The sequence below is a fragment of the Eschrichtius robustus genome, chromosome 6 (assembly GCF_028021215.1).
Source record: "Eschrichtius robustus isolate mEscRob2 chromosome 6, mEscRob2.pri, whole genome shotgun sequence".
NCBI lineage: Eukaryota > Metazoa > Chordata > Mammalia > Artiodactyla > Eschrichtiidae > Eschrichtius > Eschrichtius robustus.
The window spans coordinates 143,591,423-143,735,601 of NC_090829.1; the positions used below are offsets into that span (position 1 = coordinate 143,591,423).

Consider the following 144,179-nt stretch of genomic DNA (forward strand, 5'->3'; position numbering starts at 1 on the left):
AAAAGGACGTCGTGGAGGCAGTTGGGGAAATGTGAATATAGACTGTGATACTAGATAGTAGTATTGCATTGATGTTAAATTGAAATTTTTAAACATTAATGTTAGATTTCCCAGACATGATCATTGCATTGAATTATGACACGAAGATGCCTGTATTCTTAGAAAAAGCCTTCTGAAGAATTTAGGGTGAAACATGATGTCCTCAAACAATAATTGATCGATTGACCAATAGATGCTGGATAGAGCAAATGCAGCAAAACTGGGGAATCTAGGTGAAGGGTATGTAGGTTATTCTGTAGGTTTGGAATTTTTAAAAATAAATTGGGAGAATTAAAAAAAAAAAAACCATAAACAGGGAAGAACCTCCCTTATTGTCAGTGGATTTTCCTTCCTGAACAGAGACTAGCTATGACGTTAAGATGTCATCAGTTTACCGTGTGGCCCCAGATTGGGTGCCATGCTCTCAGTCCTGACATTGGCCTGCCTGACACGTGTACTTTCCAACTAACTTGTCTCATCAGCTCTGGTTTTTTGTTAATTTAGATATAAAACTCCTTTGCTAGGGGACATTATGGATGTACATATCCTAAGCTTCACTTCTTTACACCACCTTTAGGTTCTACTTTCAATCTGGCTAATTCTTCCCATCCAGATAAAGGGAGAAGTAATCAGCAAATAATCTCATTCCTACTATGTGCAAAGCAGTGCATCTCACTTTCCTTCATTCTCACCCTCAACAGGGAGCATTAAAGTTCAGGAGAGACTACATAAGGCCACAAGTCCTTGGTCTCTCCAGTTGACACAAGGTAGTAGAGACTTGTGGTCATGATCATGGATTCTCCAGCCAGACAGCCTGGTTTCAAATTCTGGTTCTGCCACTTATCAGCTGTGTGATCTTGGGCAAGTTACTTAACCTCCCTCCGCCTCAGTTTCCTAATCTGTAGAGCAGAGATAGATCATAACTCATGGGGTTGCTTCAAAGAGTATAGGAGTCAGTATCTGTTAAACACTTTGCAAAACTCCTGGCACATAGTAAGTGCTCAGTTAGTATTGGCTATAATCACTGCTCTCGAGTCTTTCTCTCCTTGTATTTCTCTAAAATACCAAGTAACCCAAGGCACCTAAGCAAGCATCCAACTTTATAAATATTGATGACATCAATATAATGAATAGTTTTGAATGCCTGGCACATGCAGGGCACAGCTTGGCAATTTGCATTATGGACAATCATGGTTACAGAGCCAAGGTGACCAGTGGACAGTGGTGAAAGTTGGTGCTTCAGGGGGTCTGGCCTGGCAGCTTTCTCTTGAGGGTGGGCACTGTGCAAGGTCCTTCATCCTGGTGGCCAGCCCTCTGTGGTGAGCGAGCTGCATTTTCTTTTAATAAACGATTTATTGATATGTACACACAGCACCCTATAATTGTAGGACGTGACCGAGGTCAAGAGCAGCACGTTTTTTGTCACGTGCCGCCCCTCCATGTCTGGCTCTGTCCGCTGACCCTGGGCCCTGGTGAGTGGGGTAGGATGGGCGTAAGCAGACTTCCTATTTGAGTTTATATAAAGCTGTCTGCTGATGTCCATCATTGCTCTAAGTGGGCACCATCCTAAACCCAGGGGATACGGGCACCTACATTCTTGCTGGGGTGCAAGTCTAGGAGAGAGTGAGATGGGGCCAAGCGACAGGGACTGAAGGATGCCGACGGACGTGCCATGGGGCATCCGAGGTGGCCGAGCACTTCATGCAGAAGGCGGCGCTTGTGTCTGGTTAGATCGGAAGAATAGGGAGAAGTGTACCCTGGGGCCGAGGGGGTGTGCATCCCAGAATGACCAAAGGTGGTTGAAGTGGATACATTTGGGCTGTACAGAGGGGATTGGCAAGAGCAGTGTGCACCTGCAGGTGACCGGCAGGAGGTCAGGCTGGGAAGGCTGGCCATCCAGCAAGTCCATCCGGATTCCTAGGGTGTGAGTGCAGAGTGGACCACTGGCCACACAGGAAGCAGCAGTTCCGTCCCAGGCCCCAGGATACCTTAATCCCAAACCAGACGCAGCACCATCGCCACCTGCCACGTCCAGAGCAGAGAATCCAGGGTCTGAGCCCCGCTAACACTGGGGCTTCGCATGGGCAGACTGTTCCTCTGAAATGCAGAGCTGTGTGTCAGTCTCGGCCCTCAAGTGACCACTCCACACCCGAAAGGACAGGCAGGGTCAGGGCAGCTGCGAGGAAGGGTGGGGGGGACGGGTGAGGGGCTGGGGTGGGTACCAGTTTTCTAAGTGCCGGGTGCTTGGGCAGAGCAGGGGGGTGAAACTGATGGCAACGGGGAAACTGATGACCAGGAGAGACGTGAGGCCTGCAGGGCCGGTGCAGGACACTGTGCACCCCTCCCGGCCCCTGCCCCGTCCCCACCCAGTAACCGTGGAGGAGCCCACGCCAGCCTGGATGCCAGCCACCCCAGAGCCCCACCTGGCATATGCCCCTCTGACCCCGTGCAGGAGTCCACTGTGCACCCACCCTCGGGCGACTGCTGGGATGGGGCGATGACAACGGGGGCGATGGATGGATAAAGGCTTCACGCCCCAAGGGGACGGCACTCCTCATAAGGTCCCTGGGGATCACACAGGGTCACGTGGCCACTGGGGGACCCAGGCCAAGCAGACCCTGACTGGCAGCACCTACAATTCGCCAGAACCCGAAAGTTCACGGCGGACATGGACGGTCTAGTAAATGATTTTCGCCCCAGGCCTAAAGCGGCTGCTAAGTGACTTACAAATCACCTAAGAAGAATGTTAGGAGGATGGCTCCTCGTTTAGCCAGCTGACCAGGGTGGCGCCTGACAAAAGAAAGACCAGGATTCCGGAGCCTCAGAGAAGCCGCTGGACTTTGGGGACAGCGCAGGACTCAGCAAAAACGACTCCATGTTTAGTGTTGCATGGGCACGTTTATTTCCTTCAAAGACCGTTCGTGTTCCAGCCACACCTTCCCCGCATGAACCCGACTGCATAGACCTGGCGCGGGACTGCAGTCTGTTTTTAAAGTGCTTCCCAGGGATACAATCATTGTCGGGTAAAGTCATCACCACACTTGGTCATCAAGCCAAACCTCTCCACATACCTGGAAAACCTCTTATTTTCTTCTTTAAAAAAAAAAAAAAAATGTAGCTTTGATATGATATTGGGGGAAAAAAAAGCTACAAGCCTAAATTATAAACGGCACATCACTGACCAGCTGGCAGCTGGGTGAATGGGGCAGTTTGTTGTATTTCAAATGCCTCCTCATCCAGAAGGTAAGAATGCCACCCCCCGCCCCCACCGCAAAAAAAAGGAACCAGAGAGGCGTAACCTGAGTTTGCTTCGCAGGATAAGCAGTGCTGGCGTCCCTGTGCTGCTTGCTTTGGTCATCACGCCTTTGCAGGTTTGGGGCAGCAGAGGCAGGGCCTGGCGTCAGGGTCTAGGCCGGTGCTGAGACCTGTTTTTGATCTGATGGAGTTAAATGTTCTGACTTCGAACATCCACCAACCTACGCTCTTAGGTTTCAAGAGAGCCAAGATGGTTACTCAGAAAACATCTGAATTGAGTGGCAGCAGCGTAAATTAATCTTTCCCTTTCTGTTCAAGAAGAAAATCTGCAATATTCTTCTATAGGTGTGGCCAGTGAAACAATCAAACACCTGGTCAAGCACCCAGCTTGTGACTGGTTGGCAGAGGCAGGCCAGGTAGCCCTCTCTAGGAATCCGGGGCCGCTTGTGAACTTAAACTTGAGACCTGATTTAAATAAAGTGCTCGGTCTAAACCTTCTTCCTCACAGCAGGTTTTCAGCTGGAACGATGAGATGGGTACTTCTGTTGATGCTACCTGAAAACATACACGCACACCTGAAGGTCCATTTCATTCCTCCGCAAGGAACACAGCCTCGTCCTTGAACAAATCCAAGAGAAGCGTTGACAGCTCATTAAAACCAACGTGACCAGCTGGTTCCAGACATACAGACGCACATTAACATTAGTGCTCGCGAGAAACTGCTTTCAAAACACCACTCTGCAAAGATTTCATCAAGACCAAACAAAAACAAAAGCCCTCAAAACACTCCAGCATGTGGAAAAGGTAAGGGAATAAGGTGACTTACAAATGAGTAGGTCTTGCATTTGGTGTATAATCTAGATTGATGTTTGGCCTTAATGACATTTACTTTGACATAAATATCCTACACCATTAAAAAAACAGATCTGGCTAAACAGCTTGGAAAGGAAACATTCACAGTATCGATACAGCCCCTGTTCTCATGGTGCTACCCTGACCCTACGCTTCTTTTTTCTCATCCTATTCCCTGCTACGTTAGTGTCCTCCACAACTTCAGAAAAAGCCATTTGACAGTGACTATGTGTGTGTGTCTGGAGGGTGAGCTCTGGGATTGACTCAAATGTACAGGGTTCTTGACGTGCATCCAACAGACACCAAGAAACATGCATCTCCCCAGCAACACTGTCCCCCTCGTGTTAATCCACGTGCTTCTCACACATGGGGTGGACGCAGCCCACCCGACACATTCCCAGGACCCTGAAGAGGTTTCAAGTCACGAGGAAGCTGAGAAAGCACAGCCCCGGGTAAAGGTATGAAGCAGTGAACAGAACGCTCATGGGGTCATTCAGGAATGGGAATGGCTAAGACTTTTTTTTAGAGAGAGAAAGTTGAATCTAAAACTCTTGACACCTTCACACTTGAATAAATTGAGTCCATCTGAATTTCCGAATCAAAAACAAATTGTACTAACTACTTCTGATCAGTGCCTGAAATTCAACACACAATATCCTCTTAGAATTAATTCTGGAATGTCACAGGTTCTGTCGACCACATGAGAGAGAACAGTTATCCTTCAAGTAGAATAGAACATTAACGAGACCATCGGTTCCAAAAAGACTAGTAGCGATTACTAGCCTATGGGGACTAACTTGGTAGAAACGTACTATATTTTGGAATACCAGGTACTAATTTACAGTGATTACAATTGGAGTATCATCCTTAAAAGCAAACTATGCTGAAAAAGTCATTTTACGGTTACTTGATAATTCTTGGGATACCTAAGAATTTTAAATGTGCATTTTATAATAAAATTCTTAATGTAGTTTTCTAATCTCTCCCTCAAAAAAAAGGAAAGGAAAAAATTCTACAATTTTGATTTTTATAAAGGTTTTTGCTCATCCATGGCTCTCTTACTCCTGAAATATATGTTTAAGGATTCACAAGAGCAGCTATAGGAAGGAACTCACCCAATTTCATGTCTGTGACAGAAGCCAAGTTTTCATTATAGCCTTTAAATCTTATTGGAGGAAAATGAATCTTACTCAAAACCTTTCACCCTGATAACACGTGCTTTTTAATAAGCACGTCTCCTAAAAGTGTTTCATCGAGAAGGAGTGGACAATGTGAAAATTGTGAATGAACCCCAGGGTAACGGCGTACAGATGAGGAAAGCGGTTTGGAAGACACGTAGGGATATTAACATCGTGTGCCGAACTAACTGTTTTTTCCACTGGGAATCAAAACAAGGGCATCCCAAGAGTTGCTAAACACAGTAGAATTCTGAAGAGCTCACAGAAGAAATGTGATGCACGTTTGGCTCATTTGTTATTAAACTTCCATTCCTAAGACTCACACCTGAGACATAAAATAATTTCCTCTTTTGCCCTAAAAGTACTTTGTTTCGGCTATGGGCAATGTTTGGCAAACCAACCTTGGACTGAAGAAAAACCATATATATGTGGTGCCCACGTCCCTCTAGCTGTGGCTTATTGCTCCTAACTTCATCTTTTGGCTTTTCTGTGAACAAGGAGGCCGGACGGGAGAGAAACATTCCATGTGTTGGCTGCTCTGTTGGTATTATTACAGCTCTGATGCTATAGAGAAAAATATAAAAACCACATAAGGATTTATCTATCTCCCACTCGCAAATAGGCTCAAAGCAAACTTAGAAAAGTGTTCAGCATAATGTGCATAGGATATATTTAGTATTTGCATAATTTTTCAAGTTATATGGCTAATATCAAAGGCAAATGTCTTCCTACGTTTGTCAGTGTTTCCAGTCCCATGGTAATTTCTCTGTTTGCCTGCGTCCCACCTCTCAGTACTCAGGGCCGCCTGCACTTTTTATTCTGAGCAGCCAATTAGGAGAGGTGACCCATCCATTCCGTTCACAGTGCCGGCACAGAGGGGCCCTCCTCTCTGTGATGTGGTCCAGGCACGGACCAAAGTTAGAGCGTGGAGGGCAAAGCCTGTCCACCTCACCTGCCCATCCACAGCCCCTTATAGTAAGTTCCACAGTTCACAGTGGTAAATATCCTTCTCCCGTTTAACTTCAACTCTTAGACGTGAGCACCGCCCACGCCGTGGAGCCGTCGGGTGTCGTGGCTTCCGGTGGCAAATTGGGCTTTGTAGGTTCTCTCCGGGGGAAACCTCCTGGCTGGAGACTCAGATTGTTGAGTTTTTTTTTCCCCCCTTTAAAAGATGAAATTGTTGGAAAAAACCCAGCTAGACTGGGGACAGGGAGGCCGTCCACAACTCACGGACCCTCTGGCTGTGTCCTGGCGGGTGGTTACGGAGGGTCCACGTCTGCAGCATCGCGGGGAAGGAGGCGCGCGCCGGCCTACGGGCAGGGGTCCAGCGGGGCGCCGTTTGCGGTGCTCTGGCCCCGGTGTCTGGAGAGCAGCTTCTTGTTCAGGATCCGGGCCAGCGTCGCCCCCTTCCTCCGCGGCCCTGCCGGCTGCTGCAGGAACACGAGGTCGTTGTGGGACTGGCTCAGGCCGGGGTCTTTCTGCTGGTGCCGCCGGCGGAAGAACAGCTTCGCGCCCTTCCTTAAAATCCTTCCTGCAAGAGCAAGGCACGGGGTCAGGGGGGGCTGCGGGTGAAAAGCCGGGTGGGCGACGCGTCCAGGAGGAAAGGAAGGAAGGCGGCTCCTTCCAGCGACTCTAATACAAGGCAGCCTGTGACTGCAGCACGCCTCTCTGTTGGCACAAGAAAGGCAGCTGGGTCTGGCCTGAGCACAGCACAGGTGCTTCCAAGGCGCAGTGAGCAGGTCTGTCACTTGGAACCCATTCCCAGGCAGGCATCTGGATCCCTGACTTTTAGAGATTCCCCTGGCCTTACCCACTCCCCATCATGAGGAGGCGTATAGACGGCAGAGCAGTGCTTTGTGCCCCAGAAAGGATGCTCGTGCTATTGAAACCAAATTCAGGACCCTGAGAACACGGTGTTCACTTCCTTAGGAAATTTAAATAACATTTATTCTTTTGGGGAGGAAGGTCTTTTACAACTCCAGATCCAGCACGTGTATATCAGGCTAAGTCACGTGAAATGTCTGTTACTTGATCACTTTAGACCTAAAACCCTCCATTTTGTTTGCTTTGACCTATCTGTATATGATGTCAAGTGGTGTAATATGAAATAGAAAAAAAATTAGCAGCAGCAATGATTTCCACGGCAATGGCTCCTTAAAGGTTAAATGCCAGCTAACATATCAATGGCCAGAGCCCACTAACCTGCTTCCATTTTCACAAACTAGTTTCACATCCTATGAACAAGGCCCAGGGGGATCAGGGGGCCCTTCCAGCCAGGCTGTGAAACCCATGACCACGTGCATGTAGGCGTTAATGACTTTGAAAGAAGAATGGCCTGACCATCTCCATAAGGAGCTTTATAGCTAATTTGGCAATTCATTCTTTTCATGACAGATCCAAAGAATACTTCAACACCTATGACATACGCAGAAACCATCCTGGTTTATCCAAACGGGAGGCTGGAAGGCATCACTTTGCTTTTCTACATGAAATGTAAGGACAGTTGTGGAATCTGACCCAGCCTTGTCCACAGACCTTTGCATAAGCAGCACTTACCTCGGGAAAAACAGCAGGCCCGTGACTTTAAGAGGCCATTTACTGGACCTGACCTTAAGGATGCACGTCCGAGGGGAGATATATATATATATATATATATATATATATATATATATATATATATATATATATATATATATGTATAGCTGATTCATTTTGCTGTACAGTAGAAACTAACACAACATTGTAAAGCAACTGTACTCCCATAAAAATTTTTTAAAAAAAGAAATTTTCCAATTAACAATGAAGGAAAAAAAAAAAAAAAAAGGATGCGTGTCCTACTTGCTCTGCCTGGGTTAAGCAGCAGAACGCAGAAGCTCAAAGCTCCAAGGAATGGGCCGAATTTAATTTGGTCAAAGCTGTCCAAAAGAATTGTTTTTCATTTGCTCTTTGGATACAATCAACCTATTGCGAAGACTCATTCGGACATTTTCTACCATTATCTAAAGCTGGGAGGCGGTGTACAGGGGGGCTGAGGAAGGCTGGAAAGGGATGAAGCAGAAGGGTGAGTATAAAAGTGTCAGTGGAAAAAAAAAAAAAAAAGTGTCAGTGGCTTTAGGCTCAACGAGCTTCTCCTTGGGCCAGAAAGGTCTGTTCCCGGAGCCGTTCAAATCCCTGTAGGATGCAGCGTATCTCAAAAAACCACTGGGTAGGGTGTGTTACGGCAGGGGTCACCACCACCCACGGGGCTTGACTCTGGACTCTGGCCAGTCCCAGGGGCAGATGCAGTGATGCCCAGCGGTCAGTTTCCCAGCATATCGCAAGTCCCGGGGCCTCCCAGCCTGACCAGGTTACCTCAGATTGGGGGGCACCTAGGAGGTATTTCTGATCTCTAGGTACCTGCTTTGGGTTAAGCTTGGAGCCCCCAAATAGCACGTGAATGGGGGGCTGTCACATTGGAACAGAGGAGAGGAAGGAAGGTCTGATGGATCTATTCCATCAACCTGGACCCTAATGCCACACCCCATCCCCATCTCCCCGGGGCAGGGGGCAGGGGATGGAAGTGTGGAGAGGGGAACAGACCAGTCCATCCCCCAGGCCAGCTGCAGACCTAGGGATGTGGAAGCCCGGCAGAAAGAGGATCTCCCCTGGAAGGCTCCATCTGCAAAGCCCATTTCATACGTGTCCCTGTGCTGAAATTCAGTCTCGGGTCTGGAGCCCAGGTCTGAGGTGTGAGCAGGGGCGGTGTCATGGGTTGGATCGTGTCACTCCAACATTCTTACGTTGGGGTCCTAACCCCAGCACCTCAGAACGTGACCTTGTTTAGAGATACGGTCACTAAAGAGGCAATTAAGTTATAGTGAGGTCATTAGGACAGGTGCTAATCCAGTATGACTACTGTCCTTATAAAAATGGGAAATTTGGACAGAGACACGCAGGGAGACGCCAGGTGAAGATGAAGGCAGAGCTCAAGGTGATGTTCTACAAGCCAAGGAGTGACAAAGATTGTTAACAAACCCCCGGAAGCTGAGGGAGAGCCTGGGACAGATTCTCCCTCATAGCCTCAGGAGGAACCAGCCCTGCCCACACCTTTATCGTGGACTTCCAGCCTCCAGAACTCAGAGAGAAGAAATCTCTGTCGTTTAAACCACCCCATCTGCGGTACTTTGCTACAGCAGCCCCAGGAATCTAACACAGACAAGAAAGGTGGTGGGGGGGGAGGATCTGACTTAAGATGAGGGTCCTGAAGCACCGGCCACGTCCTCCTGTTTATCCTCGGACCCTGGACGCCCCGCGGAAGATCAGGGCAGAGGGCAGATGCTAGAGCAAGTCTTCTCAGCCCCAAGACACGCTGGAGTTGGGCAGCAACCTGGAAAAACTCCAGATGTCCAGGTCCCAGCCCTGGGGAATCTGATGTGAGGGGCTCTGGGGAGACATCTGGACATCAGCATCTTTTAAAAAATCCCAGGTCTTTCTAACATTCAGCTGCGGCTGGAAGCCACCCACCAAGGTCTGGTCAAACCGTCATCAGTAGTTGGTACGTGGAAAACACTCTGCTAAGGACACAGACGTCAGCGCCGGGGACCAGACAAGAGGGCAAAAGGTAAGCAGTGCGCTCACTCTCTTTTACATAGTTTCCTGATGCCCCTTCGCGTTTTAATATCTCAGGGCCGTGCGGGACGGGGGACAGGGGCATGGCAGCCTAGCCTGCAGGGCACAGCACCCGGTTCTGAGGGTCTGGCTTTGCACCCTGGATTGAGCGAGAAACCAGAACACAGGAACAGGCAAGGGGCAGCTGTGCTCAAAACTCCTTAAAAAGGGAGTCTGCACACTTCCGAGTGGTCGCTTTCTCTCATTTAAATGACATTGCACCTGAAACGCCTAAACTTCGAGTTCTCGTCACATTAACATAAAACAGCAAGGACTTGCGTCCTGGGAGCAGAGCTGGTAGAGGAGGCGTGTTGGCCACAACTGTTTAAACGGCCCCGCCGGCCGTGCTTTGTTTCAACAGCATCCCCGCCCCAGCCGGCCCCATGTCGGCTGCGCTGCCCCGACAGGCCTGCAACGTGGTGTTTCTGCTCTTGGTCCTCACGCCACCCTCTGGAGCAGGTGTGCTGTGTTGTTAAATCTGCCTGTTCAGCGTCACCGCCTGAACCGGATGCTGTCACGTGTGCCCTGGTGTGCATCGCCCTGAGGTCACGTGCATGGCTCACCAGATCCACGTTTCCCCTAACTTGACACCACTTGTCATGGCTTCTATGGGGACGTGGGCTTCTTGGACAGAGGACAGTCATGTGAGGGGAGACACAGAGGTTTGCAAATCTACAGGCTGGAGCCCCGGTTATGTCTCCCAGCCACCTCTGAGGGCGCTCTTATCTCTCGCTTACAAATAAGGAAGCAGAGACTCGGAGGGGTGACGTGCTCTGCCCTACAAAGCCGTGCTCTCAAGCCTGGCTCTTCCGTGCTGCTAAGGATGGCGTCTGAGCTGGAAGTGGCCAGTAGGCGCCTGGAGCGCCGGTCTGCGGGTGGCCGCTGGCGGAGCCTCTGGAGGGCGAGATGGATGCAGCTCTCAGAGGGATCGCAGAGCACAGCCCTGCTCTCTGGGAATGACTCTGACAGGCTCTCCAGAATGATGTAAATCTCCCGAGAGGCATGCTGGCGGCCTGGGTAGGACAGAACATTCTAGCAATGTGAGCCCATCTCCAGGGTCCACAGATTAACTCATCAAACATGAAGAATAACCAGCACAAACAGAGGTTATTCCATTTTCATGACTAAATAAAAATGTCATCGTCCGTTGAAACTTGGCCAATAAAGCACAACGACCTTTGGGGTAAGTAACGCCGGAAGGACAGGGCCACAGGTGGGCTCAGTGGACGCCAATCTGGCTGCACCGCAGGCGAGTGTGAGGTCGTAACTCAGACGGGCGAGTGCCCCCTCGGCTGCTGGTAGGCGGCCGTGACTAATGGACATCGGAGCTCGGTTTCCTGGCCAGTTTGCCCAGAGCGCCCAGTGACTCCATCCCAATACTGAGCTGAGTGCTGCAGGGAAGGCTCCTGGTCGACGTGGTCCAGATCTCCCATCAGCGCCTGAGCTCTAGGAGACAACCCGGAGTGAGGTGGGTGGGCTTCATCCAATCACTGAATGCCTGAGAACAAAAAGGAAGGCTCCCGGGGCGGAGATTCTGCCCCAAGACTGCGGCGCCAGCTCCTGCCTGCCCTGCAGATTTCAGACTCGTCAACGTGAACCGGTTCCTTGAAATACAGAACCTATTGGTTCTGCTTCCCTGGAGAACCCTGACCGAGAGAAGAACTCTAGTTTGGTATGTCACAGTTGACTCTGGGCCCACAGAATCTGTCACCCTTTGCTGATAGGGAAATTCACATCAATGGGGCAAGGCAGCTGGGGCCGTTTGGATTTAATAAGCCCACCTCCTTCACTCTGGGCTACCTCATCCACCCAACAGGCGAGAAGCAAGACTCAGACCTCACTCCCAATCTTAAAGATGCCTGAAGATAAGATTTGGAAACAGGTTATGTGAAATTTAAGGCAAATAACCAAAATCTTAGATGGGACAGGGAAGAGGAAAAAAAATCTTTCCTGGGTTCTAAAAACAATCATAAGACTAAAGGTTAATAAAAAAAAAACAATCATAAGGCTAAGGTATAAACAAATATATGAAGGAATTAAAAATAATTATTCTAAATTATAGCTTTAATATTGCAAATATTCCCAAATTTATTCCCACTCATCTCAGTTTGACAGACGTAAATTGCTCATTGAAGAATACATCTTAACATCTTATAGGTAGGAAAACAGTGACCAAAAGCAACCTTATAAATTATAGTTTGTTGCCCAAAGAACAGCTTTAGATTACAAGGGGAACCACGGAAGGCCCAATTACAGAAGTGACGACTTTTTAGAACCAAGGACAATTAAGGGAGTTGGTCTGCCTGAATCTCTTGGCGAGGTTGTTTTGTCGCGTCAGCTGACACAGGGATGCCTTCCCCTGAGACAATGGCCCTCTACTACCAGACCAGGGCACTTTGAAGGAGGAAGATGGGAAAACTGGCATCTGGGGACAGTCAAAGTGGAAAGCGATGGGAGGGAAAAGGAAGGGGGGAGGGGTTAACTTCCGGCTCAGTTATGATATGTGCTTTTCTCATAGCAAGGCTATACTTAATTAAAAAATATATATAAAAAACAAAAATAACTTACTGTGTAGGCAATTAATTCTGGTTGGCATAGCGATCCTCTTAAGTTTAAGGGGATGAGCAGGAGATGGAGAGAAGGAAGAGGTGAAAAGAAAAGTTTGCAACAGCAAAATCAGAACGAGAGATGGTAAGAGTTTGAAGCATTTGCGTTATATACAACACGCGACGTTACCGTGCAGGATGCTTGGCAAGGTTTGTTTTTGTTTTCCTTTTTAATATTTTTCAAAGTCTCCACCAATGCTTTTGTTCTTACTTGTGGTAAAATACACATAACATAAAATGCACCGTCGTAGCCAGTTCTAAGTGTAGAGTTCGGTTGTATTAAGTACATTCACATATTTGTACTAGCACATCAATGCTTTGTTAAGCTAAAAATGAAACCAAATTGGAGGAATGCATTTCCTGTCTTGGCTGCATCATAACCATGTGTACAAGGAACAAGGACTCTCCAATCAGCAGAGGTCCAGGGGAGTTCTAAATAGGCAGTCTTGGAAAGCTAGAGCCAACTCCTTCCTATGACAGGAGATGCAGGTGGTTCTTGAACTGAAAAATAGGCTTCAGTTTACAAAGGAGAGAAAACTCCACAGAGCTGCCCCCTAGATCACCAGTGTGGAAAAAATTCTGGTGGAAAAGAAAAACTATTTGGTACCCATAAAGCGTAATCATCTAAGGTTCTGACGGTATCTCGTAGAGATGCCGAGTGCAAATCTCTCAGGAAACAATGGAATGAAAAGCAATTTTTAAAACGCTGCCAAATGGGTCCCTTTAAAAACTCCCGGGTCCGTGCAGCGCTAAGAGCAAGGTGCATGACTGCTGGCTCAGCGTCCGCGCGCGGCCCCAGCTGCCAGGCCTCAGGGTGCAGCACAGGGCACGCCTGCCGGCACCAGGTCCCCAAGAGTGAGGGTGTCATCCACCTGGCTGGTGACGGGGGAGGAGCAGGGTGGCCAGGACACAGCAAGGGCGGAAACCCAAGGGAAAGAGCTCCCCGGAAGGGACAGCAGAGGGAGGGAGGGAGGGAGGGAGGCAGCGCAACGGTCTCGGAACGGACCTGGGGTGGTGAGGCTCGGCCTTCCAGAATGAACGGACGGCAGGAGGGAGGGGCGGGTTCTGTGAGAAGAGGAGGTGGGCTGCTGGTCCATCAGGTCACAGACGGGGCAGCCCACCTGCACCCCACCCTGCCCAGCGCCCACCTGCCTTCCTCAGGTCCTGGTGAGCCCCCTTGGGCTGCTCTGGCGCCAAGACAAAGCCGAGGCCGGGGGGCGCGTGCCGGGCTGTGGACTAGCAGCCGGGCCACCTTTTCCACAACAGAAGCCAGGGAGCCACCACAGAGCGCAGGGCTCACCCCCACGCTGCTCCCGGCCACCCGACGGGGCCCTGGGGATAAGGCGCCAGGAGCGGGCAGTGGGCAGACAGAGTCCAGTCTTCATCGCAGGGTCTGGAAATCACATCCAGGAATCCTGCTCCGTCCTCTCTCCCCTCCTCTTCTTCTGCCTCCACCCCGTCTGTCCCGCTCTGCTCCGGCGAGGGGATGGGTCATGGGGGAGTCCAGGAAGCGAACGGGAAAGAGGAGGGCAAGGCAGGAAGCCGACCTTCCCCGGCGGGGCTCTCGGCTCGGGCCCGTGGACACTGGGGCCACGTGATGCTGCGGTGGGGTGTTGAGCGCCACCCCTGGCCTCCACCCACTGAAGCCCCCAGCACCCTCTGCCCCCAGCTGTGCCAACTGAAACGGTCTCCAGCCATGGCCAGTGTCCCCCGGGGAGGGGCCACGATCGCCCCGCGTAGGAACCACTGGTCCGCGGCACCAAGGACAGAGCAGCAGGAGGCAGAGCAGCTCCAAGGTTCCCGACCCGAGTGGCCGAGATTCCTAATGTCTACACTCGCCGGGGAGCCGGGACTTGGTGCAGAGTTGCACCCAGGACTGCTGGTTTGGCTCCGGCCCCTGCCTGGGCTCTCCCGTCCTGTCCTCTGCACTGGGCTCTCCTATTACCGCCTGGCCGGTGGGGTTCTCGGGGAGGTGGGCGCGCCCCCATTCACAGAGGAGGGAGCTGAGACTCAGTGAGTCTTGAAGCCTCACATCTAGAACTGGCCCGAGCCTCTGGACTATTTTCCCTCGGCAAGTATCTTCAGGTCACCATCGTGCCAAAGCACCGTCTGGGAAAAACTGCACGCGCTGAAGACATTTACAGATTTAGAGCACTGATTTAGCGCTAATGGGAAACAGTCGCTTATCCTAATGCAATGATTCCCTCACCACTGCACACATATTAAGTTAATCGGCTAATTTTCTAGGGAGCTCATCTCCCCGTGGACCCTGTTAGGGTCGAGTGGGGACGTCTGGTTTGCTTTCCGTTGGAGGGGAGAGTCTGAGAGGCACACAAGGGGAGGGGTGCCCATCTCGGCAGCTGAGGGAACCCCGGTCTCTGCCCGGCTGGGCTCTTTGGCTCCATCGTGGTACATGGCTCTCGGTGACCCCTCTCAATGCTCTGGGTAGTTCTACCCCTGCGGGGAGGAGTGCCCAGACAGAGGAAGGGGCGCTTCTAGCCATGAACACAAATTGCCTCCACCAATGAAGAGAGGTGACCCGGCCGCTCACACTCGGAAGGATTCTGAATACAGCCCGCACCCCCTACCCCTGCCCATGGGCTCTAAATGGGCTCAGATGCGCAGGTGTTCCTGTAGGTGTGGGGGCGCTGAGGGTGGGGTGCCCTTGTAGAGGAGAAGGGAAGGAAAGCAGAGGGTGAGAACTTGCTTAGCCTGGAGACTAGTAGGAGAGCAGAGCCGCGGGGCGGGGGGGAGTGGTGGGGAGTGAGGGGGCATGGGCAGGGAGGGCACGGGAGGGGCTGGTACCTTTACGCTTCTGGGGAGCGCCCGGCTCCAGCTCAGACACACTCAGGGAGCTCTCTGACCGCTCATCCCCAGCAGGCTCCAGCGGGGCCTGGCCGCCCCACGCCCCGGCCGGTGGCTCCTTCTCCGAGTCCCAGGAATCCAGCTCAGTCTCCTGGGGCTCCAGGGCCAGCCGGGCCCCTGCTGGGGTCTCCTCCTCCTCCTCCTCCTCCTCGGGTGGGGCAGCGGCCACGGCCGCCCCTGGCTGGCCCGGGCCATCCTTCTGGCGGGTGCTGTCCATGGAGGCCGCGTAGTCCAGCATCAGGGAGGCGCCGTTGTCCTGAGATAGCGAGGTCTACCCGGGGGCGAGAGACAGAGTCACGGTAAGGAAGATGCCAAGGATACTTGGAAGGAGCTGCGGGCGAGGAAAAGCCTCAGCAGCCCGGTCCGAACATCCTGGCTGGCGGTTTCAGTGTCAGAAGGCGCCCCGGCCCTCCAAGGAGGCAGCTAAGGGAAACATGGGCTGAAACGCAGTGGACGAAGGTCTCCTGTGGCAGAGGGTCGGCCCGAGGTCGCAGGCTGGAGGGGTCTGGGGGAAGAGCATCCTTCCTACGTATGGGATGGCAGACAGGGTGACAGAGGATGTGAGCTCTGGAGTGCCAGATTCGATTTATCTTTAACCTGTGTTCCTACAGCATTTTTGTGTTTCCTGCAAGGAGGAAGTGACCGCTATGCACTTTGTATCCTAAGAGTTATATTTACATGTAAAAGAGATGTAAGTGCTTGGGGGCTGGGAAAGTGGTTCGCTGGAGGGCAGGGAAGTGACTGCAGGGACATGGTGGGGGTACCTGGGGGCCGGTCTGCTGTTCCTGATCTGCTTGGCAGTTGGACAGGAGAGTCTGCTAAGTGACAGGTGACAACTGCCCTTTTCTGAGCCAAGTCAGGAGTGCCCGCTGACTCAGTTTGGGACAATTTTATCATCAGCAAAGATATTAACTGCAGTCGGTTGGATGGACTAAATGATCTAGAATAAAATCTCAGAGAAGGCACAGAGGAGGAGACGGTCACGAGTCTTGTCCTTATTTCACTCATTTATTTATTCATCCTAAAGAAAACCCAACCATTGTGCCAGGCGCTTCCAGAGACGCCATCGCCCCCTGCTGGCTGCCTCTGGAAGCGCACCCAGGAAGCCCAGAGACTCACCCGGCCCCTGGACACTATGGCCACATTGGTGACTCACCTCTGACACCTCCCAGGACCTGTTCTGGCCCCTCTCCCAGTAGCCAAGGGGTCAACTGTCATCATGCCCTCCCGTCCCACCCTCTCATGCCCTCAAAGTATCAACCCACCCTCCGTGTCCAAAAATTCACCTTCCTCATCCCCTCCCAACTACCAAATGTCCCATCCACCCCTCCATTGCTCACATTGTCCTTGCTTGTTCTGAAATGTTAAAAAGAGTAAGGGGGGGCTTCCCTGGTGGCGCAGTGGTTGAGAATCTGCCTGCCAATGCAGGGTACACGGGTTCGGGCCCTGGTCTGGGAAGATCCCACATGCCGCAGAGCAACTGGGCCCGTGAGCCACAATTACTGAGCCTGTGCATCTGCAGCCTGTGCTCCGCAACAAGAGAGGCCCGCGCACCGCGATGAAGAGTGGCCCCCGCTCGCCGCAACTGGAGAAAGCCCTCGCACAGAAACGAAGACCCAACACAGCCAAAAATAAATAAATAAATAAATAAAATTTAAACAAACAAAAAACCCTTAAAAAAAAAAAAAAAAAAGAGTAAGGGTCTGTAATGTGGGCCCTTGCCTGCCCGGGGTCCACCAGGGACGCCTTGCACCCGCCATGTGCTCTGGACAAAGGTCACAGAGCAGGAGAAGGAAGGCATGGGGATCAGGATGAGTTTTAAAACAAGCTTCGTTTCTCTGATTCTGAAAGGCATAAACACTCACTGCAAAATGGAAACGGTTTGGAAATGTGTGAAGTGAAAGCTCCCCAAGATGGGGCGGCCATGAGGGTGGAGGTTCCGTCCCAAAGGGGAGCTGACATCATGCTGGTCTTTCTCTTTCAATAATTTGTCTTCACATGATTCACCCACCTTTCAACAACCAGAGCATCCCCGGTCAGAAACGTTCACGTTTCCTTCCTCAACAGGATAAGCTGCATAAACGAAATACCACGAATAGCCCCTCGTAGGTGAGGGGATGTAACCTGACACCTGGGGGGTGGAACTCGCTGGCGCTGATCAAGGGCTGGGGCCACGCAGCTCACCTTGGAGACCCCAGATATGATGATGGTGCTCTTCTTCCGCGGGGATTTGAGCTTCAGCTTCGAGGACTCGCTGAGCTGTCGGATGGCGACTTCGGCCACCGGGTCGGCACCGTTCAGCACCAGTAGCTCTGCCGGAGGAAAAGCGGGCGTGAAGCACGTTAACAAAATCTGAGGCTTTGACAGGAACTTCCGGGGTGACGGATTTGGTCTTTAAGCAGGGGTTGGCAAATATTTTCTGTAAAGGGCCAGGCAGTGACTTTGCGGGCAGCCGGCCTGTCACAAGTACTCCACGCTGACTTGGAAGCTAGGAAGCAGAGACCGGACGTGAAAGTGACCACGGCTGGGTTCTGCGGAAACTTTACGAGCAGGACAGGTGATGCCTGCCTGGGTCTGCAGCTGATGCTCTGTGGTTACACACGCTCACCGAGGTGTGCGCTTCAAATCATGCACTTTAATGAATGTAAATATGACTCGATTGAGGTGAAAAACAGAAACCTCTGAGCTTTGGGGAGATTGTGAACTTTGAAAGGCAGCGCAGCTACTCCCTGGCCCTCCCAGGAGTGGTCAAACACAAAAACTAGTGTTCAGGGCGACCGAGGGCTGGTTCACAGAAGCTGCTTCTTCCCAGGGTTAATTCCACACCTGGGCCAACATCCGGGGAGTGCCTAACATGGACCTGCGCCCTGCAAAGAGCTCCGTGCACATTATTTCAGGTAATTAACCCCAAGCCCTCTGAGGGAGGTGCCTTTCAGTTTCCATCTGAGAAATGGGGCAGGTAGGAGACAGCCAGGTGGGCGGCGGAGCTGAGATGCCCGGCCAGGTCTCTCCCACTCAGAGCTGATGCTGGAACTCACACTAAGGTGCCTGCTGCTGCAGGAAAATGAAAAGGACAATGGGATTAAGGGGCAGGAGGTTACCAGGAACTTTTTCTCAGTTTGGCCTCGGCCTGCTGACAACAGATGCTACACTTTTGTGTGTGTGTGTGTATATATATTTTAACGACTTAAAGCGTACATTGATATCCCACAAAAGGAAGATCAACTTTTTTTGGTAAACATATACACATAAAATTTTATGATAACTTTCAGTTAAACAACAACAAAATTTATGATATCAACTCAAACTAGTAAAGGAAATTTTACTTCCTGAGAATTTTTTTTTACAGAAAAAAACTTCTCAACTTAGAACTTCCTAGAAAATGTCTAGGTCAATGCCAGGAGGGTTTGGAAAGACCTTTAAGAGAAGGCCAGCCCAGCATCTTTCTCGGAAGTAGAGGTGGATTTGCTTTCAAGAAACTAGGCCTGTTGGAAGTGATAAAATGGAAGAAATCCTTTAGGAATCGCTGGATGTAAGACACTGTTAAAATCTCTCTAAAAACAGATGGTCCATTTCCCAAGGCGGCGGCGAGGGACCAAGCGGCTGAGAACTCTGTGGCTGCCGACGCGGGGGGAAGAGCGGGACGTGGTGAGGACACCTGGGGAGAGGGCTGCGCTGTGAGTCCCAGGCCTTGGGACACCAGTCGGGGGGGCGCTGAGCCCAGAGCTCCTGTCCGTCCTCAGCGAGCCCGGCCAGGCGCCAGCTGGGCCTGAGGAAGCAAGCTTGCAGGGCTCCTGGCTGCACGGTGCGGGCCGGCGCCAGCACCCACAGACCAGAGGCGGAACCACAGCGGGGACGTCAGCCCGGGGTGAAGGGGCCCCCGTGGTACAAAGCAGAGCTGAGAAAGGGCCCCCAGGAGCGGCCAATGAGGGGCATTGCTTCTGTCTAGGATTTTGCAGCTGGGGGGACCCTGCAGCTTCTAAACAACCAGGGAAGCTCCCCCAGGGAAAGAGGCAGTTTTCCACTTCCGCCAGGTTCAGAGAACACACGGCCATCCCAAGACAGCAGCCATCAAACGAGAGCTGCCTGCCCACTGCCTGCTCCCCCCGTCCTCTCCTTGACATTGGCAGGATCAGACACAGGACTCAGGGGACGGGGGTGGGGAGAAGCTGCCCACCCGGCCCTTCTCAGCCTGCAGGTCACATGTGAGCGAAGGGAGAAAATTTAACCCCCAAGTTTAGATTATGCTCTGATTCCAAGAGACAGTGACACAAGCGGCCATGAAAGTGGGAAATCTGCATCCAGAGTTCCAGGGGAAACGAATCCTATTAAACAGGTTTCAGGGGACGGTGGGGGACAAAATAAATTGCCTTTATGATTATGTCCCCTGAGTCCTGCTTATTTTATGACATCCGTGTTAACTAGTACGTTGAACAAGAGAAAAAATAACATTCAGAAATTTTACACAGTGACGCATAAGCTGGCTTTTTGTGCTTATTTTGTTCAAGTGTTCCCTAAAACTTAAGGCAGGGATGCCAACGTCACTCCTGGTCTTCCATCGACTTGCATTTCCCTTTTCTCCTTCTAGTTCCTCACTTACTAGATTAAAACACCTCTCCCCAAACTCTAAAAAGGAAAAGCGTCCTTCTCACCAGATGCGGGGCTCGAGGGCAGAGCCTGAAGGAGCTGAGCGGGGACCATCTCGAGTGGCCTTGCGTTACCTGTATCCGAGGAAGAGAACATCTTGCTGACGGGGGCGCCGTGGCAGGAGATGGCCTGGATGGAGATGTCCTTCTCGATGACCTTCACCTTGACAGGTGTTCTCAGGGGAGATTCTGCCCGGGAGAAACCCTGATTACAACAGCCCGCCGAAAGCTGCCTGACCATTACAGTTACCGGAAACTGAAATCACACCTCACTTCAACTCTACTTCATGCAGTTGGAAAAGGTTAAGAGGCAAACCTTAAGATATTTTTAACAACCTCTCTGATTCTTTTTTGGGGGAGGGGAGGAATGCCCAAGAGGGGCATTGGAAGCCCAGGTTTAAATAAAATTTCAGAAACCTTTTAATTAAGCCGGAATTTCACTTTCTGTTTTGCATTCAAGAACAGTGCCAAGTGATTTATTCTGGGATGATAATACTTTTGTACAGGCAGGAACACATTATGAATTTTAAAAAATAATAAATCATACACTTATACAGAAGTTGTCTCCAGGGCAGTGGCTATGGGGACAGGTACAGAATTCGGCTAGATCTAAAATGACTGCACATCAAGCCTTTGAATGAATGATTTTTAACATAAGAAACTCTATGTTGGCCGCTCACACCTAATGTTTCAAGATAGTGTGCTGTCCCCACGTAAACGTCATGGAGTACTTAATGTAACGAGATATTTCATCTAATATCTAGATTTTAGCTTCAGAATTCACTACAGGTTTGAACCTTGCTTTGGCATGTCATGTGTCTGACAAGATAGAAAGATAATTGTCTGAAAAAAAAAGCTATGCAGAAGCCTTGCCAATTAGCATTCTTCCCATACCAGGACATTTTCTTACAGATAATCCTGCAGCCTACAGCGCTCTGCAGTTTATAGAGGCAAGACATTTACAGGGGAGGCGTGACTTCAGAGTTCCTGCGGGGAGGAAACTCACCGGAGCTCAGCGGGGACGCCCTCCCTGCATCGAAGCGAGGCTTGGTTTTCACGGCAGTGACAGTAGTGACCACGGTCCCGCACGGCATTACCGTGCGGTCTTTTTCTATCTTTGCAGCAGGAACAGGTGGAGGCATTTGCCAGGATTTCGCTTCACCGGGTTCGATGTAAGAAAACTGCAGAGAGGGCTGGTTACATGCTTTGTAGTCAGCGCAGACGGACACCCGCCGTGGCACGCTGCCTGCCTTTGCAATAACCTCTGATTTCTTTAGCTGTCGCTTAGTATCATAAGTAACTTATAATTAACCGATTTCCCCAGAACTGACACAGGATGACGAGACCCAGGCTCAAACCCAGCCACTCAGCACATAATGATGGGAACAAAAGCTGGAGGACCAAACAAAATAAAAGAGCCCTTTCTGGGTTAGGCCTGCGTGAAAGGGCATCACGGCAAGTTATGTCAGGTAGACAATGAAACACAACCCTGGGCAGGAAGCGTCCCATTCACGTCTAGAAATGCCTGGGAGGAAACATCAGGTCTCAGACAAGCTTCTTGCTTTATGTTGAAGCGAGAGCAAGACTCTGACAGACATAAATGGAGATGCCCCTTTTCTCAAGTGGGTCGAGCTGGGCCTTGGCATCGTAGAGAATGACGTCATACCTCTGCAGTGACCGAACCCAATGCTGAGCTGCCCGAGGAGGACCCGCTGGTCAGCGTAAAGCTCTGTGGCCCAGAAGGCTGCTTCTTGAACAAATCCAAGGGGACAGTCGTCATCGCCAACAGAGCTAAAGAGACAGGGGACAAGCAGGGAGCGTCGGGGGGTGTCTCCATGGGAACAGGACGCCCGCAAGCGGCGGCAACCAGAACCAACTCTGGACGCGCGCCCCCGCTCACTGGGAAATGCTCCCGTTTCAGAACGTTTTAGAAAAGTCAAGGTCATAAAAGACAAAGGAAGGCTGTGGAACTGTTCCAGACCAAGGGAGGCTACAGATGTGACGATCAAGAGGTAGTATCTGATCCTACACAGGACTGGGAAATACCGCTAGGAAGGACCTCAGGGGCTTGGCTGATGGAAACTGGAATCTGGGCAGTAAAGAAGTGGACCAATGTAACTCAGGAAGCTGGTAACTGTGCTGTGGACAAATAATATCCCTACTCTTAGGAAATACGCACTAAAGAATTTAGGGTAAAGGGCCAGGATGCCCGAAACTTACACTCACATGGTGCACACATTTACCCTCGGGGGGGGTGTGTGTGTGTGCACGCGCACGTCTGTGTGTGTGTGTGTGTGTGTGTGTGCAGAGAGAGCAAAGTGAGAGCAACCAGCAATTGTGAGTACAAATGATAAAGGAAATGGGGCAAAATGTTAAAAATATATGAGCCTGAGTAAAGGTTATATGGTTGTTGTTTGTTCTGGGTTTTTTTTTTTTGTTTTTTTTTTTAAGTTTGAAATTTCATAGATCCCATCAAGCTGGACTGGAATGAAATTCCAATGGAGCCAACGGGGGTGGTGCCCCAGGAATGGATTAGGCAAACAGTGGTTCCACCCTGTGTTCAGACCACACGCCCTCTCTTGGAATGTCAGTTCTTATCTCAGGAGCATCCGAGTTATCTCTAGACTACAGAACCAGGGAAAGTGCCTCAAAAATCCTTGCTAATAACTAGGAGCTTGAATTGTTTTTTCCCATGCCTCTGTAACTTTAGGAGGTAACCAGATGGCTTGGTTTCACAGCTGAATAAGCCAGGGAAGGGTCACCTCTCCCAATTTTGGTATGTTCATAGGGATTTTTAAAAACCTAACAAATACTGAAACTACTGATTTACACACATACACACACAGGTCCATGTTCACTTTAGTGATTTTTACCTCTATTTGTTGCTGACTTGTATCTAAAGCATGTGTCCAAGTTAAGCTGCTGTGGCTTATTCTATACAGAAAAGTCAGCTGTAATTCATGGAGACAGAGAGCAGAAGGGTGGGGGCCAGGGGCTGGGGGAGGGGCCTGGGGAGTGAGTGTCTAATGGGGACAGAGTTTCAGTTTTGTAAGATGAATTCTGGAGATGCATGGCAGTGATGGTTGCACAACCATGTGAATGCACTTAATACCACTAAATTCTACACTCAAAAATTGCTAAGATGGTAACTTTTAAGTTATATGTATCAACACAATTAAAAACTGAAGAAAAAAAAAAGTAAAAGGTCTATTAAGGCTAAGAGGGTTGAGAACTGCTCTAAGCCAAGTACTGTTGAATAAAAGATTTTGGATATTTGTTTAAAAAAAAAAAAGAAAAAGAAAAAGAAAAGAACCAGTTGAATATACTCTTTCCCAAAATGTTTGACCTTGCTAATAACAGAATGGACTTTCAACCAAACATTCCCTTGGGAAGACCTGGAGTGGCTTAGGGGGAGGGGCCGAGGCTCTGCTGGGTCTCCCGCCCTCCCCACCCCAAGGCCCTGGTCAGGGCCGCTGGATGACCCTTCCAGAGAGCAGGGTCTCCGTCCGCCTACTGACCACCCACCTTCTGAGGACTGCCCATCCTCTGAAATCTGCAGGTGCAACTCCCTCGACTTGGCATTCAACTCACTGTGGAAAGGAAGAAGGGCCATGAATCCTTAAAAATGCTTTACTATTTTCTTGAAATAGTATTTTTTTTTCCTGATGATAGAAAGGAATGCAAATCACCATCAATATTTAAGAAACTGCAGAGATATATAACCAAAATACAAAGATTATCTGCAACTTCACCATCCAGAAATAGTTACTGTTAATATTTGGTGACTAGTCTCCTAGGGTTATCCAATGGGACTTTCTGAATGATGGTGGAAATGTTCTGTAGAGCTGCTATCAAATTCGGTGGCCACTAGCCACATACGGCTATTCAGAACTTGAAATGAGGCCACTGCAAACTAAGGAACTGGGTTTAATTTTGTTTACTTTTAATTAATTGAAATTTAAAGAGCTACATGTGGCTAGTAGGTACTGTATTGAAAGATATAGCCATATAATTGTCTGAAAACAAATATAGAACATAACATACCTCCCTCCTCCTTTGTAACCTATTTTTTTCACTTAAGATATCATGGACATCTTTCCATGTCAATAACTACAGAGCAACATCCTTTTTAATAGGTGTCTAGTATTCCACTATCTGGCCTTAAGAGATTTTATTCAGCCAATTCCTTAATAACCAACCCTTAATAATGGGTTGTTTCCAATATTTTGTAATTATAAACAAGCTGAGATAAATATCCTCACACATATATCTTTGCACACACTGTGTGGTTATTTCCTTAGGAAAAGAGCAATTGCCAATCAAAAGGTACATGCATATAAGAGATTTTCTTTTTTTATACATATTGATGACTTCCAGAATGATTATTCTAATATATACAGTATTTCCACTGGCCTTTCGCACTTTTTCTTTACCAACCTGTAAGGTGAAAAACAATCTCTTTTGTTTAAGTTTGCATTACTTTAGCTATTTCTGAGATTGAACATCTTTTCAGATGTTTCTAGCTATCTACAGTTCTTACTTTTGCTTTTCTAGTATAGAAATTTTGCCCAGTTTTCTAAGACAGTGCCCATATTTTCATTAATAATTTATAAAGGCTCTTTATATTATATATGGGACACCTTCTTCCATTACTTTTTCTAATTATTTATTGTTTACGTACCAGAAAGTGATTGATTTCTGTATTTTTGTACTCAGCTACTTTACTGAAATGTTATTTATATTAGTTTTTATAATATTATTATTTCTACCCTATATTCATTATTTCAAATAGTTTCAATTGATTTTCTGGAGTAGTCTAAATATGCAATAATATTATCTCCAAGTAATGATTAGTTTTGCCTCTTCCTTTCCACTACTTGTGTACTATTTCTTTTTCTTATCTAATTGCATTAACTAGTACTTCTAGAACAAAACAGTGGGTATCCTTCTCTTGACTTTAGCGGGACTGTTCCTACTACTTATCACTTACAGTGATTTTTTTTTTTTAATCTTATGAAAAAAGTGACCATAAATCTTGTTCTAATTAAGTTTTAAAAATTAGAAATGGTTATTAAATGTCACTGAATATCTTTTGGGCATATAGAGAAATAATAAGTTTGTTTTCTCCCTTGATCTAGTGACACAGTGGATTTCATTAATAGATCTCCTCACATTAAACCATCCTTGCATTTTCGGTATGAACTCAGTTGGTCTTGGTGTATTATTTTTAATGTGCTACTGGATTCTATTTGATAATACATTACTCAGAATTCCTACATCATAATTTATAAGTGGTCTATAATTTTCCCTTTTTCCAGTCTCTTTGTCAGATTTTGGTATCAATCAGAAGTTTCCTTCCATTCTGCTCTGGATGGTGTGTGTTTCTAAAGCAAGTGGAAGGCCCAACAACAGATCTCTCGTCACAGCAGGGCGTGGGTGTGTCGGTGAGGAGTGAATCGATACTAAGAGCTGCCTTCAAAAAGAAATCCATGTCTGACTTACAGCTTCCTCAGATGCTTAATATACTTCTTTTTAAATTTTTATATTTTCTTTTTTTCTCCCTCCCTCCCTCCCTTCCTTCCTCCCTCCCTCCCTCCCTTCTTTTGTATGAACAGTGCTGCAGAATGGTTTTAGAATTTGGCAGTCTTGAGTAGGTGTGGCCATGGAAACCCGGGCCCCTTACGCACAAGGTGAATTCTTCTTCCCAAGTGAGGGTGGTAGTGTTTTTCGAGAGGGTGCTGGAGAACTTCTGGACGGGATCATTCAGCTGAACTACACATACTGGGTTAATGTTGCCTGTAATCAAACAGAGGGGCACCGTATTGGCTTTTATTTTTGTTTTCTAGTTGCATATAAAAGAAAGGCTGAATTAAATGTCTGGTCTTGGCTCACTGGACCCTTGGCTCAGAGGGTCCAGTGTTCCTTTCATTTGCCATTTACAAACTCTCAAAGCACCTCATCTGGGGTTACAGATTCTATTCTCACTGGATGTCCATAGCCCCGGGCTGCCCCAAGTGCCCCTGCTCCCCCCTCGGTTCTGACTGCGGGCACAGCTCTCTGGTGGGAGCCCTCCCTGGGGGCAACATTACTCCAGCAGGGATGTGGGCCCCACTTTGGACAAGACTAACAGCTTGGAAAAGGAAGGGCATCTGGGGTAACTGCTAAATTTGGGGATACCTCACAGAGAACCCACTTCCCTCTTACAAAGATGTAGGTTTTTATACCTAACTCAGCTCAGTCAAAACTTTTTGAGGTATTTGATCCAGATAACAGGACATTTCACTAGTGAACAGTTGTGTCTGCTTCGAGGCAATGCTTGCCCCATGGCAGAAAGCTGTGAATATACCGTGTAATCAATAATCAATGGTAAAGGACTGGAATGTGTTGGCCCTTTACCGTGTACCAGGTGGTGTTCGGTGTTCTACACACATCATCTTACTAATCACCACAGTCACTTTCAAGGAGAGACTCCGACTCAGATGGGGACCTGCTGGCAGAGGTTAGAAATTGGGACCCCAACCCTGGCCGACTGGGTCCCGGGAGCCCCTCCCAGCTGCTAAGCGGCGTGGCCTCAGGGGGCGAGGTGTGAGCTGCCAAAACACCACCCATACCCAGCTTCATTCACAGAGTTTCTAGGCAGCTCAGTGTGTTCTACCTGCACTTCTGGAACGGGAGGAAACTCCCCACAAATAAACATAAGTAACCCCGATGTTCTCAGACAATACAAAGAACTCATCGCTACTCTTAGCAAAAACCACACCACAGTGGAAAGATGTGTCCGGTCCCAGGCTACTCGGCATCCGGGGTCTCGGCAGTGGCTCAGAATCACCGAAAAAGAGTCACCCGCTCTGCAATGTTTCTGTCTTGTCTCCATAGCAGCCTCTCTGGGCAACACAGGGTTCCCGGTGGGCCCAAAGCCTTCCGGACACCCATAATCCCCCCATGTGGCACCCCCCTTCCACAGGAGGAAGCAAAGGCCATGGACAACCCACAAGGCACCTCCTCCCCTCTGCTCACACTGCAGACGGTCACATCCACAGCCGGCCGGGTGCCCTGCCCTCACCTGGGTGTCCCTGCAGCGCCATCACCCACCTGAAGCACCAGGATGCCTCATCAGCGAGGCTCGGATATTCTTCACCAATAGTTTGAGCTCATGAGCCCTTGGAGGTTTGGGAGGGCAGGATTCCTGAGTAGATGGAGTGCGCTGCAGATGCTGCAGAAAGGAAAACAAGGAACAGTGAGCGTGGGAAAGAGGGAGTGGCCGCTGGACACCTGTTACAGGGAAGGAATCTTCAGGAAAACCTTCAGAGGGAGCCTGGCCCCCAGGCCTGCTCTGTAACAACTGGGGAGGGAGGGTACCAGTCACCACAGCTGCTTCCCCTGATTGGGAGCCTTGTACATCCCACAGAAAGCAAGCGAGGGAGTTAAGCGTTCACCCAGAGAGGACTCCCCTGAATCTCACTGTGGGCGGAGATGGGGCCACGCGTGACCCAGGGCAGGAGCTTGAGACAGAGTGGGGCGCCCTCCCTGGGATGCAGGGGCCCACTGCCCACCGGCACTAAGTGTGACACCAGCCAGGACACTGGCTACTTCCCACCTCCTGGCAGGCCTGCCATCCACGTGGGGAGGATCTAAGTGTCATCCAGATGTCACGCTAGGGACAAAGCAGAGGCAGGTACCCCTGGAGTCTGCTTCATCACCATATCCTCAAATGGGCATCAAGGTGTTTCCAACAGAGAGCCTCCCCAAGCTTGTGGGGCTTCACCTTCAGACCAGCCTTTCTCAAGCTAGCTTCCTCCTCCCACTCATGGCTACGAGTGTTATTTACAAGGGGCTCCTTAGGTACAAATATTTGGGAATCCTGGAAAAGCTTCTCAGAGACATCACAGGCCTCTGCACAGCGAGAGCCTTCCAGGGAGGGATCCTCAGAGCTGATTTGACCTCAGAGGGCTTTTGGGGGGGTGCTTACTAACATCTCAAGCGACTGTAGTGTTCTTAGGTCACCACCTGGAAAACATTATTCTGAGCCAGGGCCTTGCCCACTGTGAGCTGCAGGTGCTGGGAGGCCAAGAAGTAACCCCAGAAGTCCTCAAGATCCAGGTCCCTGAGCACTGGGGACAGAGCAGCCCACGTGTCTGGGGTGGAGATGCAATGTTTTCTCAATTGTGTATGTGTGATGGCTAATCTCATGTGTTGACTTGACTGGACCATGGGGTGCCCAGGCATGTGGTCAGACAGGATTCTGGGTATGTCTGCGAGGAGGTTTCTGCCTGAGATTTACATTTAGATCAACAGACTGTGTAAAGCAGATTGCCTTCCCTACTGTGGTGGGCCTCGTCCAATCAGGTGAAGGCCTGAATAGAACAAAGGGCTGACTCTCCCTCAAATAAGAGGGAATTCCTCATGCCTGACGGCCTTAGAGCTGGGATATCCATTTTTCCCTGTCTTTGGACTTGAGTGGAAACATCAGCTCTCCTGGGTCCCAGCCTGCTGGCTTCTCCTGCAACTCTTGGGGCTTGTCAGCCTCTGGCATGAGCCAACTGCCTAGAATAAGTCTCCTTATATACATAAATATATATATTTTATACATAAATATATAATTGGCTCATGCAGTTATGGAGGCTATTTTATACACACACACACACATCCATTGGTTCTGTTTCTCTAGAGTACCCTAATATAATATGCGTGTTATTTTGATACATACACTCTACAAATTTATTTAAAAGCATTATTGAATTTATAGTAGTCTTGGTCCCTTTATTTTCTGAATCAATGTATTCTAAAAAGGCAGTACTATTTTGTGAAGTTTCTCAAATTTTGACATTAAAAATGTATAGTCGTATTCAAAACAGGCACCTCTGATTTGAACTAAGCCACCAGGATAGAATTACTGAAAGAGAAAACGGCCAAGCCTCTGCTCTCACCCCTGGGAAGCCTGGCCTGACCCCCAATCTCTGGGGCCGAGCCCCACCCGGCGGCACACCCCTGGGAACGGTGCACGCACGCCCACAAACCCCTCCCTCTGCTTGTCTGCTTACTCAGCTGCCCCTTCTGCTGCATCAGGTTTCTTATGTTCTGATAACCTTCAGCACCCAGAGCGAACCATAAAGCACTGTGATCCCCTGATATCTGTGCAGTGAATCAAAGAGATTTTGTCTCCAGGCTCTACACAGGCACAGTGGTGATGCCCTAACGGGAACCAGAGACCAAGAGCCTGCATCAAAAGATCATATTAAATGTTATACTTTAGGGACTTCCCTGGCTGTCCAGGGGTTAAGACTTTGCCTTCCAAGGCAGAGAGCGAGGGTTCGATCCCTGGTCAGGGAGCTAAGATCCCACATGCCTCGTGGCCAAAAAACCAAAACATAAAAAACAGAAGCAATATTGTAGCAAATTCAATAAAGACTTAAAAAAAAAAAAAAAGTTATACTTTCACAATGACTTCACCACCCACTATATAATAACAGTGGATATTCTACTATGCCACATAAAAATACTGGAAAGACATAGGAAAAATAACTTTAGGGACTGTAAATGTATGTTTTACAGAGTCATCACGAAAAGATCTGCTCATGATTGGGAGAATTAATTCACCTCAAGCCAAGGTTTTTAGATGTGTCGCCAAAAGAGATGTGCAGGACCAAGCCCAGGGAGGCTGTCCTGGGTGAATGCCCTGGACGTGAATTTAGCCAGAGAATTAGCACCTAATCAGGCGGTGGGGAGGGCCCCAGAATGGGGAGGGGGGGTCGTCAGCATGGGAAGGGTCCCACAGATGAGATGGCCTCATGTGTCTGCACTGCCTGAGGGGGACAGACCCCCAAGAGGCAGTGTGGACGGAGGCTGTCCCCGTCCTGGGCTAAAAGTCTGTGGGTCCAGTGCGCTCCCTCTGCCTGCCTCGGGGCAGTTCCCAGGTACCTCAGTTCTGGAAGGGTGCGATCCCAGACAACAGGCTCTGGGGGCACAGCGAAAAGTCAAGTTCTGGTTCCTAAAAGGAGAGGATCTGGGCTACTTCGGCTTAGACTCTGCTGAGTGGGCCGGACACCTCTTCCTTCCCTCCCATGGGGCTTCGGAACCCTGTGCCCTGAACTCAGAGCTTTGCCCCAGACCATGGTCATCACCCACCAGCAAGCGACCGTGCAATCTCGCTCTACCACGACGGGGGTGGGCAGAGGCAAGGTGCAGGGGTGGGGGGGCCAGCATGGGAAATGCACACAAATTCTCCAAGCGGGCGGACCGCGGTCCTTCATGGGGTCATGAAGCACCCACACCCCGTGAACTGGTTTACCTGAACTTCCCTCACATCCGTAGGCTTTGTGCTCAGAACCACTGATGGGGAGGCAGAGCTAACCAGGTGCTTCAAAATATCCTTGAGACTTTCAGAGACTGCATCTGCCCCAACCGCCTGGTCCTGCCGAAAGAGGAGGGAGTCACCAAACCATCTCGTAACCAGGCACGTGTACAAGTGGGCAAGCAAATGCACGGCTCTCCGGATGTCCCTGGGACGAAACAGACTTGGGGTCACCAGGGCTCCAGGAGATCAGACTAGGACAGTGAGACGCTCACTCATTCTTATCTTTGCCGATCTCAGAAGTCATTCATCCTCCTTGTTTTTAAGTTAAAGATAAGACATGTGCAACATAGACATGTGTTAACATTTCTGTGGATATCTTTTCAGTCCTTTCCCGTAAACATACAGGCACATGTTTTTCTTTCTTGCCTGATGTTTGATTTTTTTTTTTTAATTAAAAGGTAGTCAAGGGACTTCCCTGGTGGTCCAGTGGTTAAAACATCACTTTCCAATGCAGGGGTTGCGGGTTCGATCCCTGGTTGGGGAGCTAAGATCCCACACGCTTTGTGGCCAAAAAAAAAAAACCAAAACATAAAAGCAGAAGCAATAATGTAACAAATTCAATAAAGACTTTAAAAATGGTCCACATCAAAAAAAATAAGAGGAAAAAAAATAAATGGTATTCAAGTAAATGGAAAGGGTCAATAAAAATGAAGACAAGCTTGTAGAAGAATAACAGAGCAGGATGACTTGCATCACCAGATGTCAAGCTCTATAAGGCTACAATAATTAATACCCAACAGAAATGTGCTCATGTGTTCCAGAATGTTCACAGCACCACTATTCATAATGACTCCAAACTGGAAACTACCTAAGTATCCATCAATACCTGAACAGATACACAAGTTATGGTGCAGTCACACAATGGAATACCACAGGGCAATGAGCACAAACAATGTACAAGCACACACAATGACACAGATGAATCTCACAGACATAATGTTAAGTGAAAGAAACCAAACACAGAAAAACACATACATAGTACTGCAAGATTCCTTTATTTAAAGTACCAAAACAGGCAAAACTAAGCTAATGCTGTTTGTGGGCAGAATTCTAAGACGACCTTCAACGAGTCATGTTCTGCATCATCCCCTCACCTTGAGGGCAGGTGGCGCCCGTGACTTGCTTCCAGCCAACGGAATACAGCAAAGTGATGTGATGGACAAAGGTTATGTTATGTACAACTCCCTCTTAGCAAACCAGAGCAAGAGATTCTCCTGCTAACCTTGAAGAAGTCAGCTTCCATGTGTGAGGGGGCCACATGGCACAGAACTGCAGGGCTTCAAGGAGCTGAGAGCAGCCCCAGCCCACAGCCATCAAGGAACTGAGGACCTCAGTCCTACAACCACAAGGAACCGAGTTTTGCCAACAACCATAGGAGACTGGAAGAGGATCCCAAGCTCTAGGAAGGGCAGTCAGCCCAGACCGTGATGACAGCCCATGAGAGCCCGAGCAGGGGACCCAGTTAAGCCTGGACTGACCGACAGATACTATGAGGTAAATGTATGTTGTTTCACGCTGCTGGGTTTGAGGTAATTATTAGTTGCAAGCATAGATAACTCATACATGTTAGAAGTCAGAAGCATGGTTACCCTTTGTAGGGGCTGCAGGTAGTGAGTGGAAGCGGGTAGAGGGGGTTTTCTGGGGAACTGACCCTGCTCTGTTTGTTGAGCTGGGTGCTGTGTTCTCATGAATGGTCAGTGTGTGAAAGCTTCAATGAGCTGCGCGCTTACAATATGTGCACTTTTCTGCATATCTTATCTCTCATTCTTTAAGCAAGGAGGATCTATTTTTTAAAATCTCAGTTAAAAGCCTTGCTTAAATATAATAGCTTTTGTTTTGAACTCTTAAAAGCTGGATCTGGCTGGACACTTGCTAAAAGAAAATGGCAAACTCTGCCAGCTCTGCAGGCATCCACGCCATCATTCCGTGGTTTCAGGAGAGTAGCTGCGGTGTGGTGAGCGCCGGGCCATGATTCTGGCTCTGCCATTGACGGCTCCAGGGCCCTCGGTGCCCCTCGTCACTTCTGGTGTAAATGTCCCCACTGTGGGGCTCCAGCCCCCGCTGCGCAGGGGGATGGACACCGGCAGGACTTGATTTCCACCAGGACCACAGACCTATTGAAAAATCTTCCAGCTTGCGGGGCTGGAAGTGATTTCAGAAATTGGTCTGTGGTATCCCAAGGACAACCAGCTGGCCAGGCCTTGTTACAGCAAACTTAGGCCAAATCTGCCATTTATTGAAAATCTACTCTCTGCCAGGAACTCTAACCTAATAATAATCGAAATGGCTCACATTTACATCACTCTTAGGATGTGTCAGGCTCGATGCTACGCATTTACACATATTAACTAGTTGAATCCCCACAACCACCTTGAAAATCATCATCCCCATTTTACAGATGAGGAAACTGAGGCACAGAGAAATTAATTAACATGTGTGGCGTCTCGCAGCTCATAAGTGTCAGAGCTGAGAGTTAAGCCCAGGCACTAAGGCTCCAGGGTCTGCACTGAGAACCGCTCTGCCATCATCTTTCTCTTATTGCAATACGTTCTTGATACACTTATTTTTAAAATGAGGTGAATTCACATAACATAAATGTAACCATTTTAAGGTATGCATTTCAGTGGTGTTTAGTACATACATACACGGTGTTGTAAAACTATCACCTCTATCTAGTTCCAAAATATTTCCATCACCTCCAAAGTAAACCCTTTACTCATTAGCAGTCACTCCCCAATCCTTCCCCGCAACAGCCCCTGACAGCCACTAATCTGCTTTGCGTCTTCATGGATTTGTGTATTCTGGGTATTTCATAGGAATGGGATCATATGACATGGTCATTCATGTCTGGCTTCTTTTACGGAGCACAATGCTTTCGAGGTTCATTCATAAGCTAGCACATATTAGTACTCCAATCTTTTTATGACTGAAGAATAGTCCATTGTATGGATGTGCTGCACTTGGTTTATCTATTTCTATCTTTTTTAACCCGCCCATTTCTCCTCACTTTACAGAGGAGGAAACCAAGGGGGAAAGATGGGTTCTGGGGTGCTCAGGGTCCATCACATTTTAGATCCGCAGAGCAGCTGACTTGGGGACCTTCCTTCATAGCTGTCCCCCTGCCCCCATGCCACCTCAACCGCCAGGGGCCCAAGGGGTTACTAAGCCCACAGGACCCAGCTCCAAGGGGCTGGTTTAATCCCACAAGATTACTTCATTGGGAAAGTCATGCTTCTCATTAATATGGGGAGCCCATGGTTGGCAGAGAAATGTACAGGGCATTGTGGGGAGCAAGGTGTGAAGACTGCATACAGCATGCCACTGAGTGGGTTAAGAATGGGGCAATAAGGTCCATTTTGCAAAAAGAAACCTAGGATGGGTAAACGAAAACAAAAGAAACAAGCGAGCAGAGAGCAGGGGATGGAAATGCGGTGGAGGGGAGAGGGATGGAGACTGGACTTCTGCACACAATAGTTCATGTAATTTTGACTTTTGAACTATGTTAATATTCTGCACGTTCAAAAAATATGTAAATCAACAAAGATGGGGGACAAAACCTGAAACTGTACTAACAGAAGCAAATGCTTACATCTGCTTACATTAACTCACATCAAGTTGGTAACGTAACCACACAGAGGAAAACACTTAATTTGAGTGGTTTTTGAACACAGAACTCAGTACCCCCTCGGCGGGATACACTCTGCTATGAAGACCAGCAGAGCAATCTTGAACTCTGGAAGGTCTGATGTCAGAGGTGGCAGGGGAACAGTTTACAGAACCGTTCTGTGTGTACTCTAGGCCTGAAAAAGCAGTGCCGTGTGGGGGAAAGCAGATGCAAACGTGGGCGGGAAGGAGAAAAAGAAAATAAACCAGTGACTAGGGAAACACTTAACATGTGTACTTTGTACAACTAAACGGTCAGGCAACAATTCCACTTCTGACGTATGCAAGGGAAAAGAATGACAATTCAAACTTCTTAGTCTTAAAAACAAACTGCCTACACCTATATCAAGGCACAAACAGTTATAATATTTATGGACAAATTATTAAATTTTGAACAATCTTTCCAGCAACTGAAAGTGACAGCACCCACGTGACTCAGCAGGCCCCTCCTGCTCCCAAATTCACTTCCTCACACCCCCAAGACCACAGGAAGCGGGGAGATCACCTTCAGACTTGAGATGCAGCTTTGCAAAAGCTGTGGAGAGAAAGGAGGTGGTGGCCTTGGAAGCCAGGCTTTGGACTCAGGCTGAGCTGTAGGTGAGTGGAGTGCCCTCACAGTGAAGGCAAGCGTCTGAGGGTCAGGAGTGATAGAACGGTGAGGAAAACCTAGGTTCCATCACTGCCATGGTTTTCAACCACTGCACACAAGTGTTGCACACAAGTGCTTAAAAAAATCCCCAGTCCAATTAAACCTGCCTGGGGGACGGGGCAGGCTTCAGGATTTTTAAAAGCTGCCAGGTGACTGCAGGTGCAGCCCAGGTGAGAGCTGGCATTAAATCCACGGAAGGCCCTCCCCACCTCCCCTACCCCCCACCCCGCCCACCAACGCTGCCCCATCACTGCCCTGTGCATTCCCCGGGATCACACATCAGACACGCATTAATCAGAGGCTCCGTCTCCCAGAGGCGGGGGTCATAATGTGCCATGTTTGCACATACACGAGGGAGGAATCACGAAAACTCACGGACTGACCTCCCCCGGTGCTTTGGGCTGGATCATAATGGCCGTCTCTGGCGCGCTGATGAAGGACCACTTGATCTGAATGTCTTCTCTCTTCTCCTTCATGTGGAGCTCCAGCTATTAAAGAAAAAAAAAAAAAAATAGATTGGAGAACTGCTCTCTTCACTGGAGCCTCAAAATGTGTCTGTGTGTTCATTTGTTTTCTTAGACCGTTATTTATCGCCTCGTTGGCATACCGTGTGCTTTCAAAATGGAAAGGAGGGTCCCAAATCCCCTGACCTCCCCTTCCCCGTTGTGTAGCCCACCCCGCCCTCCCCGGCGCCTTCCTCTGCCTCAACCTGTCACTTGACGAGGAACGTCAGGGTCGGGGCTAAAGGCCAGGGTGCCATGAAAACCCTGCAGCCTCTTGATGACCAGCCCTCTGCTTTGCAGCTCTCTCCTGAGAGCCTCACCAAGGCATAATGGAGCCGGAGGGACAAAGAGAAGGGAGCCGGACGCTTTGTCCAGCCCCACACGCTGACACAGCCCCCGAGGGTTGTGTACAGAGCCGTCAGCATTCTTATCCTCTCTTGCCGGGGCCACTACACAACCTCCACTTGGACTCTGATCTCTCCCGATGCCCCTTCCGGCCCTACCCATCTGTTGTGGCAGAATAACGCCTGCCCCCCCAAAGATGTCCACACCCCAATCCTTAGAACCTGTGGATATATTACCTCACGTGGCAAAAGGGACTCTACAGGTGTGATTAGGGTTAAGGACCTTGGGGTGTGGTGACAACCCTGCATTAACCCAGTGATCCCTGGGGAAGCATAGGAGCCCTTAAAAATGGAAGAGGAAGACAGATGAGCATGCCAGGGAGATGTGACTGGAAGATAGAGAAGGATGCCAGGAACCCAGGAGTGAGGTCGCCTCTCGAACCTGGGACCTTGCCCTTAGCTGACAGCCAGCAGGGAATTCGATCCTCAGTCCTACAACCATAAGGAGCTGAATCCTGCTGATGACAGGTGAGCAAGGAAACAGATTCTCCCCCGAGAGCTTCCAGAAAGGAAGGCAGCCCACCAACACCAGGATTTTAGCCTGTGTTGGACATCAGACCTCCAGAATGGTGACATGATAAATGTGTGCAGTTTTCAGCTAAGATTATGGTGATTTGTTTCAGCAGCTATAGCAAACTAATACGCCATCCTTCCTTCTTCAGCTGGAGACTCATTCTAAGGCCAACATCTTGACCCTTCCCACCTCCACGCCTCTGCGCCACCACCCAGGGAAAGGGAAGGAGAGAATGGCTTTAGACTTGTTTTCTCAGTACTCAGTACTCTCCCTCATGCTAGCAACAAGCATGAGGTAAGAGAAACGATGCTTCCCTTGCCCTGTAATTCTGGGTGACTCTCGCAAAAGTGCACTTTAATTTCATTGCCACAGTCCCCGAGTCGCTCCCACCAGGTCGGGGAGAGGGCTCAGCTGCTCGTCTCTATGCATCTTTTATCTGAAGAACAGCAGAGGGGGCGAATGCCTCCTGCCATGAGCGTTAATAACTCACCAACCTCTAGCAGCTGCCTCTGCTTTGAGAGGTAATCCACAGGCTGCTTCTAAACTATGGTAAGAGATCAAAGATACAATTGTGTTACCTGTATCTGAGCTGCCGAAAATGGCACATAAACAGCATCTCAGAAACGATGTTTCCTCGGTGAATGTCTGTGGTCCTTGCTGGACTCACCCCATCCCGAAACGTGTGTCATGTTGGGTACGTGTGTCCCAGACTTTAAAATAATCTTCTAATCGCATTGTCCAAAAAACTAGTCGGGGAGCAGGAGGGCTTTAACGTCTGACAAGTCCACGAGGTCAACTTAACCTCTGCGACTCTCGGAAAGGGAATGTTACCAGGGTAGGGGTGGGGAGGCTGGGTTTCAGAGAAATGTCATTTAGGGAGCCAGAAATTTTTGTTTGCTCTGGTTGTTTAAAACCATGTCTTTTAAGCAAAGCAAATGGAATATAATCTTCCCTTGTGGTTGAGACCCCTGAATGATTTGCGCTCGTTCCCCAAATTAGCAGTCAAGCACAAGGACAGAGGAGAGGGAACAACTTGAATCAGCAGTGACCCCTGAAACAGACCCAGAAATTCACAGTCTTTACACACCGGCTAAACAAGAGCTTCAGTGAACTTCTGCTTCTGTGTGTGTGACATGCTATCTGATGGTTTAGGCATCCAGAAGTTTCACTAACAAGTCTATTATAATTATTACATATGTCTCTATTTATAATTGCTTTATGTATAATTATTAATGTTATATATACAATATATAAAGATATCAATCATAAAAGTTATAATTATGTAAGTCTAGTATAATTATTACAATAATGTCTATTACCCAAAAAATCATGGTAGTACTCATCCTTTAACATATAAAAATAATAAGGGGTCTTTTAAAGCTGACTTTTTCAAACACTAAAAGGAGGAATGCCAAGTCCAGCCCCTAAGCTGTTTTCCAAGCTGCAGGAGACTTCTGAGGTCTAGTACTTGATCCTGAAATAGAACCACTTTCCTCCTCTCAGATGCCATTTACCTTAATCTAACAGTCGACAACACCCTTGATATGCTTCAGTGCCTTGAAAAATACCGTATCTCCCGTATTTGATGGATGGGAGACTCTGAATTCGTTATATATACGTGTACATATGTGTGTGTGTGTATATATGTGTCTGTGTATATACCTATGTGTGTACATATGTGTGTGTGTGTATACATACACCTATTTCACACACACTTTATTTCCTACAGAGACAATATAATATGGAAGGTGACAGTCCGAAACTTATGGAATGAACGGTAATTAACGCAAACAGGAGCATCCACGTCTGTGATCGCACCCCTCTCACCCTGCAGGTTTATGAGAACTGTTTTCCTAGGACTCGCTCAGTCTCCGCAACTTTACCTGTAGATGAAGCGGGGAGAGCCGCACACTGTAGAGCGGCCGCCCCGTGTCCTCGGACGAGGGTAGCCCCACGCTGACCAGGAACTGGATGGTCTCAGCCAACACATGACAAAACACCACCTAGAGAAGGGGCCATAAAACCACGGAACTTTACGCAAGAGAGAGGAGAGCTTGCACCTTACCCATCTTCGTTTCACTGAACAAAATAATCTGGACTCCATAAATGAGCAAGGACAAGAATTCAGAGTTTCAAATATGGAGGAATATCCAGACTCACACCTTTTCTATTATGCAGCGATTTGAAAACTAGAAGCAAAATTTCAGATCTTTTCTTCCTGATGGACTCCTGGGAGCTCACTCTGGCTTGCCCAAATCTAGTTAGGATCTTTCCACTCTTAAAGATTTTTTTCTTTAAACATGGCTTTGTTCTATTTCTCCACGCAGCGGATTTTAAACTGCCCAGACAGTTCCACATTCACATGGAGTGAACGCCATTAGCCACCGTCTCTCACTAAAAATGGGCCTTAAAAAGAAAATTTCTTATGGATGTTACAAGGAAAAAATAAAAAACATACCCAGAACAGAAGAAATTGTTTCTATTTAAATAAATTTTAACCTATTGTGATTTTCAAAGATGCAGGGATAATTCAAAGAACGAATGAAATATTAAACAGTTACAAAATGATATAGCCTTAACAAAAATAGAATTATAAAATGAGCTCATTTAAAGACCTACGAGACAAAATAATTACATCAGGAATAAACCTGACCACATTCCTGACATAAATCGCAAAGCATTTTAGAAGGATGAGTGTGAAAGCTGTTGCCTCACAGAGAAGTATCGAGTTTCTGCCACAGAATCCCCCTACTGGAGCAGACCTTCCAGAACGAGGGGTCAGCCACCCTCCTGGCAAGATGCCAAGCAAGCCCAGTGTGGGATGACCACAAGGCCAGGTGCCAGGTGTGCAAAGGCAGGGAGGAAGGGCAGTGGGAGAGGATGGAGGGGGTCCAGCAGGTGGCCAGTGCGTCTGGCCAAAGCCGGGTCGGCAGAGGCTGAGAGTACGGCGGGATGGATCCCACATTTCCAAGGGAACTGCTGACCCCACATTGGATGGTGTCACTTGGGAAGAAAGGAAAAATGCTTTTAATTCTCTGGTGGATTTAGAACCTAAAATACCAAGTAGAAAGACTGTCAAAACAGTTACTTTGTCGGGGTAACTGCTATGTCACAAAGTTCAGACTAAAAACATGTCCCCCCCGCTGATCCCTGGCTAACCCTCTCCCCGACCCTCTCCACTCGGGGCCTACCTGCCCCTCCAACAAAAACCTGACCTGTACTATACCAGGCCCCCCAGCAAGGGGCCCATTTCCAGCGTCCACTATAAATGCTCTGGACAGTGCAGGGCTGGAAAAAGAAAATCTCGCCTTTACCAAATACTGGCAGAGAATCGCACAACCCTTATTTTCATGCGTTCTTGTGAAGTCCCTCTCAGAGGACTGATCTACGTGGATTAGTGCTATATCTTCATCATGTTATTGCATCTCCAGAGTTCATCAAAGGGTGGAACAAAAAAAATGTTTGTATAAGAAATGTCATCTATTCATTTTAAAAATAAATGCTCTATAAACAATCCTTTGAGAAGGAACTTGTTTTTGTTTTTGGCCGAGCCACGTGGCATGCGGGATCTTAGTTCCCCGACCAGAGATAGAACCTGGGCCCCCTGCACTGGGAGCGTGGAGTCTTAGCCACTGGACCACCAAAGAAGTCCCAGAAGGAATGTATTTTGATGCCGGATGAGTTATACACACAAGTGACATGACACGGAGAAAATTCTCTGTTCTTTGTCTCAATAGCGGAGGCTGTTTTACTGCTTAAAATTAAAAACCAGCCAGTGACTGGTTGACTTCTTCTTTGGAAACGTCTATACTGAGCTAATTAGAATGTTACCGAGAAAACTGACAGCTTCATTAGCGCCCTGACTCAAGAAAGAGTTTGGTTTCCGTTTGTACCCAGTTCTACAAAAAGCTACCCCACTGCTCCATTCCTGATACACAGATAGCCCAAGCACCTGGTTAGAAGCAAATAAACAAATAATCCAACAAAGATTTTAAAAGACTTTAAAACTTCTAGAATGCAAGCCTCCAAAGGTCACAATTACCATTCAAGTCACATCAGGAAAGTAAGTGCAATCACTAAAAATGGGACATCTAAAGGTCTGAATGCCCTTTCATAGAGACCCCCCGGGAGGGTCTTCCCTGGCCCTATGGCTTTCTGACCCTCTAAATAACACCTGTCATATAGACCAACCATTTCTTGGCCATTCTTTAGTATATTCAGCTGGAAAAACTAATTAAATCAACAATCTGATCAGTTTTGATACGGCCAAACGAAATGCCACCACTGTTCCTGTGGGTCCAGCTGGAGGGATGACCATTAGGCCAAATCCATGCCCAGGGCCAGGCTCTGCCCCCGCCTCTCTGAGAGGAAGAATGCCCCATTTGCCAAATGGATGAGAACAAAATGGAAAGGAGGCTTTAAAAATAAGTAATCTTCTTTTAGTGCATTAAGGTGTTATCCACAATGGGGATTAAATTCTCTCAACCCAGGCAAATAGCGGCAAGGCTGTCCGCATCCCCAAGGGGTCCCCTCTTGGAACAGCAGAAGGCAGAATCACCTGATGCAAGGTTAAGCAGACCCTTCCAGCTAGTGCCAGAGCGTCCAGGGTTGACTTCTACCTAAATATGGACGAGCGGGTAGAGACCCTGATCTTGACCCTAGAGTCTCCCCGCCCCAAACACAATCGTGTTCATGAGGCTCCCTTCTGAAGTTTACAAGTCAGCTCCTTGGAGCATCCCAATTATACAGGGCTGTTTAAATATGGCTGTCAAACCTTTAATGTGTGGGCCTCCCCCCCCCGAAGCAGTCTGATATCGGTACTGGATTTTTAAAGTTAAACTGAAGCGATGTCTGGCTTCTGTGGCAGAGGCCCCGGAGCAGGACTCCACAAAGCCAAGATCTGGACGCACAGAAGCGAGCTCCCTTCAAAGTAGCCAGCCACAAATCCACCTGCTTTATTCTTGAGATTTTGTTTCCCAAAGCAAGCAAAGAAATCCTCGATTACACAAACCATTTCAAAAATCACGCAACAGAAGGCTGAACCGTGTATTCAGATCAATCCCCTTCCTCTCTACATAGGAGAGCCTTTCATGGGGGGTGGGCGGGCTCCACATGGGGAGGGTTTCAAAGGTGCAAGTCTTTAGCCCAAGGAGCAGCTGCGCTGACAGGTGAAGGGTCAGGGTCCCTGGTCCACCCCCAAGGGTCAAGAGGGGAGGTAGCTGAGGGAAGCATCTTCAGGATGTGAAAGTGGGCACATTTCGTTATAACTGCAGGGAGGCCATCAGTCAAGGTTTTTTTTTTTCTCTCCAGCCTCCAGACCTTAAACTCAGTCACACACCTATGCAAATAGGTCTTATCTTCAAACTATATTCCTTCGTTTAGACAGGGGCCCAAAGAATTCCAGGCCTAGGTAGTCCCAGGTTTTGCTATTGCTTGCCAACAAGAAAGTCCTCAGAATCTGTCAATCTCACCACACTTTTCCACTTTCCTTTTCAACTAAGCCTCTTGTATGATTGCCTCAGCTCCTCCTTCTCTGAGAACACTCTAGAGAACTGGAAATAATGTAATTACTTTTGTCTCCAAAAGAATTAGGAATACAGCTGAGAAAAAGGACCTAAAAGGTTTATGTCACCCAATATATTTCACTTCAATCACGCTATATGACATCGTGCGGGAAAGAACTCCAAAATAAAAATGGAAGTAAAGACCCTTCACTAGTCCTTCAGAGTTCCCAGTCAGATTTCTTCCCCAACTCTGCAACCCAGTCTTGGCCCTGTAAGTATTCTTTAAGATGGCACGAGCCTGACAGAAAATATTACTTCTACTCTGGAACAGCCTCAATTTAAAAAGTAAACTCCGTCAGAGCTGACTATTCTCAGAACATCTATAAAGTTAACCCTACTTGCCCGCTTGTTCACAATACCTGGCTGAAGGTGTATTTCTCTAAGGACTCTCCCAGTGGACAGAGGTGAAAAATGCTGGAAACAAGATGGCAGCCAACCCCAAGGAATGCTGGGTAGATGCTCTATTTCATCCCCTCGAGGGGTGTGCCTTGGACCACACGGGCTCCGATACCCCACCCCCAACTACACTCTCCATCCCTTCTCTTGTTGGGATACTTTAAAAAGAACAACGAGGCTTTTCAGTAATAGTACACGACCAGAAGGTATTGTCACTACACCATGTGGTTTAATGTGAGCATTCCTTGGCTTAAAAATCCAAGAATGTGCTGTTCTCCTCCATGGACTCTATGCATTAAAAGACATATACAGGACACTTCCTTTAAAATGAAGGCACTTGGTCACACCTCCACCCAATGCCGCTGCTCTGTGTGTTCCAACTCGCAAACAAAACCCCAGCTTACCCGAGGGTCCTTTTACCTGGTCTTCACCAGGCGAAGTACCTGAGGGCTGACTCAGCCCAGAATTCCACATGCCTCTATCCAAACAAACAGGTGGCCCTCCCGGAGACACTGCTCCCATTCACACCTCAAAGGGCAGGGCCTCCAATGAGGAATTTCGCACCTGCCCTTGGAAAGACCTGGCATCAAAACAATTTCACAACCTGTTAGTATTTTAGCATAAATACCAGGCTAATGGGGTACCTGGAATTTCAAGTCATGCAAAGCCAAAAAAAGAGTCAACCAAATTTCCTATTTGCAACTACGACTTTGCGAGCTCTACCCTTGCAAAGTAAGGGGTCCACCAAGGTCTGGAAAGAGCACAGGAGTGCCCAGAAGCTCCCAGAGTATATTATAGTATATGAATGCATAACAGCCTTGGACAGAAAAAACCCATGTGCTCACAATATACAATTCATCCCAGTGACGGCTGTGGGGTTCCCCAACATACACTGTGGAATAAGATTCCGGGGGAAATTCCATGCAATTTCCCGAGGTCTGTTTGTTGCTATGGTTTTACAGAAGCAAGGGTTGGTTAGTGCCTTTCAGTTCCTTTTTTCCCGTTTTCACCGTCTCTTTCCTGGGGGTGGTGGGTGGGTGGGAGCTTAAGTGAAATGATAATAATAAAAATGTAAATAATAATAGTAACAGTGCTGTTTATGGTGTATTGCGGTTGGAGCTCGTTTCTGGAGGCCGACTCGGGTTCAGTTCCAGCCTCTGTTATTCAGCAGCTCTTAGTTCCCTTGCCCGAGTGCCCCAGCCTCTCTTGGCCTCAGTTTCCTCCTCCGTACAATGGGCACAATGCTTCCTTGGGCAGAGAAGAGCTGTGGGCACTAATGAGAACAGATTCGGCCCTTATTGCCCGACGGCATCAGAGCTACCACATGGCAGGGGCCCTGCAGGTGCTGCACAGGCCGGGGCCGGGGAAGGATTCATCCTTTACAGACACAAAGCCCGTGGCTCAGGGAGGGCCTCACACCGAGAAGGCCAGCGTCACTGCAGTCCCCCAGCAGCAAGTGACCCTTGCTTTGCCTGGCAAGCCTTCCACATATACATCCTGTTCAAAGGGACACTCACTATGCTTGCTAAGTAAATGTGTGGCCTTTGCAGCGCGTGCCTATCCCAGCACAACACTCCTAACCCTGATTCACGTTTGGAGAGCTCCCAGGCTGCCCTTGTAGACCTCACGCCTTCACAAAGCTTCCGAACCCACGCATTTGCCCTGGAGGGGTTAAGGCTGCACCCCAAGAAGGAAGAGCTAAACTAAGTTTGCTCCTTCTGGGTCAAACATTCTGGAGCAAACCTCTCCTAGGACATGAGGAAAGAGAACACAGCTGAAACTCGCTGCTCTTGTGTAAGAGCGCAATTACAGTCTGGGAGAGAGAAATGTACTGGGGGCGTGTTGAGACTGGAAGGGAGGACACAGAGAGCCCTGGAGAGAAGATGAAGGGCAATGCTCTCCTCCACAAAAAGTGCCCCACTCGGTACCGAGCCCTCACTGGGCCTGCCACCCGGCTAAGCTGAGCGTGTGTCTGCAGACCATGAGCCCTGGAGACCCAGGGGTGCTTCCAGTCGCCACCTGGAAAGATGCCCGTCCACAGAAGCACAGGCGTCCTGCCCTGCACGGGGAGAACTCCTTTAGAAAAATGCCCCTGCCCCAGCACAGCTTGCCTCTTGGAATAAATATCTGGTCTTTGTCCTCAGTTCCTGGCACACAGCTCCTAAAAGCCTTGGAATCTCCGGAGTGATAAGAATGTCTTTTGTATGCTAAGGAGATGACTGGTGGTTTCGGGCCCCTAGATAACATCAGGATGGGGACTGGGGGCCAGAAAGACCAAGGCGTGGTTAGAGGGTAGCAGCTTTGCCACCTGGACTTCAGGGGAGGGGATGGGAACTAGAGAGGGAACACTCACCCATGCCTGTGATTTAATCAGCCATGCCTCTGTAATGGAACCTCCAGAAAACCCCTAAACAATGGGGTTCGGAGAGCTTCTGGTCCTGGGAGGGCGGTACATGTGGAGAGCGTGGAAGCTCCCCACCCCTTCTCCCTTCCCTGTCCCAGGCATCTGCCATTTGGCCGTTCCTGAGCTGTGTCCTTTATTAGACACTGATAATAGTAAGTAAAGTGCTTTCCCGAGTTCTGTGAGCTGTCCTAGCAAATGCTCAAGCATTTGGAAGGGGTTGTGGGACCTGCCGCTTTATAGCCAGTTGGTGGGTACAGGTGGCCCAGACTTGGGGTTGGCGTCTGAAGTGAGGGGCAGTCTTGGGCTGAGCCCTTAACCTGTAGGGTCTGTGCTGTGTGGGTAGCCAGTGCCAGAATCGAGTTGAATTGTAGGACACCCTGTTGGTGTCCAGAGAACTGGAGGACTGCTTGTTGGGTGCAAGAAAAATCGCACATATTTGGTGTCAGAAGAGTCATGAGTAAACTGCTCAGAAGCCCCCAATTCAGCCACGGCTGCCGGGTGTGGAGCGTGCATCTACCACAGGTCCTGCAAGGTGACTCAGATGCTCTAAGCTATGCAAGACCCCACTCTCTGTGCAGCACGGGGGGCGGGGGGCTTGCTGATGAGCCAGGTACTTGCAAAGGTAGTTGCTCTGCCACATGGGGGTCTTCGGGGGCTGCAGGAGAAAGTCCGAGCACATGGCAACTGGAAGGCAGGGGAGACCCGGTTCTGTTCTGCGAGGGTCGTGCCGGGAGACTCAAGACCAAACCCAAGCTGGGAAGATGCTCACGAAGGGAGACCAGAACCCCATTCTCATCTACTTGATCGAAGACGTGACTAGACACCAGACCCCAGAGTCATCCCTTTCGTTACCTCAAATGTCATCCACACGCCCCCTGTCAGGACTGAGTGAGAGGGATGAGAAACACAGACCCTGACACTTTGGAGGGAGCGTGGAAAGGGGAGGGGGATGTCATTGAATCTCCCATCTGCATTCCTTGGACACCTTCTGAGTCCTCAGGCTCTGCTACGGTTCTTCCTTTCTCAAGAATTACACAGAGCAGAGAGAACACATGACGTTGCTGGCACAGGATTCAACCTAAGTTTGGAACCCATGGGGGTTGTTTAGATCCTAAAAGGAGGAAGACACCGTCATCAGCGTCCTGCCCAACAGGCAGCCCTAGAGCACGAGCTCCTGGGACAACGCCTGTCCTTCGTTTAACACAGGGGTCCCCAACCCCGGGGCCGGTCTGTGGCCTAACAGGAACCCACAGCAGGAGGTGAGCGGCGGGCGGGCGAGCGAAGCTTCATCTGCCGCCCCCCAGCACTCACATTACTGCCTGAACCCTCTCCCCTCCACTGCTTCCCACCCCCCACCCGTGGAAAAGTTGTCTTCCGCAAAATCGGTCCCTGGTCAAGAAAACACAGGAGTCAAGAACTACGAAGAAACTTGGAAAAGAAAACGAGATCATGTGCACTTTCCCAGTAGTTTACTGGGTAAAAAGCTTCCTAGAAGATAGTGTGGACAGCCGTCCATGGTCCTATCCGGGGGAAGCAGAGGGAGGAAGGCTGAGAGCAGAGAGGAAGAGGGCAAACCTAAAAAAAAAAGCTTATGCACTTCTATATATTGTTTTTAACTTTTTGACGGGTATGCACAATTTCTGTAATGGTATTAAAACAAACACAGTTTAACTGTCCACCTTCCAAAGGATGCTTTTCTGGCACTATATACCAAGATCTTTAAAAATGGTCTATTGCCATTTCCAATCTCTGCTCCCTCCCGGCACCTCCAGGCCAGCCGCTGAGATCTGTCCCTCTCTTAACGCTGACAGTGTCAGAAATCAGCAAACAGAAACTGTCCACCACAAAGGGACCTGGGGTCTATTTGTAATAATAGGGCACTCACTGCACAGGGGCACTTCCCAAGCAGGGGCCTGGGGTAGGTGAGGCCAGCAGCAATCTGTCCCTCAGTCCCCCAGCCTTTGAAACTTAGGCACTTGAGCATCTGCTCGCAAGGCCCCTTCCAGCTCTTACGGGCTGTGCCGGTGCCAGCATCCTGCCTTGTGGCCACCAGTTTCCTCCCAATATCTTCCAGAGACTTCTCCATGCTTGTTGCAGCGGTTATGGAGCTCTGTGACCCCCGTATCGGCCAAGGGTGGGGGAAGAGAGCTTCCCTGCGCTGCCCGGGCAGAGGAAGCTGGGCCAGCCCCTGGGCGACCAATTCTGGAATCTGTGGTGGAGCTGAAGCGTGCGTACCTACCACCTAGGAATGCCACGCCTGCCCTGGAGATACCCCCGTTCTTATGCCTGAGGACCCAGGAGACAGTCCCCGGCAGCTCTGCTTGCTGTATTTGAGAAAAAGAGAAAACTACCTAATTATCCATCAGTGGAAGGTGGAAAAAGCAGCCTTGGTCCACCCAGAATCCTGAACTGTAGTTCCAGCTAATGAACTAGAGTGACACAAATCAACCTGGATGAACCTCCAAACTGTCATGTTCCATAAGGAGAAAGCTTCTTGTGAAACTGTGCACACAGAACAATAAACGTCTGAAATGCACAAACAATGCTCTAGCTGAGCCAGGGAGGAGATACACAAGAGGTGGGGTTCCAGGGGGCTGGATGTGAGCTCCTTCTGGGCCCGGGGCCACCCAGGTGTCCCCTCCTTGCTGTCTGCTAAATGATATGCATTTAATTTGGTAATAAAATAGAGAGAGATACAAGGGTAAGTAAGCCTTGTACCTAAGAGTTTCTCAGCACTTCTACAGATGCTTTTTGTTAAAAAAAAAAAAAGAACTTACAATTATTTATGGTATTCGACCAGTCTAATAAGTAACTTCAGCATGTGAGCTGTTAGCAACTATAAAATAAACTCTACGTGATATCTAAATGACTCAAATCTATATATCGTGTTACGGAAATTACTCACATATTATTTATATAACTATATGTATAAATTTAGATATAATTCACCCATTTAAACTATACAATTAAATGGTTTTTAAATATATTTCACAGCGTTGTACAAACATCACCAGTCTAGAACATTTTCGTCACCCCCCGAAACCCTGTCCTGTTCACCGAAGCAGTCCCTGTTCACGTCCCTTCAAGCATTACCCGGCTCCAGCCCCTGGACACCACTCATCTACTTTCTGCCTCTACTGATTTATCTATTCTGAATATTTCATATAAATGGAATCTTATGTGTCCTTTCATGTCTGGCTTCTCTCACTTAGTGGAGTGTCTTCGAGGCTCATCCACGTGGGAGCACGTGTCAGAACTGCATTCCTTTAGGAGGCCGAATAATACTCCATCGTGTGGATATGCCATATTTTATTTATCTAGTCATCAAGGTGATGGATCAGATTTTATTTATTTTTTTGATGTAAGGTGTCTGGCATTTTCAATAATTCCAAGACAGAATAAATTCCCCCACCCCAGCTTTTTTTCTTTTTTAAGTTGAAGTCTAGCTGATTTACAATGCTGTGTCAATCTCTGCTGCACAGCAACGTGACTCAGTTATCCAACCCCGCTTTAAATTCGCTTCCGCGGTGAGGAAAGGCCCAAGGCAGGTGACGGCGCCCGGCTCACCTTCTCCTGGGCTGACTGGGCCACGCTGGACACTTGTCCCATGGCCAGCTCCAGGGGCTGCTGCAGCGGGTCCTCCTGGAAGCAGAGGAGTGGCGGGCCCTGGAACGGAAAAGCACGGTGAGGAGACGGGTGCAGTGCCAGGCGGGGTGGCTACTTTCTAGAGCCAATGACGTACTTGCCGCAAAGCTCGGCAGACCTCAGAAAATGTGGTCTGACTTCTTTTGGTTCAATCCATGCCTCTAAATAGCAGCAACGGGCAAATATCAGTAAGGAACGCAGGGACAAAACCAAAGATGTCGCAATAAAGTCGGCAAAGGACATTCTGAGAGCTCGTGTTTACAGTGTAAGGGGAGAAGCCCAGGCTCCTGGGGTGGACGGTGGGTCTGGAGATCAAGCCCAGCACCTGGCCAAGCACAGCAGGTTCAAGGGCTGTGCTGCCCTTCTTCTGGGAAAGCTCGCTCTCTGGTTTCAGAGAATTACCTCGCCCTGCTCCACGTGGGTGCTGGCACTCTACTCAGGGTGGCCCCCTTCTCCTCTCCCACTGCCCAAACGGCGCGTGAGTGGGAACCCGGGCGGGGGCACTGGGAAGCTGTGGCTGCTTCTCCCTGGAATTTGGGATTCCTTGGCTGGAAATGACCTTGGGCCGGGGCCATGCCCAAGGATCGGGTTCCTCCAGGGCTGCCAGGCTCCTGCCCTCCAGGGTCTCCTGGTTCAACCCCGTCCTCGGCTCTGTGCATCCCCATAAGCATCCAGAAAAGTCCTCTGTGGCTTGTCACCCTATGTCCTTTTGGTTCTTGCAATTAAAATCTCCAAGTGCAAGACGTGCAGGTAATGAATATGACCACAAGGCAACAAGATTGATGTCTCAGAAAAGAACAAATCAGGCTTGGATTGCCAACCAAGTCTTGGCCTTTTAAAAATAAGTTCTCTTGAGAAGCTGAACACTTATGCCTACAATACGACCCCGGAACGAAACTCTTCTTAAACTCTTTTCCAGACATGCTCCAGACAGTACATCATCGTCAAGTGAGCTCCGATTGACTGGTTAAAAAGAGATTCAGACCCACAACTTCCCTCCGTATCTCATCTATTTCCGAGACTCTCAGCTGCGATGTGCTGGTTCCAACTACAAGGCCAGATCAAGGGTAGGGAATTAAAATGGTACAAAAAGGCACGAAAGCTCTCCTGGAAAGTGCAGTGCAGAGGAACAAGAATGAAGTCATCACGGGGCTGTTTCTTAAGAATTCCCGGTGATCCAGAGTAAACCTACAAGGCACAGAACATTGTCATTGACATGCTTCTAACCTCACCCTGTCTTAGCAATACTGATCTCACCCCCTAAGAATCACCAGGGAAGAATTAAATCTACTTCTCAAGCGTGATGAAGTCATGCTTTGGGGGCTGCTCTGCTGACATTCTCCACGGCTAGAGCTTGTACGACCTGCCGACCAGGGGCTTGGGGATGACAGCACGCTGTGTGCCAAGCTGCGTGGCCGGAAGAACAGCACCCAGCACAGAGCCTAGCGCCGGGCAGGGAGCCGAGCCCTCGCGGGAGTCGTTACAGCTGCCGGGACTGCGCCAGCCTGAAGACGCCACGTTGCCTTAAGCAGCCCCGATGCCACCTCCTGCCCCTGCCCGTCAGGAGGTGCCATCTATGCCCTCTTATGTATGACAGCTTCTGAACGAAAACCCTGGAAATATTTTGCTAGGGAAGTTAATGTCAAGGGGCGGTCTCGCAAAGGAAATATACTATGAAGTTAAAATAAGGACCCAGAGGTTCCCCTTCCCTTTCTGCTTGATCCTTGAGTTTCAGGAAGCCTGGCGTGCATGCAGCATGGCCACAAAATCCCACATCTCTGCACCCTGTCCGTGGGCAGGCAGCCCCGTTCCGGACTCAACTCCACGCAGACTAGAGCAAGGTTTTACGTCCACAGGAAAAGCAACAGGCAGGAATTGCCAGGAAAACACTGAGAAAGAAAAACAAGAGACTAGCTCTCCTAGACATTAAGACGCACTCTAGAACCTCTGTAATTCAAAGTGTGAACACACAGACGACTAGTAGGGCTGGAACAGGATGTCCACAATAGACCCCAACACATGTGGAAACAGTATGTGACAAAGGTCGCATCCCAAATCACTGGCGAAAGATGGATTTTTGAAAAATCTGGATACGGGAGGAAACCCAGATAGAATGCAAACCTCACTCCACTACAAGTGAAGAACACAACCACGCGAAGGGGAAGGAAACAGATCTAACCTGAGAAACTGAAGAAAACAGTATCCTGGCTGCACATGAATGCTAGAATCTAGTCAGTAAATGTGTTTCTCATGGGGATACAGGTCAGCAATTCAGAAAGTAAGTTATGTGTAAACTAGAATTGACCAAATAAATATGTTACAGAGAGTAAGTCCCAGATACCTCACTCTTGGAGGAAGACGTTAGAGATAAGGAAAGGGGAAGATGAAAATGAACTCTGTGCCGTTGACCTGGAATCCAGGATATAGGGATAGTTGTGGTTTTGAAGATGCAGACAGAGAGATGTGTGCACATGAATGTCTCAGCATCCACATATACATTTCCTAGGTCTGTCCACTAAGAGGGTCTAGAAGCAATGAGACCCCAGCAGTAATGAGCACACCTGATGCCCAGATCTTGTTTTCTAAACACTTCTCCAGGAAAAGGAATCAGAGCTGCTTAGAAAAGTGGCTGAATCCAGGGCCAGAGAAGAGGAAAACAGAAGACGAGCTTAGAGCAAACATCTTGTGGAACCATCAAGCAAGGAAATGCTAAGAAAAGAAAAAAACTATGTGTGTGCGTGTATATATATATATCTCCGTGGAAGAACACAAAAGAGCTTCTAATGGCCAAAACAAGAACAGTTTAAGCAACAAAATAAATAGTGATGGTACTGAATTATAACCCATGGAATAAAATAAATACCCATGAGTCCACACTGATGTAAATAATCAATTAAATATATAGATGGAGAAGTGGCAGCTCTTTCTTGCAGTAGAATTCCAATGAATAAATGTAGAAGGAGAGAGGGAAACAGAAAATAATCATTAGGCAAACTCCACAGAAGTCAATGGCTGCAGACTAGATACACAGATGGATGGCAAAATCAGTGAGTGAAAGTATGAGGGGTGACAGGATTTGTACAATCTCAAAGTATCTCCCGAAGTTATGTGGTAACTATAGGGGGAAACGATAAGAGGAGACATAAGATGTAAGAAGAGAAACTGGCGGAAATCACCCTAACCAAGGAATGAAGGCCACTGCTTCTCCCCAGCAGTAAGCCACACTGACATCATGCACCCCGTGATGCAGTACACTGAAAGGGGCGCATCACTTCTGCGGTTTGTATAACTGCAGTCCAATTGTGTGAAAACACCAAATTGAGGGATATTTGGCAAAATAACAATCAATACTCCTCAGCGTTGTCAAGGTCACAAAGAAACAAGGGAAGACTGGGAAACTGTTACAGCCTGCAGGAGACAAACGCAAAGCAACAACTCAAGCCATGGAGGACCTGAAAGGGACCCTGGAACAATAAAAGAATACTGGTGGAAAGCCGGTGAAATTCAGGCTGTTGCAAAGTCACCACAGCCTCTGCTGTTGCAGGCTTGCCCCGCATTCCAATTATAACTACCGTACCCCTCCCTCCCCCCCAGCCTGAGTGAGCCAGAGTCCCCTAATCAGCCACTGCTTTAACCCTGTCCTGTCTGGGCGGGAACAGATGCCTGAGGGCAACCTACATGTAGAGGTGGAGCCAAATCCAAAACTGAACCCCGGGAGCTGTGCGAACAAAGAACAGAAGGGAAATTTCTCTGTGCAGCCTCAGGAGCAGCGGATTAAATCCCCACAAGCGACTCGAGGTACCCTGCATCTGTGGAATAGCTGAATAGACAACGAATCAACCCAAAATTGAGGCAGTGGACTTTTTGAGCAACTGTAGACTTGGGGTTTGCTGTCTGCGACTGACTTGTTTCTGATTTTTATGTTTATCTTATTATAGTTTTTAGCTCTTGTTATCATCGGCAGATTTGTTTACTGGTTTTGTTGCTGTCTTCTTTTTTTTAATTACTTTTTAATTTTTTTATTTTAATAATTTTTTCATTTTAATTATTTTATTTTATTTTATTATTATTTTTCTTTCTTTTTTTCTCCCTTTTGTTCTGAGCCGTGTGGCTGACAGGGTCTGGTGCTCCGGTCTGGTGTCAGGCCTGAGACTCTGAGGTGGGAGAGCCGAGTTCAGGACATTGGAACACCAGAGACCTCCCGGCCCCATGTAATATCAATTGGCGAGAGCTCTCCCAGAGATCCCCGTCTCAACACTAAGACACAGCTCCACCCCATGACCAGCAAGCTCCAGTGCTGGACGCCCTATGCCAAACAACTAGCAAGACAGGAACACAACCTCACCCATTAGCAGAGAGGCTGCCTAAAATCATACTAAGCTCACAGACACCCCAAAACACACCGCCAGACGCAGCCCTGCCCACCAGAAACACAAGATCCAGCCTCATCCACCAGAACACAGGCACCAGTCCCCTCCACCAGGAAGCCTACACAAGCCACTGAACCAACCTTACCCACCAATAAACAACGGGAACTACAAACCTGCAGCCTGTGAAAAGGAGACCCCAAACACAGTAAATTAAGCAAAATAAGAAGACAGAGAAATACACAGCAGATGAAGTAGCAAGGTAAAACTCCACAAGACCAAACAAATGAAGAGGAAACGGGCAGTCTACCTGAAAAATAATTCAGAGTAATGACAGTAAAGATAATCCAAAATCTTGGAAACAGATCGGAGAAAATACAAGAAACGTTTAACAAGGACCTTGAAGAACTAAAGAGCAAACAAACAATGATGAACAGCACAATAAATGAAATTAAAAATTCTCTGGAAGGAATCAATAGCAGAACAACTGATGCAGAAGAATGGATAAGTGACCTGGAAGATAAAATAGTGGAAATAACTACCCCAGAGCAGAATAAAGAAAAAAGAATGACAAGAATTGAGGACAGTCTCAGAGACCTCTGGGACAATATTAATCACACCAACATTTGAATTATAGGTGTCCCAGAAGAAGGAGAGAAAAAGAAAGTGTCTGAGAAAATATTTGAAGAGATTATAGTTGAAAACTTCCATAACATGGGAAAGGAAGTAGTCAATCCAGTCCAGGAAGCACAGGGAGTCCCATACAGGATAAATCCAAGGAGAAACACGCCAAGACACATACTAATGAAACTATCAAAAATTAAATACAAAGAAAAATATTAAAAGCAGCAGGGGAAAAGCAACAAATAACATACAAGGGAATCCCCATAAGGTTAACAGCTGATCTTTCAGCAGAAACTCTGCAAGCCAGAAGGGAGTGGCAGGACATATTTAAAATGATGAAAGGGAAGACTCTACAACGAAGATTTCTCTACCCAGCAAGAATCTCTTTCAGATTCGACAGAGAAATTAAAATCTTTACAGACAAGCAAAAGTTAAGAGAATTCAGCACCACCAAACCAGCTTTACAACAAATGCTAAAGGAACTTCTCTAGGCAGGAAACACAGGAGAAGGAAAAGATCTACAATAACAAACCCAAAACAATTAAGAAAATGGTAATAGGAACATACACATCGATAACTACCTTAAATGTAAATGGATTAAATGCTCGAACCAAAAGACATAGACTGGCTGAATGGATATAAAAACAAGACCTGGATATATGCTGTCTACAAGAGACCCTCTTCAGATCTAGGGACACATACAGACTGAAAGTGAGGGGATGGAAAAAGATATTCCATGCAAATGGAAATCAAAAGAAAGCTGGAGTAGCAATTCTCATATCAGACAAAATAGACTTTAAAATAAAGACTATTACAAGAGACAAAGAAGGACACTACATAATGATCAAGGGATCAATCCAAGAAGAAGATATAACAACTGTAAATATTTATGCACCCAACATAGGAGCACCTCAATACACAAGGCAACTGCTAACAGCCATAAAAGGGGAAATCGACAGTAACACAAACGTAGTAAGGGACTTTTAACACCCCACTTTCACCAATGGACAGATCATCGAAAATGAAAATAAATAAGGAAACACAAGTTTTAAATGATACATAAAAACAAGATGGACTTAATTGATATTTATGGGACATTCCATCCAAAAAACAACAGAATACATTTTCTTCTCAAGTGCTCATGGAACATTCTCCAGGATAGATCATATCTTGGGTCACAAATCAAGCCTTGGTAAATTTAAGAAAATTGAAATCATATCAAGTATCTTTTCTGACCACAATGCTATGAGACTAGATATCAATTACAGGAAAAAAAGTGTAAAAAATACAAACACATGGAGGATAAACAATATGTTACTAAATAACCAAGAGATCACTGAAGAAATCAAAGAGGAAATCAAAAAATACCTAGAAACAAATGACAATGAAAACACAGTGACCCAAAACCTATGGGATGCAGCAAAAGCAGTTCTAAGAGGGAAGTTTATAGCAATAAAATCCTACCTCAAGAAGCAAGAAACATCTCAAATAAACAACCTAACCTTACACCTAAAGCAATTAGAGAAAGAAGAACAAAAACCCCCCAAAGTTAGCAGAAGGAAAGAAATCATAAAGATCAGATCAGAAATAAATGAAAAAGAAATGAAGGAAACAATAGCAAAGATCAATAAAACTGAAAGCTGGTTCTTTGAGAAGATAAACAAAATTGATAAACCACTAGCCAGACTCATCAAGAAAAAAAGGGAGAAGACTCAAATCAACAGAATTAGAAATGAAAAAGGAGAAGCAACAACTGACACTGCAGAAATACAAAGGATCATGAGGGATTACTACAAGCAACTACATGCCAATAAAATGGACAGCCTAGAAGAAATGGACAAATTCTTAGAAAAGCACAGTCTTTCAAGACTGAACCAGGAAGAAATAGAAAATATAAACAGACCAATCACCAGCACTGAAATTGAGGCTGTGATTAAAAATCTTCCAACAAACAAAAGCCCAGGACCAGATGGCTTCACAAGTGAATTCTATCAAACACTTAGAGAAGAGCTAACACCTATCCTTCTCAAACTCTTCCAAAATAGAGCAGAGAGAGGAACACTCCCAAACTCATTCTACGAGGCCACCATCACCCTGATACAAAACCAGACATACATGTCACAAAGAAAGAAAACTACAGGCCAATATCACTGATGAACATAGATGCAAAAATCCTCAACAAAATACTAGCAAACAGAATCCAACAGCACATTAAAAGGATCAAACAACATGATCAAGTGGGGGTTATCCCAGGAATGCAAGGATTCTTCAATATACACAAATCAATCAATGTGATAAACCATATTAACAAACTGAAGGATAAAAACCATATGATAATCTCAATAGATGCAGAAAAAGCTTTTGACAAAATTCAACACCCATTTATGATTAAAAACTCTCCAGAAAGTAGGCATAGAGGGAACTTACCTCAACATAATATAGGCCATATATGAGAAACCCACAGCCAACATCATTCTCAATGGTAAAAAACAGAAACCATTTCCTCTAAAATCAGGAACAAGACAAGGATGCCCACTCTCACCACTATTCTTCAACACAGTTTTGGAAGTTTTAGCCACAGCAATCAGAGAAGAAAGAGAAATAACAGGAATCCAAATCGGAAAAGAAGAAGTAAAGCTGTCACTGTTTGCAGCTGACATGATACTATACACAGAGAATTCTAAAGATGCTACCAGAAAACTACTAGCGCTAATCAATGAATTTGGTAAAGTAGCAGGATACAAAATTAATACACAGAAATCTCTTGCATTCCTATACGCTAATGATGAAAAATATGAAGGAGAAATTAAGGAAACACTCCCATTTACCACTGCAAGAAAAAGAATAAAATACCTAGGAATAAACCTACCTAAGGAGACAAAAGATCTGTATGCAGAAAACTATAAGACACTGATGAAAGAAATTAAAGATGATACCAACAGATGGAGAGATATACCATGTTCTTGGATTGGAAGAATCAACATTGTGAAAATGACTATACTACCCAAAGCAATCTTTGGGTAGTATCAATGCAATCCTTATCAAACTACCAGTGGCATTTTTCACAGAACTAGAACAAAAAATTTCACAATTTGTATGGAAACACAAAAGACCCTGAATAGCCAAAGCAATCCTGAGAAAGAAAAACGGAGCTGGAGGAATCAGGCTCCCTGACTTCAGACTATATTACAAAGCTACAGTAATCAATACAGTATGGTACTAGCACAAAAACAGAAATATAGTTCAATGGAACAGGATAGAAAGCCCAGAGATAAAGCCACGCACATACGGTCACCTTATTTTTGATAAAGGAGGCAAGAATATACAATGGAGAAAAGACAGCCTCATCAGTAAGTGGTGCTGGGAAAACTGGACAGCTACATGTAAAAGAATGAAATTAGAACACTCCCTAACACCATACACAAAAATAAACTCAAAATGGACTAAAGACCTAAGCGTAAGGCCAGACACTACACACCTCTTAGAGGAAAACATAGGAAGAACACTCTTTGACATAAATCACAGCAAGATCCTTTTTGACCCAGCACCTAGAGAAATGGAAATAAAAACAAAAAAAAACAAATGGGACCTAATGAAACTTAAAAGCTTTTGAACAGCAAAGAAAACCATAAACAAGATGAAAAGACAATGCTCAGAATGGGAGAAAATATTTGCAAACGAAACAACTGACAAAGGATTAACCTCCAAAGTTTACAAGCAGCTCATGCAGCTCAATATCAAGAAAACAAACAACCCAATCCAAAAATGGGCAGAAGACCTAAACAGACATTTCTCCAAAGAAGACATACAGATTGCCAACAAACACATGAAACATCACTAGTCATTAGAGAAATGCAAATCAAAACTACAGTGAGGTATCACCTCACAACGTTCAGAATGGCCATCATCAAAAAATCTACAAACAATAAATGCTGGAGAGGGTGTGGAGAAAAGGGAACTCTCTTGCACTGTTGGTGGAAATGTAAATTGATACAGCTACTATGGAGAACAGTATGGAGGTGCCTTAAAAAACTAAAAACAGAACTACCATATGACCCAGCAATCCCACTATTGGGCATACACCCTGAGAAAACCATAATTCAAAGAGTCATGTACCACAATCTTCATTGCAGCACTATTTACAATGGCCAGGACACGGAAGCAACCTAAGTGTCCATCGACAGATGAATGGAGAAAGAAGATGTGGCACATATATACAATGGAATATTACTCAGCCATAAAAAGAAAGGAAATTGAGTTATTTGTAGTGAGGTGGATGGACCTAGAGTCTGTCAAACAGAGTGAAGTAAGTCAGAAAGAGAAAAACAAATACCATATGCTAACACATATATATGGAATCTTAAAAAAAAAAAAAAATGGTTCTGATGAACCTAGGGGCAGGACAGGAATAAAGACACAGACGTAGAGAATGGACTTGAGGACACGGGGAGGGGGAAGGGTAAGCTGGGACAAATGAGAGAGTAGCATTGACATATATACACTACTAAATGTAAAATACATAGCAATTGGGAAGCAGTTGCATTGCACAGGGAGATCAGCTCGGTGCTTTGTGACCACTTAGAGGGGTGGGATAGAGAGGGTGGGAGGCAGACGCTCAAGAGGGAGGAGATATAGGAATGTATGTATATATATATAGCTGATTCACTTTGTTATACAGCAGAAACTAACACAACATTGTAAAGCAATTATATTCCAACAAAGATGTTAAAAAAGAAAAAAAAGTAGGGTCTTCAGTTTCATTAAAAACTTTTGTTAATTTCTTGTACTGTTACAATGTTAATATCATTTTATTATAAAATATAGTAACATTGTGCCAATATTAATTTCTTATAGGTTACAATGATAATATCATTGTACTATGAAATATAGTAACATTATACCAATGTTAATTTCTCATATTTTTACAATGTTAGTATCATTATACTACATTATAGTAACATTGTACCAATGTTAATTTCTTGGTTCTGCTCTTGTGCTATGGTTATGTAAGGCTGGCTGAGGAAAGTATGGAAACGGAATTATTTTTGAAACTTCTCTCTAAATCTAAAAGCAGTAAAAAATTTAAAGTTTTTTTTTTTTTAAGGAAGATGTTACAAGAAAGCAGCCCATCTTTATTGACTCTACTGACTAAAGGCCTCGCACAGATCTCATCGCATCCGGAGTGGATGCTGTTTTCCAGACTGAACCCAAACTTATGCTCTTCCACAGATGAAGCACAGAGAGGTCAGGGCTTGCCCAAGGTCACACAGCCCCAGAGCTGCCTTCCAGCCTAAGCAGTGGTCACACAGCTCTTCCGAGTGGCTCAAGAGGTCCCTTCCCTCCTCAGCAACCCAGGAGGGGCTGACAGGAGTGGATGTTAGCTTTGGCTGCATTTTAGTTGACACTAACACTACACCCACTCTTCCTTCCCCTGAATTCCCGTCTTGCTGAGAGAATGGGTGACTGCAAAGAACAACCTGAACTGGCATCTATTCCTCGTTTCTATTGACAGTTTGCAAAGTCATCAGTGAGCCTCCTTTAATGTTGATTCTTTAGAAGTGAAAAACAAAGTACATTAAACAGCTTGTTTGGCCCAGGCTTGGCCAGCTCCCAAGCAGGGGAGGCCTGTGTCCAGACGGGGTGATGCACATCTCCACCGTTTTTCCCCCTCCAGCGACAAGTTTCTAACAGGGCCTGTTATTCATGCTCCAATCGCCACCTGGCCCAAGCCAGCCGTGCGCTGGGCACCGGGTGCGCTGTGCCTGGACGGACAGGGCTCTGGCCTCCCTCACAATCCCGGGAGCTGATGAGGGCACCAGTGACCACAAGGTCCTGCTGGGGTGAGGGTGGGGCAGCAGCCCCCAAAAAATGAGAAGGTCAGGCACCCCTGTGCTGAGACCTGAAATACTGACAGGAGTTAAATAAGCAGAAAGGTTAAATAATGTTAGAGACGCAAGAAATGCCTTAGCGGGAAGATCCCACACAGGAAAGAACGCTGAATGTTTGAGCAATGGAAAGGAGACCGGTTTGGGGGTCAGGTAGAGAGTGCCTTCCCATTCTTACCAGCTGACTTATACTGTGGCCTCCATGGGTGATAAAGGAGCTTGAATTTTTGTGAGGAGCGCTCGAAGGCTGCTCATTATAGAATAAGGAAACTCCCAAGTCTTGTCACTTTGTTTACTTTTCAAATTGCCACAGCTCCTATACAAGTCAGAGCTATTAATAACATGTTCTAAGTTCACAGGACATCTTTTTTTTTTTTTTTTTTTTCCCCACAAAGACCACAAATTGTCCTACAGTCTCGGTCATTTGCATTTAGAACATTCCTCTGAAAAAAATCCTGGGGCAAGAGACTAAAGAGACAAACAGCTCTGTTAACCCTCCCCACCCGGGGCCTGGGCCTGCTTGAGTGGCCCATTTCTGGACAAGTCCAGAACGTGGCCCTCACTCTCGGATTGCTGCTCTCCGCATGCGGTCCCAACAGCATCAGCCCTGGGAGGAAGGCGCTGTCCAGCCCACCGGTAGGGGGCACGGGACCATGGGCACACTGGCTTCCATAGCTGGTGACCTGCTGTGGAAACGGCAACCCTGGAGCCGCCAGGTGGGTGTCGAAGGTGTGGACCATTGCTGGGGTGACTGTCACCCCAAACCACTTTGTAAATGTTCATGTAAATGCAGGGGAACCAAAGGGAAAACCTCAGCTGTTGCCTTTAAATAATACAGCATTAGTTCCCAGTCTGGTGACTGAGCCAGTTCCGGGATCTTTCTGTTCTCTGGGACCGAACTGCCATCAGATCAGCTGGAATTAGGTGTTTGCAATGCCAGAGTGGAGAGACTTTGTTGGGTGAGGGGGACCTGACTGACTGACTGACTGGTGGCTGGCTTACGGACACTGTGTGTATCCAGCAGCTTCTCACTAGCGAGGAGCTAGCTTGGGGAACTTGTGAAAAATACAGTAAGCTCCCTGTGCCCCCAACAACTTCCTAAGTCTGAAGCGGGGGAGGGAGCAGGCATGTGTATTTTTCCAAAGCTCTCTAGGCGATTCGCCAGTGTTCCCCAAACACCTGGCATCGGCCCGACCAGCTGGCAGAGCAGCCACGGTTTCCTCACCTGTCTCTCCAATTCACCATCCTAATTATTCAGAGTGAGGGTTGCAATCCCAGGGGCCCTCTGACACAGGGAACCTGCAGTGCCACAGTCACTGGTCATCCGGGGCCAAAGGAGACTCCACAAGCTACTGACCCACCCTCGGCTCCTAGGAGATAGGAGCCCCTTTGCTAGGGATGATGCATTAAACAATCACACCCTTTAATCCTTTCTTGCTGGACCTCAACTAAAGGAAACATTTGGGTCTCAAAGTCAAGTTTGCTGTCCATAGGGGACCGTGACTGCAGATGTGGATGGCCCATGAAGAACCCCCAGCCCAGGGTCTAGGTCAACCCTGGCAAGTCTCTCTAGCCCATGGGCCTCAGTCTCCCCTTTTGGAGAAGGAAGAGGTGCTGCGAGAAGGGTTTAGGGTTCCTTGCAGTCCTAAAATACAAGCTGGCGTAAAACAGAATGGGAGGAGTCGCTCCATTCAGGAGAGAATCCCACCTTGCACGGAAGATGCTGGAGATGCCTGAGTTACTGCCAATCCCCCAGCGATAGGCAGAGAAGTGGTCTCCTCCCGGGCCAGGGCAGACAGATAACAGGACAGGGTGGGGGCAGAAGGGGGACGCTAAGCTGTGGCTCGCTGGGCTGAGTGCAGGCTTGGAGTGTCAACCCTAATCGGGGATTAGTGGAAATCGTGTTGGAGGGAGGGCAGAGGGAGACTCCGCAGGGCTGGCTGCCAGGTCAGGACAGCCGCTAACGAAACACCAGGGCCTGCTCACCCACGCTGTCATGAGTGTCACAGTCGGGATGGCCCAGGACAGGGGAGAGGTATGCCAAGGCCAGGGCAGGAGTTCCCCAGATCCTATCAGCCTGCAGAATGTTCCATCTGAATTCAAATCAAGCAACATTTCCAGGCACCAGGGAGAGCAAAGTGACACCACCAATTCCTTCCCCCCATAACACACACACACACACACACACACACACACCTGACACCACAGTCAGACCCAATCTACTGTCAGACCTCCCCCCCATAACACACACACACACACACACACACACACACACACACACACACACCTGACACCACAGTCAGACCCAACCTACTGTCAGAGAAGACTCAGGGCTGCCTTGAGCTTAAACCCAGTACATTATTGCCCCTTCCGGGCAGGAGTTCTGGAAAAACTGGTGTCTAAGACTCTGCAGTGCATGGCGAATAGCAGAGAACGGAAGGTGCAAAGGAGCCAAATCTCTCTCCCCGCCCCCTGAGCCAAGGGCCCTCTCTCCTCCCACACACAGATTCAAGTGAGTAGGGAGAAAGGTTTGCCTCCGAAACCTTCAGGTATTTTCTTCAGTTCTCAGCCTTACCCGACCAGCTGCAGACAAATTCCAGAGCAGGGATATTCTCCTTTCTCTCTCAGTGCTCCAGGCACGAGGGTAATCTGGAAGCATTCTATCGAAGGCAATCATAGTTTCTAAGCCAATCAGGAAATGTCAGGGAACACGGCAGAATGGTTTAAGCAGGACTGTCCCAGCCTTACAGGAGGGAGGCTCGTGCCTCTGCAGGACCCTCTCAGGAGTCCCAGGGGAGTGACCAGGACCCTACAGATCATGCACCCAACACCAACACGCATGTTACAGCTCACGAAAGGCTGAGAAGCAGAATCAGTGGCCCACGTCATGCCCCCTGTCTCATCCAGCTGGGAGAAGACTTTCACCCGCTCACAACTCCAGCCTGCAGTGTACTCAGCCCTGGAACCCAGGCCCAGGACACCAGGTCAACCAGAGGTCAATGACAGCAGCTTCGTGGGGAAACAAATCTGTGTTTGCTCACATAGGTGCGGTCACACGGCTTCAGGGGCTCCCACAAGAGGTGGGGTGGTTCCCCTGAAGAGCTGCCCAGTTCTGGCGGCCGGGGCACGGACTCCAGGCACCGAGGCAGACGGCAGTCAAATGACCTTGAAGGCTTTTTTCATCCAAAAGTTACGGTTATTGTTTTTTTCCCCCCCAGGGTTCAGAACGCGGTCTTTGGTTGGATTTATGCTCATTCACACTCAAAAGCTATTTTGTTTTTTAAATCCGTGGCTATGTGAGTAAGTCAAGGCCATGCGCAAAGACCAGACAGAGGGCCCACCGTGGAATATTTTGAAGGTTGATGATCCAGACACACAGCATTCACTATTTCCAAAGCAAAGCGCCACAGGCTTCTCCACTGAGTTCCCAAGCAGGTGGAGGAATGTGGTACACCTGGGAGCCATCAGGACAGGCGAAGACTGGCAGGTACCCCAAACCCCCCAGGCCCCCATTCCTCCTATGGAACACCTAGAAATAGCAGACGCCAGGAGCTTGTCATTAAACCAAGATGTCTTAGAAGCAAAAATAAAAGTCACCCAGCCATCAACCAGACAATGAACATAACCACAGGAGCAAGAGGCAGCCGGGTTCAGTCATAAGCCCCTGAGCTGTGAGGCAGGAGATAGGTGGGTTCAAACCCCAGCTCTGCCACCCACAGGCTGTGTGACCTTGGGCGGATTACTTAACCTTTCCAGACCTCAGTTTCCCCACCTGTAAAAGGTTGACAACGCCTTTGTCGCAGGAGTTGTGAGGATTCAGAGATGCCAGAGGTACCTGAAGCCCCCAATACATGTCTGGCGAGTGGCTAGCCCTCAACGGTCACTAATTTTAAGCGCCAAGGAATGCAAACCTTTTGGAAATAACATGCTGGGCGGAATTCAGCTCTGTACGTGGAAGCATATTTGGTTCACAGTTATTCAGGTGCAAAAGCAGTTCAGTGTCCAACTGCATACGGGAATCCACATGGGATGCCAGGAAGGGCAAGGGATGCCAGGAAGAGCCTGAAGGGGAAGGGGCACCCCGAAAAGTCTCTCCAACAGCCAGTTTGTCCCTCCAGTGGAGCCTAGGGCCTGGCACACCTCATGTCTGGTTAATAAAATCTAATCATTTTGCCTTGATTCCCCATCAAAGGTCCTCCAGTCTTCAGGGGTCTTTCTCCTAACTTTCAAGGATGCTCTGCCCCTTGAATCAGTCGAGGGCTGTGGCGAGGCTCCAGGGAAGAAGAGCTCTGCTCTGAACCCGCACCCCGAGATCACCGCGCCCGACCCCGCAGCACGACCGGCCCTCACGGAAACTCACCGCTTTCCGTTTGGCCTCCTCGTTCAGGGCGGTCACCCAGGCGGCCTGCCACTGGTTCCTCCAGCTGCTCAGCGCCAGGATCCAGGCGAGCAGCGCATCCGACTCGGGGCGCTGGCCCTCGCCGGGCTCCGCCGCCCGCCTCGGGGAGCGGGGTCGCGCCCTCGCCAGCGCCCACTGCGCCAGGTACAGGCCCACAGTGCCCAAGGCCACGACGAAGAGCGCCACCAAGCCCAGCCACTGGACCTCACCGAGCCACGAGTCCAGGCGGGACATGGTGATGGCGCATACCCGGCGCGCCTCGCCCCAACTTCCCAGGCAGCCCCTGGCCGGGCGCACAGCCCGCGGGCGGCGAGCTCACGACATCAGCTCGCGGCCGGCCGGGGCTCGCGGGGGGCGGGGAGGGGGCGCGGCGGGCGGATCCGGGCGGCTGGCGGCGCGGGCCCCGGGCGCCGGGAGGCCGGCGGGCGGGGTGAGCGGGAGGAGAAGCCCGGCCGGCTCACGACGGCCACGGCCCGGGACTGCGCCTCTAACCCCGCACCCCTGGCAAATGGGGACGCGGTGTCCCGCGTTCCCGACTCGGGCGTCTGGTAGCTCCCGGGGCTGTGGCGGGCGCGTTTCCTCCAGCACGCCGCCCCAGACGTCCCGCCCGCGGCCCAGCGGCGGCCGGAGGAGGGGCGGGGCCGCGGGGCGGGGGAGGGGGCGCGGCCTGCGGGGCGGGGCCGGGGCGGGGCCTGGGCCTCCCCTGCGCCCGGGTCGTCCCCGCCGCTCCCCGCTCCCCGCGGCCCGCCCCGCCCCGCCCCGCCCGCCCCTTGAAAGGCCCGGCGCCCAGCTCCCCTGCCGGCCCCGCCCCCGCTGCGGCCTCGGCCCCGGCCGGCCGTGTGCGCGCGCCGCCCGCCCCCTCCGGCGCCTTCGCCCGGACCGTGGAGGCGCGGTGGACGCGTGTGCGCCCGGCGCTGCATCCTCCTGCGCGGACCTGTCTCCGGCGTGGAGACGCGAAAGCGCGGGACTTTCCAATTAGTCAGCCCAACCCCAGGGCTACAGTGGGGCGGGCTGGCGGGGCTTCCGTGAGCGTGTGTGCACGCGTGTGTGTGCATGTGTGTGCGCGCGCCTGTGCGTGTGAAAGGGTGATTTCTAGGATCGCCATCTGCCCACCAGCAAAAGGCAGTTGTCTGGTTTTAACATACTTGGAAAGTCCCTAGAAATCCACCACTAGCACCCTAAAGTCTGGAACCTCGCTTTAAGAGCTGCCATGATCACTGCTGGGAGGGTCTCCGGAAAATGCCCGTTAAGAAGTTTGTGTGCGCGCATGTGTGTGGCGCGCTCCCTGTGCCCCTCACCTTGCAGTCAGCCCCCATCATTAGGCAATGCCTCAAAACACTAGCCTGAGATTCTCCAAGGCCTAATGCAGGGCCTGAATCATAAAATAGTGATTTGCTTGTAGTTCTGCGGCGGTATGAAGGGGATTTGACCTTGAACTGGGTTGGCTAGACCTGAGCACTTAGCTTTCTCTTACCTAGCCAGGGTCTGCCTGTCTGGTTGGTAACATCGGTGAGGATTCTGGCCCCGACACTGCAGCAGAAGCTCCTCAGGGGTTCCTCCCCAGCCCCTCCCTGCCGCGGCACTGGGTAAAGAAAAGCCTTCCAACCTGGCTCAGAGGGGCGATTGCTAAGAAGACAGACTAGTTTGGCCGATGGAGGTTAGGATCTGGATCTGGTTCAGAGGCTGATGGCATTTATTGACACCTATTTCGCGAAAACCCTGAGAGCAGTAGAACAAAGAGAACCACAGATGCTGTGACGAATCTGCCCTAGTTACCAAGTATTAAAGAGGAGGGTGAGGTGCCAGGCTGGAAAGGGGGAGGTTGGATGTCATGGCGTTTGAAGAAGTGTGTGTGTGCAAAGTCCCTGAGGCCTGCATGTAGCTCAGTACCCTAAGTCCTAGAGTGTGGGCCCTCACAAGAGAGGGTATTTCTTGGCTTAGAGACTGGAGGCCAGGAGATGAAGGTGGGTGAGGGTTTGTTTGTTTGTTTTTAAATTTATTTTATTGAAGCATTGTTGATTTACAATGTTGTGTTAATTTCTGCTGTACAACAGGGTGATTCTGTTATACATATATACATCCTTTTTCATATTCTTTCCCATTACGGTTTATCCCAGAAGACTGAATATAGTTCCCTGTGCTCTACAGCAGGACCTTGTTGTTTATAGGGTGGGTGAGTCTGACGCTGTGGGAGCAGTGGGAGGGTGAAGGAGTGTACACCCGAGGGCCCGATTTTCTTTGAGAAGGAGGAAGGAATTGGGAGGTAGGAGGACTGACAACCCCAGTGGGGAACAGGACCAGAAGCCGGCAGGGAGGGGAATTCATCAGGCTGCCCAGGTGAGCTGGGGCCGGGGAGAACCAGCCCTTACTAGGCAGGTCCGATATTAGAAAGTGGAAATAGAATGATCCTATCAACTTCCTGCGAGTTATCGATCCTTTAAACTGTAAGTCACCCTTCAGCCCCCAGGCTGTAAAGGATTGGGAGGAGTTGCTCTCCTTTTCTCAGAAATCTCTTCTTATTTGGAAGAAACATCTTATTATTTTCTGACCTGTAGCCAGATCTATGCAGTTGAATAATCCAAGTCATGCTGGCCCCGTTGCCAGAATAACCTGGATAACTGGATACCCAGGGCTCCTCGTCTCCCTGTTCGACGGTGAGTATAGGTGTGCGCATGTGCACTGGCTGTGTGGCAGGTAGGAGACAGCCGTCCCCATCCCGTGTGACTGGTGGAACCAGTCTCATTCCTCTGCAGCCGTGTCTCCGAGGCACGCTCACCCCACTGGCACATTTAGGGGCTTTGTCACACACTGTAAACTAACAACCACCCCGGGTTTAGAATTTGTCACACTGCTGTAAGTTTTTTCAAAGGGAAGGTAAACATATAAATATTGAACTACTTCCGTGTAGAAGCAAAGTGAGGGGAAATGGGGAGCATCATGGGCTTACAGGAAAATGCAGTTGGCCAAAACGTGCAATAGGAAGGAACTAAAACACCTTGTAAACCTACGGAAAAGAACAAACTCCCTTTATTTCTGCTCCGGTGCCCGACCCCATTCATCCACTGCCTGGAGTGGATACTGGACAGCTCAGTCTCCAGGAAGAGTAGCATTTCACCACCGTCACCCATGGTGACAATCCCTGCTCCTAGTATGTTGCCCTCTCCTCCACCCCGTGTCCCTTCAACCCAAGGAGCCAGACTGCAGCTCTGCCCAGGAAGGACACTCGTCACCCACCAGACCTTCCAATGGATCGGGGTCCATCACACTCTACACCAGCGGTTTGCTGCTTTTAACTGCTCCTCACAGGAAACTACCATGCTCTGAATCCTCCAAGCGCTCGCACTGAGCTTCTGTGAGCAGGTGGGGCTGGGGTCTAGGGGTCTGGGTGCAGGGGAGGGGCCCACGGGTGCTGGCCGTTGTTCCCAAGCCAGTCACTCATACTGTGGCCCAAGGGAAACCGTCTCCACATCAACCTACTGGATCCCCCAGAGGCAGCCACCTGCCTGGAATTCTCTGGAAGGCATGACTCTGAACCTGGGACCAGGTGGGTCCCATTACTGCATGAGGAGACAGCAGAAACTATGTTTCCAAATTCCTCTTCGGAATGTTCCACAGTAACTGGTTGTGAGCCTGCACACAGGAAGCAGGAGTAAAGGCTCCTTGTTCCCTTTGGTGGTTCATCTCCGCGTCTTCCGTGGAAGCTTTTTTTTTTTTTAACCTTCTTCTTTTTTGTTATTATTATTATTTTTTATTGGAGTATAGTTGCTTTACAATGTTGTGTTAGTTTCTGCTGTACAGCAAAGTGAGTCAGCTATACATACACATATATCCCCTCTTTTTTGGATTTCCTTCCCATTTAGGTCACCACAGAGCACTGAGTAGAGTTCCCCGTGCTATGCAGTAGGTTCTCATTAGTTATCTATTCTATACATAGCATCAATCCCCATCTCCCAGTTCCTCCCACCCACCCCCTTCCCCCTTGGTGTCCATACGTGTGTTCTCTACATCTGTGTCTCTATTTCTGCTTTGCAAACAGGTTCATCTGTACCATTTTTCTAGATTCCACATATAGGCATTTAAGATACAATATTTGTTTTTCTCTTTCTGACTTACTTCACTCTGTATGACAGTCTCTAGGTCTATCTACGTCTCTGCAAATGGCACAATTCCTTTCCTTTTCATGGCTGAGTAATAGTCTGTGGAAGTATTTTTTAAAAATTTTTATTTATTTATTTATTTATTTATTTATTTATTTATTTATTTATGGCTGTGTTGGGTCCTCGTTTCTGTGCGAGGGCTTTCTCTAGTTGCGGCAAGCGGGGGCCACTCTTCATCGCGGTGCGTGGGCCACTCGCTGTCGCGGCCTCTCTTGTTGCGGAGCACAGGCTCCAGACGCGCAGGCTCAGTAGTTGTGGCTCGCGGGCCTAGTTGCTCCGCGGCATGTGGGATCTTCCCAGACCAGGGTACGAACCCGTGTCGCCTGCATTGGCAGGCAGTTTCTCAATCACTGCGCCACCAGGGAAGCCCTGGAAGTATTTTAATGTTTCCCTCTACCAAGCCCAGGAGGTTCTATGATGATGTTACTTTTTTTTTAATTAATAAATATGTCTAGTGTCATATATGTTTCATAACTACAAAGTTACTAGAAAATATCCATCCTCATTGAACCAGATATTCCTATGGGCTTTTAAAAATACTTAACAAAAAATTGGGATAGATACTTACTTACCAAAAACGTCATTGAGTTTCCATTTCCAATCTTACATTTCTAGAAGCGGAAAAGGGCAGGTCTAGTTTGTCTCTGACTTGGTGGGGATGCTTCTCCCTCACGCTGCAGCCATTTGCATGATGGTGAGGAGGATGATTGCTTGAACTATCGACTTGTGGCCGCACTGCCCCAATGGACTGATGGACCGGAGCCTGGGCCCCAGTGGGGCTGTGATGGGAAACCTGGGAAGACAAACGTGCAGCTTCCTCTGGCAGCGCTTGATGGAAGACATTCCGAGAATTCCTTCTTAGCAAAACGCTTTTAAGATTTGGCTCTGCGCCCACGCCCTCAGCAGTGGGGTCCGTGGGGACATTTGACCCAATCTCCTAGGCTGCCTTGACAGGACTTAGTCATTTCCACAGTCGGAGGCTCGGGGGCTGGGGGCCATTTCCTGTTGTGCCTGGGGGTCGAGGTCGGGGAAGGGGGGAGGACGGGGCAGGGGTCGGGGGAATGCAGGGGGCCTGCTCCAGGCATTAGAGGCCTTGGATCCTCCTGCTGGTAATTTTCATGGTTTTGTGATGCCTTCCCTGGGAGAAAGGAAGCACCTCTGCATAACTGTCTTAAACCCAAATCAGAGCATCAGGAGGGCTGTGAGAAAGTTTCTGAGTCTGAAGATCAGACCGCACGCAAGTCGCCCCGGCTGCGTGAGATGGAGATACGGTCTGTCCTGCATGCCCCCTCCGTGAGGTCATAACTGCACCTGGGGGTGGGTCCCCATACAGGCACCTGGTGTGGCTGGGCGGCTGCAGGCACTCAGAGCAGGCACACTGAGGAGCCGCTCCACTTGAGGGCCTCACTTAATTTTCATGGCAACGTGAAGGATGGCATCATCCCATGTTAAAGGTGAGGAAGCCGAGTTCAGAGAGGCTGAGTCACTTGCTCAAGGCCACACAGCGAGAAAAATGGCAGCGCCAGAGGTGGCCCCCAGGTGGTGTCGACCCCAAAGCCCGTGTTCTTTCCATCAACGATTATAAAGCAAACAAATTCTGCTAAAAACAGAAACATGTTAAAAGCTGGAAATGAAGGCGTCCCATTTCTCATGTGCTCGGGCAAAGATCTGTCTAAAGAAGATGAATTGCCTTTTGTGTTCTGAAGTCCAGGAGACACGGACTCTTTCAAACCCAGAGGGGAAGGAAGTTCATTCAGGGGTCATTCATACAAGAGGGACTTGTATGGCGCTTCTGCTGTGTCCCAAGCCCTTTCTGGGGAAGATGGCAGGGAAGTCAGCCAGCCGTCCTGCGGTGCCCACCAAGGAGGGCCCGACCCCCCTGCCCCCAGCCCTGCAGGGCCTTCCAGGCCGTCCACCTCTCACCTGGAGAGTGAGCAGTCAACAGGATGCCCTCATTCCCCCCGGTGATGGCCACTGAGGAGCCTGAGTCATTGGTGATTCATGGGGGGCGGCCTGTGGGGCAGAGGCAGGGCCTGGCAGCCTAGAGCCTGCCCTGGGCCGCCCTGATGACGCAGTCCCTGTGACTCTCTGTCCACACTGGGTTGATGGAGGAATGTGATCCAGATGGCAGCTCCATCGCAGCCAGGTGGCTCACTTAAACCTCCTGTGTGACTGCCCAAGAGCAAGGGGATTTGGCGAGTTTGCTTGCACCCAAGGCGAGGACCTACATTATGAATGAAAATATTTGACCTCGTATTTTTTTATACACTGACAAAGTCCTTCTGAGGAGGCAGCCACCTATGGGGTATGTCTTCCGTGACTCGAAAGAATGCTGCCCTGCACCTGTCCACTGATGTCTGAAGTCACGCTGTCGGAGAGTCAGATGTGTCTGCAATATAGAGGTCAAGTTCATGGGGGGTGGGGGGAGGGGCGGCCTGGCGGGAGGGGGCGCCAAGGAAGAGAGAGATGAAGTCACTGAAGACAGACATCGCCCCCTCCCCCTACCTCGTTGGGACTTTGCTGTGGCTGCATCTGAGGCGCCGCCGTGGGGTCTTCTTGCTGGGTACTGGCTCCTGGGCACCAAGGAGCGCTGCTCCTTCCTTCTCAGAAGGAGCTGGCATTCTCCCTCTGAGCTGGCATACCTGGCGCTGACTTCAGAAAAACGCGGACTTGATGTATGGGATGGTGCAGCCGCGCAAGGGCGCTCTCATGGCTGCTCCCAAGCCCAGCAAGCTGGAGGGAGGGCCATGGCTCAGCCAGCCTATGTGAGACCTCGGAAAGCTTCTCCCATCCCCCATCAGGGCACGTGCCGTATAATTAATATTTTGCCTTCATTCTGGCCCCAAATTTTCCTTTGTGCTATGTATTTGTTTGAAAAAGCCTTACTGGCACAAGGATAGAGGCAAGAAAATAACTGGAGGAATATTTAGTCTCTTTGGGAGTTAAAGGAAACTACTATTAAAGGGCTTTTAAAACAACCCAAAGACACCTACTTACCTACCAAGAATTGATGTTCTAATTACAAATGATTATTATCTATTCCAGCGGCTCACCGAGCAGTCCAATAAGACAAAGTGAACAATTTTGCTGGTCCGGAAAATACTGGAGTCTGGAAACAATTGATCTAGTGATTAAAAGAGGAAAACACAAATGCCTTCTGTTTGCCTAGCTCTCTGCGATGATTCCTATAACACGTAACTCAGCAAGGACCGCTTGGCTTGAGCAAAGCTAGATCTGGAATCCAGGTGTTCTCTGTGTGGTCCTTCCTGCTACACCTGTGGGCCGTCCCTGTGCAATTAAAGAGTGATTCTTCACACAGATTTATTGCAATGTCTCATTTTTCACCGATTCTGATGGAGTCGTCATCTTCCCTTGCCACTCGGGGTGGGAGGTGTGACTGTACCTGTGAACACCTGAGATCATCACACGCATCTCTTGTTGCATCATTTCCTGCAGAGTCACCTTCCAGAAGCTCTGCCAGCTCCCTCTCCGGGGGGGCCCCGCTGAGCCCAGGGACCGGGGAGCCAGCAGAGCTGGGGTGGAGAGGGAGGCAACTCTGCGATTCCAGCTTCCCTCAACGTCCACTCCAATCGGCCTGACTCTCCTTGAGTTAAGGCGGGGCGGGGGGGGGGGGGCGCGTCACAAGGATGAAGCAGGAACTCTAGGGAGGGAAGCAGCTGAGTCCTTACCCTTCAGGCTCTTCCCCAGGTGACAGGAAGAAGGCAGCTGATGGGTCCCAGCAGGAGAAACAGCCCCGCTTCAGCCCCACCCTTTCTGTTTGTTCAAACACACAATAATCCTGCCTCGAGGGTGTTTGCGGCACTGCAATTCCTGATTATTCATACATATACTATTTTTTTAATATTTCTTTTTTATTGAAGTATTGTTGATTTACAGCGTTTCAGGTGTACAGCAAGTGATTCAGTTATATATATGTATATATATATATTCTTTTTCGGATTCTTTTTCATTACAGATTATTACAAGATATTGAATATAGTTCCCTGTGCTATACAGTAGATCCTTGTTGTTTTATCTATTTTATATACAGTACTGTAGTGTGTATCTGTTAATCCCAAACTCCTAATGTATCCCTCCCCCCTTTCCCCTTTGGTAACCATACGTTTGTTTTCTATGTCTGTGAGTCTATTTCTGTTTTGCAGATGAGTTCATTTGTATCCTTTTTTTAGATTCCACATATAAGTGATATACGATATTTGTCTTTCTCTGACTTATTTCGCTTAGTATGATAATCTCTAGGTCCATCCATGTTGCTGCAAATGGCATTATTTCATTCTTTTTTAGCGTTAATATTCCATTTTACATATATATATATATATTCTTTACCCATTCATCTGTCGATGGGCATATAGGTTGCTTCCATGTCTTAGCTATTGTTAAGTAGTGTTGCTATGAACATTGGGGTGCCCATATCTTTTCAAATTAAAGTTGTCATCATTTCCAGATATATGGCCAGGAGTGGGATTGTTGGAGCATAGGGTGACTCTAATTTTAGTTTTTTAAGGAACCGCCATACTGTTCTTCATAGTGGCTGTATCAATTTACGTTCCCACCAAAGTGCAAGAGGGTTCCCTTTTCTCCACACCCTCCCCAGCGTTTATTGTTTGTAGACTTTTGATCATGGCCATTCTGACTGGTGTGAGGTGATACCTTATTGTAGTTTTGATTTGTGTTTCTCTAATAATTAGCCATGTTGAGCATCTTTTCATGTGCCTGTTGGCCATCTTCATACATATATTGTTTTAACTCCATGCTTCTGTGTCCAGTAAAATGGGGGGGAAAATACCCCGAGAACCGTCCTGCCTCCACACATGGAAGAATGCCGCGGGGGGTGACACCTGCTGCCTTTCAAACGCACGGCTCAGCTTGACTGGAAAACAGCCAGAGTCCAAGGCTTCCCCAAAGGAATAGGAAGAAGCCCAGGGTGATTTCCCATGCAGGCACCAGGACAGGGCAGGGCAGGCTCGGAGGTCTTTGTCACCAAGGAGCTGGGGGTTTAAGGCCACGGGGGAGCAGGTGAATAAGAGCAGGTGGAAATGAGACCCCTCCCCCCTTTGAAGGAGAACCAGAAAAAGAATGTTCTGGGGGTAAAGGATGATGTCAAGGAAGCTAGTCTACATTTATATTAAGTGCGTGATCTCACAAATCCACGCAAACATTTCTATAAAAGGGTTGTCACCTGTGACGCCCAGGGCAGTCGCAGAAACCTCTCACACGGTGATGTCATTCATCATTACCCCGAAGACCCTCGGCTAGACTGCTTCATGGAACATAGATTCCAAGTGAACAGAATCTTTGAGAAAGTTGGCAGCTGAAACCACCCAGAATCTTAGCCAATACGATTGAGCATAGACTAATCCAGTGTAAAAATGACCGGAGACTCTTTAAAGGGAATTGAGACCATGAAGAAGGAAGAAGACGCGTTTTGATTTCAGCCCTCACAATGCTATGAGGTGGACATGATTACCCCCATTTTGGGGTAGGGGCCTCCTGTCCAGAGGGCCCTGCGTTTACTACTGACACAGCTGAGCAGTCATGGGTGTGGCCAGGGCACTGCTGCTCCCACACACTCTCCCTGCTCACTGAGAACAGCCTTGGGGAAGAGAAGTGACCAGGAGCAGCGAACCTCACACGTCGGCCCCCCTGGATGCGCCCTTGGGACCCCTACACAGCGGCCCCCCCCGGGTGCACCCTTGGGACCCCGTGGTCTTTAGCCCGAGCTGTTGTAAAGGGCTGGTTGACGTTATTTGCTCCGATGATAAAGCCCCGCATATTCATTCAAAAACTATCATCAAAGCTGCTCTCAAGTGAAAGAGTGCACAGGCTTCATCGGGCGCGCTCCAGATGACGGAATTGTTTACGCATCACTGTTCAAATGCAGTATCCACCTCGACCGGGGATTATTTTGCCTTTTCATTTTTAAAGTTGATCTAAGAAGTTATGCAAAATTGGAAGAACAGGAAAGAGATGTGGTCTATGTGAAGTTCCGTCGCTGCCAGTGGCACGTTTAGTGTGGAAATGTGCCCCTCTGAGGGGCAGAGCGGTGGGGAGCTATCCTGCTCTGTGTCCTGCTCTGAGGTCCGGAAATGATGGATGAGAGTGACCCAGATGCTGTCTCCTCACCAAAGTTTCCCCTCCCTCCCAGGACGAGGTAGGGAGTACACCATGGGAGATGCTTCCTGACGCTGGGTTTATGACATTGAAAGATTCTGGTTAGAGGTGGTGACAAAAGGAACATCCTTTTTTGTTGGGGAGAGCTAGACTGGCCGTCAGTGAATGTGGTAAGTGAGAGTCCTGGACCAGGGGGACAACCAAGGAGGCCATTAGAGGAATTGTCCTCGTGCACGAGGCCAAGTGGCGGAGCTGGCCCATCCATCGTATTTAATGAGCTCGGTCCCAAGAAGACCAAGGAAAGAGGGAGCAGGTGGGAGAGATGATGCCAGGTGAGCCTGGAGGCAACCTCTCCTTCATCCTGTAACTCTGGGACCAGCCACAAGAAGGCAAGGACTCAACTCAGCTGAAACGACAGGGGAGACTCAAATGTCCATTGATAGATGAATGGATCAGCAAAGGGGTCTACCCATACCATGGAATAGCATTCAGCCACGAAAAGGAATGAAGTAGTGACACACGCTACCACATAGATGAACCTTAACTCGTGGTGCTAAGTGAAGGAAGCCAGACACGAAAGGCCACATAGAGTGTGATTGCCTTCATATGAAATGTCCAGAACAGGCAAATGCATAGAGAAAGAAAACAGATTTCAGTGGATGCCAGGAGCTGGGAGTGGGGAGGAATGGAGACTGACTCCTCATGGTTATGGGTTTCCTTTTGGAATGATCAAGACGTCCTGAAATTAGGGTGATGGTTGCATAACATTGTGAAGGTGCTAAACGCCACCAAATTGTTCACTGTAAAATGGTGACTTTTATGTTATGGGAATTTCACCTTTATTAAAGAAAAATCATAGTGAATGAATTAAAAGGAGAACATAGTAACCTACCCATGGTCAGTGATGGTTCTCTGTTAAACACGATCGAAGAAAGTGCAAAGGGAAGAGTCGCTCATTCATTCAGGCAACTCATGCTTACTGAGCACTTGCTTTGTTGGAGAGGCAACACACAAACACAATTTAAAATGTTTATGCAACAACAGAAATCTTCCCGCCCTCCGACTTCTCTATTTGTGCCCCAGTGGCATCATTTTCTCTCACAAACACACCAGAATCATCTTTACCAGCCTCGTTTCTCCAAACCTGATCCCACCCCATCCGATGGGTCAGAACCAAAATCCCATCCTTTTCCGTCTAAATGCAGCTTCTTGCTTCCCTCTTCTTGGAACCTGTCTACAGGGCTCTCCAGCTGGTCCTCCCATGGCTGTGTCGCTTTCTCCTCCATGCCACCCTGCCCCTACCTTCTGACCACCTGCTGTGGCTACCCGCTCCCCACCGCATGCACCTTCCAGGCTGGGTGACCTTGACACTTCTCCTGACCTTCCTCGAGCTCACCTCCCCTCGCAAAGCGGACACGTGGATGCCTAGCTCACCGGGCCGCTGGGGGGCCTGGAGACCCCAGCAGGCGTAGAGCTCCTGTACAGTGCTGGGCGCAGGTGAGAGAGTCAGGTGTTGTCCATGGCTGCCCAGTGCCCCCAGGATTACTTCCTGGCACTGAGGGCACCCCGTACCCTCCAGGCACATGCTCAGTCCCCCTCCACTGTCCATTCCCCCGACCGGTCCTCCTCTAGGTTACAGCGCTCGGCCTGTGCTCCCTGCACGGCGTCTCTCCCACGTGCTGTGTCCTGCCTGGGACCCGAGCCTGCATGCCCTCCGCTGTCACACCTCCTCTACCGTGCTGGACTGTCATGGGGATCTTCACAGATGTATCTGTGTGTGTGTGTGTGTGTGTGTGCGTGCGTGCAAGTGTGTGCACGTGTGGCCCCGCTAGACTTCGAGTTCTTTTAGGACTGAGACCAGAGTCCTCTGAATTCTCTCTGCAAGAATCTGCAGGTATTCTGGAAACATCTCTTGATTTGGATTAGAGGTTTGTAGCTCGAGCCCCAGAGTTAAGTTGGATTTAGGGCTGCCATCTGTACCTGAACCCAGGTGTGCACAGGTCCTGCTCCAGCCGAGTTCTCCAGGGCTGGGCTGGGTCTCCTTTTGGGGACCAGAGGCTCTGCCCCCGTTCTTGGGCTTGGTCCTTCCCACTGTGGCCAGTGTTGTCTTTCTGTGATGCCGACGGGCAGGTAGAGCTGCTTCCCCTCAGCCTGGAAGCGATGCCAAATTGTCCCTTTCTCATGATCACTCTGGGCCCTCCCCAGCCACGTCCAGCCTCCTGCGAGGCCTCCACAGACCCTAGACCCGTCCGATGGTCTGCATAACCCAGGCCGTTCTCTGCCTGCAGCTCCCCCCGTCCCCTCTCCGCCTGCAACCATCTCTCCTTCTTCCAGGATCAGGTCAAAGTCGCCCCGTAACAGGAACTGTCACATGGGGGTTAAGACCTCAAGCTCCAGGTCAGACCAACTGGGTTCAAATTTGGGCCCCTGTGATTTTAGGCCAGTAATTTCATCTCTCCGTGCCTCAGTTTCCTCATCTGTACAAAGGGGTTATTATTCTTCTCTCCAAGAGGACTGGACAAGCTAACACACGCATGTGAAAGCACGGTGCTGGCAGCAGCCCAGCTCCCAGAGCCTCGCTGTTGGCTCCGTCCAGCCCTCTCAGCACCTCTCTTGTGATGTGCAAAAGCGGGCATCGCATTTTCTGTGTCTCCTTCCCCCAGGAAGGACACAGAATTCCTGTCCTCTGCAGTGTCGTACCCCAGCACGGAATAGGACACAGGTCAGAGGGCGCAGGCTCAATGGATGTTTGTTGTATGATTGAATGTGTCGACTGAAAAAAATGCATGACCTACAAGTTGAGAGTTATGTTTTATTCTGTGGGGAAAACTGAGGACTTAAGCCCGGGACACAGCATCTGAAATGGCTCTGAGGGACCGCTCTGAAGAGGTCAGGGTGGAGCCAGGATATAGAGGAGTTTTTTCAGCAAAGATCAGGTAGTTGGACCATCAAAAGTTTACTGTTAATTAAAGAAAACCAGACATCTCAAGTTAAGGAATTTAGTGCTTTTCTATGTATGGGAAGATGCAAGAGTCTGGGCTCACTGAAATCATTTCTTTGATATGCACCTCAGCTATCTGGGGCCAGCATCCTGTGCTTTCTCATCCTGAGTTTCCTCAGGGTGCACCATCCGGGGACGGGGTTGGTGGCTGCAGTGTCTGATGACTTGATGGCAGGCATCCTGTTTCCATTCTGAGTTCCCTCAGGGCTCCCCATCTGGGCGGCTGTAATGTGATGGCTTGATGGCTGCAACATCTTTATTTACTGATATGGCAGGCAATAGTTTTCATTCACAAATGAATGAATGAATGAATGAATGAATGAAAGCGATAAAAATCAACAAGCAAGCTTTCAAGGGAAATTTGGGTCGTTGGCCCAGAATATAAAGTTACCCTGTTGGTGCAGGACAGGGACGTCGCCTGTGTCTCCTTTGGGGAGGGCGCGCTGGGCGCAGGGCACCGCAGGGGTGGGTGGAGCAGAGCCCTCTGTCTCTCGCAGGGCCTCGGGTGAAGAGCAGGTGCCGGAACGTTCAAACAGAACCAAGGCCAAGATCCCAAGGTCTGAATACACACCAGGGCCCACAGGCACCCAGGATTTGCTCCCCAGAGGTGGATGGTGAATGACAGGCCGAGTGTTGTCCCTTGTTACTTCCGGTCACTACAGGTGACTCCGTGTCCATGTCCTCTCCTTACGAGCGTTCTTGGGGCTTCCTGAACAGGGACTCAAATGCAAGGCAGCCTTAGTGAGCTGTTTACAGCCCCAAGTCCTGAGTTGGGATGTTTGAATGCTTTCCCTGATTCGAAAAGCTTCTGCTTAAAGTAAGTGTGATTTGGGGGTCAAAATCGAGGGTCGTGCCGTTATCCTAGCTCCTCAACAGGGGAAGTTTCAGGTTATTCATCTTGATGTAGGACGGACAATAAACAGATTTAAAAATCAAAGATCTCCATGCTACATTTATTTTACATCCATAAAGCCTGGAAACTTTAAGTGAAGGAGCCAGCCTGTGGCCTCTCTGCTGTGTCTGGATATTTGTTTGTCACAGACTCACACACACTCAGTAGGAACTGCCCTCTTTCTCACTCCCGGGGGTTCTGAGTACCCCAGGGGCCACAAGGTCCGCTCCACTGGACACCCCCTTGGTGCCTTTTTGCACTGCACAGAGGAGGCCCCGGCAGCAGCCTTGGAGGCTGAGACCCCTTAGTGGATTCCTATGACTACCCCTGACTTCCTGTTCGGTCGCTCACTGCACAAGGACACCGGGTGGAGAGGCGCCTGGGGCTGCCGTGCATCCTGCCCGGAGGAAAGGGCATCTTTTTCTAACACACACAGCATGTCCGTGTGGGCCGGCAGCAGCCCCAGCTCCCTGTCCTCCCTGGGCTGCACGGGGCTCAGGGCCTCGCAAAGGCAGCCGCGCTGGCCCGGGTGGTAGAGACCCTCAGAAACTAAGGCTGCACAGTCTGTTAGCAGCCTCGGGGAAGGGAGAGTGTTCTCATTTTAAGGAGAGAAAAGCTATGCTCTATTTCGTGCTGGGTACGAGGGGAGAGAGCTGGGTGGGCACCACAGGTGAAGCCGCGAGACAAACAGGGTGGGGCTGGGCGGCTTGCTGGCTTTCTCCCGGGGGCACCGCTGGGCGCCTCAGCTTCTAGGCACTCATGGACATCAGGTGCACGGGGCGTCAACAGGTGCCTTTGTGGAGGCCTGGAGACCTGGTCCCTTGTCTCACACGGCCTTCCCCTCATGGCCCACGGCTCACCCACGAACCCTGGGAACACGGCTCCTCCTTGCAAGTGAGAGTTCGTACATTCGTTTTGGAAAAGCAGGCCCTTTCCTCCGGGTTGTGCCGCCACCAGCCCGCCTTGCTCTCCGCGCCCCGCTCCCGCTTTCTCTTCCTGCTCCGCGCGCAGGAGTGGAATCCTCGGGCCTGAGATGCTCCTTCCCACCCTCTTCTCCCGGCAACATCATGGTTTCTCATTCGGTCCCTCAAGAGGCCTTCTTCTGGCACGCCGGCTAGCGGGGTCCCCTGGGGAGATCCTTTGGCCGTTTGGTCGGACTCACTCCACGGTCACCTGCCCTTTGAAATCCTTTCCGCGCTTGTAATTTGTGCGGGTGTCTTTCCTGTGGCGGGAGAGCCACACCAAGCAGCGTCTGTGTCTGAGCTGTCAATCACCCATCACAGGAGCCTGGGCCCCCATTACAGGCCTGTAGAGTAAGTCCCCAACATACGAACGAGTTCAGTTGCAAGAGTGCGTTCGTAAGACCAATTTGTTCGTAAGTCTGACAAAGTTAGCCTAGGTACCCAACTAACACAATCGGCTACATAGTACTGTACTGTAATAGGTTTATGATACTTTTCACACATATAATATGTAAAAACAAACACAAAAAATAAAGAAAACATTTATAATCTTACAGTACAGTACCTTGTAAAGTACAGTAGTCCAGTACAACAGCTGGCATCCAGGGGCTGGCATCGCGTGAACAGGCAAGAAGAGTTACTGACTGGAGGAGGGAGAGGAGGTGGGAGATGGTGGAGCTGAAGGGTAGTCAGCAATAGGAGACGGAGGGCAGGCTGCAATTTCACTCACGCCTGACGTTGACGGCACAGGTTCTGGTTCCTTGCTGGATTCAATTCTATTTACCTTCTTGAAAAAGTGATCCAGCGATGTCTGGGTAGTAGCTCTCTTTTTCTCGTCATAGATGACACGGTGGCACTGGATTGCATTCTGAACAGCTGCGGCAACCTTCATGTACTGTTATATGTTTGGGTCCCGTGCCTCAAAAACTAACAGTGCCTCCTCAAATAAAGAAAACGCCCTTGCCATTTCCTGCATCGTGAATCTCTTCGGTTCTTCAGTTACTTCTTCTTCCTCTTGCCTCTCTTCGTCCTTTCTCTGGGCCTCCAATTCCATCAGGTCTTCATTAGTAAGCTCCTCGTGTTGCACAGCAACAGTCCTGTACAGTAAAGTACACAAAAGCACAGCCACTGGAGGATGCACGCGTGTGACAATGTACGCCGGACACGTGAACTAACTTAGGTGATTGGACATGTGAACGCACGTTCACATCTTTGAAAGTTCGCAACTTGAAGGTTTGTATGTAGGGGACTTGCTGTAAATAACTGTGGACCAGATTAGAGATGCACTTGAGAGCGCCCCTGCGGGCCCCCTTTTTGAGGACAGATGGGCTTTTGTCTGTGTGAGAACACAAGTCAGGGCCTTGAACTGTCACAGCAAAATATTGGTAGCAGATGTCACACAGAACTTGGTCCATCAGGCCCTGGTCCATGAAAGTCACCAGGGATGCAGGGAGACCCGCAGGCGCTGGGGCCACCTCGACGTCCAGGATCGGAAAGACGACTCACAGAGAATCAGGCGCTTACCTATACCTTGAGCAGCCTTTCCTCTGGGATTCTGAAGCTCCGTCTTGTTTTAAGTTAAATTGTGAGAAAAAAGTACCTCGCTTCAGCCCCCCATGAGAAGAATCTCCCTGAGTTAACATTAATGATGGACCTTCAGCTTTTAATAGGGTCTAATCTAAAGACGATTTGTTTGAAGAACACTTCTGGTCTTTTAAAAACACAGAAGACTCGGTTAGTTCACCAAGGACCCTTCAGTTAAGTAATAAATTTCTCTTTTACCACCAGCCCGGTGTCGTCCCCCAGTTGAACATGAGACATGACTGTATAGGAAGCCGCTTGCGGCTCCCCGGCTGCCTCCTGGCTCAGAGGGAAATTGAACAACGGCCGCTTTTCACGGACTTGATCCCCATGTATTCCGGATCAGGTCTCGGGTTTTTCGTTGTTCTGGTTTACGTTCAGTTTACTTTGCTAAAGTCCCTTATAAGCAGGGAACTACACTACAAGGTACAGAAAGAGAAGCAAACCTCTAAACCAACGCATTGGGATTATTATGGAAAACAAAATTCTGGTAGCAGCGGGTGCTTGCTGACACAGGCAGTGCCGGGGACCCTTCCAGCTTTTCCGGGGGTCACACGGGGGCTCGGTGTTCTCTTGTCCCAGGAGAGGAAGGAGGAGCGTGGATGCCAGCGAGGGTTAGAGGAGGATGTTGTGATGACGAGCTCCAAAGTTAACATGCGTGGAAGCAGCTATTAATTATAATTTGTTTTTCATTTCACATATTCATATTTCCAGTTTAAAAAGTCAGTGTTTGCTCTCCTATTTTTACATCAGCATCTGAGCACCAGCAGACCCTCCGCGTTCTTATTATCTTCTTGTTCTGTTCAAACTGTCCCCCAGACCTGCCCGCTCCAAACCCCGCACCGCCAAAATGTTGTTCCTCACACACTTTTGAAGGTGTTTCTGACGCCCTGACGCCTACTGGGGTCAAATGGATTCTAGGATCTCGGTTAACCAACTCTAACTCTCTTCCAGTGCATGAAGTGGTTCTGCAGAGTCCTTGTTTTTTCCTGCTCCCACGAAGTTGTTGTTGTTTTTTTTTTTTTTTGGTTTTTCATTTTGGCGTTGCCCATGGTCTATTTGATATTCTTCCAGCTTTTATTTTATCTGCAAATTTGATCAACGTCAGTCTGACTTGAAAGTCTTTGGACAGAGAAATGGGGGTCAGCACTGGCTGAGGCCTGAGAAAGATGGAGAATCCGCCAAGAATGGCCTGGTCCTCGGCCTCTGTCTTGAGGCTGGCTCTCCGAATGGCGGTGGGTGTGGGCTGTACACTCGGATCCACTTCTCCATCCTCCCTGCAAGCCCCTCAGGAGAGGCCTTGATTAGTTCCTGGTTGTCAACCTGATACTGGATCCACAAAGAAAACGAAGCTATTTGTTCTCATCCATCTGTCCATCCATCATCCATCCAATCCATCCAGCATCCAGCAGCTGGCCCCGAGCCTGGTGCGGTGGTCCCCGCTCTGAGCAACGTCCGAGGCGAGCTGCAATCCCGCCCAGTGTCAGGTGCTTTGGGCGCCACCCTCCCACCCTCCTCCCTCTCGCCTCAGCCCTGCCCGGCGCCCACTGTTCCCGGTGGAACACACGTAAATCTTGAAATGACAGAACGTCAATATGCTCCGGGCCAGCCCTGACCAGTGGTGACAGGAGATGCAGGGCAAGCGCTCCCCTCTTCATGTCTTCCTTCTCAGAGGCCCCGTCTGCCTGTCTTCAGAGGCGTCCCAGCAGGAGGGGCCCCTGGGCCTACAGCGTAACTAGCTTGATACCGTACCTTCTGGGGCGGGGGGCCCTTCCTCCCAGCCTCCACCTGTTCCCTAGAATAGCTTCCAAAAGTGAAACACCAGGGGGCAGGCTCTTGTCCCTTGGGGAGACCTGGCGAAGCTGCACAAGGGCTCCCGGTCCAGAGGGATATGGACAAAGTTACCCCCGAACCATTAGTTACCGAACAGTGTGCATGGGGGCCACAGAGGAATCCCTAGAATAGCTTCCAAAAGTGAAACACCAGGGGGCAGGCTCTTGTCCCTTGGGGAGACCTGGCGAAGCTGCACAAGGGCTCCCGGTCCAGAGGGATATGGACAAAGTTACCCCCGAACCATTAGTTACCGAACAGTGTGCATGGGGGCCACAGAGGAAGGAGAGCCCGACTGTTAGGGGCGGCTCTGCGTCCGGGAAAGTCTGAACAGGGTCTTGAGTGTCAGCAGAAGTCAACAAGCCTGAAGAGGAAGTGGGGCGGGAAGGCCAGGCACAGAGAGGGGCGGGCACAGCAGGGAGTTCAAAGGCCAGGAAGTGAGAGCAGGCCGCCCTGGGCTTCTGGCTCCTGAAGCTGATGTTTAACATGTTTGGTGGGACCCCACGGAGAGGAGTTTGGAGATGCAGGCAGGGCCTGGCCGGAAGTGGCCCTGCTGAGAGTCGGCTCTTGGCCCTAAAGGGATGGGGAACTGGCCAAGGGCTGAGCAAGGAAGAGTTTGTACAGTACGTCACCCAGAGCCTCGTTAGGCAGAGTGCGGCCTGGGACCAGCTGCTGCAGCATCGCCTCGGAGCCTGTAGGAAATGCAGACTCTCAGGCCCTGTGGAAGCCAAGCCTGCACTTTCAGAAGAGTCCGGAGAATTTCGATGCACATTGAAATGTGAGAAGTCCCGTCCCAGGACACTTTGAAGCGGATGCTCTTGGCCGGGTGGGCACTGCGTCCTGCGGGGCTCTGCGGGCAGGGGTGAGGAGGTGGGCGAGGGATCAGGGGCACTTGGTGAGGAATCTGGGGAGGGGGAGGCGGAGGCAGGGACGAGGCGACCGCCGGGCCTCTTCCACGGCTGGGGGGGAGAGCCGTCATCGAGCCGCAGGGCTGAGAGCACGTTGGAGGGGAAAGGGAGGTGGATGGTGGGCTCCATGTGGCAATGCTACATCTTAGGTGTCTGCAGTGATGGGTCTAGAACTTGGAAACCAGAGACGTGCACTGGGAGTGGATGGTGGGGACCCGGCCGGCTTTGAGTCTCTGCTGGTTTCTAAATCCTCGCAAACCATCTGCTTAACGGTCCGTCTGACGTGCTGTCAGGGGTCAACGCCAGCACTGCCAGATTGAACTTTCTGGGAACCACCTTGCCAACACTCAGGACGTTTCCGCTTCCCCTTTCATTGCACCTTATATTAGAATCTCTGAGTGGGGCCCCCTCCCCACATTAGCACCCCTCTTCCTCACCGCGGTTCTGAATAAGCTGGGAGTGAAGTAACCAGTAAACAAGGGGGCAGACTGGCATCGTTAGTGCCGGTGAACCAAGTGGACCGCTTGGCCCGGGTCTCTTAGCCGAGCCCCCAGATCAGGTAGGTCCAGGCGCCCGAGCACAGGCAGGGCTGGGACAGACCTGCTTCTTGCGGGCAGCTGGCCCTCTTCTTGCCGGGGCAGCGGGCCCAAGGGCCGCAGGAGGCCGGGGCTCACAGGAAGGAGGCTTGGGGTTGGGAAATCTCCGCCTACACACCTGGCTCTGCTCGCCCAGCTCCAAGGACAGGGATCCTCTTGTCACATCTGCCAGCTCGGCGGCATCTTTGTGTTGACCCACCTGGGCCTGAGGACCTGACCCGAATAGTCTCCTTCTCCGGCTGCAACCCAGTCCGGCTGAATGTGTTTAGTTTGGGGACCGCTGTCGAAGACGAGGGATGAGAAGCAAATCAGAATAGAACGCGGCCCCTAGAGCGGAGGGGCGGGCACTCTCCCAGGCTGCCAGCCTCGCTCAGGGACACCCAGGAGGGCCCAGTTCTGCTTCTAGCTGGTCAGCCAGGGTGCCATCATCGTGGGAGCTCTGTGGAACCTCCCTTGAGATGAAGGGGTGTCCCCGGGGTCCCTGTTTTCCTTCCCCAACTGCACAGTGCCGACAGCCCACCCCAAGCCGCCTCCCAACTTGGAATGTGCCTCCTGCCCTTGGCTGGTTTCTCCTCCTTTTAAAAATCTTTTTTTTTTTTTTTTTAAAGGAGGCAAAGGGGTTTTTTTTTTTTTTTAATCTTTTTATTTATTTATTTATTTTTATATTTATTTATGGCTGTGTTGGGTCTTCGTTTCTGTGCGAGGGGCTTTCTCTAGTTGCGGCAAGCGGGGGTCACTCTTCATCGCGGTGTGCGGGCCTCTCACTGTCGCGGCCTCTCTTGTTGCGGAGCACAGGCTCCAGACGCGCAGGCTCAGTAGTCGTGGCTCACGGGCCCAGTTGCTCCTTGGCATGTGGGATCTTCCCAGACCAGGGCTCGAACCCGTGTCCCCTGCATTAGCAGGCAGATTCTCAACCACTGCGCCACCAGGGAAGCCCCTAAAATCATTTTTTAAAGTAGCTTCTAAAATCCCTTTAGCCAACTTTCTCATGTGAAGAAAAACAGTGAATTCTAAGGAAATTCTCACCACCTGATGAAGCAGTTGGGAACTTGATCGGTGTCTTTCAAACCTGCCTCAGAACCACGTGCTTGTTTAAAATGCAGGTCGCCAGGCGCCCCGGGCACGGACAGTGAACGGTCGCGGCCTGGCTGCCCCCAGGTGGTGCTGTGTCAGCAGCATTGGTGCCACTGGGCTTGTTCTAACGCCATCAGGAATGCAGAGTCCTGGGCCCGCCTGGGCCTGGGAGACAAGGGCTGCAGTTAACGAGATGCCAGGCGAGTTGATCCACACTGACGTCTGAGAGGCACTGCACTCGGTTCCCACGTCAGAACCTATCAGGGGTGCCCGAGAGCTGGCACAGCTGCCTCAGACCTGGGGCTCGCCCCCAGAACTCTAATCGGCCTGCGGTGGGCCCAGCATCATGTACTTTATAGTTACGTTGTGAACGTTTGCTGCAGTATAATATACCTGAAAAGGTGTACGCATCTTGGGTTCAGCTCCGCGAGCTGTCACCAGTGGGCGGCCCCCACGTAACCCAGATCAGGAATCTAAACAGGACCAGCACCTGGGGCCCAGCCACGGACTCCCTCTCAGTCACGCCCCGTCGCCTCCTGCAGAGATAACCGGGTGATGACGGCTGACAGTCCAGGGTCGCGGCTTTGGTTCTTCCAGAAGCTGCGGTGCTTCCCCTTCCACACAGTGGGGCTGAGCTGCCCCTTCCACACCGCAGTGTACAAGTCCATCGTAGGGACACATCAGGCTACCCTTGGGGGACGACGGGTCGCTTCCCGTTTGGACTATTGTGAGTGTGCACCTGTTTCTTAACAGTTCCCTCGCTGATTTTAACGTAGAGCTAGGTCAGAGCCACCGGCCTGCACGATGCTTCGTCCCCTCCTGGCACGCCGTCCCCACCCCATTCCCACCCGCTCCACCTTCGGAGCCCACTGAGAGGCGCTGGCAGCAGCCCTTTCGTCTAGTCTTGCATCCAGCTGCCCAAGGATAACAAATGGCCATTTCCAGAAGCCTCTGTGTTCCTCCAGGACAGCAGGAGCTGTGATAAATTTTCAAGGCCAACCTCATTTTCTTCAAGTCAAGAGCTCTGACAAAAAACGATGGGAGCTTGTACCCTCAAGCAAAAGGTTTCAAGCGTCTGGCCGGGGAAAAAGGCTGCAGGGCCATCTCTGCCCACTCTCCCTGCTCCTGGCAGGTGGATGGTTCAGGATGGAGGTTGGGTCCCAGCGCCAGGGCGAGTGTAAGGTGAGGAAGGCACTTGTCTGGGTGCAAAATTTAAGAGGATGCCAAACACTCAGTAATCAAGTATAAACACAGTTTTAATACAATATTTAGAAAAAAATCAAAATTAATGCAAAAAGTCCATGATGAACAGACTATCGACATTTTAAACAAAGGCCATTGCTGACCTGAGCCATACTGGACCACAAGCAAAAGAAAAAAATGTGCACCATACATGGTCTTACTTTTTTTTTTTTTTTACATCTTTATTGGAGTATAATTGCTTTACAATGGTGTGTTAGTTCTGCTGTATAACAAAGTGAATCAGCTATATATATACATATATCCCCATATCTCCTCCCTCTTGCGTCTCCCTCCCACCCTCCCTATCCCACCCCTCTAGGTGGTCACAAAGCACCGAGCTGATCTCCCTGTGCTATGCAGCTGCTTCCCACTAGCTATCTATTTTACATTTGGTAGTGTATATATGTCCATGCCACTCTCTCACTTTGTCCTAGCTTACCCTTCCCCCTCCCTGTGTTCTCAAGTGCATTCTCTACTTCTGTGTCTTTATTCCTGTCCTGACCCTAGGTTCTTCAGAACCATTTTTTTTTTTTTTGGATTCCATAATATGTGTTAGCATATGGTATTTGTCTTTCTCTTTGTGACTTACTTCACTCTGTATGACAGACTCGAGGTCCATCCACCTCACTACAAATAACTCAATTTCCTTTCTTCTTATGGCTGAGTAATATTCCATTGTATATATGTGCCACATCTTCTTTCTCCATTCATCTGTCGATGGACACTTAGGTCGCTTCCATGTCCTGGCTATTGTAAATAGAGCTGCAATGAACACTGGGGTGCATGTGTCTTTTTGAATTATGGTTTTCTCAGGGTATATGCCCAGTAGTGGTATTGCTGGGTCATATGGTAGTTCTATTTTTAGTTTTTTAAGGACCTCCATACTGTTCTCCATAGTGGCTGTATCAATTTACATTCCCACCAACAGTGCAAGAGGGTTCCCTTTTCTCCACACCCTCTCCAGCATTTACTGTTTGTAGATTTTCAGCAAGATCCTTTTTGACCCACTTCCTAGAGAAATGGAAATAAAAACAAAAATAAACAAATGGGACCTAATGAAACAAAAGCTTTTGCGCAGCAAGGGAAACCATAAACAAGACGAAAAGACAACCCTCAGAATGGGAGAAAATATTTGCAAACGAAGCAACTGACAAAGGATTAATCTCCAAAATTTACAAGCAGCTCATGCAGCTCAATATCAAAAAAACAGACAACCCAATCCAAAAATGGGCAGAAGACCTATATAGACATTTCTCCAAAGAAGATATACAGATTGCTAACAAACACATGAAAGGATGCTCAACATCACTAATCATTAGAGAAATGCAAATCAAAGGTCTTACTTTTTTTAATGGCTCGGGTTTTTTCCAGAATATTAAGATAATCGAAAAATATTGAAGAATGGAAAGTACGTATACTGAAACGCATGACATTATTTTAAGTATTTTACTAACACCATAAACAGAATTTATACGTTTCCTTTCCTGGTTTTAATGGAAAAAAACCTCATCAATAGTATTTTCAAAATCTACTTCTTTGCTTATCTCATTTTTAATTCAGTAAATGCTATTCTGACAATCTATCTAAACCAAGTGATGATCAAAAATAATTTAAAATTAATATTAAATATTATTTTATGTATTAAATAACATTAAACATCAAATACTTTAATGATATAAAAATTATCTAAAATTGTCACTTGATCAAGAGAAATTACTATGCATGGCAATGCTCTCATTAACATTAAATATCATTATTATAAAATATTAATGTTAGATAGCATTAAACATTTAATGTTTTAGTACCATTAAAATATTTAAGAGTTGTCTGTTGCTGGGGATCTGATGCCTTGAGGGCTGTAGTTACATTTTATCCAGTGTTTTAGTTGTTTTAGGTGGGGAGGCAAATCCAGTCCCTATTATTCCATCTTGACCAGAGTGGAATTCCTCTATAACTTTGAAGTTTTCCTCCATATTTTCAAACTTCTTGTCTCTTTGTGCTGATTCTGTGTAACTTTTGTTAGTTCTTTTTTTTTTTTTATTGAAGTATAGTTGGTTTACAACTTTTCAGGTGTAGAGCAAAGTGATTCAGTTATACAAACAAATACACACATATATATACATACATATATATATTCTTTTTCAGATTATTTCCATTTTAGGTTATTATAAGATATCAAATATAGTTCTCTGTGCTACAGAGTAGGTCCTTGTTGGTTATCTATTTTATAAATATATAGTAGTGTGTATCTGTTAATCGCAAACTCCTAATTTATCCCCCCACCCCTTTCCCCTTTGGTAACCATAATTTTGTTCTCTATGTCTGTGAGTCTATTTCTGTTTTGTAGATAAGTTCATTTGTGTCATATTTTAGATTCCACACGTAAGTGATATCATATGATATTTGTCTTTGTCTGTCTGACTTACTTCACTTAGTATGATAATCTCTAGGTCCATCCATGTTGCTGCAAATGGCATTATTTCATTCTTTTTTATGGGTGAGTAATATTCCAATATATATATATATATATATATATATATATATATATATATATATATATATATATATACACATATACATATATGACATCTTCTTTCCTCTGTCGACGGACATTTAGGTTGCTTCCATGTCTTGGCTATTGTAAATAGTGCTGCTCTGAACACTGGGGTGTATGTATCTTTTTGAATTAGAGTTTTCGTGTTTTCCGGATATGTGCCCAGGAGTGGGATTCCTGGGTCATGTGGTAATTCTATTTTTAGGTTTTTAAGGAACTTCCATACTGTTTTCCAAAGTGGCTGCACCAATTTACATTCCCACCAACAGTGTAGGAGGGTTTCCTTTTCTCCACACTCTCTCCAGCACTTATAATTTGTAGACATTTTGATGATGGCCATTCTGTAGATTCTGTGTAATTTTCTTCTGATGTATCTGCTAGTTCATTAATTCTCTTTGGCCGTATGAAATCTGTTCTTTGACCCAGTTGTCTTAGTCCATTTGATCTGCTATAACAGAAAACCACAGACCGGGTGGCTTATAAACAACAGAAATTTATTTAGGCTGGAAGTCCAAGATCAAGGCACCAGCAGATTCAGTGCCTGGTGAGGGCTCTTTTTTCCTGGTCCACAGATGGCGTCTTCTCACTTTGTCTTCACATGACAGAAGGGCTGAGAGAGCTCTCTGGGGCCTCTTTTATAAGGGCACTAATCCCATTCATGAGGGCTCCACCCCCGTGACCTAGTCACCTTCTAGGGGCGCCACCTCCAAACACCATTACATATTCTTATGTAAGGCATGGGGGACACAAATATTCAGTCCACAGCACCATTCATTGAGGTTTTTTTTTTAATTTCAAATTATTATTTTTTCTCTAGACGTTCCATTTGTTTCTTTCTCAAACATACCTGATCAGTCCCTATACTGTCCAGTTATTTGTCATCTTTATTATTTCACTTTATTATTTTAAAATGTTTCATAAATATCTATTGTGTACCTGCCCTATGACAGTGTAACACCTGCAGTTTCCGGTGGTCTAATTCTGCTGCTGGTTGTCACTGCCAAATCTCACCCAGGGGGCCTGCCTCCTCACGTGTTCACTGTGAGTTCTTGGCTTGATCTGCTGGAATCATGAGCACCTATATTTGGGGTGCTTTCAAACAGAGGGGACTATTGTCTGATTCAATTGTGAGCCTTGGGTGACATGGACTTGAAACTGCATATTGCGGGCCCCAAGACCATGCCCAGGTTGGGTGGTTTGCTAGGACTCACAGGACCCATGGACATGATATACTGCAGTGAAAGGATACAAAGCAAATGCAGCCGAGGGGAAATGTGCATGAGGTGAGACCCAGAGGAAGCAGGAGCAAGCTTCCTGGTGGAGCCATGTTCCTTCAGCCCTGAGCGTGACAGCACATCACACCTCACACCTACCAGGGATGCTCATTAGTGGCTTGGTGCCAGTTGTTCTACTGGGAGCTGGTCATGTGGCACCTTCTGCCCGGCATACCAAAATTCCAGACTCTACAAAGGACAGCAGGTGTTCAGCATAAACCGTATTGTTTGTACAAACAGCTGAGGCACAGTGAGCCGCTCTGGCCCTTGCACACTTCCTAAGGAGGGCAGGCTGGCTGCGGTCACACTTTTCTGCACAGCCCGGCTGCCCCGCCCCACAGTCCCAGCTCCCCCACCTTGTCACTGCCCAAGGCTCAGCATCCCCGAGAGTGATGCCAGGGGCGCCCACCCTCAGGCAAGCCAGCTCTCTCCAGCTCATGAGATTTTTTTGCTTCTTGGGGGTGAGCTGGAGAGGGGGCTTGGAAAATCCCCCTATTTCTTATGGGTCTGGTAATTCATCAGAAAGTGTGTCCTATCAAGAATCCAAGTGCTTCCAAGCAGGAAATCTCAGAGCATCTAATTCATCATGCATCAGAAATAAAAGTGTTTCATAATTATTTTTTAAAAGAATTAAAAAAAAAACCCAATAAGAATTCCTGATCTCAGGTATCAGGCTAAAAAATAAACATAAAGTTGGGAGGTGATCATCCACTGAGTAATAACTTCTCCAACAGAAAGTTTGGAAGCCCAAGTTCCATCTCTCTATCTGGGGAATCTGGCTCTCTTGGCAGCTTGCATGGTTGCTGGCCTTGCTCTTCCTGTAATCAGGGTCGATTTATCCACTAGGCACAGGGTTTAGGGTCCATGGTACTTTTAGGGAACCACAAAAGTGTTTTTATGGGGACCACAAAAATATTTTAATTTCTTTGAAAATCAGAAGGAAAAAAAATGAGGTTTTAGCGCTGAAGAAAATGTTTTAACTCACTTCAGCCTGGGTTATATTTTTCTTTTTTAATGAAAAAGATATTATATTTTAAATATAAAATATAATTTTTAATCTATATGTTTCTACGGAAGAAAGGTTCTCCCGAAGTGTCTAGGGTCAACAAAAGTTATAACGTGGCCCTGTCTTCAATGTATTAAGAAAATCACTTATTGGGAACATACTATATTCCTAGTATTGACACTGGAAATATGGTTATTTCAAAAAAAATTTCCAAGTTGTATACATTGTAAGACTGTTCCAGAGCTCTGGTAACTCTTTCAACTGTAACTCTTTGGACCAATCAAAGTAAGTTTGCAGGGAAAGAGCTTCAGCTCCTGAATTGGTAAACCTTTCCTTAGTGGTTGTCTACAGCCATTTCCAACTATTCAGTGCAACAAATCAGGAAAAGTTCCCTGGATGTTTCTAACATTCTATGGGTGAGTAGGTGGCTAGAAACAGAGCTCAACTCTTCTTAGAGACCCAACAGCACTTGATGAAAATGATTTTATTTTAAACGAGAGGGCTATTCAAGGCTATTTTGCACTTTAAGTTCTTTTACATTACTAAAAAACAGACAAAAATAACATCAAATGTTACAAACTATTCAGTAATCCATCTTTGGTCTTTGATTTTGTGAACAGAAACAGGTTCTTTTTTGGAGGGGGGGTGGGCGCGCCACGTGGCATGTGGGATCTTAGTTCTCCATTCCCTGACCAGGGATCGAACCTGCGCCCCCTGCAGTGGAAGTGTGTGTTTTAACCACTGGACCGCCAGGGAGGTCCCAGAAGTGGTTTCTTGATAAGCTCTGTGAACTGAACTTGGAGACCCAACTTGAATGCCTGTGAACACCTACTTTTCATCACTTGAGACCATTAGAACCAAATCTCTGCTTCCTTACACACCAAATTTCTGTTTCGAGGGGAACAAATTAAGGTGTCACTTGTGTTTATCACATGAGGGATGTGTTTATCACATGAGGGAGAAGAATAGGTCTGGCGTGCCTGCCATTTTAACTACTTATCATCTCTGCCACCAAAAACACTGAGGATTAAAAGGGACAGCTCTTCCCTCAGCCAGCAAGTCCCAGGCCCCCTGGCCTCCTCCTATAGAGGACACCTTGCCACCCAGTTATCCGATGACCTGGGCAGGACAAAGCGTCTAACTGTGGGTTGTGACCCATTACCAGATTAGGAAATTCACATAACGGGTTGTGACCTAGGTTTTTCACTATAAATGAATAAAACAGAGGCAGATTTACTGTGCGGCTAATGAAGCTAGGCTCCAGGGCCCCTCACTTGTGCAGGCCACCTCGTAAATTATCCTACTATGGCAAATTGTATAAAAGTGCGACCAGGCACATACTGATCACAAGAGAGAGGTCCGTCTGTTTCCATCCTGACATCCCCTCCGCCATCATTTCTTTTGCGATGGTTGGTGTTGAGGTGAACATAGGCTTTTTGAGACCTGACTTAAAGGTAAGCTGAGGAGGGGACAAGTTTAGTTTGGATTTAGTGAGATGTATATGTGATTTTTTGGTCAAGTTGGAGAAAATTTCATTTATGAGCTGCTTGGAATTTGGAAGAATTTTTCAGACACACAGTGCTAGACACTTTAGGACATGTTAGCTAAGCTATTAATAATAAAATAACTAGTCTCAGTTCCCCTTCTGACCAAGATGGAGTATCAGGACTGCATTTACCATCCTGCTTGAAACAACTGAATTCCAGACAAAACATATGAAAGAATGATTTTCCAAACATTGATCATCAGGCAACGAAGAACAGTGACCACTGAGGGATGAGAAAGAAATGAGGTAAAGCAGCATCTCTCTGACTGAGGAGTTGGGGCCACGAGTCCAGGGAAGACATAGTGGCTGGGGTTCAAGGGGAGACGACTAGAGAGAAGCCTGCCCAGAGCGGCCGCTTGACTCTTCAGCGCGTACTGATCAACACACGTGAGGAAACTTCTGACCCAGAAAAGAGCCACCCGAACATATTAGAGGGGACAATCCCAGAACTCATGCTGCATTAAATAATTCATGGGACATTGGGCAGAAGGGGTGTATTTGCCTCAGCAGTGGAGCAAAATTAGCCCTAGATTAAATGCCACTTGGATCCCACTTAACACGGTTTAAAAACAAAACCTAAATGGATAGAGCTGTTTCCAACTAAGCTAATTATGTCCCCCAAACAAAGTTCTAGAATATTTATAGAAATACAAAAATACCCAGCACCCAACAAGGTAAAATTCACAATGTCTTCCATCCAAAAAAAATTACCAGATATGCCAAGAGGCAGAAAACTGTTACCCAGAATGAGAAGAAAAAGAAGTAAATTGAAACCAACCCAGAAATGGAACAGATGATAGAATTAGTATACAAGGACATTAAAAAGTTGTTATAACTGTATTCCATATGTTCAAGAAGCTGGAGGAAAGATTGAAAATGTTAAGTAGAGACATACAAGATAAATGTAAGATCCAAATCAAATTTCTAGAGATGAAAACTACACCAGATGGTTAATGGCAGATTAGACATTGCAGAAAAAAAAAGATTAGTAAACTAGAAGCACAGCAATAGAAACCATCCAAAATGAAACAGAAAGAACAAAAGGGAAAATTTTAATAAAGCAACAGTGAACTCTGGAACAATTTCAAGTGGTCTAATAAATGTGTAATTGGAGTTGTGGAAGGAGAGAGGAGAGAGGGCAGGAAAGGAAAAAATATTTAAAGAAATAATGGCTGAAAAATGTCCAAATCTGATAAGAACTGTAAACTCAAACACCTAAGAAATTAAACGAGCCCAAGTGTGCATGGGCATACACACACACACACACACACACGATAAAAGTACACCATGGTGTGTCATAATCAGATTGCATAAAATTGGTAACAATGAGAAGAGGAACCAAGATGGCGGAGTAGAAGGACGTGCTCTCACTCCCTCTTGCGAGAACACCAGAATCACAACTAGCTGCTGGACAATCATCGACAGGAAGACACTGGAACTCACCAAAAAAGATACCCCACATCCAAAGACAAAGGAGAAGCCACAATGAGACAGTAGGAAGGGCGCAATCACAGTAAAATCAAATCCCATAACTGCTGGGTGGGTGACTCACAGACTGGAGAACACTTATCCCACAGAAGTCCACCCACTGGAGTGAAAGTTCTGAGCCCCACGTCAGGCTTCCCAACCTGGGGGTCTGGCAACGGGAGGAGGAATTCCTAGAGAATCAGACTTTGAAGCCCAGTGGGATTTGATCGCAAGACTTTGACAGGACTGGGGGAAACAGAGACTCCACTCTTGGAGGGCACACACAAAGTAGTGTGTGCATCGGGACCCGGGGGAAGGAGCAGTGACCCCAGGGGAGATTGAACCAGACCTACCTGCTAGTGTTGGAGGGTCTCCTGCAGAGGCGGGGGGGTGGCTGTGGCTCACCGTGGGGACAAGGACACTGGCAGCGGAAGTTCTGGGAAGTACTCCTTGGCATGAGCCCTCCCAGAGTCTGTCATTAGCCCCACCAAAGAGCCCAGGTAGGCTCCCGTGTTGGGTTGCCTCAGGCCAAACAACCAAGAGGAGGGAACCCAGTCCCACCCATCAACAGTCAAGTGGATTAAAGTTTTACTGATCTCTGCCCACCAGAGCAACAGTCAGCTCTACCCACCACCAGTCCCTCCCATCAGGAAACTTACACAAGCTTCTTAGATAGCCTCATCCACTAGAGGGCAGATAGCAGAAGCAAGAAGAACTACAATCCTGCAGCCTGTGGAACAAAAACCACATTCATGAAAAGATAGACAAGATGAAAAGGCAGAGGGCTATGTACCAGATGAAGGAACAAGATAAAACTCCAGAAAAACAACTAAATGAAGTGGAGATAGGCAACCTTCCAGAAAAAGAATTCAGAATAATGACAGTGAAGATGATCCAGGACCTTGCAAAAAGAATGGAGGCAAAGATCGAGAAGATGCAAGAAATGTTTAACAAAGACCTAGAAGAATTAAAGAACAAACAAACAGAGATGAACAACGTAATAACTGAAATGAAAACTACACTAGAAGGAATCAATAGCAGAATAACTGAGGCAGAAGGACGGATAAGTGACCTGGAAGACAGAATGGTGGAATTCACTGCTGTGGAACAGAATAAAGAAAAAAGAATAAAAAGAAATGAAGACAGCCTAAGAGACCTCTGGGATAACATTAAACGCAACAACATTCGCATTATAGGGGTCCCAGAAGGAGAAGAGAGAGAGAAAGGACCAGAGAAAATATTTGAAGAGATTATAGTCAAAAACTTCCCTAACATGGGAAAGGAAATAGCCACCCAAGTCCAGGAAGCGCAGTGAGTCCCATACTGGATAAACCCAAGGAGAAACATGCCAAGGCACATAGTAATCAAATTGGCAAAAATTAAAGACAAAGAAAATTATTGAAAGCAGCAAGGGAAAAACAAAAAATAACATACAAGGGAACTCCCATAAGGTTAACAGCTGATTTCTCAGCAGAAACTCTACAAGCCAGAAGGGAGTGGCATGATATACTTAAAGTGATGAAAGGGAAGAACCTACAACCAAGATTACTCTACCTGGCAAGGATCTCATTCAGATTCGATGGAGAAATCAAAAGCTTTACAGACAAGCAAAAGCTAGGAGAATTCAGCACCACCAGACCAGCTCTACAACAAATGCTAAAGGAACTTCTTTAAGTGAGAAACACAAGAGAAGAAAAGGACCTACAAAAACAAACCCAAAACAATTAAGAAAATGGTCATAGGAACATACATATCGATAATTACCTTAAAAGCAAATGGATTAAATGCTCCAACCAAAAGACACAGGCTTGCTGAATGGATACAAAAACAAGACCCATATATATGCTGTCTACAAGAGACCCACTTCAGACCTAGGGACACATACAGACTGAAAGTGAGGAGATGGAAAAAGATATTCCATGCAAATGGAAATCAAAAGAAAGCTGGAGTAGCAATACTCATATCAGATAAAATAGACTTTAAAATAAAGAATATTACAAGAGACAAGGAAGGACACTACATAATGATCAAGGGATAAATCCAAGAAGATATAACAATTATAAATATATATGCACCCAACATAGGAGCACCTCAATACAAAAGGCAACTGCTAACAGCTATAAAAGAGGAAATTGACAGTAACACAATAATAGTGGGGGACTTTAACACCTCACTGACACCAATGGACAGATCATTCAAAATGAAAATAAATAAGGAAACAGAAGCTTTAAATGACACACTATAACAGATAGATTTAATTGATATTTATAGGACATTCCAACCAAAAACAGCAGATTACACGTTCTTCTCAAGTGTGCACGGAACATTCTCCAGGATAGATGACATCTTCGGTCACAAATCAAGCCTCAGTAAATTTAAGAAAATTGAAATCATATCAAGCATCTTTTCTGACCACAACGCTATGAGATTAGAAATGAATTACAGGGGAAAAAATGTAGAAAACGCAAACAGATGGTGGCTAAACAACACATTACTAAATAACCAAGAGGTCACTGAAGAAATCAAAGAGGAAATCAAAAAATACTTAGAGACAAATGACAATGAAAACCAGACAATCCAAAACCTATGGGATGTGGCAAAACAGTTCTAAGAGGGAAGTTTATAGCTACACAAGCTTACCTCAAGAATCAAGAAAAATCTCAAATAAACAATCTAACCTTACACCTAAAGGAACTAGAGAAAGAAGAACAAACAAAACCCAAAGTTAGCAGAAGGAAAGCAATCATAAAGATCAGAGCAGAAATAAATGAAATAGAAACAAAGAAAACAATAGCAAAGATCAATAAAACTAAAAGCTGGTTCTTTGAGAAGATAAACAAAATTGATAAGCCATTAGCCAGACTCATCAAGAAAAAGAGGGAGAGGACTCAAATCAATAAAATTAAAAATGAAAAAGGAGAAGTTACAACAGACACCACAGAAATACAAAGCATCCTAAGAGACTACTACAAGCAACTCTTTGCCAACAAAATGGACAACCTGGAAGAAATGGACAAATTCTTAGAAAGGTATAACCTTCCAAGACTGAACCAGGAAGAAATAGAATATATGAACAGACCAACCACAAGTAATGAAATTGAAACTGTGATTAAAAATCTTCCAACAAACAAAAGTCTAGGACCAGGTGGCTTCACAGGTGAATTCTATCAAACATTTAGAGAAGAGCTAACACCTATCCTTCTCAAACTCTTCCAAAAAATTGCAGAGGAAGGAACACTCCCAAACTCATTCTATGAGGCCACCATCACCCTGATACCAAAACCAGACAAAGATACTACAAAAAAATAAAATTACAGACCAATAGCACTGATGAATATAGATGCAAAAATCCTCAACAAAATACTAGCAAACAGAATCCAACAACACAATAAAAGGCTCATACACCATGATCAAGTGGGATATATCCCAGGGATGCAAGGATTCTTCAATATACACAAATCAATCAATGTGATACACCACATTAACAAATTGAAGAATAAAAACCATATGATCATCTCAATAGATGCAGAAAAAGCTTTTGACAAAATTCAACACCCATTTATGATAAAAACTCTCCAGAAAGTGGGCATAGAGGGAACCTACCTCAACATAATAAAGGCCATATATGACAAACCCACAGCAAACATCATTCTCAATGGTGAAAAACTGAAAGCATTTCCTCTAAGATCAGGAACAAGACAAGGATGTCCATCTCACCACTATTTTTCAACATAGTTTTGGAAGTCCTAGCCACGGCAATCAGAGAAGAAAAAGAAATAAAAGGAATACAAATTGGAAAAGAAGAAGTAAAACTGTCACTGTTTGCAGATGACATGATACTATACATAGAGAATCCTAAAAATGCCACCAGAAAACTAATAGAGCTAATCAATGAATTTGGTAAAGTTGCAGGATACAAAATTAATGCACAGAAATCTCTTGCATTCCTATATGCTAATGATGAAAAATCTGAAAGAGAAATTAAGGAAACACTCCCATTTACCATTGCAACAAAAGGAATAAAATACCTAGGAATAAACCTACCTAGGGAGACAAAAGACCTGTATGCAGAAAACTATAAGACACTGATGAAAGAAATTAAACATGACACCAACAGATGGAGGGATATACCATGTTCTTGGATTGGAAGAATCAATATTGTGAAAATGACTATACTACCCAAAGCAATCTACAGATTCAATGCAATCCCTATCAAATTACCAATGGCATTTTTTACGGAACTAGAACAAAAAATCTTAAAATTTGTATGGAGACACAAAAGACCCCGAATAGCCAAAGCAGTCTTGAGGGAAAAAATGGAGCTGGAGGAATCAGACTCCCTGACTTCAGACTATACTACATAGCTACAGTAATCAAGACAATATGGTACTGGCACAAAAATAGAAACATAGATCAATGGAACAAGATAGAAAGCTCAGAGGTAAACCCACACACCGATGGTCAACTAATCTATGACAAAGGAGGCAAGGATATACAATGGAGAAAAGACAGTCTCTTCAATAAGTGGTGCTGGGAAAACTGGACAGCTACATGTAAAAGAATGAAATTATAACACTCCCTAACACCATACACAAAAATAAACTCAAAAGGGATTCGAGACCTAAATGTAAGACTGGACACTCTAAAACTCTTAGAGGAAAACATAGGAAGAACACTCTTTGACATAAATCACAGATACATCTTTTTTGATCCACCTCCTAGAGTAATGGAAATAAAAACAAAAATAAACAAATGGGACCTAATGAAATTTCAAAGCTTTTGCACAGCAAGGGAAACCATAAACAAGACGAAAAGACAACCCTCAGAATGGGAGAAAATATTTGTAAACGAATCAACAGACAAAGGATTAATCTCCAAAATATATAAACAGCTCATGCAGCTCAATATTAAAGAAACAAACAACCCAATCCAAAAATGGGCAGAAGACCTAAATAGACATTTCTCCAAAGAAGACATACAGATGGCCAAGAAGCACTTGAAAAGTTGCTCAACATCACTAATTATTAGAGAAACGCAAATCAAAACTACAATGAGGTATCACCTCACACCAGTTAGAATGGGCATCATCAGAAAATCTACAAACAACAAATGCTGGATAGGGTGTGGAGAAAAGGGAACTCTCTTGTACTGTTGGTGGGAATGTAAATTGATACAGTCACTATGGAGAACGGTATGGAGGTTCCTTAAAAAACTAAAAATAGTATTACCGTATGATCCAGCAATCCCACTACTAGGCATATACCCAGAGAAAACCATAATTCAAAAAGACACATGCACCCCAATGTTCATTGCAGCACTATTTACAATAGCCAGATCATGGAAGCAACCTAAATGTCCATCAACAGATGAATGGATAAAGAAGATGTGGTACATATATACAATGGAATATTACTCAGCCATGAAAAGGAACGAAATTGAGTCACTTGTTGAGACGTGGATGGATCTAGAGACTGTCATACAGAGTGAAGTAAGTCAGAAAGAGAAAAACAAATATCGTATATTAACACATGTATGTGGAACCTAGAAAAATGGTATAGATGAACCGGTTTGTAGGGCAGAAGTTGAGACACAGATGTAGAGAACAAATGTATGGACACCAAGGGGGGAAAGCCACAGGGGGGTGGGGATGGTGGTGTGCTGAATTGGGCGATTGGGATTGACATGTATACACTGATGTGTATGATGATGTGTTTTATACATAAAACTGATGACTAATAAGAACCTGCTGTATGAAAAAATAAATAAAATAAAATTCAAAAATTAGAAAAAAACACAAAAAACTAATACTAAACTTTCTTTGGGTTATTTGTATGGAAATATGTTAATATAAATATTTCAGACATTACATGAAATTCCTAAAAATCTTATATGTTCTGGTATAAAGTTATAAGTCATAATTCTAGTTATTACTTTAAAATGTATATCTAGAAATAACTAAATTTCCTTGTCAACTCCATTATTATGAACTTTCATCAAATCTTTAACCGTGGTCATTTTTTTTTTTTTAAACATCTTTATTGAAGTATAATTGCCTTACAATGGTGTGTTAGCTTCTGCTTTATAACAAAATGAATCAGTTATACATATACAATATGTTCCCATTTCTCTTCCCTCTTGCATCTCCCTCCCTCCCACCCTCCCCATCCCACCCCTCTAGGTGGTCACAAAGCACCGAGCTGATCTCCCTGTGCTATGCGGCTGCTTCCCACTAGTTATCTATTTTACATTTGGTAGTGTATATATGTCCATGACACTCTCTTACCCTGTCACATCTCACCCCACCCCCTCCCCATATCCTCAAGTCCATTCTCTAGTAGGTCTGTGTCTTTATTCCCGTCTTGCCACTAGGTTCTTCATGGCCTTTTTTTTTTTTCCCTTAGATTCCGTATATATGTGTTAGCATACTGTATTTGTTTTTCTCTTTCTGACTTACTTCACTCTGTATGACAGACTCTAACTCCATCCACCTCATTACAAATACCTCCATTTCATTTCTTTTTATGGCTGAGTAATATTCCATTGTATATATGTGCCACATCTTCTTTATCCATTCATCTGTCGATGGACATTTAGGTTGCTTCCATGTCCTGGCTATTGTAAATAGAGCTGCAATGAACATTTTGGTACATGACTCTTTTTGACCTATGGTTTTCTCAGGGTATATGCCCAGTATTGGGATTGCTGGGTCGTATGGTAGTTCTATTTGTAGTTTTTTCAGGAACCTCCATACTGTTCTCCATAGTGGCTGTATCAATTTACATTCCCACCAACAGTGCAAGAGTGTTCCCTTTCCTCCACACCCTCTCCAGCATTTATTGTTTCTAGATTTTTTGATGATGGCCATTCTGACCGGTGTGAGATGATATCTCATTGTAGTTTTGATTTGCATTTCTCTAATGATTAATGATGTTGAGCATTCTTTCATGCGTCTGTAGGCCATCTGTATATCTTCTTTGGAGAAATGTCTATTTAGGTCTTCTGCCCATTTTTGGATTGGGTTGTTGGTTTTTTTGTTATTGAGCTGCATGAGCTGCTTGTAAATCTTGGAGATTAATCCTTTGTCAGTTGCTTCATTTCCAAATATTTTCTCCCATTCTGATGGTTGTCTTTTGGTCTTGTTTATGGTTTCCTTTGCTGTGCAAAAGCTTTTAAGTTTCATTAGGTCCCATTTGTTTATTTGTGTTCTTATTTCCATTTCTCTGGGAGCTGGGTCAAAAAGAATCTTGCTGTGATGTATGTCATAGAGTGTTCTGCCTATGTTTTCCTCTAAGAGTTTGATAGTGTCTGCCCTTACACTTAGGTCTTTAATCCATTTTGAGTTTATTTTTGTGCATGGTGTCAGGGAGTGTTCTAATTTCATACTTTTACATGTACCTGTCCAATTTTCCCAGCACCACTTATTGAAGAGGCTGTCTTTTCTCCACTGTATATGCTTGCCTCCTTTATCAAAGATAAGGTGACCATATGTGTGTGGGTTTATCTCTGGGCTTTCTATCCTGTTCCACTGATCTATATTTCTGTTTTTGTGCCAGTACCAAACTGTCTTGATTACTGAAGCTTTGTAATATAGTCTGAAGTCAGGGAGCCTGATTCCCCCAGCTCCATTTTTCGTTCTCAAGATTGCTTTGGCTATTCGGGGTCTTTTGTGTTTCCATACAAATTGTGAAATTTTTTGTTCTAGTTCTGTGAAAAATGCCAGTGGTAGTTTGATAGGGATTGCATTGAATCTGTAGATTGCTTTGGGTAGTAGAGTTATTTTCACAATGTCGATTCTTCCAATCCAGGAACATGGTATATCTCTCCATCTATTTGTATCATCTTTAATTTCTTTCATCAGTGTCTTATAATTTTCTGCATACAGGTCTTTTGTCTCCTTAGGTAGGTTTATTCCTAGATATTTTATTCTTTTTGTTGCAATGGTAAATGGGAGTGTTTTCTTAATTTCACTTTCAGATTTTTCATCATTAGTGTATAGAAATGCAAGAGATTTCTGTGCATTTATTTTGTATCCTGCTACTTTACCAAATTCATTGATTAGCTCTAGGAGTTTTCTGGTAGCATCTTTAGGATTCTCTATGTATAGTATCATGTCATCTGCAAATAGTGACAGCTTTACTTCTTCTTTTCCGATTTGGATTCCTTTTATTTCTTTGTCTTCTCTGATTGCTGTGGCTAACACTTCCAAAACTATGTTGAATAATAGTGGTGAGAGTGGGCAACCTTGTCTTGTTCCTGATCTTAGTGGAAATGGTTTCAGTTTTTCACCATTGAGGACAATGTTGGTTGTGGGTTTGTCATATATGGCCTTTATTATGTTGAGGAAAGTTCCCTCTATGCCTACTTTCTGCAGGGCTTTTATCATAAATGGGTGTTGAATTTTGTCGAAAGCTTTCTCTGCATCTATTGAGATGATCATATGGTTTTTCTCCTTCAATTTGTTAATATGGTGTATCACACTGATTGATTTGCGTATATTGAAGAATCCTTGCATTCCTGGGATAAACCCCACTTGATCATGCTGTATGATCCTTTTTATGTGCTGTTGGATTCTGTTTGCTAGTATTTTGTTGAGGATTTTTGCATCTATGTTCATCAGTGATCTTGGCCTGTAGTTTTCCTTCTTTGTCTGGTTTTGGTATCAGGGTGATGGTGGCCTTGTAGAATGAGTTTGGGAGTGTTCCTCCCTCTGCAATATTTTGGAAGAGTTTGAGAAGGATAGGTGTTAGCTCTTCTCTAAATGTTTGATAGAATTCACCTGTGAAGCCATCTGGTCCTGGGCTTTTGTTTGTTGGAAGGTTTTTAATCACAGTTTCAATTTCAGTGCTTGTGATTGGTCTGTTCATATTTTCTATTTCTTCCTGGTTCAGTCTCGGCAGTTTGTGCATTTCTAAGAATCTGTCCATTTCTTCCAGGTTGTCCATTTTATTGGCATAGAGTTGCTTGTAGTAATCTCTCATGATCTTTTGTATTTCTGCTGTGTCAGTGGTTACTTCTCCTTTTTCATTTCTAATTCTATTGATCTGAGTCTTCTCCCTTTTTCTCTTGATGAGTCTGGCTAATGGTTTATCAATTTTGTTTATCTTCTCAAAGAACCAGCTTTTAGTTTCATTGATTTTTGCTATTGTTTCCTTCATTTCTTTTTCATTTATTTCTGACCTGATCTTTATAATTTCTTTCCTTCTGCTGGCTTTGGGGTTTTTTTGTTCTTCTTTCTCTAATTGCTTCAGGTGCAAGGTTAGGTTGTTTATTCGAGATGTTTCCTGTTTCTTGAGGTAGGCTTGTATTGCTATAAACTTCCCTCTTAGCACTGCTTTTGCTGCGTCCCATAGGTTTTGGGTCGTCGTATCTCCATTGTCATTTGTTTCTAGGTATTTTTTGATTTCTCCTTTGATTTCTTCAGTAATCACTTCGTTATTAAGTAGTGTATTGTGTAGCCTCCATGTGTTTGTATTTTTTACAGATCTTTTCCTGTAATTGATATCTAGTCTCATAGCGTTGTGGTCGGAAAAGATACTTGATACGATTTCAATTTTCTTAAATTTACCAAGGCTTGATTTGTGACCCAAGATATGATCTATCCTGGAGAATGTTCCATGAGCACTTGAGAAAAATGTGTATTCTGTTGTTTTTGGGTGGAATGTCCTATAAATATCAATTAAGTCCATCTTGTTTAATGTATCATTTAAAGCTTGTGTTTCCTTATTTATTTTCATTTTGGATGATCTGTCCATTGGTGAAAGTGGGGTGTTAAAGTCCCCTACTATGATTGTGTTGCTGTCGATTTCCCCTTTTATGGCTGTTAGTATTTGCCTTATGTATTGAGGTGCTCCTATGTTGGGTGCATAAATATTTACAATTCTTATAGCTTCCTCTTGGATCAATCCCTTGATCATTATATAGTGTCCTTCTTTGTCTCTTGTAATAGTCTTTATTTTAAAGTCTATTTTGTCTGATATGAGAATTGCTACTCCAGCTTTCTTTTGATTTTCATTTGCATGGAATATCTTTTTCCATCCCCTCACTTTCAGTCTGTATGTGTCTCTAGGTCTGAAGTGGGTCTCTTGTAGACAGCATATATATGGGTCTTGTTTTTGTATCCATTCAGCCAGCCTGTGTCTTTTGGTGGGAGCATTTAATCCATTTACATTCAAGGTAATTATCGATATGTATGTTCCTATTCCCATTTTCTTAAATGTTTTGGGTTTGTTATTGTAGGTGTTTTCCTTCTCTTGTGTTTCTTGCCTAGAGAAGTTCCTTTAGCATTTGTTGTAAAGCTGGTTTGGTGGTGCTGAACTCTCTCAGCTTTTGCTTGTCTGTAAAGGTTTTAATTTCTCCATCGAATCTGAATGAGATCCTTGCTGGGTAGAGTAATCTTGGTTGTAGGTTTTTCTCCTTCATCACTTTAAGTATATCCTGCCACTCCCTTCTGGCTTGCAGAGTTTCTGCTGAAAGATCAGATGTTAACCTTATGGGGATTCCCTTGTGTGTTATTTGTTTTTTTTCCCTTGCTGCCTTTAATATGTTTTCCTTATATTTAATTTTTGACAGTTTGATTAATATGTGTCTTGGCGTGTTTCTCCTTGGGTTTATCCTGTATGGGACTCTCTGTGCTTCCAGGACTTGATTAACTATTTCCTTTCCCATATTAGGGAAGTTTTCAACTATAATCTCTTCAAATATTTTCTCAGTCCCTTTCTTTTTCTCTTCTTCTTCTGGGACCCCTATAATTCGAATGTTGGTGCGTTTAATGTTGTCCCAGAGGTCTCTGAGACTGTCCTCAGTTCTTTTCATTCTTTTTTCTTTATCCTGCTCTGTAGTAGTTATTTCCACCATTTTATCTTCCAGGTCACTTATCCGTTCTTCTGCCTCAGTTATTCTGCTATTGATCCCATCTAGAGTATTTTTAATTTCATTTATTGCGTTTTTCATCATTGCTTGGTTCCTCTTTAGTTCTTCTACGTCCTTGTTAAATGTTTCTTGCATTTTGTCTATTCTATTTCCAAGATTTTGGATCATCCTTACTATCATTATTCTGAATTCTTTTTCAGGTAGACTACCTATTTCCTCTTCATTTGTTAAGTCTGGTGTGCTTTGACCCTGCTCCTTCATCTGCTGTGTGTTTTTCTGTCGTCTCATTTTGCTTATCTTACTGTGTTTGGGGTCTCCTTTTCACAGACTGCAGGTTTGTAGTTCCCGTTGTTTTTGGTATCTGTCCCCAGTGGCTAAGGTTGGTTCAGTGGGTTGTGTAGGCTTCCTGGTGTAGGGAACTAGTGTCTGAGCTCCGGTGGATGAGGCTGGATCTTGTCTTTCTGCTGGGCACATCCACGTCTGGTGGTGTATTTTGGGGTGTCTGTGGCCTTATTATGATTTTAGGCAGCCTCTCTGCTAATGGATGGGGCTGTGTTCCTGTCTTGCTAGTTGTTTAGCATAAGGTGTTCAGCACTGTAGCTTGCTGGTCATTGAGTGATGCTGGGTCTTGATGTTGAGATGGAGATCTCTGAGAGATTTTTACCGTTTGGTATTACGTGGAGCTGGGAGGTCTCTTGTGGACCAGTGTCCTGAAGTTGGCTCTCCCACCTCAGAGGCACGGCCCTGATGCCTGGCTGGAGCACCAAGAGCCTTTCGTCCACACGGCTCAGAGTAAAAGGGAGAAAAAATAGAAAGAAAGAAAGAAAGAAAGAGGCTATAATATAGTGAAGCAAAATAAAGCTATTGTAAAGCAAAGCTATACAGACAAAATCTCACCCAGAAGCATATACATATACACTCACAAAAAAAAAAGGAACAGGGGAAAAATTAATATATCCTGCTCCCAAAGTCCACCTCCTGAATTTGGGATGATTCGTTGTCTATTCAGGTATTCAACAGATGCAGGCACATCAAGTTGTTTGTGGAGTTTTAATCCTCTGCTTCTGAGGCTGCTGGGAGAGATTTCCCCTTCTCTTCCCTGTTCACACAGCTCCTGGGGTTCAGCTTTGGATTTGGACCCACCTCTGCGTGTAGGTCGCCTGAGGGCGTCTATTCCCCGCCCAGACAGAACGGGGTTAAAGAAGCCGCTGCTTCGGGGGCGCTGGCTCACTCAGGCCGCGAGGAGGGAGGGGTACAGAGGAGGCGGGGCGAGCCTGCGGCGTCAGAGGCCAGCGTGACGTTGCAGCAGCCTGAGGCGCGCAGTGCGTTCTCCCGGGGAATTTGTCCGGGGATCACGGGACCCTGGCAGTGGCGGGCTGCACCGGCTCCCGGGAGGGGCGGTGTGGAGAGTGACCTGTGCTCACACACAGGCTTTTTGGAGGCGGCAGCAGCAGCCCCAGCGTCTCACGCCCGTCTCTGGGGTCCGCGCTTATCACCGCGGCTCGCGCCCTTCTCTGGAGTTCGTTTAGGCGGCGCTCTGAATCCCCTCTCCTCGCACACCAGGAAACAAAGAGGGAAGAAAAAGTCTCTTGCCTCTTCGGCAGCTGCAGACTTTTTCTCGGACTCCCTCCCGGCTAGCCGTGGTGCGCTAACCCCTTCAGGCTGTGTTCACGCCGCCAACCCCAGTCCTCTCCCTGCAATCCGACCGAAGCCCGAGCCTCAGCTCCCAGCCCCCGCCCGCCCCGGCGGGGGAGCAGACAAGCCTCTCGGGCTGGTGAGTGCTGGTCGGCACCGCTCCTCCGTGCGGGAGCCTCTCCGCTTTGCCCTCCGCACCCCTGTGGCTGCGCTCTCCTCCGTGGCTCCGAAGCTTCCCCCCTCTGCCACCCACAGTCTCTGCCCGCGAAGGGGCTTCCTAGTGCGTGGAAATCTTTCCTCCTTCACAGCTCCCTCCCACTGGTGCAGGTGCCGTCCCTATTCTTTTGTCTCTGTTATTTCTTCTTTCTTTTGCCCTACCCAAGTACGGGGGGAGTTTCTTGCCTGTTTAGAGGTCGGACGTTTTCTGTCAGCGCTCAGTGGGTGTTCTGTAGGAGCAGTTCCACGTGTAGATGTATTTCTACTGTATCTGTGGGAAGGAAGGTGATCTCCGCGTCTTACTCTTCCGCCATCTTCTCTCCTCCCCCAACCGTGGTCATTTTTAAGTCTTTTGTCATTTACAGACAGTTCTGGATGTACTCTGATGCTTTTGCAAAAATGTTCCTATAAAAGGGTTTCATCTTCAAGGAATTCATGGAAAAGACTCTGACAAGTACAGGTTTCTGGTAATTGACTATACTGCTGAACTGAATGAATAAGCCTTTCGAGAACTCTAAAGGAAAACTGATGAATTCATAAAATTGCTAACAAAAGATCAAGATGAAAAAAAATTAATTACATGGGACTGAGTGAACTGATGAGGATGATTATAATTTTTGTGACTTTCTGTTTGAATAAAAAAGAAATGTGATGTAAATTTATGTAAAAAGAACTTAATGTAAAACAATGCCACTCTTCTCACAAAAAAAAATAACATTTGATAACAAAGAGAAAAACTTAAAAGCAAAATTGGTATATTATGTATATGGGAACAAAGATAAGGAGAGCAGATTTCTCACTGGAAATAATTCAAGGTAGAAACAGTGAAGCAATATCTTTAAAGTACTGGAAAAAAAACCCTATCTATTCTAGAATTCTATACCCAGCAAAACGATCTTTCAAAACTGGCAAAATAAAACCTTTAATGGAAAAGAATTTAAAAAAAGAATATATACGTATATATGTATAACAGAATCACTTTGCTGTACACCTGAAAGTAACAGAATATTGTAAATCAAATATATTTCAATAAAAAATAAACAAAATTGGCAAAATAAAGATTTTTCTAGACATACACAAGCTGAAATAACTTAGCACCAGTAGACCTTTTCTACAAGAAATATTAATGTTAATGTCCTTCAGGCAGAAGGACAATGATATCATATGGAAACTTGGATCTGCAGGTGAAATGAAGGGCTCAAGGAATGGAAACTTATATGGGCAAATATAAAGACTTTGTTTCTTATTAATTAAATTCCTTTAAAAATGTAATTGACCATTTAAAGCAAAATAATGACAATGTATTGTGGGGCTAATGACATACACAGACATGAAATGTATGACAACCAAGCACAAAGGCTGCAAAGAATATGCTGTCAATTCTCGTATCACCCATAAGCTAAGGTAATTAAAAAACATTAATGAAATCATAAAAACTCAGCTAATCCAAAAAAAGAAAACAGGGAACACAGAATAGGTGAAATAATTAGAAAATGAATAATAAGATGGTAGATTTAAATGCAACCATAACAATAACCACCCTAAATGTAAATGATCTAAATACCCTGATTAAAAGACAGAGGATGTCAGATTGGATTTAAAAAATCAGTACCCAAATACATGCCTATAGGAAATATACTTTAAATATAATGACACAAAAAGGTTACAAGTAGAAGGACAGAAAAAAAAATACCATGTTAAAATTAGCCAAAAGAAAGCTGGAGTAGTTATATTAATACAAACGAAGTAGGTTTCACAGTAGATAAAGAAGGTCATTTTAAAAATGTTAAAGGGGTCAATTAATCAACCCTGTACACTTATGCACCTAATATCATAGTGTTAAACTACATGATATAAAAACTGATAGAACTGAAAGGAAAAAGAAACAATTATAGTCCTCCCTCCCTCCCTCCTTCCTTCCTTCCTTCCTTGCTTCCTTTCTTCCCTCCTTCCTTCCTTCCTCCCTTCTTCCCTCCCTCCCTCCCTCCCTCCCTTCCTTCCTTTCTTCCTCCCTTCCTTCCTTCCTCCTTTCCTGCCCTCCTTCCTCCTTTCCTTCCGTCCTTCCTTCCTTCCATCCTTCTCTCCTTTGTTAAAAGCCATAAGGTAGATCCCCACGTGGACGGCAGTCAGCCTGAGTGTGGAAAGTAGGCCCAAGGGGGGCTGGAGATTGGCTACATGGCAGGGAAACTGAGGTAATGGGAGCTGAGTTTCTCACCGTCACAGAGGAGAGATACAAACCTGGAGAGAGGCAGCCAAAGAATACATCGTGTGGTATTGGATTGGAATTGAAGCTATGGATGTGAACTCACAGATTTCTGAATATGTCAGTAGGTCTACAGGATTCACAGATAAATTCAGACACGTGTGTGTGTTTCCCCCTTTAAGCCTCTGTCCACAGAAGCGCCTGGGAGCATCCACATGTTATTTAGAATCAGCAGGCTCAACGCCCAGATCCTGGTCTTCAAACACCATTCTCCACTAAAAGGAATCAGACTCTCCAGGCTCCGGCAGAGAAGGGATGAGATGGGTCTGGAACATCTTGATGTGTCAGGAAGTGAGAAGATACTCAAGGAATGAAGGGGACATGCCAAAGGTCAGAGAAGCCAGTGTAACGCTCCCACTGGCTAAATCTAGGATAACCTGAGCATGAAAATGAAAAAAAAAAAATGGTGGCAACTGATTATAACCCATTGAATAGAACAGGGATCCATGAATCCACAACACATAAACAAGTAAATGAACAAATTAATTTCTTGCAGTAGAAAGCCCACAGATAAATGAAGAAAGAATGAAGGTTTGAGAAAATCTCCCTTTGGAAACAATTATAAAAATAATTCAGGCAAGACACAGAAACATCAACAGATGCTAAAGTTAGTGGGTAAAACTGAGATGAATAATGGGATTTTAGATAGTCTCAGAATGTCTCCCTGCAAAATATTAACAACAAAGGGGAAAAACATAATGAAGAAACCTGGTAGAAAAGATCTCAGTCGAATGCTTAAAATTAATACCACCAGCAACAGGACAAACAGGCGTCGCATGCCACCCATAGGCTGACATGGAAAGAACACAGCCTCTGTGACATTCCGGTACAAAAATGCATGACATGGTCTCATCATGAGAAAACACCAGACAAACTCCAGTTGAGGGAATCTACAGGATGACTGGTCCACAATCTTCAAAATGATCAATGCCATAAAAGTCAAAGACAGATTGAGGAATATTCCAGAGTGAGGGAGACCAAGAGTACTGGGCTATCTGAGAAGGGGGCGGGGGAGCAGGGGGCAGGAAGGGAAAGTCAAAAATAATATGGGAGGAAAACGAGCCTGTTGCTATTTTACAGACTCTCAGACACACGTGCGCCGTGCTTCACATGCAGTGAGTACCAGCATCAGTTATTCCTACAATACTAGGAAGAGCTATCGATTAGCTACTGCTACTCCTAGGTTTACTGATGAACTTACCAGGCAACTGGCCACACTGGCGTGACCTAACGGGCACTTTAGCAGTGCTGGGCCACACACCCAGAACTGCAAGAGCAGCACAAGGGCGATGCGTCTACACAGTTCAAGGGGCTCGTCAACCTAAGACCTGCTAATGGAACATTTCCATTCCTCCTTGGGCTTACTGAGAACCATGTAAAAATTAAAATACACTCCGGGTCTCTTATTGAGTAGCTGAATCAAAATATTGTGGGGAATATATGCAGAGGTATTCAGGAAGTCTCCTTCTAATATTAGCTGAAAATCATCAGTCTGGTTGTCTTTCATCTCAGACAAGATTTTTTTTTGCTGCATTTATTTATCAAATACTTAATAGACCCCTTCCCTTGCCTGGCCCTGGAGATGAGGATGGATAATAACAGCCCCTGCCCTCGGGCCCCTCCCAGCCTCGTGGCATAAACCATGCATGGTTAGACGGAGGTGGCAAGGGGAATGGCAGGACCGTGCCAGGGTCTTACGGGAACACTTAGGAGGACGACTACTTTGGGCTGGAGTGAGGAGTGGGTGGATAGGGGAAGGAAGTATTTTCTGGAAGAAATGATGCCAACCACAGTAAGTGGGATCTAAGACATTCAGCTGGCTGAAAAGCAGGTTTGCACTACTGTGAGGTCAACAAACGGACCCAGGGACCCTGCTGCAGAGGGTAGGGGCTGATGGCCGATCACGATAGCCAAGTTCACGCTACAGCAGGGCTACACCAGGCTTTATTTTTAAAGTGCTTCTGTGACAACACGGGGAACATTTTCCCCAGACAAATGCTGTGTAGGAGGAATACCTGCCACTCAACTTCCACGGTTCACAGAGCCAAGATCTGGCCTCTGGCTGGGGAAGTATTCCATGTCGGAGACATGGTTTTGTCACCACAAGCGTTTGCCGTCTTGGGTGTGTGTCTAAGACCGAGGATGCAACAGGAGTGCCACAATCCCAACCTCAAAAAGCCGTGATTACTAAGAACAAAAGGCAAACCTAAGTTTTTTAAACAAAACAAAATTTGATGGCAAATTGAATAGCAGGGCTAAAGCAGATTAAAATAAAGATTAAACCACTTATTCCTGGTGCAGTGTGTTCAAGAAACTTTTAACCAGAGGCTCCCAGGAGAGGCTAGTTTGGGATAGCAGGCGGGGAAAACAAAACCACGGGAAGAGGCGAGGGCAAGCCCAGATGGACGGACTCGGCATTGGTCACCCCAGCTCTTCACTTACAGGGAAAGCTAACAGCAAAGGAGTGAACACGTCTTGGTGTTTTGGAAGAGCTAGATTAGAATGATAAAAGATACTGCTGCCTGGAAACCCTTAAAATATGAAACAAAACTAGTTTATCGATTGCTATGCTGAAATGTCAACGCAGGGTGCTTAACACGTTCCTTTCATGCATTTACCCCACAATCAGCTTAAAAACTACTCATCTGAACAGTATAAAAAAAAAAAAAAAAAGAAAAGGTGGATAAAGATTGCCGCTTATGGTTTTTTTTTTTTTTTGGCCTCGCCACGTTGCATGTGGGATCTTAGTTTCCCCAGCAGGGATCGAACCCATGCCACGCCCCCTGCAGGGGAAGTGCGGAGTCTTAACCACTGGACCACCAGGGAAGTCCCCATGGGGTTTTAATTATCATGTATTTGTGGTGCCCAAGTAACTTAAGCTTCAGTGCAAATTTCATTCTACAAGCCACCTGGAGCGGTAGGGGAATTAAATCTCTCTCACGACTCAAGTGGCTCTTCATACTACCCAAAGAGGAGGGCTTTATCTCATAAATTAAATTTTCACAAATTTAAACTCTATTAATTATATCATAAAAGTCCAAAACATCCCAATGAGACCATGATTCAAAACAAAATACAGTACAAATTTATTGACTCCAATCAAACTTAGTCAAGATTTAAGCAAAGTAAACAGATAATTGGATACAAATAAGCAATGGCTTAACATTAGGTAGAAGTCCTATTTTACTATGAGTTTTCAGTCCAAAAAAGCTTATTCCTAAATAAAATTGAACAATGATTTCTCTGCTGAGGCGTATGACAACAAAATACACACAGTTATAAAGCCACATCTGTTTTTCTTTTAGCAATAAGCATTCATTCAATGAAAATTTTGAAACTGCCTTGATTAATGTCAATAAGAAATGCTCACCTTTTGAGAATTAGTATTGACCAAGTATAACTTTGTGGAAAATCTGGACAGCACTAATAAATGACTAAAGAGCACTGAATTCAATTGTTTTAAAGATTTACAGTAAAATACTTTGGTTCCCAAACGACTGTCTCTAAATGGAATTTTTAAAAAACCTGACATTGACTCATTTTTTCTCTTCCAGAATCTAAACACGGACAGTGAGTTATCCCCCCAGTCACGTGGCAACGGGGCGCCCTAGCGCACACACCGGAAGCACTGAGCGGGCACCCCAAAAATTATGCAAACGTCAAATTACTTAAAGTGCTAAAGCCACAAGAGAAAAACCTATTTGTAAAACTTAAAAAAAAAAAGCCAGTGTTAAAGAACTTATTAAAGAATATGTGCTAGCATTATTTAAATCAATAATGCTTTTCACAATTATTGGAAAAAACATCAGACACATCAGAAATTGATAAACTGACTCGTAACATTCCAATATTAATTAGTGCAATTTATAAAGAAACCTGTTATGAATGACATTATTTTGCAGTAAGAAAATGAAAATAACTTTACTTCCTAAAGTTCCAGATTTTGGCTGTACACACACACACACACACACACACACACACACACACACACAGTTTGAGGGAACAAAGGCCAACTTGGATCAGTCCATTCCTGTCCCTCCCTCATCCGACCGTCCGGCTGGCCTGATTACACCTCTTTTCTCCACCAAAGGGCACATTTTATTCTTGTCTCAGTTTCTACTCTTAGCACCAATGGGTGCTGTGTGTGGATCAGACTATCACCGATTAAGTGCTGGGGCATATTTTTAAAGAGAAGGCCATGATGATCTGTTCCCAAACAGAAAACCAGGAACCACATCCATCTCCCTACAAATGCAGACAACGTCACTGTCGAACTGTTAGCTGTATATTTTGACAAAATTATAAACGCATACTAACCACTAGTTTTAAAGGTGAATATTCTATTACTCTTTAGATATTTTTACTGTAAAAAATGCACACGATTTGTTACCTCCATTGCTTACTTGGATAAAAACACACTTTCTGTGGTGTTCCTCCCTCCCCCAAATGAAGAAAACGATTCAATAACAAGTTTTCAGATTAACAAAGAATATATTAAAACATCTGACATTCTTTCCACAATTGCATAAAAAAGCAGGCATCCTGAATAGTTACAAGGAATAATGAGCTTTCTACATTTTCAAAAATTAATTACAATCAGAAAAAAACATTTTCAAGAATATCTTTACTAGCTAACGTGTTTCAGCAAGAAAAGGCCAACTTGTCTTATACCAAGTATTTGCCTACTGGCTGAGATAAACATTCTTAAACAAAACTTTACTGAATAAAGCAATTTATGTGTCTTTCATTATTTTACATCTTAACATTTAAAATAGTTAAATGAGTGGAAGCCTATTTTTTGACCACCAAAATAAACTCTTCCAGCCTGATGCTTTTAAGGTACAGTATAAAAAGTAATAGAAAAACCAGAACTGCATTACAAATGTTTTTGGTTCAAAATTTTCTTTGAAATCTTATGTTTCTTGCCTAGACAAAAATGTGAACAAGACCAAACACTGGCAATTTTAAAAATCTAACAGATATGCAGAGCCTATATTTAGATCAAAAATATTTTTTATTAATTAACGTTATTAAAAAATCTTCAAAAATGTAGCATAAAGGTTCAAGTCCTGGGATCCTGAATTTACAATGCCAAGATCCCATGTATCATGGAATTACTAACCCATCCTTCCACAGCCATAAGTAACGACTACTCTGAAGGAAACTGGCTTTTTTTGAAGTGATAGCTACCAGGACGATCAGAGTAAGAAATACCACATTACACAGGCAGTGAATTCAAAGAACAGTAATCCATCACATAAAATCACATGCTTTCGTTTTGTCTTTAAAATGCATAGATTTCTTCAAGAAAACATAAAGATGGCAATAATCAATAACTGCAACTTGATTTTATTTTACTTTCTCCATCAAATTTACGAACAAAAATAGGAAGTAACCATATTCGGGGACTTTTGATAGTTTCCAAATGAAAGAATAAAAGGCAAAATTTCATATGTAATTTCTACAGTGTACAAAGTCAGTTAGAATTTTATAAAAATGCTTGTGTTTCAATAAAAAAGTAAGAATCCCCTTCCTACCGCTGGTATGGAATGCGGGTTATGAGACTGATGAGTAGACTTCTGCTAGAGCACCAATTTAAGCACTCAGCAGATTACTTCTCAGTCACAGTAGTTGACTTTCTTATTTGAAAGAACAGCTTGCAAAAAAATTAATACACTTGGAGGCTTAATCCATCATTACCTTGAAAGAATTTAGGGGTTTCAACAATATTTCTGCTTTTATATATCTCACTTCCCCACCCCTGCCAATGAAATAAACTCCTTTTCCTTTTGAAACACCCCACTGAACTTTTGGATTACACCTACCGAAAGGCTTTGAATTACAATTTACACAAAATTAAAAAAAAGAAAAAGAAGCCCAAGCCCTATGGGCCAAAATAAGTAGCAAACACTAATTTTGGACCCTTGATAGTACTTTAATACATATTTATGGAATATTAAGCAATGACTTAAAGCAGAATGGTTTCACTGTGGACACTTTACCACCATAAACTCCAAAAAATTCTAACAGAAATCACAAGACAAAGAGGCAGGAAAATTGATTATTGTATATATTGTTCTCGAAAAGCATGTGGAGACTGCAGTGTGGCTTCTCCCTCTGCTTCAAGTCTCTGAAAGTAAACGGTAATTTGGAATTTAGAGCAGCTGTACTCACTCCGGGGGCTTGGGATCTATGTAAATATACGTCCTGACCTTACCTGTTATCCTAATGTTGTTAAATTCAAATTTTGTGCCATATGCTATCTGTTTTCTGTCCCAATACACTGAGAGCTTCAATTTGTGACAGCACAAACCAGAGGAAAGCAAATACGCACAGCCCCTCGATGCTGGTCTGAACTCCGAGCCGTGGCGGAGCACTTTTGGTTACCATGCCCGCCACTACCGAAGCTTTGGAAACCGACGTGGAGGGCTTCCAGAAATCTTAATGTTTTCATTTCCCAAGTCTTCCATCACTAATTATATGAAATGACCCAAGAGCAAGTTTTTGTTATTTTATAAAAATCTAAGTATTACTATTGCTGATTTATATTTCTCACAATTTTCATACAAAAAAGAGTTCTCAATGACCACAAAATACCAAATATTTATTTTTATCAAGTGTCAGGATAACTTATTAAAGTTGAGGTTTATCATTTTTTATTGCTTAAGTATTCTAAGATCTTAATACTGCAAACTACTCCACTTCGTTCTGATACATTTTCGACTTACAAACACGGCTGAGATTTAACCAGAACTTAGGCGTCTTAAGAGAATCAAAAGAAGAAATACTTGAACAGTGTTTCACTAATTGCAAATCAGTAAAAACAAAAAAACCCAAACCACCTCAAGTAAAAGATTATACTGATACCATGGAATGAGGAACCATGCAAACGACCAAGAACAAATTTCAACAGTAATGAAGTCAAGTCATCCTGTGACTGTAAGGTCCAGGAGCACAAGGTTTTTTGGAGTTTTTCTAGGTTGAGTAAGGACACTGCTGACGAACATCAGTTTACCTCAAACTTATATTCAAGCATGACAGTTTGCAACCTTTATTACTCCTTTCGGAAAGACATTTTGTTCCTTATGACACAGTTCAGGACACAGGCTGAAATCTGGCGAGGGGCTCCGGTCTCCCAGGAGTGAGGCGGGCGGCCTTTTAGCTGTGGGTCTGCTCGTGGCTCCAGAGACTGAACGCCGTCTTGAATGTCCTATGGCAGAGCTTGCACATAAACTGTCTTTTAAACGTGATCGCGGAGAGGGGTGGCGCGTGGTAGAACAGCGTGTCTGACTCCCGGGCCGCGAAGAGCTTGTCGGCGCTGGGAGCCGGGTTCTCGGGCAAGCCCGTGGGGCTGTCGGGCTCCAGGGGCTGGATCTTGGGCAGCGGCGGGGGCAGAGGGGGCGGCGACGGGGAGCCGGTGGGGCCCGGGCCCACCTCGGGCTCCCGGTGCGCCGGGTCCTCGGCGGCCTGAGCCATGTGGGACTGGAAGTGACTCCAGAGCCGGAAGTTGGTGCGGAAAGCCTTGTTGCACACGTGGCAGATGAAGGGCTTCACGGAGCACAGCAGCTCCTGGTGCCGCTCCAGCTGCTTGGGCGCCGGGAAGGTCTTGCCGCACTTCTCGCACGGCCACAGGTCCTTGGGGGCGGCGCCGGGCTCGGGCGCCTCCTCCTCGGGCCCCTCCGCCGGCTCCTCTTTGACCTGGACTTTCAGCGGCCTGGAGAGGCTGAGGTCTTCGGGGAGGCAGGGCGAGTCTTCCGGGTCGAAGTTCACAGGCTCGGGGCCGTGGCCGCCCGCGGGGTCGTCTTCGGCGGCAGTGGTGGAGGCGGCGGCCGCGGCGGGGTCGGCCCGGCCGGCTTCGGGCAGGGCCTGCGGCCGGGCCGGGCCGCTGGCCTCGCCGTTGAGGTCGGGCCGTGGCGGGGAGGCGCCCGCGGCCGGGGCCATGCTGTTCTGGTTGTGCACCTCCACCTGGTGCCGCCAGATGCTGAAGGCCGACTTGAAGGTGCGCATGCACTCCAGGCAGGTCAGCTTGCGGTACTCGCACTTGCCCTCGTGCTCGCGCTTGAGCTCGGGCGAGAAGAACCTGAGGCTGCAGTAGGGGCACACGGTGGCCGTGCGGCACAGGCGCTCGTGGCTCCCCTGCTCTAGAAGAGAAGAGAGCTTGGCGTTACAGAGGCGGCACAGGTAGAGCTCCGAGCCGCCGCCCGCCGGGCCCCCGGGCGCCGCGCGCTCCCTGGGCCTGGCGGCCCTGCCGGCCCCGAGGGCCTTCTCTCCCGGGTGCATCTTCACGTGCTGCTTGAGCTGGGAGAGGAAGCGGTAGGCCTTCCCGCAGGCCGTGCACACGTATGCGCCTTTGGCCCGGGACCTCAGGCTCCTCTTGATGGCTTGCGCGGGGGAGCCGCCGGGGCCCTGGAAGCCGGGCCGGCCGCGCCGCAGCTTCAGGATCAGGGCCTTCTTAATCTCCCGCTCCCTCACGATGTCGATCAGCTTCCTCTGGAACTTCTCGTCCAGAACGGCGTGCGAGCTGGCGGCCGGCGACGGGTTCTTCACGATGCCGTGCTGCGTCTGGCAGTGCGTCCACACTTTGAAGTTGGTGTGAAAGCGCTTGTGACAGATGTCGCAGGCGTAGGGCTTCTCGGGGTTGTGGTACATGTTCACGTGCCGGTGAAGGCCGGCCGTGGATCTAAAGATCTTAAGGCAGTGTTTGCACTTAAATTTTTTGTTTGGTCTCGCTCCCTCCAACTCAGCGAATTCGTCCTTGCTCAAGCCAGAACCCGGGAAGTCGGCCTCGAGGAGAGGCGGGCCCGAGCGCTCCTCGCCGGGGTCTCCCACGCCCGGCGAGCCCCGGCCCTCGGCCTTCGGCTGCTTGGCCGGCAGCCTCCTGTCCGCCTGGAACCGCCTCTTGGCCGGGAGTCGGCTCGCGTCTTGCCGGTCGTCGTCCGCCTGCGGGACCAGGTCCCTCGTGGCGGCCGCGGCGTCCCCCACGGTGACGCGGATGATGTCGCCGGGCTCCGGGGGGCTGCGCGGCTCGGCCTTGACCCGCACCTCGGGCCCGGGGGCCGCCCCCGGCCGCTCGGCCGGCTGAGAGGCGCTGAAGGACCGGAGGCGGTGCGGCTGCGGGGCCGGGGCCCGGGCGTCGGGGGCCGCCGCCTCGCTCGCGTCCCTGGAGGACGGCCCCCGGGAGAAGGCGCCGAGCGCGCTGCCCGCCGCGTCGGCCGAGGCCGAGCAGGAGCCCTGCGGGGGCTGCAGGTCGGCGGCGGGCGCGAAGACGGGCACCTGGCTGTCCATGGACAGCGAGCGGCGGAGGAGGCTCTTGACGAGCGGGCCGCTCCTGTCCACGGCCTGGGCCCCGGGCGCCGGCCCCGCCGCCGGGATCACCAGCCCCAGCCTGGAGTAGTAGAGCAGGTTCCGGTCCTCGCCCGGCCCGCCGCCGCGGCCCGCCTCCTTCAGCAGGAAGGGCGTCTCCGGGGCGCCGCGCAGAGCCAGCACGGGCGGCCGCGGGCTCCGCAGCGCCAGCTCCACGGCCACGCCTCTGGGGAGCGCAGCGCTGGCGCCCGGCCTCTCGTCCGCGGCCGCCCGGTCCTGCGCGGGCTTCGAAGGCGGCGCCGCGGCCCGCTTGGCCAGGCCGCCTCGGCTCGGCTCCTCCGACGGCCCGGCGAGGCCCGCGGGGCCATCTTTCGGCCGACTCTTCTCGGCTGCCGCCACGTGGTGCGCTGGCTCCGTGGGCTTGGGGCCGGGGGCCTTACTGGCGTTGGCCTGGACCGCGATGCCGGGCGAGGGCCGGGGAGGGTGGCTCGGGTCGGCTGGATTCTGACTCACGGTTTTCCCCGGGGCTTCGTTTCTACTTTGACAAACGATGACGCTTCTCTTTTGAGAACTGTTCTCATCATCTTCTGCGAAGGGCTTCTTTCTGTTGGGACACGTTGGAAAGGGGGCCTGGGGCGTCTTAGAAGCGATGTTGGTCAGAAAGGAGATGCCCAGGCTGTAGCCTAGTTCCTGCACAGCAGCAAGGCTGCCTTTCTCCACAAATAAAGACGAAGAATAGATGTAGTTCAGCACATTGTCGAAAGCATCTGGCTCACAAAAGTCCAGCTGGAACACAGTCTGTGACTCGTTCTCCTGATTTGTGAATAAGCTCTGGAAGTACTCACTGCTGGCAGCCAGGACATTCTTATGCGCGCGGAACTTCTGGTCCCCCACGATCAGGAGCACGTCGCACAGCTGCCCTTTGAGGCGCTCCTCGTTGAGGGCGCTCAGGAGAGAGATGGCGTGGGCTGGGTTGATGTAATGCAGCAGCCCCTCCATGCTCGGGCTTACCTGAAAGACAAATGTGCGATCACCGTGAACAGGGCGGTGAGAAGCTCCCCCAGATGAGGGCTCCTCAAGGGCCCGGAACGTCAGCTGTCTTCTCACAGGTGCCAATGCTTAGCGGACTGTGGCCCAACAAGAGGTTTCTGGATGAACAATCTTACTTAAATAACAAGGAGAATATACAGAAACAAGTCTCATGGCTTAAGTAGGTCATCAATCATTAAAACTGAAGAATTTTAAGAACTAAGGTCTGTAACAGGCATTTCCATACCAGCAAAAAGGCAGCTACAACTTGGCAGGTACGTTGAGAAGCAATATTTGAAAACAAGGTTTATTATCCATATTTAGGGCCCACATCCGTTTGAGGCTTAATTCTATTCCTTATTGGCTCAGAGAGTAAGTATGAAGTACCGAACCCCACAGAGTCTGTAATTCTGAAAGGAAAGCAGTTTTATTACTGGATGTGATTAAACACAATGTGAATTAACAATAGGCTGTAAAGTAGAGGTCTCAAAAATAGGTGAGAATTTGGAAAGAGGAAAATCATTTGCTAATTACTATTGCATCAAAGTGTTTAGCAAAGGTTAGAAATATTAAAGAATAAAAAAGTTTGTTTTCTTTCTTATGCTAAACACCTTGCAATCCGAATACTATTTTCTTACCAAATTACACTTTCAACAATAGCACAGTAGAAGCTTTAGCCTGGATCTAAACTTAATTATACTAATTCTAAACTAAGGGGTTTGACTTGAGATTTCACTGAAACTCTCTTCAAATCTAAAGGTGAGATCTAAAGGCCTCCTGGGGGGCTGGTGGCGGGGGTGGGTGTCTGCCGAGAGGCTGGGGTTGAGCTCCTCCCTAGTGGTCCCCTAGCATCTCAGATTAGCAGGTCCCTCATGTGAGATGGGTAACAACTGTGCCCTCCTTTAGGGCTGCTGCGAAAATTACATGAGCCTGTATGTCATACCTAGTAAGGACTTGACAAATGTGCAATTAATTTTCAGAAACTGCAGGGTTAATAGATATTTAATTCAGCATAAAAGGGTGCAGATTAACCCTCTGACGAAGATGAAGCCATTTCACACAGAGAGGACGCCTGACTCTCCAAATCTGACACTTCCCTCAGGCTGCTGCTACGGTAATGTCTCGTCTCTCTGGGTTGGTTTTATAATGCCATCTTGTTCTTTAAAATAGTTATGACATTTATTTTTTAATATAAAATGGATTCAGAGTAACTAAGACTATTTGGACAGTTTTATCGTTCCCTAGAGGGTGAGCTAGAGATACACCGAACACGGTACCCGCACGTTTGCAGGTTCTCCTCGGGCTTCAAAGGACCAGGCTTTGCTGGTCAACCAGCCTCTGTGCTCTTCAGGAGAATCTGCAGGGAAGAGTTTCCCAGGCCACCACCTGGAGTGACTAAGCGTGATCCCCGGTCTTCTTCACCACTGATCTGGCTCCTGTTGAGGTACTGACTCCACTTGACTGACCTGGAGATGTGACTTTGCTTCCAGAGACGACGCCTGGAGCCCGTCCACAGACAACTGCCTTGGTCAGCTTGCACCGAGCTGTGGTTCATTCTTGCCTGGCATCGTTTCACCTCGATGGTGAGTGCTTGAGAAGGAGATTTTCCCTTCCTTTTTTTTGACTAGCCATTTAAATTTCTCCCTTAATCCTACTATACTGTCTTTGTAATCACACATCTATTTATGTGCAAAGAAACCCCTGTCATCATTTACAGAGGTCAGCAGAGAAAAAAATAAGCTTATAATGCCACACTCATAACTCAGCCGTGTTCTGAACACTATTTTTAGTGCAATTAATTTTTGAGACAGCTAGTTCAGATGTTGCCACAGGGAAAAGCAGCAGATGCAGAATCAAAAGCTTGGGCGAGTACTTTTCAAAAGGGTCTCTTAAAATCAATTTAGTGGTCTGAAGTGAACAACTGAAAAAAATGACTAGGGCAGAGTAGAAAAGTCCGAATGTCTCAAATGTAGTAAGGCTGACTACGATCTTGTGAAACTTTCACAAGTTATATGCATACATTTCCACACATGTAAGCGGGCACTGGGGTGAGATGTACAGTGGTCCCTCAGTATCTGCAGGGGATTGGTTCCAGGACCCCTGCGGATACCAAAATCCAAGGATGCTCAAGTCCCTTATATAAAATGGTGTAGTATCTGCCTATAACCTATGCACATCCTCCCATATACTTTAAATCTTCTCTAGATTACCTGTGGGTCAGAGTTAAGACAGTTTGAAAGTCAGTGCTCTAAGCTAATCAACCTCTCTGAGCCTCAGTTTTCCCCACTGTAAAGTAGGGATAATAATGTTACTGTGAGAATCAGAAAAGAAAACCATAATCGCTACCATTTGTTCAGCACCTGTAACACGCTACAAATTTTACCAGAACTCACGTCATTCCCCTATTCACTCACTCAACAAAGTGACATTTCAGAAGGCTTGAAGGACGCAAGGGTGAGCCATGAGGATCACTGAGGGAAGAGCAAGCATATAGGCACAGGGAAGAGACGAGGTAACAGCAGGGCTGGCGCAGAGCTGAAGCAGCCGTGGATGATGACACTGAAGGAGCCTGAGGAGACACTGTGCAGGGCTGGGGGGACCGCTGGAAGGACTGCACTTTTTACCAGGGCAGCTGTTGGAAGAGTCTGAGAAGAGGAATGACGACAACCTGAATTTTGTTTCAGAAAGATTCCTCTGGCTATGTTGCAAAGAATGGACCATGGGAGAGGGTGTAGGCTGGGAAGTCAGCTAGGAGTCCACCGCACTGATGCAGGCGAGACAGGACAGTGCCCGGGGCAGCGGGGCAGCGGTGGAGGTAAAGACAGCCATTAGGGTATCTGATGGACGGACTGCAGAGGGAAAGAAGGTGAGGCGTTAAGGGTGTCTCCAAGGTTTCTGCCAGAACTGGAAGGATGTCTTTCCTTGAGATGAAGCTTGAAAAATTGGTTCAGAATTTTTTCAGGAATTCAGTTTAAATATTCTAAATGTCAGCAGGGACCTGGTCATTAATGTACCCTTCATGGGCATCCCTTCCTGCTTCACTTCCCCTGCAACCTTTCCTGTGCTTCCTGGGATCACTTCCCAAATAAACATCTACACTTGAATCCTTGTCTCAGGGTCTGCTTTTGGGGGAACCCCAACTAAGAAACCAAGGGACTGCGTGAGGACTAAACCGAGTGAGATTTTCTACATCCCTGGACGTGAAGCAATGCTAATGCACATACCATCTGCCCCCTATTCCTACAGGCCAAAAAACCCGCATTTTCTCACTTTTCATTGTTCGGAAAAGTTTCCTTCTTTTTCTTCCTTCAAATTATCGTGACCTCTATTTTTGTTCTAAGTAACTGCTTCTAACCCCTAAACCACAGGCTTCCATACTTTTTGAACGAAACAGGAAATTAGGGAAAAATAAGTCACAGAGTTGAGTTGTAAGAGGAACAGCCACTGTCCCTGAAAAGTATTTGGAATTTAAAACTATTCATTTGACTCTAGCCTTAATTTATAGTCATCAACGAGAGTGCCTGCTTGAAAAGTGGCTAAGCATGTCCAAATTCCTGATAACCAGTGCAGAACAGCTCCAGGTATTGATTTTTCCATACCATTCCCTAGACACTGATCGGGCGTGAACAGCAGCTAACATCTGAGCGCTTACTCTGCCACGTAGCACTGTGAACAGTTTTCAGGCTTTAACTCAATATTTACACCAACCCTAGGAGGTAGTACCATCATTATCCCCATTTTACAGCTGAGAAAGCTGAGGCACACAGGGTTAAGGCTATGTGCCTGAGGCTCAAGTTTGCACAGATAATAAGGAGCAGAGCAGAATTCACACCAGATGACTTGGCTCTGGAGGCCATGCTCTTCACCTGCACACCATACCAACCTCTAGTTTCCTCTTTTAATTCCCACATAAACATCTGAGCTAGGCACTGCCATCATCCCTGTTTTACAAATTAGGAAACCGAGGCATCGAGAGGTCAGGTAGTGTGGCTAAGGTCACCCAGTCAGTTAACAGTGGGGCTGGGAGTCAGGCCCCAGAGCCTGGATTCTTGGTCATCACGTTACACACTTCTCATGGTCGGGCACCAGTCTAGTATGTGCTAGAACTGGCCAGACAGGGAGGGTGGCAGTCTGACAAGCATGGTCCTGCCTTACGGCTCTTAGTCTTGCGTGGGAACAGGACAAGTCAATCCACCACACACTCCAGTGTGCTAAGCACCAGGGGGCAGGGTGCAGAGGTACAGATGGAGTACAGGTGATGACACTGGATCCAGGTGAGAGGAAGGTCAGGGAAGGGATTCTACAAAAGAAGTTTCCTGAACAGGCAGGAGTCAGAAAATATGGGAGTCAGGAAGGAAGCGTTAAGGACATTTCAAGGACAGGAGCAGTGTGTCCAGTACACAGAGCCAAGACCAAGTGCCTGGCTGGAGCAAAAGACACATGGAGGGGAGGGCGGGTGATGAGGCGGGGGGAGGGGGTGGAGGCATGAGGCCCTGGGAGCAAAATTAAGGCCCCCCAAGGGTCATCGGAGGATGGTGACCTCTCCCATCTTCTTCAGGAGCCCAGGACAAGGGCTCTAGGTGTAAAAAGCCCTTGCTTTTACCTTTTAATTCAATCATCAAAGCTTAACAATGGCCCCTTTCCTGGTCTAGCTGCAAACAATTAACATTTTGGACTTCTGTGTTTTAATGACACAGTAGGTATATTTATTGAGCTTCACAACTTCATTAAAAATATAAAATGCTACACTAAGAACGCAGGCAAAAACGGGGGTGAGAATCACGACTGCTGCGTGTCACGAGATAATCCAGAAAACCCTTTGTACCTGGTGGATGTGCAGACTGAACGCTCAAGGCCGCCTGCTTTTCTGCTCTTCAGCCTCAGGTGAGGCCAGCTTTGGTGCTGGAGGTACCTTCTCCTCCATCAATCTGCTGGGTCATCAAACTCCAATCTCTCGTGGACGCTCAGGACCTCTGACTCACAGAGGACAGCGCATGCCGGGTCTGCAGGCTCTGACGTGGACACGCGCGCTGCCGCTGCATCCCCGGCCCCTCCTGCCCACCGCTCATCTCCATGAGCCTCCAGCGCCCGAGCTCCCGCCACCACTTCAGTCACGGTGGAGACCTTGGTGCTCTTACAAGAAAAGTGGGTGAAACATGGAAGAAAAGGCCCCTTTGCCACAGAAAAAGCTGGGAGGAAATCCCCCAGGAAAACCAGCTCCTGAAGCGGGGCGGGCTTGCTTACCACTTGGATCCCTGCACACAAATATCTTCCCAAACTCTGCCTAAATTGTTTCTATTTCATGTTGTTTCCTGATATTTCAAAATGAGAGAATCTTTACAGTTCACAATTCACGGCCGTCACTATAGCTCCACGGGAAAGACTTTCAAATTAGTCTACTTGTCTCAAATCCTGGCTTTGCCACCTGTTAGGTATGTAACCTTGTAAAGATCACTCAACCTGAGTACACGTTTCCTCAACCTGTTCAATGGGGCTAACACTGCCCACCACACAGGATTCTTACGAAGAACAAAAGACGCCGTATGTGTGCAAGCTCCTGGTACATATAGTGTTTCCCGTCTGCGCGCAGGCACTTTCCTTCCTCTTCTTCCTTTCCTGAACGTTTCCATGGTAGGACAGACATGTAAGACTAAATATAACGAAGCATACAAAAAGTGCTGCGAATTCTGTTTACAGGAAGCAGTTAATCTGGCCGAGGGGTGGGAGGGTCGATGAGTGAACAGTGGGGACCTGAGGGAAGATGGGGGACTCATTGCTTACCGGACAATTATTATGATATCAATACTACAGGTTCCACTCTTCACCATTCTACTGTAGATACCTTCCAGAAACATGTATCTAATAGTGCCAGAGCTTAAAATCTCCAGAAGCCCCTGGCTTGAATGAAGTTCCAATCCCCTAGAATGGCTACAGAGCACTTCACAACTGGATTCCAGAAAACTATTTCATACCACCACCTCAAAGTCCTCAGGTGCCGAGTGCTAAGAGGGGCAGGGAATTCATATCTTAATATAACGTAATTCAATGCAAATAATTCCCTCTTTATACCAACTGTAGGAAGTTGAGATTTTTAAGGAGATGGAGGAAAGGTAGGCAATTCTGGACCATAGAACATTCCGGGGATATAAACAGAAGCAAAGCAGAACTAGACACTTGGATAAAAGGACACCAGGAGGGGAACAATGGGCGCAGAAGGGGAGATGAGAAGGGACCAAAATAACCTCACCAGCTTTCGAGTTTTGGAGACGAACACTCAGGCTGGTATCAGAGCTAAGGTACATTGTAAATCAAACTTGCTCCAAGACCAGCCCACAAAACCCTTACCACCAGTTCTATAGGAGAATCTCTCTTTAATACAAAACATTAATGTGAAACTGAACTCTGGGCACACAATCCTTTGGAATGCTGGAGATTGCTTATATAGCCCTAACCATGACACTGGGAGAAAGAAGGAATGCATAGAACACAAAGCAAACACGTAGGTAGAAAAACAAAGCATCTACGTTTGGCTTCGGAATATAAACACACACCCCGCTCACCCCCAGACCCTCACCTCTGGGTCTAGCCTGACTCTCTCCGTTTGATTTTACTATGAGATGGTGGCAGGCAGGCGGCTCTGAGTTTACACCTCATCACGGCTCACTTGGAGACAATGCAGGTGTCCAGACATCCTCGAAAGCGCCTGGGAGTTCAAAGCCGGCCTCGCCGATCTGACCCTTCAAGGGCAGCGATGTCACCCCTGGGACCCCATCTCGCCACAGGCTTAGTGTCCCCCGAGGGGGGCTGGTCTGGTCTAGGGTGCGCGCGCCGCCCCACCCAGCAGAGCGCACCCCAGTTCACAGAGCTGCCTCCTGTTGTGCCGCTCCCGCCGAAGCACCCGGTCCCGAGGAGTCTGAGGCGCTGCGCCCCCCTCGCTCAGGACCGGGCGCACAACCAATGCCCAGCCCGTTAGGAACTTTCTCCTTTGGAATACGGGCTGAGAGCAACAAAGGCAGCGACTAGCGGAGCTGGTTCATCTCAGCCCTGGCCTCAGGGTGCAGCCGGCAGCGCCCGCCACACAGGCTCCTGCAGTTACCTTGGTTTCTGTCCTTCCTGGCCCAATTCTCTGTCTTTCCTTCAATGTCAAGAGCAGCCCTCTCTCTACCTTTAAGTTTCTTTTTCTGTTCAAGCTGGCCTGGCAGTTTCTGCTCTTGTCATTAAAGGACCCTGACTAATAAGATTTCCAAGTGGTATTCGTCCTTCCCGTCATGCCCTCCAAATCCATCTTGACTGAGCTTCTGAGAACAAAACTTTGATCATTCACTGGACGCACACATTAAGTATTACTATTATGAATTCAACTTCTTTACTGAGCCCCTATTACGTGCAAGGCACAATTAGACACACGTGAAATACAGGGTCGCACAGAACAGACAAGGCCCCCACTTTCCATCGGGGTAAATCAGACGATGAACAGGGAAACAAGTAAAAAAAGATAACTTTGGACTGTGCTAAGAGCTACAGTGGAAATAAATAGGGAGCTATGACTGGGGGGAGGTAACCAGGGTTTGGAGGGGATGGTCGGGAAATGCCTCGATGTGACAGTTTAGCTGAGACCTAAGACCTGAGTAAAAAGACATAAAATGATAAAAACGAAGGTTCTCCATTAGGTTAAAATGCAAAACTTTAAAAACATGGACTTCAAGGCTCTGTAAATCTGGTTTCAAACTACTTTTTAAATTTTCTTTCCTTTAGTTATCGCCTCGTGATAACTTCCTGCTTCAGATACTTTGTCTCTGAGACACCACCCGCAGGTCTTGCTGCTTCTGTCACCCAATCTGCAATGTCCCAGATCCCCCCTAACCCCGCCCCCAACACCACTCAGCTGAATGTTACTCACCCTTCAAAGCTCAGCTCGAGGCCATTTCCTCCATTAAGCCTTCAGTCATGGGCTGGACTGTCCCCTGCGATTCCTAGGTCGAAGTCCTAACCCCCAGCACCTCAGAATGTAAGCGTATGTGGAGACAGGGTCTTCTAAGAGACCGTAGGTTGTAATGAGGCCTTAAGGGTGGGCCCTAATCCAACGTGACTGGTGTTCCTGTAAGAGGTGGCGATAAGGACACAGACACAGAGAGGAACCATGTGAAGACAGAGAAGACGACCGCCCACAAGCTGAAGGCTGGGGAGAAATCAAGCCTGCCAGAGCCTTCATCTTGGACGTCTAGGCTCCAGAACTGTGGGAAATACATTTCTGGTGTTCAGGGCCCCCAGTCTGTGGTGTCTGTTACGGCAGCCCCAGCTAACTAATGTACACACCTTCCTTGACCACTGCAGTTTATAACGAGCAAACGCCTTTCAACTGCAGTGTTACAGAGGGACACCATTTACGCAGTGTTTATTCAGTGCCGTATACTCTAAGTTGTCTGTCTCCCCAGCAGAAATGTAAGCTATTTAAGGACTAGAAATCTATTTAATGTCTTTTGACACTCTTCGCAATGCCCAACGTGGTATCTCACACAACAATAATATCTGTTGATTTTTCTGTACTCTGACACTCTGATTAGATGAGGAGTGGAAACCGTGCCTTTTATTTGTTTTCCTATCGCAGAGCTGGTCCCACCAGTACCCTTCAGAATACTATATTGATTCTTCCATTCCTCCCTAGATAAAATGCAAACTCTACAGACTGGCACGCAGGAGTCTTCATATTCTGATCACAATTCATCTCTCCAGCCTTACTGGACAGCATGAGGGTCAGCACCTACCCTACAAACCTGCACACCCAATTTCCACCGACTATCTTTCTTACCTTTCCTTTACTTGGCTAACCTCTACAGAAAGATCCAGCTCAAACGTCACCATCTCTACAAAGCTCTAGTGATGTGCTCCTGGCCAGCAGCTTAGCCATCTAAGCTACCACAATACTTCGTCTCCTCTGCAATAACACAACTATGTTGAATGATCTGCCTTTATATCTACCCTCTCATGAGAGTCCTTAAAAGGAAGAACCCTTGTTGTCAGCTGTGTATTCCTAATGCTTAGTGCAGGCCCAGCAGGTGCCTACTGGCCAAAGAGAGAAACCATCACTAAGGCTCGAGGCCTGAGCAGGCTCATCTCTGCTGCTCCAGCATCCGGCACAGAGAGCAGCGCGTGGCAGCGGTCTTCGCTTTGTGTGTGAGCGCCTGTGGCCTTAGCTCCTACCGGCCGATGACTCCCAACTCTGTATCCCTGCTGAGGCTTCTCAGGACTCGTCCATCACAGGGCAGCCCTCTTGTCCAGGATGGCACCTAGGACCCTGCCTTCCCACATCTGCCCGTCCCCACACATTCCCTGTTTAGTTCGGTGTGCTGCCAGCCAGCAGGTCTCCCAGACTGGAAACCTCTTCTCTTTCCTTTCTAGCCAGTGACCAGCCCCTGTCAAGCCTTGCTCGTGATCAGCTCTAGCGTCTGCTCTCCTCATCCCCACCGGCTTTGGTTCCTCCAGTCATCGCCCCTCACCCAGAGACCCTCTCAGTACCTCGGCCCCTCTTTTGTTACACACCTAACATGCCCTGCCATGAACACCGTCAGGTTCCTCAAGGGCGGGGGTCATATCCTTTCCAACTTTTATTTCCAGAGAATGAAGCACACTCTACACCGAACAGTGTAAAAAGGAAGAATAAATTAGATGCAACGTTATTTTTAAGTGAACCAATGCCCCCCATGTCTACTTTCTTTTTACCATCGATATTTACTGGTACTCATATTTAAACGTCATGACTATTAGTCATTACGGTGGATGAAGGATTTACTCCAAGCACCAGCGGGTAAAAGTTTTCAAAAGCAACTGTCAACGAGAAACCTTTCTGACACGGATTAACCCACTTTCTTCCGAACAAGGAATCAGACCACAACGCAGGCTCCCCATGGATGACGCAGGGTCACCGCTGTCAACAGTCCTGGACGCTGCAGAATACCTGGCGCCGCCAGATGCCAGGCGTGAGCAGGGCTGGTGGCTCCGGCCCTAAGACCCCAGGGCGCTGTGCACTGCGCGGGCTCCGGTCACCGCTTCCCCCACCTCCCACTGCCAGGCCGCCCCGCTGGAGAACCTGTCTCTACGGTCACCCCTCTAAACCGTGCTGCCGAAGCGGCGTCCTCCAGAACCGCGCGGCGCTGCGGTCGGAGCGCGCGGCAACCGGGGTGGAGGGCCAGGACCGAGGGGCGCTACCGCGGTCACAGCCATGCTCTCCCGTACGGGGCCCAGTGAACGCGCGCCAGGTAAGCGGTCTGGGCGAGAAGAGAAAAGATCTCGGGGAGTCCGGCCAGCAGAGGTCTCTGGGCGGGGGTCTCCAGCGCGGCCGGTCGGCAACCTACGCCTCCGGCCGCAGGTTTCGGACGGGGGCTTTCCCGAGCGGCGGGGGAGGCCCTCCGCATTCCAGCAGAGACGCTCGGGGACAGCGCTGGAGAATCGGGGAGACGGGTCCTCCCGGGGGTCTGCGGGGGGCAGGCCAGGAGGCGAGGCGGGGCGGGGCAAGCAGTCCACTCGGGTCATCGGTTGGATGCGCCGGCGGCCGCCAGGCGGGGCTCGAGGGCCGGTGGGGCGGGGGCGCGGGCCGCGGCAGGTGCGGGGGTCCCCCCGCCCCGCAGCTTCCGCGTACGCCCGCGCGCCACGGCAGACACCGGCCGGCCGCCACGGCAGACACCGGCCGGCCTCCACGGCTGCCCGGGATGGAGCACGCGCCCGCGGCCGGAAGGCGCCCCAACCGCCCGGCGCAGGAGCGCCGGGCCCGGCGAGGGAAGCCCAGTGAGGGACGGAGCGTGCGCAGTGGCGAGGGCGAGGCCAAGTGCGGGCAAGGAGCATGCGCAGTGTGAAGGCACAACGGGCTACGTGGGAGCCCGGGGCATGCTCGGTGAGCGCCGGGCCCGGCGCACGCGCAAAAGCGCTCCGAGCCCGCAACCCGCCGGCGGAGAGAAAAAGGAGGAGAGAAATCACCTCAGAGTTACGTCAGGAAAGGCCGCGTTTTGCGGGGAGGCTGTGGCCTACCACGGGCCCCGCAGTTCTCCTAGGGCCAGGGGCCTGACAGTTACTCACCGGTCTTCAGCCCCGAGGCAGACGCCAGGCCCCTTCCCGCTCACACTCGGCTCGCGCGCGCCGCAGCCGCCGCTGCCGCTGTGATTCCATCCATCTTGAATTTGACGTCATCCCACACCAGGGATGAGGTCATCGCAGGCAGCGCTCGTCACGTGCGCGGCGCTGTGATTGGCCGCTAGGCGCCGGGGGGCGGGGCGAGGGAGGTGCGCGGCGCGGGGGGCCGGACGAGGGCGGGCCCGATGGCAGCCGGCTCGCCGCCACCGCCGCCGGGTCCTCCCGGACGCGCCTTCCGCCCGGTGTTCCTCCTCCCGAGCCGCACGCGCCCGCGTCCTTCCCCGGCCCGAGGCGGGGCGCGCGTCCCCCGTGGGCCGCCCTGAGGGGAGGCGGCAGCGGCTGGAGGGGCGCGTATCGCGGTGGCGCGGATCGCGCTCTGCCCGGCGGTCCCGGTGGGCTTGGCGCCGCGGGGACACGCGCCGGTGGGCTCGCCGGGTGGTGCCCCTTCCCGGCCCGGCGCGCTGCGGCGGCGCCTCCGCTCGGCGCTCGGAGGACTGTTCTCCGACGGCAGCCCCTTGGTGCCCGGGTCCAGGTGCATCTCGGCGGCGCGGACGCCTCTCGGCGGGCGTGGAGGCGCGCGGCGCGCGGCGTGCGACCTGCCGAGAACCGACCTGGGCGCTAACGTTTCCTCCCAGCTGGGCGGTCCGATCGCTGGGGACCGCTCGGTGCTGACTTGGGGTGGACGGGCCTCCAGGTTCACCCCGCCTGAGCAGATGGGGGTGGCAGCTCTGCTCTTCAGCCTCGCGTGGCATCATCCACTTGTCAGCTGCGTGTTCACAGACGAAAACTTTCACTTTTAATAGGCATTGGCTTAAGCGATCGCTAGGCAACTAACTTATTTTCTCTAATATCAATTCTCAATTGCTGTCTCCTAGACTGTCGTTTTCTTGCATGAGTATTACAAGACCATTAATTAGAAAACTCACTTCTCTCTCATTCAAAACCAGAAAATTAGTGTAACAGAAATGCCAAACTGTAAACACTAACTCTACAGAAAGGCTCTGTTAGGCAAGGTAAACAAAACAGATTAGATTGGAATGGAGAGGAGACTGCGTGTTTTTCTGTTTTTTGGCCGGGGTGCATGGAGGATCTTAGTCCCCCGACCAGGGATGGAACCGGTGCCCCCTGCAGTGGAAGCGCAGAGTCCTAACCACTGGACCGCCAGGGAATTCCCGAGACTGCCTTTTAAAGTGATACTTTTTAGGACCAATGCTTAAATTCCTGGCTTTTAAATCCATGTTGTTTAATATTTTCCAAATGTCAATTTTAAGATAAATTTAATTTTTTAAAGTTGAGTTTATACATACGACCCTAGGTAAAAAAATTTATGAAACGTCTGAGGAACATGTGTAAGAAATAATCTTGCATTAGGTTGATTAAAATTAAAAACGTGTTGCAAAATGAACAGCTCTATTGTCAATTGTTTTCGTTCCACTAATTTTAAGAGGACGCAGTCTCAAAGGAAGAATCTTGCACCTAAAAGTTTTCTTCTGCAACACTTTAAAAACTTGAAAAAGTGTCTTTGTATTTTGAACTGAATGGTGGTGGAGCAAAAAGTAGCTTTGAACTAAAAGAACAGTGTCTTTCAAAGGACCTTGAGTTTTAGGGTCCCCTGTGTTTAGGCTGGGTGAGCACACATAGTTGTCCCCACTTTACGGGTGAGAAAACGTGTACCAGCTGTGTAGCCAGAGCTAGAAGCTGGGTTTTCTAGTTTTCAGCGTACTGTACCGTATGCCAAAAGCAATCGTCTTCTGCCTGCATCCCTTCCAGCTGCCTCAGGAAGATAACACGTTGGTGTCTCCTCTTTAATGATCAGGCCATTTCACTAAAAGGGGCCTGACTGCTAAATCCAGCAGTTTGTTCAGTTGCCTCTTTGGTTTGTGACCCTACCAATTGCTCCTTCAAACCCACTCGTTTCAGTGATGCTTCATGCCCTTGGATTTTCTTTTCTTTTTCTTTTTTGGCCTCGCAGCACACGGCTTGCGGGACCTTAGTTCCCCGACCAGGGATTGAACCTGCACCCTCGGCAGTGAGAGCGCAGAGTCCTAACCACTGGACTGCCAGGGAATTCCCTCCCCTGGATTTTCTACCCGTTATCTGACCTCTGGTTCTCAGCCTCCTGTGTCAGCTCCTCTGCCCTAACTGTCCTCACACTTTGGGTCTCCTGATGTTCTGACCGTGGCCCTCTTGTTCCACTCACCCCCTGCAGCCCCGTCCATCCCTGGGACGTGAGCCCAGCTGCCTGAGCCAGAGCCCCTCCCTCATCACCAGTATTTGGCCCATCACCAAGTCGGGGCCATCCACCTCCTGGCTGTACCTCTGATAATGTAACCACGGGCCAGTCCCCAACTTCCTAACTGCTCGCCAGCCTCCAGGATGTCCCTGTTCAATCCACCCTCGTGCTGCAGTTCAAGTGATCTTCTTAAAAAGCCAAAGGTGTCATGCCACTCCCTTGCTTAAGTTGCTGATGGCTCTCTATTGCTTTAAGGATGACATTCAAATTTCATAATGTGACTGAGCAGACTGGTGACAGCCCGCCTCTAATCCCGTGTCCCCCGGCACCCACATGGACACACGTCCTCTCTGAACAAGTCACACTCTGCCTCTCACCTCTGAGTGTCCTTGTGCGTTGTCCTCTCCCCTGAGCTGTTCCTCCCCCTGCCCTGTGCACACTCAGTCTGCCCTTGATATTTTTATCTTGCTGGTTCACGTTCCTTCCTCCAGGACTCCCCCAGCCCCCTCCCCTGTTATCACTCACCCTCATTATGTGTTTGGGGCCCCCCACTCTGTGCTCCCATAGCCGCTTGTGTAGCTTGTTATACACTTGTGCACTTGCTATTGGATTTGCCTGCCAGCAACCTCTCCCCCTCAGTGGGCTTCCTGTTCCCCTCTGCCTGCCCAGTGCCCAGCATGGTGCCTGACCTTGAGTTCATATTTTTATTGTGTGTTATCCATACACGGATGCATCCCGGCAGGATTTCTAGCTCCATATACGTGTGTATTTATTTACACACAATTCACATCATTTATCTGGCCAGCTTCTTGTTAGATATCACCGTTTGGATAACCTACAGCTCTGCGCTCACATAGCTCAACTTCCTATGTTCTTTCTGTCTTCCCTTGAAGCTGTTCTTCCTCCCCTCTCTCCGTCCTACTTAGTGGGGCTGCCCTGTCACCCCAGCCAGAAGCCTGATGGTAATTTTAGACTCTTCTCTCTCAGTGTCTGCAGTCAGCCGTCACTCAGTCTTATCAATCTACCTCTAAGCACCCCTGATCTGTCCTCACCTGCCCTCCTGCTGCTGTTCCCTGGCTCCAGGGCCTCTGGCCAGTCATTGTAACCACTCATCCAAGTTCCTGCTTTGGGTTTGCGCCTTCCCGTCCCAACCCAGAACGTTTTTAGTCCGATTTATCTCTCTAAGTGCAAATTGGATGTTGTCTGCAGCCTCAGTGCTGGCACGACCTACAAAGTGGAGTGGAGATAGCTCTGGGCGTCCCCCCTTCACCAACTGCTCCAGCCACGCATGGCTGGGACCAGCACTGCCCAGATGCCCTTTTCCTATTCAGCTTGCTGGCAGATCCCATTTCTCCTCTAAGCTTCAGCCCCAGGCCTCCTGCCCCTGCGCTGCGGTTGCTTTGCTGTGACATCTATTCATCAGTTACTGGCTGCTAGCAGGTCAGCTGCTTCACTTGTGGGCTCTTGGTGCAGAGACTGTGCCTGTGAACCTGTGTGTCCCAGAGCTCTGGGCCTGTTGCTAGCGCTGTGTCCTGGGCCATCTGCCCTCGATGGCCAGTTTTCCCTCAGAGACTGTGTCACAGTGATGTCTGAGTCTATGTCAGTAATATCATAACTCGACCTGTTTGTATTTCTTGTACCAAACAGCCTTTTTGTAAATTGGGGTTTAAAAACATAAGCCTCTACATATTTGGAAGTGGGAAGTTTTTATTTATTATTATTATTATTTTTGGCCATGTGGTTTACGGGATCTAGACCCCCAACCAGGGACTGAACCTGCACCCTCGGCAGTGGAAACGCAGAGTCCTAACCACTGGACCGCCAGGGAATTCCCTGGAAGTGGGAAGTTTTAACTGGCTGTGATTCTCTGTTTCATTTTGAACTTGTGTCTAGACGTCCAAATTTGCCCAACCTGTAAGTTGAGGGGTTGTCCCTTTAAACAGGTTAAGGTAGAGGGGGGTGGATTCATCTTCCGTGGTTTCTTTAACAAATTACCCCAATCTTGATGACTTAAGACAACAGAAATGTATTCTTTCATGGTTCTGGAGGTCAGAAATCTGAAATCAGTATCACTGGGCTGAAATCAAGGTGCCAGGGGGACTGTGCTCCCTCTGGAGGATACAGGGGAGAACCTCTTGGTGGCCTCTGAGCTTTTGGTGGCTGCTGGCATTCCTTGGCTTGTGGCCTTTCTCTTATAAGGACACTTGGGATGGCATTTAGGCCTCACCCAGGTAATCAGGGATCATCTTCCAATCTCAGGACCTTTAACTTAATCACATCTGCAAAGACCCGTTTTCTGTAATAAGGTCACATCACAGGTTCCAGAGATTAGGACCTGATGCTTTTGGAGGCTACTATTTAACCTACTACATGTAAAGGCAGTGTTCCTGTTTCCATGGCAGCCATGGGGGAAGGTCTTTGAAAAGCACTTGATGATGTAGAAAAAAAGAGGAAATGAGAAGTGGTGAAATGTTAGATTCTGTGTGAATGGATTATGACAACCACCCTCATGGTGTATGCCATATGAGATGCCCAGTGAGCCTCAGAACTGGGTGGGCCCTGGCTCTCTCTTGAGCATGGTTGAAACTGGGCTGGGTTGAGTGTCAATTCCACTGTGTCCTCACTGTTGAGAAGCGTGGTCTTTGCACATCATGGTAAGAAAAGGGAGGGTACCAAACTGAAGAACCCCCCGAGTAGAAGCTTCCGCCCGCCGTGCCCTTTTCTTTCGAGGCAGGACCTGATCACCCCTCCTGTCTCTTCCCACCACCCTGGTCCTTAAAGACCTAGACACCTCCAGGTCCTCCAGTTCGGCTGACGGTTGCCACTGATAGTAACTGAATCACATCAGCACCTCAACGCCAGTTCCTAGCAGCCCTTTTGCCTTCAGCAAGATTGGGAGAGGACTCGTGTGTCTGTGTGTGTGTGTGTGTGTGTGTGTGTGTGTGTGTGTGTGTGTTTAATAGCAGTTGAAATTCTGGGTATTTGATTATGAACCGTGCAGTAAGAACATGGATTTACATGGGATTTCTTGTGTGCCCTTGCATAAGCTGCTCTCATGAAAGATGGGGAGGAATGCAACTCTTTCGAGAGCTGCACCGTGGGATTCCTTTGGTAGAGGAAGACGGATCCACGTCCCCAGGCCGCGGAGCGGGGTGAAAAGTGGCAGCCCCTGCTGAACAAGTGTCTTCCCTCAATCGTGATCAGACCCACAGGGCTACCCTGCCCTTTAGAATGACCATTGCCGTCTACACCCCAGGAAAGTGAGGCTCATAAAGGCCAGGCCGTGGAGCGATAGGACTCAGAACCAGGGCAGACAGCAAAGGCTAAGACCTGCAGATAAGCTGCTCTGAAAATATTTCGGATCTGTGGAGGCATTGTTAACCGGTCAGCCCTTATCTTCCTTTTCTTCTAACGGGGAGGGGTAACCCAGGGCCCAGAGCTGAGGTTAGATGGTCGGGGCAGGGAGAAAGGTGTGTGCAGTCGGGAGACCTAGAAGGAAGCAGGAAGCTGAGGGACCTGCCGTCCACGGCCTGTGCTTGATGAGTGAGTTGGCGGATGAGCTACATTTTCTGTGAAGAGTGAGGTGTGTGGGGATGTGGATCGGGTCCACCGCTCGGCCATCCCTCCTTTTCGCCCTCCCTGCCTTCAGCATTATGATCTACGTGCCTGCCGTGCCCCAGGCTCTTGGACTGCAAAGATGAATACCAGGCGGTCCCTGCCCTCAAGGAGCTGGCATCCTTTCTGGGGAAATAGACGTGCCCTGTCAGTCCAGGTGGTAAACGCTGTGGGACCCGTGTGTGCTCAGAGCTGTGGAGCCCGAGGCAGGCGGTTCCGCCTCTCCCGGGGACCCAGATGCAGGGCGGGCCTGAGGCAGGAGGTGGCCCTGCCAGCCTCTGTCCTCTCTGTGCCACAATGAGAGCTCTGGAATCAATCAGCCACCCGCTTCCCGTAAATGGCCACGAGACAAGGCATTCCAGCTTCATCCCTGACACAGGCTGTGCTGGGTCCAGCGCAGGCACGAGGGAGCGGACGGCCGTTCTGGATGTCTAGACCAAGACACCAGATTGCGGGAGAAAAACGAACTCAGCAAAGGGTGTTGGTGGGGCGGCCCTTCCCAAACAGCAGTTTGTTCTGGGTATCTACGAGCGGAATGGGGGTGTCTCTCACCAGGACATCCCAACTGGCTGACTTTGTCCCGTTTGGACCTCAGGCTTTGTGTGTTTCCGCGCACAGAGTGAAGAGAGGGCTAAAAACGCTGACTAAATTGATCTGACCCTGAAGCCATTTTTAAAAGATCAGAGATGCCACTGTGTTTTGTTTCTTTTTTCCTTTTTAAAAAAAATCTTGGAGACTTTAAAGCTTTGCCCCTTTTCTTTTAGTAAGAGTCAGCGTCGTTGACCCTGGTCCAGAACATGAGTCACCCTATTGAAAAAAGAAATACGAACGTGCATTTAAATTTGATTTTAAAAGTACTTACTGTACTTAATCACCTCCAAGATGCCTTTTGATATTTGTCATGTTTTATGCTATACATTTGACACATTTACGCGTCTTTAATAGTTCCCCCCCAATTAATATTAAAATAGCAACTATAGAACTAGACTTGATAAAACATTATAGAACTTGGAGTTTGCTTACGAAGCACTCATAAAAACTGGGTCAAATGATTTGATCTGCTTTCTCCATTAGAGAGACTCCCCCCCTCAGTATGTGACTCTATTGATTTGGTACCCTGTCTGGTTCTCTGATATCTGTGAAATGACTACTCCTGAAAATAGATGCCCTGTCCCTTTTTATTTTTTTATTTTTTTATTTTTTATTTTTTATTTTTTTTAAAACATCTTTATTGAAGTATAATTGCCTTACAATGGTGTGTTAGCTTGTGCTTTATAACAAAGTGAATCAGTTATACATATACAATATGTTCCCATTTCTCTTCCCTCCTGAAAATAGATGCCCTGTCCCTTTTATGCTTGCTTGCTTTCTTAATAAGGTAGGCAAATCACTGCCAATGTTTTAACACTTCGAAAGTTGATAGACGAGGCTGACCCATGACCAAGAACCACAATGATGTCATCTGAGGTTTTACCAAGCCTGCGTATTTAATTCACTTGATGTATCACCGGCTATGATAAGTCTAGGATTCTCAAAGGATGCTTGGAAAGGTTCCCAAGAAGTTTTGACTTATAAAAATCGACTAAATTAAAAAAACAAGGTATTCAGAGTATGTGATAGGGAGGTAAGCGTGAAAAAACGTTTGGGCATCCCTCTGAAATCTGATTTCCTTTTCAGATTTAGTCCTCTCCTTGCAATCAACGGACTGGAGTGATTGATTTCGTCATGATGGCATGCTTATCGAGATACTCTCACCACTGTATCGTCAGCAGTGTAATAATTATTCTAAAATTAAGTGCTGTGATCTTTCTCCTGGGCTTGAAGTTAGCTCATCAGAATTCTGAATTAAAACTAAAATCCCCTCCCAGTGCTGCAAGAAAGGGGACCTCACTCTTTTCATTGTCTTTCAGTGCCTGCTAGAGTCAGTGGCCTATCTTGGGCTCAGGTACCAAAAAATCTAAGTGGCCACCAAGATAATTATACTATAGTATACTATAAGCCATCAGTTGTTTTAGCAGGTCTAAGCTAACTTTCAGGAGAGCATTGCTCAGATAATGTTTTTAGCGGGGTCAGATCTGTATAAAAAGGTAAAGAGATAATAAGCAAAAATTATACCAGTGATGCCTCACCAGACATATTATAAAAACAAAGTGTCACCAAGCATAGCTGAGCTGTTGTGCAGATGCTACTGAAACTGACACGCCTGCAAGTCTGCAACTTGGTATCAATTGCACAATAAATGAAGAAGCTTCCCTCAGCGGAGAAACTAGGGCTTAATTCTGCAATTAGGAATGATGAACCAAGTGTCACTGATCACAGTGAAAGAAAACTTGAGCTGCGGTGATTTCAATAGACATGTCTGGTCTGGCTCAGACGCGGCCACAAGAAATGCAGGGGGTGCTGATTTTTTTCTTTTTATTAAGGAGTGCACCAAGAGGCAGAATAGGCGGTGCTGAGAGTGTGGTGGTGGGATTGATCAGTCCTGGGTTCAAGTGCCAGCTCTTCAACTGAATAACCGGGTGGCCCTGGGCAAGTTTTTTATACATAACCTCTGCAACCTGCAGTCTCCTCATCCTTCAAACGGGAGCGTCGATAATCAACACCTCCGCAGGTCATGTATGAGGATTAAATGAGATAACAAAGGTCCTCCTTAGCACTGCCTAGCATATAGTAAGCATTCAACGAGAATTAGGTATTATTGTTGTTATTTCTACTCCTTCCTTAGAGAACTACTTAAAGCTATTCCAGGGGGAAATAACTAGATCTAGAATAAGTGCAGATAAAAGTGTTCCCGGAGGAGATGGTGAGAATGACTAACAAGATGCATAGGGTGAAACGGAATCAGCCTGGGATGATCCTGAATATGAGATTAAAAACAGTGATGCATGGAGATGTCCCTGGTGACGCAGTGGTTAAGAATCCCCCTGCCAATCCAGGGGACATGGGTTCGATCCCTGGCCCGGGAAGATCCCACATGTCACGGAGCAACTAAGCCCGTGCGCTACAACTACTGAGCCTGCGCTCTAGAGCCCGTGCTCCGCAACAAGAGAAGCCACTGCAATGAGAAGCCCGCACACCGCAACGAAGAGTAGCCCCCGCTCGCCTCAACTAGAGGAAGCCCGCATGCAGCAACGAAGACCCAACGCAGCGAAAAATAAAAATATAAATAAATAAATAAATAAATTTATTTTTAAAAAAATGATGCAGTGATATCACTTGTATGTGGAATCTAAAATACGGCACAAATGAACTTATCTACGAAACAGAAACAGACTCACAGACATAGAGAACAGACAAGGAGGAGGAGGGGTGGAGGAGGGGTGGGGGAGGGGTGGATTGGGAGTTTGGGGTTAGCAGATGCAAACTATTATACACAGAATGGATAAACAACAAGGTCCCACTGTAGAGCACAGGGAACTATATTCAATATCCTGTGATAAACCATAATGGAAAAGAATATGAAAAAGAATATATATAGGTAAGTATAACTGAATCACTTTGCTGTACACCAGAAACTAACACAACATTATAAATCAACTATACTTCCATAAAAAATAAATTAAAAAAGAAAACAGTGATGCAGATTAACAAAAAAGGTCACGAAATAAAGACAGATACGACCGATATCATAATAAATTGATAGAAGTAATGTGCTCAAAATCGCATGTGTTCCCATTTGAAAATAATAATGGCAATACAAAAGCCAGGGAAACCTATAAATTGGTACGTACAGAAAAATGCGAGGAAATTCCATACAAATCTATAATATTTTAAAAGTAGGACCTTAGGAGATGTTGCTAAGTAAAGAAGTACTAAGTTTGGGCGAGGTGGGAAGTTCCCGGATGTGCTCGGAGCGAAGCCCTGTTAGGGATGCCGGGCTGGAGTGTGAAGCGACCCGTGGCAGGTGGGGCGGGTCTGATCCGCGGCCCTGGGATGCTTCGCTCCTCCGATGCTTTACCAAGGTAACCCTGATGCGCGCTCACCGAGCCAGCTCAAAATTATTTTTGGTAGTGAAATTCGTTACTGAATTACAGTAATTATAAAGTTGACCACGGAGTTGTAATGACAGGGGAAACAGACATTCATTGATAATCAGGAAATTCTAAATTAACTTTCAGGGCTCTGCAGTGCACTGATGACCCAAATGGTTTCACGCAGAGTAACTGGAACTCTGGGAAGGATCCGACAGTGCCTCCGACAGACCTTCCGTCGTCCTTGGTGTGGGGCACACGGTGTGCGAGTGCTGCGTTGCCTCGTTCCAGAGCAAGTGAGCGGGAAAACTCCTGTCCATCTTTCAAAGGCCACCTTTGGGTGTTGCTGCTCTGACTCTCCCAACAAGCAACACCTGGGGGCCTGGGACACTCCTCTCGTGAAGAAATGTGGGTTTACATGCCTATCACCAGGCTGAGGTTCTGAGCTCTGCAAGGGCAGAGCCCACGTGTTCCCCAGTGTGCTCATTTCTCAGCGTGAAGACGCTAGGCAGGTGGGCGCCGGCCCCAGGGGGGCTCCGTTGACAGTGGATGGAATGGGGTTCCCTTTTACAGAGCCGCAGAGACTTTCTGGGCTTCTCTCTGAGTCTTCTTCCGACCACCCCAGGGCACTCATGATAATTACATGCCATTAGGGGGCATCAGTTATGGCTGATGGGTTATGAGCAAAAGTGACGTTTCTCACCAACAGCTTTTACTTATTTTTTATTTATTTATTTTTGGTTGCGTTGGGTCTTCATTGCTGCGCGCGGGCTTTCTTTTTAGTTGCAGCGAGCGGGGGCTACTCTTCGCTGCGGTGCGCAGGCTTCTCACTGCGGTGGCTTCTCTTGTTGTGGAGCATGGGTTCTAGGTGCACGGGCTTCAGTAGTTGCGGCGCACGGGCTCAGTAGTTGTGGCTCGTGGGCTTAGTTGCTCCGCGGCATGTGGGATCTCCCCAGGCCAGGGCTCGAACCCGTGTCCCCTGCATTGGCAGGCGGATTCTGAACCACTGCACCACCAGGGAAACCCTCACCAACAGCTTTATCCAGGTGTTCAGTGAGTAAGTTTACTGAGCATGGGCCAAGGGGTGGGGGGTGCTTGTGCTGCTGGTGGGGTGCAGAGATGCACAAGGCTCAGGCCCTGTGTTGAAGGAGCTCAACTGGCCAATGGTGTACATGAGGTCATCAACATGATATACAGCATGATCAGGACACTTGGAAGGTGTCTGTGTCCCCATTTCTGTTCACACCCCTCCCCCTGGGTGCTCCTCAGTTCACTCCAGTCTTCCTGAGTCTCCATCACTTGCCAAGGTCACTGGTAACCTCCATGTGACCAAACCCAACAATCACTTATTTGTCTTCTTTCTTCCTCCCTCCCTCCCTCCCTCTCTCTCTCTCCCTTTCTTTCTTTCTTTCTTTCTTTCTTTCTTTCTTTCTTTCTTTCTTTCTTTCTTTCTTTCTTTCTTTCTTTCTTTCTTTTTCTTTCTTTCTTTCTTCCTTCTTTCTTTCCTTCCTTCCTTCCTTCCTTCCTTCCTTCCTTCCTTCCTTCCTTCTTTCTTTCTTCCTTCCTTCCTTCCTTCCTTCCTTCCTTCCTTCCTTCCTTCCTTCCTTCCTTCCTTTCTTTCTTTTTCCTTCTTTCTTCTGCACCTACTTCATGCTGGGCACTGTTCTAGCCCTTAGGACAGATCAACAGTTAAAGCAAAGTTCCTGCCCTCACAGAGTCCACACTGCACTAATGTGGGCCCAGCTGGTGCCCACAGGGCTGAGGGCTGAGCGTGGACAGGTGCGAGCTCTGTGAGCCCATGCCTTCCCTTGGGCGACAAGGACACAGTGAGAGACTTTACCATCGGGAGAGACATGTCCAGCTGGTGAGCCTGAGTGCTCTGCCGAGGACTGGAGGGGAGGAGAGGGAAGAGCCTGGAAGCTGTGGGTCTTCTGCCATGTTTGCGATGGGAAATGGAAAGGGCCTGAAATAAGACAGCAGGCACGGTCACTGATGCAAACATCCAGCGGGGAGATTCCAGGGCACTGTGACTCCCTGGGTTTGCCGGGTGGAGAGGGAGGGAGGTGTTCCCTAGGGCCCAGTCACGACCTCTGCTCCCCCTCTTCCACTTCCTTCTCGTGCCCTCGCGCATGCCATTAGCTCTACTCTGGCCACTGCCCCAGAGCCTGCCACCCCTGCCTGTTGAATCTTTGCTCTGGCTGCATTAATCAATCCCGGATTAATTAACTAACACTCGCAAACATGGCAGAGTCTATCCAGTAAGTAGCTTTTGTCTCGGATGGGAAGGGATTCAATTGTATTACACATATGCTAAGAAGGGGTTAGTCATCTGTTGACGGTGCTTTTGAAACCCATTCTGGAGGCACGAGCCCTGCCATGGTCTGGGTGGGCAGCTTCCCAGAGCACGCAGAAGTCCAGGAGATGCACTTTGAACGCACGAATCAGCAACTCATGGGAAATGTGACTTTTTAAAATAGAGAGCGACTGCATGAAGTCGTGTGCATGCTGGGAAATCAAGGATGCGTGGCAGATACAGGCCTTCACCTGACAGTGTCAGTGGATGCACCCAGGCTGGGAAGGCCTTGGATTTGAGGAAAGATGCACTCAGAGGACCAGATAACCAAGCCAGGGCCTGCAAAAGGGGTGCAGCAGAGCGGGCTGGCCTGCAAAAGGGGTGCAGCAGAGCGGGCTGGCCTGCAAAAGGGGTGCAGCAGAGTGGGCTGGCAGCCAGGCAGATGGATTTAGGGCCTTGGGGATAAGCAGGCAGGAGGCAGGCTCTAGCACCCTGGGATTGGGAGCTGTTCATCCAGGGATGGAGAAGTCCCTCCAGGGTCATCAGCCATTGCGGGGAAGGGGCCCCAGGGACAGGGCAGGGTGAAGCCTCCACACCAGCATCATACATAGGACGGATTCCAATGACAAAGTGCAGTCGCCCTGCAGGTGGTCGGAGGAACGTTGTGTCACAATAGGTACCACCAGGTCTGGCTGGGTTGGGGAAGGGCGGGGTGTTGTTGCCAGGCAACGGGTCCCTGTGTCCTCCGCCTCCCCATCCCCAAGCTGGGTCCCACGCATTGACACATGCCCAGCACTGCGTGGGACTGCCACAGCGGGCCTAAGATCACCGTCCCACTTGCAGTGACCACACAAGAACTTTGAGAGGCTGCCCCCAGCAGAGCAGCCCCAAGCTCTTTGGCTCTCTGGGTCCAGAGGAGGTGAGGAAGCATCTGGAAAGAGAACCAGGAACAAGCAGCCTATGTATGAATAGAACCTAGAGTGGGGTGGAACTCAACAGTGGCAGTTAGGGATGTCCTACCATCTCTGGACCTTAGCAAGTCACGCGAGGCTGGGCTGATGCAGCTCAGCCTGTCTCTCCAGCCCTCTGAAGCCTGCAGGCGGGCCAAGATGCCACCAGGTAGAGCTAACTTCAGCTCAGGGAGCTCACACAGCTTCTCTCTCCTCCCTCCTCCTCCCTGGAATGTCCTCCCACCTAACGCCTAGCCAGCTCCTTGTCATCCTCCCAGCCTCTACCTGGTGTCACCTCCTCTGGGGAGCCCTCCTTGACCTCTGCACAGAGCTAAGTAGTTTTTCCTCGCTGTTCCATTGGGACTCAGTTGCATTTGGGGCCCAGCACTTATCACTTGGAGGCAATCGCAGGTACCTTCTCACCTGTCCCCGCACCTTTTCTTCCTGCTTGCAGCCCCAGGGTTTAGCACCCTGCCTGGCACGTAGAGGAGCTTCATGCTCTTGGAGACCAGATGAGGGGTGAAGATCAAGGAGGAGTAGTGGGAGATGAGGGCGGAAAGGAAGATGGGGCCGGGGGTTGGGGGTGGCACAGTTGGATTGACGTGGGGGGAGCAGATGGAAGTTGGGAGATAGTCATAAGCTCTGATGGCGGTGGGCAGGGCCAGGTCGGGCTGGGTCGCACGGTCAGAGATGTAGGGGTGGGGCCTGGTCACATGTACAAGGCAGCTGAGAGCGGGAGGCCTGGAGCAGGGATGGAATGGAGTAGGAAGCTGTTGGGTGGAGGCGGAGTTGAAGGTGGGAGGGCGGGGCTGGGGCGCGAGGCGGAGGGGAAGGGCTGAATGTGTGCGGTCAGGTCTGACCCAGAGTTCTTGATGGTTCTGGTGGTGACGGCACATAGTAGCTGCTCACTGAATAGTTGTCCAGTGAAGGCACTCACGTCTCTCCTGACACGGCTGACTCACTTTCAAGTCTAGGCGTTGTGCTGCCCACAAAGTGT

At 47.9% G+C, this 144,179-nt stretch overlaps 2 protein-coding genes across 13 annotated transcripts; both read right to left on the reverse strand.

The window, feature by feature from the left end:
• Positions 1 to 6,341: 6,341 nt before the first annotated feature.
• On the reverse strand, positions 6,342 to 64,075 carry C2CD2 (C2 calcium dependent domain containing 2). The gene is made up of 14 exons (XM_068547119.1): positions 63,421 to 64,075; positions 48,107 to 48,205; positions 38,059 to 38,178; positions 35,138 to 35,242; positions 30,377 to 30,499; positions 27,181 to 27,301; positions 25,776 to 25,884; positions 23,614 to 23,678; positions 21,755 to 21,879; positions 21,095 to 21,269; positions 20,164 to 20,277; positions 17,627 to 17,754; positions 15,383 to 15,713; positions 6,342 to 6,855 (listed from the first exon to the last, which is right to left on the reverse strand). The coding sequence occupies exons 1-14, from the start codon at positions 63,691 to 63,693 to the stop codon at positions 6,635 to 6,637; spliced, it is 2,109 nt and encodes a 702-aa protein (XP_068403220.1). The 5' UTR covers positions 63,694 to 64,075; the 3' UTR covers positions 6,342 to 6,634.
• A 48,432-nt stretch (positions 64,076 to 112,507) lies between these two features.
• Positions 112,508 to 130,166, reverse strand: ZBTB21 (zinc finger and BTB domain containing 21). 12 transcript variants are annotated; one of them, XM_068547130.1, is made up of 5 exons: positions 130,067 to 130,166; positions 128,537 to 128,626; positions 126,897 to 127,094; positions 123,822 to 124,747; positions 112,508 to 118,978 (listed from the first exon to the last, which is right to left on the reverse strand). In XM_068547130.1, exon 5 carries the CDS (start codon positions 118,964 to 118,966, stop codon positions 115,823 to 115,825), a length of 3,144 nt encoding a protein of 1,047 aa, XP_068403231.1. In that variant the 5' UTR covers positions 118,967 to 118,978; positions 123,822 to 124,747; positions 126,897 to 127,094; positions 128,537 to 128,626; positions 130,067 to 130,166; the 3' UTR covers positions 112,508 to 115,822. The 12 variants fall into 12 exon arrangements, with proteins under 12 accessions (XP_068403231.1, XP_068403230.1, XP_068403229.1 ...); XM_068547129.1 differs by lacking the exon at positions 130,067 to 130,166 and adding an exon at positions 129,349 to 129,688; XM_068547128.1 differs by lacking the exon at positions 130,067 to 130,166 and adding an exon at positions 128,952 to 129,688.
• Positions 130,167 to 144,179: the final 14,013 nt, after the last annotated feature.

Excerpts from the sequence above, each read along its gene's own strand:
- ZBTB21 (XM_068547132.1), bottom strand. The coding sequence starts at position 118,966 with ATGGAGGGGCTGCTGCATTACATCAACCCAGCCCACGCCATCTCTCTC.
- C2CD2 (XM_068547119.1), bottom strand. The coding sequence starts at position 63,693 with ATGTCCCGCCTGGACTCGTGGCTCGGTGAGGTCCAGTGGCTGGGCTTG. Across the intron at positions 27,302-30,376 it reads CGGATGTGAGGGAAGTTCAG|CATCTGCAGCGCACTCCATC; the intron begins GTAAACCAGTTC and ends TCCTTTCTGCAG. Across the intron at positions 21,880-23,613 it reads GGATGGGCAGTCCTCAGAAG|CTCTGTTGGCGATGACGACT; the intron begins GTGGGTGGTCAG and ends CTGTCTCTTTAG.